Below are 113,797 nucleotides of genomic sequence, written 5' to 3'. Positions count from 1 at the left end.
TCCCAGCCGAGTCCCTGTTTCTAAACAAACAAACAAACATAAAGGGCCGGGGGTGGTGGTGTATGTAGCTCAGAGGTTGGAGCCCCTGACTTCAGTCCCCCTTACCCCCAAGGGAGTGTGGACCAATATCCTTGCACCCTATGATATGTCTCTCAGGTGTTGAATGCTATTAGGACTTTTTTTTTTTAACAAAGATACAGTTTTGGGCACATGGCAGCTGGAAACAGGGCACACAGAACAGTGGGAACCCAGAGACGACCCAGCTCTGGTCCCTGGTCCTGGTTCTGCACGTAGCTTTTCTGTTTCTTAGAAATTGGATGCTAAATTTGCGTCTGCAGGTGATGCCCAGACTCTGGAGCTGGGCGCTGGTGAGGAGGGGAGCTGGGGGGACCGAGTCCTAAGATCAGCCTGGGGGCAGGCCGGTCAGGGGGATCACGGTGCTGTCTTAGGCTGGGAAGGAGTTGGTGTTTTTGGTCTGCAAACACTTCCTGAACACCTACTTGCCAGCTACTATTCTGGAAACCGAGACTCCAGCTATTTACAGGGTCTTTGGCTTTGCTCGGGACTGAAGAGACTAGAGAGAAAATCTGGGTCAGGCTGGGAGCGAAGCCCCGTGCCTGTGATCACAGCAGCAGGTGGAGAGGTGTTTGCTGGCAGCCATAGGACCTTGGCCATGCAGGAAAGGGTCTGGTGCTTGGTCACCGAGTCACCCTGACAGGCACCTCTGCAGATGTGACAGCTGGCAAATACCAGCTTTCACCCCGATGGTCACCTACCTGACTCCCCTGTCATTCCCAGAGACAGGCAGAAGGTCAGTTCCAACCAGACTTAGAAGGCAAAGGTAGGGAAGAAGTGTACTTAGTCACTGAGCTCTCAAAGCACCTATGTTCACTGTTTTCTATCCTTTCTTGCAAGGGATGCACAAAAAAGCCACGGGGACGATGGGGAAACCAGGAAGTGGAGGCACGTTGGCAGGGTCCTGGGAGTCGAGCCCCCCCGAGGAGGCTTCCAGCGGGACCCAGGCAGGACTCCGGAGAGGCTCGGACAGCTCCAGCCCCGAGAGCGTCTTGGAAGACGTGGCCATTGACCTCTCCAGCCCGGCCCGGCAGGAGACCAAGAAGGCGCACCAGGCGGCCAGTGCTCCGGGGAGCTCGAGCCCCACCGCGAAGCAGGGGGCCTCGTGAGGCTCGGGCCCGCCTCCGAAGCTGGAGCGTGTGCATTCTGATGGCATTTTTCAGAAGACAGAAATGGTCCAAGACAGCACTCGCAGTTCTGTTCTTACGGTGTCCGGTAAAATGCAAGGCCACTTGCCTAAGAGGACAAATTGACACGGGGAACTCCCACGCCCTCTCAGACTGGAAGCCTTTGTGTGTGTAGCACTGGGGAGTGACACAGGGAGTTCACCTCGGAGCAACACCTAATTATTTTTATTTTCATTTTGAGACAGGGTCTACTAGGGTGCTCAGAGTCTTGCCACGCGGGTGAGGCCATCCTCACACCTGCGATCCACCTGTCTCAGCCTCCCAAGTGCTGGGATTACAGGCATGTAATCCCACACCTGACTCTAAATTAGAAAACATAATTTTTTAACTTCTAGAAGAATCAAATGTTTTTATAATAAAGACCCTATATATTTAAATGATTTATACAGTACCTTTTCCTGGAACCTGGCCTTGGACATTTCAATGTTCCTGTTTGGCAATAACTTTTTTATTTTTTATTTTTTTTGTGAACCCAGAGGCATTCTACCTTCGAGTTGCACCTCCTAGCCCAATTATATTTCTTATTTAGAAACAGTATCTCACTAGGTTGATGAGTCTCATTACTTTCTGAGGCTGTCCTTGAACCTGTGATCCTCCTGTCTCAGCCTCCCAAGAGCAGGGATTACAAGTGTGCACCAGCATGCCCAGTTTAATTTTATGTTTTGATTGTCATTTGTACCTATGCATATTGGGATTCTTTTTTTTTTTTTTTTTGGAGGTGCTGGGGGTGGAACCCAGGGGCTTTCTACCTCCGGGCTACACTCCCAGACCTATTTATATTTTATTTGGAAACAGGGTCTCACTAAGTTGCTGAGAGCCTCACTAGGTAGCTGAGGCTGGCTTCGAACCCATGCGATCCTCCTGCCTCAGCCTCCCAAGCGCAGGATTACAAGCGTGCGCCACCATGCCCGGCCATATTGGGGTTTATGAACAAATAAAGCTGTAGTCTCTTTCCCTTCTGAAATACCTGGGGCTGTTGGACATTTGGAAACTGTGCTTAAAGGTCAGATCAGGCTTCTTGGTCTTTTAAAATTTATGTTGAAAGCACTTTATTGATTTGAATTTCGTGAATGTTCCCTATTTTTTCCTTTGTGATTTATTTATTATTTAAAAATAAACACGGTGTGGTGTGGTGTGTCTAGTGCTCATGGCCCTCCTTCCATACACATGAGCATTCCCCTGCAGTGGAGATCCCCAAGGGCCCTCCCTTCCTGTCCCTTTTCCTTCCTTCCTTCCTTCCTTCCTTCCTTCCTTCCTTCCTTCCTTCTTTCCTTTTTTTCTGGTACTAGGGATTGAACCCAGGGACATTCTACCTTAGAGCACACCGTTGCCCCTTTTTTATTTTTCATTTTGAAAGTCTCTCTTGGTTGCTGAGTTTTATTATATTGCCAAGGCTGTCCTTGAACCCATGATCCTCGGGTTTTAGCCTCGTGAATAATAGGATCATATCCCCTTTTCAGAACCTGTAAAACACTTTGCCCTTCTGGCTGCTGCGCTTGACGTGGTAAACTGCCTGGTAAACTGCCTGGGACCTCGGTGGTGCCTCGTTCACCGCTGGAGTTCAGAGGGCAGAGAGAGGTTGCATCTGCCTGGGCAAAGGAGGCTGTCCTGGAGAACAGGCCAGCAGGAGGCGATGGGGCGCGCCCCTGCGGCCTCCTCCAGCCCAGGCTGGGCCTGGCGGGGCCTCCCACCTCTCCGCAGAGGAAAGCAGAGGCCTCCCTCTCTGGTCTATCTCTGTCACTCCGTGCCAGCTCTGGACTACTGTAAACAAACACCGTGGAGAGCCGGGCATGGTGCACGCTTGTAACCAGCACAGGAGGATCGCAAGGTTTAAAAACAGCTCAGCTACTTAGTGGGGCTCTCAGCAACTTAGTGAGACCCTGTTTCCAAATGAGTATAAAATAGGTCTGGGGGTATAGCCTGGAGGTAGAAGGCCTATGGGTTCCACCCCCAGTACCCCCCCCCCCCCCACACACACCGTGGTAGAAATCTTAAGGCTTTCTTATCAACTTGAGTATACTCTGGATCACACACAAGCTGATAATACAATCAGGATTGTGGCTAAAGTCCTCTTGAGACTAATCCTTTGCTGGGCAGTTGGCAAAGAAACTCTGGAAGCTACCCTCCTTTCCCTCCCGCCTGGAGACAGCAGCCTTGGCTCTGGGTGGCTTCTTCCCCGCGGTCTTCTGGGGCTCCAGACATTTCCACCCCATTGCGCTTCTCAGCAAGTTTGAGGAGGAGCCGGGAAGTAGTCTGTCCACTTGTACTGTTGCACTCTTATGGAGCCATCGGGCTGCAGCAGTAAGCCATATTTGTTTAAGTGGAAAGGTGTTCACAAAATGCTGCCAAAGTAAAAAAATCTTTACATGAAAGTACAAGGGCGCTTGGGAGGCAGAGGCAGGAGGATCGCGCAGGTTCGAAGCCAGCCGCGCTGGCTTAAGAGACCCTGTTTCCAAATAAAAATATAAAAATAGGTCTGGGAGTGTAGCCTGGAGGTAGAAGGGTTTCCAGGAACTCCATTACCACCCCCTCCCCAATAACAATTAATAATAATAATAATAACAATAATAATAAGAATTATAAAGTACAAGGGCTGGGCATGGTTGTGCAAGCCTATAATTCGAGTACTTTGGAGGCTGAAACAGGAGAGTTGCAGGTTTAAGATCAGTCATAGGGATTTAGCAAGACCCTCAGAAACCTAGAAGGGTCAGAGTTATTTAATTTAATAGTTATTACTAAGGCGAAATTAGGCTATATCCCGGGATCCTATTTTATATTTATTTGTATTTTCTGACTTAACCTTGGCTATTCATTTCCCACATTCTCCCTTCTTTCTTTTATTTTCTCTGCTTTTTCATTTTTCTTCTTCCTTCCTTGCTTTGGGTCTTCCTATGTGGCCCGGGCTGGCCTGGAGTTTCTGGATCTAACGAATCCTCCTGCCTCAGTCTCCCCAGTAACTGGTCACAGCCCCACTCCCAAATTTAGTTCTATTTCCTTCACCAGTGGTTTGTAAGTTACAAGTTACATACCATTTTTAGTTTTCTAAGAGTTATGAGTCATTTTTTTTTTGTGTGTGTGGTACTGGGGATGGAACCCAGGGGCATTCTACCTCTGAGCTACAGCCCCATCCTGATTTTTTAAAGGGCCTCACTAAGTAGCTGAGGCTGTCCTGGAACCACGATCCTCCTGTCTCAGCCTCCTAAGTGCTGGGATTACAAGCGTGCGCCACCATGCCTGGTTTATGAGTCAGTTTTAACCACATAAATAAACACATTTCTACCAACATCTGGTCTCAAACGGGGCTGAGTAGCTTTGAAGGCAAACATAGAATTTCGCCATCAGGTGGCAGTGTTGGCCAGCTGAACAATTCAAAATCCCGGTTATGTGAACAGGTGTCTGTCCCTGTGATCTGCTTGAGCGCAGGGTCTGTAGCTGGCTCCTCTCCCAGCTGATGGTGCAGGGGAGCCTCACAGCCACCCTGCGAGTATGTCTGGGAAGAAGGGGGGTGAGATGGAGGGGTGAGGGGTAGATAGGGCAGGGGAGTGTGGGAAGAGAGGTGGTGGAGCTTCTGGGGCCTGGGGGCCTGGAGTCTCCCCGCAGGCCCTGTGCGGTGGAGGGGGCGCCCTCCAGCGGAGCTTCTCCACCAGCTGTTTCTTCTGTTAGACAGACAGTACTGGGCTCCTGCACTGGCTCCAACAGACCAGATAAAATGAAGTAAAAATGGAGGCGCTCATACTAAAGTTCTCATCACCAAACCGAGACCAAGCTGTTTATCTGCTCTTCCAAGAAATCAGGATTAGGGAGCACGGCCAGTCTCCCAGACAGGACGCTCCATGGGCATGATAGGAGTCCCCTCTGCCTTGGTCCTCACAAGGAAAGGTCCGCGGGGCAGTAGCTTCCTGTCGTCCTCCCGTCTCCCAGCCCAGCGTGCGGGGCAAGTATGAAACCGCCACCTGCTCTTGTTCTTGTTCCTGCCGTCTTCAGCCTCTGCTCCGCCCATCGGGAAGAGCACTTAACTCTAGTACTGCTCAATTCTGGAACTGAGCTGAAAGCCAACGAGAGCACAGCGCGCTGTAGTTGGCCCAGGACACCGGATTGTGGGAGAGCTACAGCCCCTGGCTCCCAGCTGCAGCTGCCAGGGCGCACTTCAGTCCTGCTGAGCGTCCTCCCGGGGGAATGAGAACAACCGCCCCTTTCTGGGGGGCCTGAGGGTCAGTTCTTTTGTAAGCCTCTGATTTACAAAGCAGCACCGAGATAGAAAACAAGTCGGATTCTCACACCTCCACTCCTTCTGCGTCCCCAGCCCTGTCAGAGGCTAAGAAGGGCTTCTTGGCAGGGGGGCCCAGCCGGAAGCAGAGATGTGGCTCACCCTTCTCCCAGTTCTGGGAGGGCTGGTTCCTGGTTGCCAGCCCGAGGCAGCAGGGCGGACTTGGCCCAGGGCCCCAGCAGTCAGGGGAAAGAACCCAAGTGGCCCTGGGCGATGGTGCAATCCTGCCATTGCCTGCTTCTGGGACATGCATCATCACTTCCCTTTACCCAACCCGAAGAGCAATGGAGGACTGCCTAAGCATTTTTTTTTTAATGGAATTAGGGTCTATGGGTTTAGCCCAGTGGTAGAGTATTTGCTTAGCACACCAAGGTCCTGGGTTCCATCCCCAGCACCAAGAAAAATTCTTGTTGGACATGGTGGCACATGCCTGTAATCCCAGTACTTGGGAGGGAGAAATAGGAGCATTATAGGTTTGAGGCCAGTCTCAGCAACTTAATGAGGCCCTCAGCCCCTCAGCAACTTCACGAGACCCTGTCACAAAATAAAAGATAAAAGGTCTGTGGGTGTAGTTCAGAGGTAGAATTTCCCTGTGTTCATTCCCCAGTACCAGTACCCCCCAAAAAATTTCCAAGTAAAGCTGGGCGTGGTGACGCACGCTCGTAATCCCAGCATTTGGGAGGCTGAGACAGGAGGATCACAGTTCACGGCCAGCCTCAGCTACTTAGTGAGGCCCTTTGCAACTCAATGAGACCCTGTTTCAAAATAAAGAATAAAAAGTAGGGCTAGGGGTGTGGCTCTCCATTCCCAGTTCCAAAAATAAATAAATAAATAAATAAATAAATAAATAAATAAAAATTCCAAGTACTTTCATTGTAAAAGTACAGAAAATTAGCCAATGAAGGTGATTGAAAGAGGAAACCTCACCAGCCCCCCAGGCTGTGGCTTGGTGCTTTCTGTTCAGTCCTCGTTTACGAGTGCTCTCTCTCTTTGCAGCAGGACAGGTAGAGGTGCAGCTAGACACGTGCCATTTCTCCTCTCCAAAGTCCCTCCTACTAATAGTGAAACGGGGTGGGGGAGGTTCTTGAGAAGAAACCCAGTGAAACAGAGTTTCTTGAGCAAAGCAGGAAGGGAAGTAAATAGTTTATTGGAAGCAGCAGGGAATAGGGAAAAGTGGCGGTCCACGTGATCTGCCAGAAAAGTGCAGGCACCCTTAAGGGCCTTGATGTCCAGCAGAGGCCTTCAGGTCACTCCGGGCCAAATGCCTTCATTGCACTCCGCCTTCTCTCAGGACCTGCGAGAGAGAGAAAAGCTCCCCAAGGGGGAGGGTCCCCAGAGGGAAAAGTCCATTTTGGTGTCTGCGCTAGGGTTTTTATATATGTCTGCGTGTCCTCTGTTGGTTGTGGTGAGTTTGGGATCCTGGGAATTCTGGAAAACAGCTCTCAGAATTTGCATAGGGCATTTGCAAGTCCTTTGAAGTGTCAGACTTGCTCCTGATGGCTCCTGGGTTTGTTGATTAGTCAACCGATAGCTTTGTGAAGCTCTGGTCCTTCTTATTTCTGCACCTTGGCCCCTCGCCCCTCAGGAAATTGACTCTTTTCTGCCGAGGCCTCTTCCCTGCCTGCCTATTTCCTTTCTATGTCCTCAACAGGACAGAGCAAATGAACACAGGCCAGTACAGACGCTTACAGGAGAGACCCAGGCCGGGCTGGGACAAGGCTATGAGGGTTGGGCGCGACAGAGGACTTGGATGAGGGGGTGTCTGGAGAGACCGGAGGAAGAGGCCGAGGTGGGGAGGGTGTCCATGTGGACAGAGGGACAGCTGCGCCAAGGCCCGTGGCAGGGGCGCCTGGCGGTTAGAGACGAGCAGGAGACTGTGCAGCTGGAGCTGGAGCTGGGGTGTGAGGGCCCGAGGCTGCGTGGACACACAGACGGCTTTGGTGTGCGCCCACGTCTTCTGGATGTGTTAAAACGCAGTTCTTCTCTTCTGTGTGGTGCTGGGGATGGAGCCCAGGGGCATTCTACCCCCAGCCCTTTTTATTTTGAAACAGGGCCTCGCTGTTGCAGGGGCTGGCCTTGAATCTGTGATCCTCCTGTCTTAACCTCTCAAGTGCCAGGATTCCAGGCGTGTGCCACCCTGCCTGGCTGTAAACTGCAGCTCCAGGGCCGAGGGTCGGCCAGGCCTGACAGCCTGCGCCTCTACCACGCGCAGCCACTCTGACAGCGAGGAGGGAGCCTGTGTGCCCCTAGGGTGCGGCCTTCCCTCAGGAGACTGAGCTCTGGGGACGCCTTGGGTTGTTCTGATCTGCAGAGCAACTCCATCTGACCTTTGTTTTGTTTTCTGGTTTTCTGCTGGAGATTAAGCTGGGCCTTGTGCACACCAGGCAAGTGCTCTGCCTCTGAGCTCATCCCAAGCCTTTGACCTTTGTCTTAAAGAAATCCCACAGACTGCTTGCTGGACTAGAGAGGGCAAGGGTGGAGTGTTTAGAAGCCTGCTAAGCAAAGCCAGGCGGGTGGCACACACTTGCAATCCCAGTATTTGGGAGGCTGAGACTAGAGGACTGCAAGTTCACAGCCAGCCTCAGCTACTGCGCGAGGCCCTCTGTGGAGACTCTGCCTCCTGAAGGTGGGACCAGCTTCCTCACGGCACAGCTGGGGCCGCGGCCCAGAACTATAACAGCACCGCTCCTGCCAGGGCCCGCTGGTCAAGGCCCAGAGGCCAGCTCAGCCCCAGGAGGAAGCCAGGGTCCCTGTCCTTGTTGGGGATGGTGGTGCCTGGGTTTAACCCCAGACCTCTCACCTCTACGTGCATGCTCCTCCGCTGAGTTACACCCCAGCCTAAGTGCCTAGTCCGGACAGAGCAGCGAGCTGTCTTGTACAGGAGGGAGGAAGGCACATTGGTGGCCATCTCTGGGACCGAGTTATGATCGTTCCCTATTTTTAATTTTATACATTCGATTAAAGGTGGGATTTTAGGCCAAGTGGGGTGGCCGGAGGTGCCAGGCGCTGGCTGTCCTCTCCGAGTGCCGTGGTCTTTGGTAAGGCCTTTTATCTGTTTGGGTTCTGGACACTGACTTGGTCCACTAGGGTGTTGATCATCCGAGAGGGCTGCTAGCTCTGGACAACTTTTTCTTTTTGTTTGTTCGTCTCATTTTGCTTTGTTGAGGCTTGCCAGGTCTGGCCATCGCCAGGTGTTTTGCTTTTTGGAGACAGGTGGCCTCAGTGACTCCCACCCCAGCCTCCCGACAGCTGGACTGCAGCTGTGCACCCCCATGCCTGGTGGGGTATCTCAGAAGTAGACACTGCAGGCCAGTGGTGTGTGAACAGCCAGGGCTCCAGCCTGCCAGCCGCGACCATCTCCCACCTCTGCCCCTGGCGGGAAGTGGCTTTCAAACAGGCAGGTGGCTGGGCCGGAAGGGCAGGCCCCCGCTGCTGGCCGCCAGCCAGGAGGAACCCTTCCCAGCCCTGGAACTCAGCAAACATGTTTCCCAAATCACCAGTCTGTGTTTTTCTTTCTTAGCATGTGTTTACTTGCTGCGTGTTGAACTATCTAGAAGCGGTAGAGACCCATTTCTTTCCAGCTTTGTGGTTCCACCTCCACCACTGAGTTCACCTGGTACCATGCTGCCGAGGCAGACATTTTACACATCGCTAATTTATTCTATTTTTTTTTTTTTTTTGGAACGGGGGATTGAACCCAGGGCATTCTACCTTTGAGCTATATTCAAAACCCAGGTCTTTCAACTTTTTATTTTAAAACAGGATTTTGCTAAATTGCTGAGGGATCCTCTGTGATCTGTGATCCTCTGGTCTCAGCCTCCCAAGTACTGGGATTACAAGAGTGCCACCTTAATTTATTCTGAGAGAGAGAGAGAGAGAGAGAGAGAGAGACCCTCCAGTTTTCCAGAAAATGAAAACGAAGCAGGACAGGTTAAGGAACCTGCTCCAGGTCACAGAGCTAGGAAATAGGAAAGTCATGGTTCAACCCCGGCCACGGACGCTGGTGCAGTCTGTGAGCAGGCCCCCCATCCCTTAGGTCTGCGGGCGGTGGCCGGTCGAGGGCAGGGGCTTTGCGGGCCGCACCCGGGGCAGGGCGCGCGGGCTCGGGAAGCCCTAGCCTCGGGCGTCGGCCTGGGTGTCCAGCGCCGGCCTGGGGCTCGGCGTCGGGCCGCCACGCGAACAGAAACCAAAACTCCCGGCGCGGGCGGGGGCCGCGGAGCCGGGGCGGGGCGTCCACACCCGGGGCGTCCACACCCGGGAGAGATGGCGGCGCGCGGCTGGGGGCGGCTGCTGGGCGGGCTGCGCGGGGGCCGGGGGCCGGGGCCGGCCTGGGGGCGCAGGGCCAGCTCGTACCCCGCGCTGAGCGCGCAGGCCGCCCGGGAGCCGGCCGCCTTCTGGGGCCCGCGGGCGCGGGGCGCGCTGCAGTGGGACGCCCCCTTCCACACCGTCTGGGACTGCGACCTCCGCGCCGGCAGGGTCGGCTGGTTCCTGGGGGGCCGGCTGAACGTGTCGGGTGAGTGAGGCCGCGGACCGGCCAGCACCGGAGCCCGTCCAGCGGGGAGGGGGACGGCTGGGGCCGAGGAGGGAAGCCCCAGCGCCTGACCCTTATCTCCTCCGCCTGAGCGGCTGGGAGGGAGCGGGCTCAGCCCTCCACTGTCCAGTGGAGGCTCCAGGCCCCCGGAAGCAGCTGCTGCTGTCCACTAGCCGGCATCCCCTGCTGCTCTAATGGGGCGGGGGGGGGCACTCTGCACCCTCACCCCAATCTAAGACACCCTCGGGCTGGGCGGAGGCTGGGCCTCCACGGTGAGCCTTACTAGGTGAGGGTACTGACCCGCAGGGTGGGAAGGGCCACCATGCCCCAGGTGCTCAGCCCCATGGCTAAGCCTGGAGGTGGACCCGAGGCTCTGCCCCCTCAGGTCGCAGGTGTCCCCTCCGCTGAGCCTCAGCCTCCTGGTGTAGGGTGGGCAGCAAAGCTCACCTGCGCGAGGGGCCCTGCAGGAGGGCAGGGAACAGACCCTTATCCCACCAAACAGTAGTAGCAATTTTTTTTTTTTCAGTACTAGGGATTGAACCCAGGAGCATTCTACCTCCCGAATTTTTATTCTTTATTTTGAAACATGGCCTCACTAAGTTGCAGAAGGCCTCCCAAGTACTGGGATCACAAGCATGCATGCCCCTTTCTTTATTTTGAAACGAAGTCTCACTAAGTTGCAGAGGGCTTCATGAAGTAACTGAGGCTGGCTGGGAATCTGTGATCCTCCTGTCTCAGCCTCCCAAGTATTGGGATTACAAGTGTGAGCCACCACGCCTGGCTAGCAGTAGGAATTTTAATGTATTATATTTAGAATTAGCCTGGAAATCGTAGGCAGTGTCTGTTTTTCAGAGAAACATAAAGGAACTCTGGACCAACTTCATTTTTTCCATAGTGTACATTATTTTGCAGGCTTAATCAAAGTGGCTCACTAGTATATACATGTTTTCTTTTAAGTTGAATCAGCTGTAAACGTCCTCAAACTAGAGGGGGAGGGGTAAGAAGGCTTTGGTAGAATGTGCTCTGGAGAAGGCTAGGGCCTATGGGCAAGCCGGGCGCAGCTCCCTGCAGGCTGCCTCTGGACTGGAGGCTGCGGGACATCCCCGGCTGGCTTCTGTAGTCCCAGCTGATAAGACAGCGGTTGGACCTTGCCCAGCAGATAGCAAGACCGGCGAGTCAGCGCTGGGTGGCTCTTGGTCTGCAGGGTTTTCATCTTGAGGGTGTCCCTGTCTACCCAACAGATGGCGGCATCCTTTCCCCCCGCAGTGCCTCCAACCAGGGTGGTGACAGTAGGAAGGGCCACGTGGCCGCGGGGGAGGCAGGGGCGGGCACCATGCAGCCTGGCCCTGGCTGGCACCTGTGACCGTGCATTCGGCCTTAGCACTGCTGCCGAGGCTGTTTCTGTCGGCCCGGGTCCACGTGGGTTGCCTGTGAGCAGCCTGGGATGCTGGGAAGCAGGGCCACTCTGGGCCAGGGCCGCCCTGGGGCCGTGGAAGTTGGAGGGAAGGTGCGGCTGCTAGGGTCCGGTCCCTCTGCCGGGTGATACAGCCTCCTTCACCTGCCTTGCCCCTTCCGGGATGTCTAGAGAGACCAGCTGTCCTCAGAGTGTGGTCCCCAGCCAGCAGCACCACGGATCTGGGGACCTTTTATACATGCAGATTCTGGGGTCTGTCCTAGGGCTCCAGAATCAGGAACCCTGGGGATGGAGGCCTGCCATCCGTGTTACGAAGCCCTGAGGAGCTTGGATGTGTGCACTCGGGTGGGACCACTCATCTGCATGTCCTGCCCCTTGCAGACAGAGGCCTGTACATATGTGTGGTGCTAGGGACTGGGCGCAGGGGCTTCTACCTCCGAGTTCCATCCCCACCCCATTCTCATTTTGAAGCAGGGTCTTATGAAGTTGCTGAGGCTGCCCTGGCCCTCCTGGATTAGGGCGTGTACTCCCTCCGCACGTGGCCAGGCCCTGCTAAGTGAGGCAGAGTGGATCAGCGTGCCGGAGGTGGCTGGACGCAGAAACACACACACACACACACACAGTGGTGCAGTTCAGTGTCTTCAACTCATGCCTGCCTTGAGCCCTTCGCGTTCACGCTGTCAATGTTCCCTCCTTTGCAAAACAAGGGTAACGTGTGTCCTAGTTACGGCTGTTGCATATCAAGCACTTTGCAAGCTAAGAGGCGCAGGCCAGCAAGCACCGTGCTCCTTGGCAGGTCCGGGCCAGGCGTGGACAGGGCCCAGAGTGCTGGCTGGCTGCTGCTCCCGAGTCTAGGTTGGAGTGGTCTTCCTGCTCATTCCCTGGCCCGGAGCCTTGGTTGGTCCTGGGGTTGGGATACTGTTGTCCTCCCTTCCCATAGCACCTGCTGTGCAACCAAGGTAGTCAGAGGAGGGACCTGTGAGGGATTAGGATGACATAGGCCATCAGGGTGGGGCCCTCGTGATTGAGTCCTGGTGGCTGTATAGGGCAAGGAGAGAGACCAGAAGAGACGCAGACATACAAGTTCCCGGTCTCTGCCATGTGACGTCCTGTGGCACCTTGGGACTGTCACGAGAAGGCCCTCACTAGATGCAGACCCTTGGACTTCCAGAACTGTGAGCGAAATAAGCCTCTTTTCTTTGTAAAGGTAGCCTGCCTTCAGCATTTTCTTAGTCTCAGAAAGCGGATTCATACCACTGGGATGACTCGACTCACAGGTGGGGCTCAGCTGGAACTCTGCTGACCAACTGACACAGGCTGCCCACTCTCGATGGGTGGGTCAGAGGTCGAGAGAGCAAGGCAGACACTGATGGGATTCTTCTGAGCAGCCTGTGGGGCCTGGGAGGGCCGCCTGCTCTCATGGGAGCTATGAGCCCCAGGCCCTGGCCTGTGTTAAGGATTAGCGAGGCACCTGGGGCTGCTACCTCGACTTTGGCAGCTGCGGAGTCCCGTGCTCTAGCGGAATGGACCACGTGGGTTTGCATCCCATCAGCCTGGGAGGGGGAACAGGCTTTGAAGGACGCGGGCATCTAGCGTCCAGCGCCCCAGGACCTCCTACCCAGAGCTCCGCGAGCCAGGTGGGCTGGAAGGTGAGTCTCCACCCCTTCAGTGGCTCGCCTCTGGCGCTTGCGTGCAGAACTGCCCTGCAGGAGATTCTCTGGAAAGCCAAATTTTGAGAGTGAGTCTTTGCCGCCTTTGAATTTTTGTCGTCCTTTGTGGGGCTCACAGATGTTCATACCCAGTGGTCTGTACACTCAAGACATCAAGGGCACATGCAGGTCCTGGGTGTGCATGGCTTTTAAAGCAAACAGTGAAGTGTGCATTTCAAAACCCCAAATTTTGGGTCTGATTTATTTCAAAGATGTGTGCATTCTTACTCAAGCAGGACTGTAAATAAACTTTTTTTTTTTTTGCAGTACTGGGGATTGAACTCAGGGGCATTTTACCTCCGAGCTACAACCCCTGCCCTATTTTTTATTCTTTATTTTGAAACAGGGTCTCACTGAGTTGCAAAGAGCCTTACTTTGCAAAGTGGGAGTACCTCAGAGGTAGAATGCCTCCGGTTCAATCCCCAGTACAAAAAAAACCAAAACCAAAACCAAAAACAAACCTCTGAATGAAAATGTAACTCCCATCTTAGAAGGTGGATCCCAGGGAAGAATCTTTGAATTCCTCCCAGTTGTTAGAGGCATGGCTTACTTTAAATAGCGGACGCTTCTGGAAAGTTGGCAAATAAACCCTTGTGACTGATGTAATATCTTAACACATGCCAGGGAGCGTTGCTATGTAAGGAAAACTACTGAGATCCCTTCAGTGAATATTAACTCCTCGGTCCCTTTGGATGCCTGTCTGCCTGCCTGCCTTCCCTTCTCTCTCTCTCTCTCTCCTTTCTTTTTCTCTCTTCTTTCTTTATCTCTTTCTTCTTTCTTTCTCTCTTTCTGTCTTTCTTCTTTCTTTCTTTCTCTTGCAGTACTGGGGATAAAACCCAGGGGCATTCTACCTCCAAGCTACACCCCAGCCCTATTTTTATTCTTTATTTTGAAACAGGGTCACTGAGTTGCAAAGGGCCTCACTAAGTAGCTGAGGCTGGCTGTGAACCTGCGGTCCTCCTGTCTCAGCCTCCCAAGTACCGGGATTACAAACGTGCATAACCACACTGGCTTGTTTATTTATTTAGTCTGCTGCCCTGGGGATTGTATTCCCTGATGCTCTGCCACTGGTCTGTATCCAAGACCTTTTTTGTTTGGAGACAGGGTCTTGCTAATTTGCCCAGGTGGCCTTGAACTTTCTATCCTCCTACTTCAGCCTTGAGAGTTGTTGGGATTACAGGTGTGTGCCACCTGGTAGTGCCTGGTAAGAGACCAGAGTCCCTGGGCTGGGAGTGTAGCTCAGTGGTCAAGCACTCGCCTGCCATGTGTGAGAGGCCCTGGGTTCCATCTCCAGCACTGCAAGAAAACAAAGAGAGTTTTTGAAACACCTCCATCAGTGTGTGCCTTCCTTATAGTGAAAACAACACTCTTGTAATTCTTTGCTGTTGTTGATGAAACTAAACTCGTGTGAGCCACCAACAGCGAAGGGCTCGGGTGCTCAGGGGCTGCGTTGCCCTGGATGGGCGGGGCACCGGGGACTTCGAGGGGGCCCTGAGATGGTGATGGAGCTCTGCCTGGGCCTCAGCTCATCCTCCGACCTCAACACGAGCTGACCACTGGCCCCAGTGTCCAGATGGGGAGATCAGGGCTGCCTCATCTAGAAACACCCCTAATGAGCCTGGTTCCTAAGCCAGGGCATAAGTCAAGGGCAAACTTACAACAGTGTAATGACCTCAGTTCACACCGTCATTTAGATAATGTCCAGCAACTCTGACGCTAATGTTGGTCATGCGGCACTTACTTCCCTTGTAGCGGAGCAAGGTGGCACAAGCCTGTTACCCTAGTACCTGGGTGGCTGAGATAGGAGGATTGCAGCTTTGAGGCCAGCCTCTGCAACTTAGTGAGGCCCTGTTTAAAAAAAAAAAAAGTGAAATATGTCTGGAGGTATAGCTCAGAGGTAGAATGCCACAGGGTTCAGTCCCCAGTACAAAAAAAAAAAAAAAAAAAAAAAGAAAGAAAGAAAGAAAGAAAAAAAGAAAAGGAATGAATAGTTGTGTGTGTGTGTTTGAAAGCAGAGGGAACTTTATTATCATGGTTCCTGAAGCCACCATAACGGATTTCTTCTCTAGTCCTGTTCTTTCTCTAATCCTGATGATTTTTAGTTAGGTCCGGGCAGACACTCAATCCACAGCGACGGCCCTCTGTCAACTTGTGTTCGACAGGGTAAAGTTGCGAGGTTTTACAGCTGCTGGGGCGAGTCCCCATGATAAAGGAGCCGGCAGGTGGTGGGCAGGGGAGCGCTGGGGCCCAGAGGGACCTCTTGGGCAGAACGGAGGGTGGTGGTGTGGCCTTTGACAGCTGGACAGGCCCAGCTGGCAGGAGCCGCTGCGGCTGGCTTCGGAGCGACGCGGCTGGCCCAGCTCTTCTTGGGAATCCTTGCAAGGGGGTTGTTTGTCCTGCTGCCCAGTTCTTTGGGATTTTTTTTTTAAAGAAACTGAATGATTTCCTTCCTTCTTTCCTTCCTCCCTCCCTCCTCACCTCTTCCCTCTCTCTCTTTCCTTCTCTCCCAGCCCTCCCCTTTCCTCTGTGGTGTTGAGGCAGTAGTGGGAACCGGAAGCATGTGCTAATTGCCAACGAGTACTGGCTTTAGGGCCCCCTGGGCCCCACCGTGTGGTGACTGAGCAGAGCAGCGTTCTGGGTTTCCCTTGGACCACTGAGGCACCCCTGACCCCCTGACCCCACAGCAGGAAATCCTCCAATGCATAGCAGCGCCCAGGGCGTCGCACCTCCCCGTGGATTAGGAAGGTGAGCTTTTTATGGAATAACAAGGTTTTTCAGCAGTTAGCTGCTGGTTGGCCAAGGGCTGGACTGAGTCCCAGAGTTTTGAGCCGTGGTCCCAGGCTGCTTGCCAGTGAGGCATGGCCAGATGTCAGACAGGGTGGCACGGGTGTTCAGCTCCTAGCCTTCCAAAGGAAAAAGAGGCCCGTAGGCTCTGGAAGCTACACAGAGAGGAGACGTACTGTGAGCCCGGCGCGGTGGCACAGCCTGGAATCCCAGTGCTTGGGAGTCTGAGGCAGGAGGGTCCCAGGCTCAAGGCCAATCTCTGCAGTTTAGCCAGATCCTGTTTCAAAATAAAAGATTAAAAACAGGACTGGGATGTAGCTCAGAGATAGAACCTACACCTCTGAATTCAATCCTGTGCCTCAAACAAAAAAGAAAAAAAAAGAAGAAAGAAAAAAAGAATGTAAGCCAGGCGCACACTTCTAACCCCACACTCGGGAGGCAGAGACAGGAGGATTGCACAGGTTCAAAGCCAGCCTCAGCCACTTAGGCCCTCAGCAACTTAGTGAGACCCTGTTTCCAAACAAAATATAAAATAGGTCTGGGAGTGTAGCCCGGAGGTAGAAAGCCCCTGGGTTCCACCCCCAGTACCACACACACACACACACACACAAAAAAAAAAAAAAAAAAAAAGAAAGAAAAGGAAAGAAAGAAAGACAGAAAGAGAATAGGCGAGCAGGTGGAGACAAGAGCATCTTCCTCGTGTGGCCTGGGACAGGAGAGGTTGCAGCTCAAGGGCCGTCTCGTTAGGTGCACATGCTCGGGACAGTGGCCCCTGTGTGCGGAAGCCCTCTGGTGGTGCTGACACCAGTCAGGTTTGAGAGGTGCCCATCTGGGCCTGGCTTGGCAGCTCAGTGGTAAGCCTCTCAGGCAGTTAGAGAGTGTGGAGTGTAGGCTGATGCCTGCAGTGTAGGTGGGAGGGGTGGCACAGGCAGAAAGCCAGTCAAAGGCCCTGGGGCAGGGAGCTGTCCTTACCCCGCTGGACCAGCATGGAGAGGCTTGTGTGTGGGGCCTCGGCAGTCACCCGTCTAGTACCCTCTGTGGTAAGGACACGGCCCTTGGGCTCTGCTCTGAATGGTCTGGGTTTATGCCATTTGTCCGTCAGCCTCTGGAAAGCACTGGACACTCGGCTGACTGGATGGCTTTCTGCTGTGACAGGCCTCGCCCTCTGCTCTCCTGCTTAGCCTAAACACTACTGAGGTGGTGGGGTGAGCTCAGGCACTCTGTGGGGGAGAAGGAAGTCCCTGTGCCCTCTGCCTCGGGAGAGGGACCAGGGGGAGGTATCAGATGTGGTTTGAGCCCTTCCTGCAGCCCCCTAGCGGGGCCTTGGGCAACTCCGGGCATGGCCCCTTAGAGGCTGTTTGCTGGTCTGCCTCTGGCCGTCAAGTGCTGGAGGTGAGAGCAGAGCTTCCTGGTCGGCTCCGCACGCAGCTTCTCCCTGGGCAGGTGGGGTCGCATTTGTCCCCAGCTCCCAGTGAGGCTGTGGTCCAGCGTGAGCAGCGCCCTGTCTTCCTGGCCCACCTGGGCACACACCTTTGCCCCGTCTGATTTTATTATTATTATTTTTTTGGTACTGGGGGTTGAACCCAGGGGCATTCTACCTCCGAGCTATGCCCCCGAGCCCTATTCTATTTTTATTTCGACAGGGTCTTGCTAGGTTGGTGAGAGTCTCATTACTTGTTGAGGCTGTCCTCGAACCTGCGGTCCTTTTGTCTCAGCCTCCCACACACTGGGGTTACAGGTGTGTGCCCCCATACCTGGCGGCCACCCAGTCCGGTTGGTTATTCTCTGAGAATTGCTGCAGAGTCCGCCCTCAGCTGAGTGCCCAGCGTTATATGACCTGCCCAGGGTCGCCGAGGCCAGGCACTTGGGCACGAGGCCCTGGGCCAAAAGGTGGCCTTCCTGCTGATTGCTGAGTGAGAAGCCAGAAGATTCTTGGTTTGAGTGTGACAAAACTGGACTTTTGGCCTGGGAACACACACACACACACACACACACACACACACACACACACACACCAGTCAGAGAAACCACGCATCAGCCCATGGGACCAGCCCACAGGTCTCCTCCCAGTGGTCTTTCTCACCCTCAGAGCCCGTGGCCCCTGCCTGGGCAGCCTGGCTGTGAGTCCTGCCGGGTTTCTGTCTCCCCCCGATGCCCGCAGGCAGGCTCAGCTCCTTACTGCTCATCTGGAGTGTTATGGGGTGATAGTGGAGGGCTGGGCGTGGGCCGGGGTCCTGGGGATTGAACCCAGGGCGTTACACCTCTGAGCTATACTCCCAACCTGTATTTATTTATTTATTTTTTTGATGGTACTGGGGATGGAACCCTTCTACCTCTGGGCTACACTCGCAGACCTATATATATATATATATATATTTTTTTTTTAATTTGGAAACAGGGTCTCTTAAGCCAGCGAGGCTGGCTTCAAACCTGTGCAGTCTTCCTGTTTCCACCTCCCAAGCATGGCGATTATAAGCGTGCACCACCACGCCCGGCCCAGCCTGTATGTTTTATGTTGAAATAGAGTCTTGCTAAGTTGCTTAGGCTGGCCTTGAACCTGTAATCCTCCTCTCTCAGTCTCCCGAGCACTGGGGTTACATGCTGCCATGCCTGACTTTCTCTTCTATCTGTCAGTACCTCAAAGAAACGTCCTGTGTCAGTTACTAATACTGGTAATCTTTTCCTGTATTTCAATTTGTTAAATTTCTGAGGTGCTATTTACGTGCGGGACTCTGAGGTGATCCCAGAGTCCAGGTGGGCTACACCTGGGCTGAGACACACATTTTCCCGAGGCCTGGGGACAGCGGTGCAGGTGGGGAGGAAGGAGGTTTTTGGTGCTGTGGAAGGGGCTGTGTTGACCGGGCTGAGCAAAGCTCACCTTTGAAATCAGATGTCGGCAAACAGACCAGTCAAGCCACCGTCCGGTTTACAGTAAGTCGGCGGCATTGACCTGTTTGTGCCAGCCAGTCATCTGCTCTGAGCTCAGGTGACTGAGGGGAGGGGGCAGAGCTTTCCAGAAAACCAGGAGGCCTTGTCCTACCATCGAGTGGCTTCTTGGCATGAGCTGTGGTGCGGGTACTACGGGCTGGCAGGGAGGGAGCCTGCGTCCCTGTGCCACACCTCCGCCCAGGCTCTGGCCCAGAGTAGGCACAGGGGCCTCCCGGGTTCATTTCTATACCAGGAGGGTCCTCCTCGCACTGGGGGCTCTTTCTTCATGAGTGCCCAGTGCAGGCTGCACGTCGAACCCCCAGGAAGGTTGGAAAGCCAGGGCGCGCAGCCTGGGGCCATCGGGCAGGGGGTGGCAATGTGTAGCCAGGGTTGGGACCACCGGCGGGGCGGGGCTGCCCCTGAACATTGGTGGGAGGTTGCCTTGCTCCTTGGTGACAACCCTGCGGCAGGCAGAGCCCTCACCCTGGACGGGCAGGCAGGGTCCCTCTCCACAGAAGGAGGCTGAGGCCACTGCAGAGCCGCCGCCCTGGCTCGCTCTCAAGCACGGCCGTTAATGTCTGCATGCCCTGTTTTTGTACAGTCAACTGCTTGGATCGGCATGTTCAGAAGTCCCCCGAGAGCGTCGCTTTGATCTGGGAGCGTGACGAGCCTGGCACGGAGGTGAAGATCACTTACAGGTACACCGCCGGGTCTCGGCACCAGCAGCCACCAGCCTCCGCTGGAATGGCCAGCTCACGGCCCCTGCGGGTCCCGCCACCATGAAGGAGCCCTGGCTGACCGCCCCGCTGGCAGTTTGCCGTCTTGGATTCCCACAGAAGGAACAAGCATGGCGATGTTCGTCCCAGCTGGCTGTTGTGTCTGGCTCTGGGGAGGGGTTGCTGAGTATTAGGAAAGGGGTCTCAGCCTTGGAAGAGCAGCCTCATCCTGGGAAAAGAAACAGGGCACCAGCGAGGCACACACGCTGGGCCAGGACGCCAGCGCTCAGCCTCTTACCATGGCACCTTTGGGAGTGTGGGACTACACATCAGTCTTCCAAAGAGATTTTTAGCAATGTGGTGGGCTGGCCAGTGTCACACACACCTATAATCCCTGTACTCAGGAGGCTGAGACAGGACAGAGGACAGCCTCAGCGACTTAGTGAGACCCTGCTTCAAAATAAAAGAAAAAATAGGTCTGGGGTATAGCTCAGAGGCAGAACACCCTGGGTTCAATCCCCAGTACCAACAAACAACAACAACAACAAACACAAAAGCCAAGAACATAGTTTTATTCTTTGGTTTCTTTTAAGCAGAGTCTGTGCCAGCGTGTTTGCGCAGCTATAGGAGGTCTGGTGATGGGGAGCCTGCCTAAGCTGCTTCCAGGGGTGTCTCCAGGGATCTGGGTGCACTGTGGAAGCCCCTGGCCGGGCTGGCTCAGTGGTGGAGTGCTGCCTGGTGTGCACAGGCCTTGGGCTCCATCCCCAGGGCTGCCCAAAGCTCCCTCAGCCCATCCTGTGCCTCAGTTGTGTGTCTGTCCTCCTCACCCTCTCCACCCCACCCCAGCCGGGTCTTCTGGAGCGACTGCTGTCCTGGGGGCTGGGGAGTAGCTTCAGGCTTTCCTGTATATCACCCAGCAAGTCTTAGGTGGGTGCCTTTTCATCATTCAGGGAAGGGTAGGATATGCTGTGGTAACAAACAATCCCCAGTGCATGGCAGAGTGGATGCTCTTGACTGGGAGGTCAGGGAGGGCCTCTCGAGGGCACTTGAGCTCAAGCCCAGTCGACGGGAATCGAGTGTCCTGGAAACAGAAAACAGGGGCATTTGGGTGGGACATGGGAGCGAGGGGGACATAGAAGGGTGCTTGGAGAAGCAGGTCCAGCCTGGGGACTGAGTGCAGCCACTTGGTGGCTTGGGAGCAACGCACACGGACCGTTTCCCACCTGCTTCTGGAGCTTGGGTTCTATCCACACCAGATTCGCCAAGCCTGGCCATGCTTGGCCATCAGGTTGGCACACAGCAGGTGATGCTGGTTAGCAGAACCCTCGGGGTGGTGGGTCCTGTGCTCCTTGGCCGTTGCCCATGGGGCCGAGCCTGGCCTGTGTTGGTTTCTTATCTCTTGTTCCTGGTTCCAGGCTCCATGGGTCCTACAGGCCAGCAGCATCTTACCCTGGGAGCCTCAGGTCCCCAGGCAGCCCTGTGCACAGGCAGCTAGGGGCCACGTGATGGCTGGCTGTCCCTGGACCCTGTGGGGGCAGGCAGCCCTGTGCACAGGGAGGCAGGAGCCATGGTGATGGCTGGCTGTTTTTGGCCCTGGGGGGCAGGCATCCCTGTGTACAGGGAGCTGGGGACCACGTGATGGCTGTCTGTCCCTGGGCCCTGGGTGCTGCCCCCAGCTGGGCTCGGCAGGCCTGCAGAGACCCGTGGTTAAACGTCAACCCTGCAGGAGCACCCAGGCTGCAGCCTGCAAGGTAAAGCAAAGAGTGACTTCAGTCCACACAACCAGGCAGCCCCAGGACAGACACGTTTATGAGTGCAGGCAAAGTATTTATTATTCTGTCTCTCCGAGTATAAGGGGACGTAGTCCGACGTGGTTTTTCAGACCTTAGCCACGTTGGTATCAGGTGACTCTGTTTGTTTTGAAGTGTACTTGCAGGTTATCTGTGATTTCAGAGTATTTGAAGGACTCCAGTTAATCATGTTCCTGATTGTTCTAAGTGTTTGACCTGAGATTTTCTTCCTCTGCTTTCTGAGGAAAGCCCCTTACTTGTTGGTTGTCCTGTGAGCAGAGACACCGCCCCCCCCCACCTCCGGCCGCATAAACAGCCCCATAAACACAGAGCCGCTCAAATTAAGTGAGCTTCTGTCCAGATCCTGTGTGGGGGTGACCCAAGGTACCCCTAGATGGTCCCAGGCCTCCAGGGCTCCAAGATCAGAGCACAGTGTATACTCCTGAATCCTGGCACTTTGGAGTCTGAGACAGGAGGACCGCAGGTTCAGTAGAACAGGGCTGGTGGTATACCTCAGAGGCAGAACACCCTTAAGATCCATCCCCAGTAAAACACACACACAGTCAAACAGTTTGCCTGGGTTTCATCCATATCCCCTCTCCTCTCCCTCTTTCTTGCAGTGCTAACCGGGTGTGGCGGCACACGCTTGTAATCCCAGTACGAGGGAGGCTGTTTCCCATCATGAAGCTTGCAGCCTCTCTCGAAGTGTGGGGAGGGCTTCTGGCCACGCGCACCTGCAGTGGAGGGTGCCTGTGGGGCCAACGTAGCCCGTGGCCCCCGCTGGCTCTGTTTGACGGAGCTTGGGGGATAATGGTCTTGGCAAGGCGGTCAGGCAGCGTGGTTTTAGAACCAATGACCATGTGAGTTATGTAATATTCCAGAAGTAAAGATAACAAGGTTCATAAGTCCAGGTTAACCTTATTTTATTTCAATGAACTTATAACTGATACTCTACAAAACTATGCCATCTTCTGCTCAGCATCTGTGTCTCTAGTTTTTCCCTTTTTGTGGCTGTTGTAAAAACCGCCTTGATTTGGCATGACTTTACCATTGTGAATGAACAGTCAGCATCACTCTTTCAGAGTGTAACTAGAACTGAGAGTGCTTGTCATTCTGTGTTAGAAGTGACAGGAAGTAATGTTTGGGCGTTTCAGGATGACCCTGGGGAGGCTGGGGTGGGTGCTGCCCTGGAAACCCCACGAGGACCAGGGCAGGGGCAGTCAGGGCGGGCTGGTGGTTTGCGGCCTGATTCGGCTGATGCCTGCCTGTGTGGTTGACTGCTGCAGGGCAGGGATCAGGCTGGAGCATCTCAGGTCCCGGGCCATGCACACGGCCCAGCCGTTCCTTCTCAGGCAGGGGAGAAAACCTCTGATTTCTGCCTGCCAAGGCCAGTGGCCACCACAGCTGCTCAAGGTCTGCTCTAGTAGGTTCTGGTATTTACTCTGTAATATTATTAGTTTTCTTTTTGTGCTGGGAGTTGAACCAGGGGCATATACCTCCAATCTAAGCCCCCAGTCCTTTTTATTTTCTATTTTGAAGCAGGGTCTCACTAAGTTGTTGAAGCTGGCCTCAAACCTACAATCCTCCTGTCTCAGCCTCCTGAATATTGGGATTGCTGGTGTGTACTAATGTTTATTATGTAATTTGTTAGTTCCATCCACGGTGGACTCATCTGGATATGGATTCGTGGCACGACAACCCTTTTTCAAAAGGGACAAATCTGGCCAGGCGTGGTGGCGCACTCTTGTCATCCCAGCATTTGGGAGGCTAAGACAGGAGGATCGTGGTTTGAGGACAGCCCCAGCTACTGATTGAGGCCCTTTGCAACTCAGTGAGACCCTGTTTCAAAATAAAGAATACAAAAAATAGGACTGGGGGTGTAGTTGGGAGGTAGAATGCCCCTGGGTTCCATCCCCAGTACAGGAAAAAAGAAAAAAAAGAAAGAAAAAGGACAGATCCATGCATCTTCAGGACTCTTCACTAAACCCTCTGGGTGTTTTCCAGAGGTCTTTGGCACATTTTCCGCTAGTGCAAATGTTTTTTTCTTCACTTCCTCCCAAATTTACAGCTTGACATTTTATTAGCAATTACTTTTATGAAAGTGTTAAGTAAGAGGAAGGAAGTATATGGGTCCACACTCAAGCCGCAGCCTGCCTGGGGTTGCAGCGAGGTGGATGGTGCAGAGCAGCCTGGAGGCCCAGCAGATGGTGCAGGGCCGTGTGGACTGGGCCGGTCCCTCAGAACTGGCCGCCGCTTTTTATTTTCAACCTTGGGGAAAGCAAATGCTTTTAGAACATTAAAACCTACCTCTTCCCCAAATTCCAGCAGGGAAGGACTGACAAGCGGACTTTGGCACGTAAACAGCTTGCATGGCCGGGGAGACGTTCTGCCAGGACGCAGCTGTTTGGCGGGCTGGGCGTCCACCAGTGTGGGCTTGGCTGGGGCCACCCGCCTGCAGAGCCCCGGGGTTCTTAATGCTTTGGCACCGCTTCCCTCCGTGTTCTGAGCTGCTCTTTGTGGCTGAAGGGAGAGAACTTCTCTTCCGGAGACAAGACTCAGGCCAAGCACTGAGTTTTCTAAGAGGAAACCAGGCAGTAATGAGGACAGAGCTGTTGGGGCTCCCTCCCGAGGGCGACCGAGCATCTCTTATGAGCTGGGCTTAGTTCTGGATGCTGGGAAGGAGGTGATAAACGGAGCCCAAATCTGCCCAGGTAGACCTGGACCTCCAGTAGGACAGGCGGACAGTGGAGACCCGTCTCCTGTCTAGTGTCTACTTCATGGAGACCGTAAAATGAACAAGGTGTCCACTCTCAGTTTATTTCTTTTTTCTTTTCTTTTTTTCCCCACAGTACTGAGGTTTTAATCCAGGGGCATTCTACCTCCAAGCTACACCCCCAGCCCTACTTTTTATTCTTTATTTTGAAACAAGGTCTCACTAAGGTGCTGAGGGCCTCACTAAGTAGCTGAGGCTGGCCATGGACCACGATCCTCCTGTCTCAGCCTCCTGAATGCTGGGATTACAAGTGCATGCCACCATACTCAGCTCAGCTTGTTTATTTCTTAAACACAACTTATCTCACTTGGCTGGCATCAGGGAATGGCCAGGAGTGAGAGATACTTTCACATATTTACCAGGAAGAGTAAATAAATGCCAGGGCACTTCATCTCTTCTCTGAACTTGCTATTTCCTGCTTTGGGCTGATCTCAGACTGAGGCTGGGCACAGAGCATGCATTTCTGTTGTCCGAGTTCAGCCTGGCCTTCACACCAGTGACAGATACTTGCAGATAGGTTATATCTTCAGCACTGAACACAAATCATTCCCAGTCTATATTAAGAATTGTCTAGAGAAAATCTCTTCCATCCTCCAGTGCCAGTCAGCAAATGTTCCTGGTCTTCAGCTCGAGGAGCACCAGGCCTCATTCGTGTATCTGTGTACTGCATTTGCGTAGATCCACACCAGAAGCTGGCCCTGAATCGTCTGCACCGCAGAAAACTTCACTCATCCTGCTCGGTACCTGAACAATTGTTATATTCCTCCTTGCACTTAAAATTCCAACTTATTTTACTGGAATCGTTTCCCAGAAAGCTACAGACTGTAGCTTGGAAAGTGCTCTGGGTGCAAGACAGAATGCCCAACAGGCAAAGCGGGAGCTGGTGTCTCCCGAGCAGAGGCCCTGCTCTCCTGAGCGGCCCCGGGTGTGCCGTGGGGATGGAACCTGGGTCGCTGCGCACTCCACGATGAGCCGCACCCTCGGCCCGCTTTCCCTTTTCATGCAGCAGCCCTGGCACTTCAGCTCTGTGCAAGTCTTTGGGAAGTCACACGCATGCAGAACAGTCACACGCACGCAGAACAGTCACACGCATGCAGAACAGGCTTTTGGACAGTCTCAGAATACTTGGGATGACAGAATGACACTTATTTTTCAATGATTTCAAGACCAAGAAACATTTGTTGGCCATATTTTCTAATGGTACAAGTTGGAGGAGATTGTGATGAAAAATGAATGTTTAAAATGAAAAATATCCAAGTTTTAAAATATAATAGGTTAAGCTGGGCGGGTGGGCATGTTTGTAATCCCAGCATTCGGGAGGCTGAGACCAGAGGATCGCGGTTCTCAGACAGCCTCAGCTACTTAGTGAGGCCCTCTGCAACTCAGTGAGACCCTGTTTCAAAATAAAGAATAAAAATAGGGCAGGGGGTGTGGCAAGATAGGTTAGCCACAAAGATGAGTAGAAATTGAAATGGAATTTGGTAGGGGCAAACGAAGTGTGCGGTTTGCACAGGAGGAGGTGCTTACGTTCTCTTGACAGCTGTGGTGGCAGCTGTGAGATCCAAGCTCCCACGCAGAGGTGGCTACTTAGGGAGCTCACCCAGGCCTTTCAGATGGAGGCCCACAGCCCTTCCTTTACTTCAAGCTCTGAATAAGGGCGGAGCTTCCCCATCATTGCCTGGGGCGCACTGGCCTCCTCTCCCAACACTGCCCAGAAGCTTCGACCTCCAGAGCTGAGGTGAAGACTGCCCTGAAGGCCGGAGGGACTCACGCTTTTGACCGTAGCTAGTTTTTCCTTCCCGAGGAGTAGGAGCATTTCTGTGTCCTAGATTCTGTGAGCTTTGTTCGGGGTCCGGGGCATCTGGGGGTGTCTTCACTTGGGCCAGGGGTGGGTGAATGGCACCTTTGTCGCCCTTCTGAAAGCTTTAAGGAGAAAGTGTGGAATTTCAAGAGGTGCCGCTGAGCTCGACTGAGCCTGGACTCGGCTCTCAGCCTTTGCAGGGTGGCTGTGGGCACAGCAGTGGCTTCCTTGAGCCCCACTTGGGATGAGGCGTCATTCCATTGCACTATGGCCCCCAGCGGCCTCCAGTTGGACCTCTCCTCTCTCGGGAGCCCTCTTTTGTGCTGCCCCCTAGCAGAGGGGACGTGCTGTTGGGCCCGGAGCTGACACACCTGCTGAGGCCTCTTGCAGCATTGCAGAGGGCAGGGTGGGGAAGCTGGGGCCTCCCCAAGCCAGACCCCGGCCCTGGAATGGGGCTGCAGGTTGGAAGAGCCACAGCCTCAGGGGGAGGAAGCCGCCTAGGCCTTCGCCCCTGACCGGCAGGGCGGCCTCTTGCTGCCCCTGGCCCCGTCGCTTCAGAGACCTGGGGACCCCTTTCCCTCCTCACAGCATCTTGTGAGATTGGCCAACGTTTTCAGAAGTCTGGGAAGTTAATCTCTGCCTCAGACACTGTGGCTCAATGAAACCCTCCTCAGAGTGGTTGCAGGACAGCCTCATCTAGCAGTGAGGCGGAGTCCCAGGACAGCCTCCTCATCTTGGCAGTGAGGCGGAGTCCCAGGACAGCCTCATCTTGGCAGTGAGGTGGAGTCCCAGGACAGCCTCCCCATCTTAGCAGTGAGGAGGAGTCCCAGGACAGCCTCCCCATCTTGGCAGTGAGGTGGAGTTGCCGGATAGCCTCCTCATCTTGGCAGTGAGGTGGAGTCCCAGGACAGCCTCCTCATCTTGGCAGTGAGGCGGAGTCCCAGGACAGCCTCATCTTGGCAGTGAGGTGGAGTCCCAGGACAGCCTCCCCATCTTAGCAGTGAGGAGGAGTCCCAGGACAGCCTCCCCATCTTGGCAGTGAGGTGGAGTTGCCGGATAGCCTCCTCATCTTGGCAGTGAGGTGGAGTCCCAGGACAGCCTCCCCATCTTAGCAGTGAGGCGGAGTCCCAGGACAGCCTCCCCATCTTGGCAGTGAGGCAGAGTCCCAGGACGGCCTCCCCATCTTAGCAGTGAGGCAGAGTCCCAGGATGGCCTCCCCATCTTGGCAGTGAGGAGGAGTCCCAGGACAGCCTCCCCATCTTGGCAGTGAGAAGGAGTCCCAGGACAGCCTCCCCATCTTGGCAGTGAGGCAGAGTCCCAGGACGACCTCCCCATCTTGGCAGTGAGGAGGAGTCCCAGGACGGCCTCCCCATCTTGGCAGTGAGGCAGAGTCCCAGGACAGCCTCCCCATCTTAGCAGTGAGGCGGAGAACGAGCAAGTGTTGGTAACATTCCGTTCTCCTTGCGCCGGGCTGGGTGCGCGTACCCAGCCGTGGACTGTTCTGAGTCTGTGTGGCCTTCCTGCCTTGATGGCTTCTCTCCCGGTGCTGCAGGGAGCTGCTGGAGACCACGTGCCGCCTGGCCAACACGCTGAAGAGGCATGGAGTGTGCCGAGGCGACCGTGTGGCCATCTACATGCCCGTGTCCCCCCTGGCCGTGGCCGCCATGCTGGCTTGTGCCAGGATCGGAGCTGTCCACACCGTTGTCTTCGCCGGATTCAGCGCAGAGTCCTTGGCTGGGAGGATCAATGACGGTGAGGTCTGGCGGGAGGGAGGCAGCCCGGCGTCCCGTCCACTCCTGGGGGCCGGCCTCTGGCTGGAGTGTGTTAGAGTAGAGATGAACAGTAGTGACAGTCATGTGAAGGCTGGTGCTGCCCGGCAGGGCCAGGGGCGGGGCGAGGGGCGTTTGCTCTGTATGCGACAGAGCTGAGCGCTCCAGGGGCCCACGTTAGAGGCACAGCCATGTGGCAGCAGGTCCTGATTGCCTGGGGGAAGCTGGCAGGGTGGGGTGCAGGAGGGGGGCCTGGAGATGAGCTGAGGCTGGGGCTCACGGGGAAGGCACAGCTGGCGACAGTGGGGAGCTTCCTAGTGTGTGGACACAGGTGCGGATCCACTCTGGAGATCTGGAGTCAGGTGAGGGGCCTGTGTGCGTCCTTGCACCTTTCAGACTGCAGGTGGGTCGGTCTCCTGGACACAGCAGCAGTGTGGTCAGAGTGTCGAGTGACCCTGCTCTTGGTCACAGAGTCTGAGAGGGCTTCCCCAGGAAGGTGCCAGGTTCTGGGAGCCATTGAGAATCTTGAGTCTCAAAGCAGGCTGGCCTGGGTGAATGGAGTAGAGCTGTCAGCCCCTGGTGCTCACCAGCCTCTTTAGAAAAGGCTGGGGGCTCTCCCTCTCCATTGGCTGCCAGGCTTCTCCTCCACTTAAGTCCGAGAGCCAACGCTGCCTCTGCCCCCTCTATAGCAGCTGCGTGGTGCCAGGCACTGTGCTAACCCTTTGCACCTTCAAATGACTGTCCCCTTCAGCCAGCTCAGTCCTTGTGAGTTCGAATGAGGTACTATTCTTACCACTCTTCCCTTTAAACTCACCACTGTGACCATTTATTTCTGCTTTCCGGATGTTGCGAATGTACTTGCTCTGGAAGCTTATGAACAGGAACACCTGCTATCCGTGTTGGGGTGTGGACCCGCGAGGGGAATTGCTGGTTCCTGTGGAAATTCCAGGTTTAGCTCACTGCTGAGAAACCGTAATAGGAGCTGTGCGTCTTACAGTCCCACCAGCAGAGTGTGAGGGTTCCAATTACCCTTTATCCACATCCACACTTGCTTTCCGTTTAGTCATGGTGGGAACAAAGAGGTGTCTTGTGCCTTTGATTTGCATTTCCCTAATGACTAATACTACTGAGCATCTTTTTCTCTGCTTGTTGGACATTTGTTTGTCTTCTTTGGAGAAATGTCTTAAGGTGTTTGCCTGTTTTTTAATTGGTCATTTGCCGTTTTGTTGAGTTTCTTATAAACCTGGCATAGTGGTGGATGCTTGTATTGGGAGGCTGAGACAAGAGCATTGCAGATACGAGGTCAGCCTCGGCAGGTAGTGGGACCCCGCAGCCTAGCAAGACCCTGCTTCAAAGCAAAAAAATAAGCCGGGCGTGGTGGTGCACGCTTGTCATCCCAGTATTTGGGAGGCTGAGACGGGAGGATCATGGTTCACAGCCAGCCTCGGCTACTTAATGAAGCCCTTTGCAACTCAGTGAGACCCTGTTTCAAAATCAAGAATAAAAAATAGGGCTGGAGGTGTAGCTCGGAGGTAAAATGCTCCTGGGTTCCATCCCTAGTACCGCAATAAATAAATAAATGAATGAATAAATAAATAAAGGGCTGAGGGTGTGGCATGGAGATAGAATGCTCCTGGATCCCATCCCCAGTGCTACAAAAAAGTTCTTTATATATTCTTGATGCTGGACTTTTATTAGATATTATGATTTGCAAACTTTTCTCCTATAGGTTATCTTTTGTAGTGTCCTTTGATGCACAAAAGTTCTTAATTTTGATGGATTCTAGCTTAACTTTTTCTTTTATGACTTGTGCTATATGAAGAAATCACCACCAAATATAGTATGAAGAACTGTTCCTATGTTTTCTTCTATGGGCTTTGGAGTTTTAGCTTTTACAGTTAGTTCATTTTCAGTTAGTTTTTATCACTGTGGATGGACCTCGGGCCCTGCGGGTGCTTAGCAGGCGCTCTACCATGGAGCGCCCCTGCCCCTTGACTTCGTGTTTGTACAGGGTATGAAGTAAGGGTCCAGGCGCACTTCCCCCTGTGGATATCCAGTGGTTCTGGCTCCAGTGGTCCAACAGACTGCTCTTTCCCTTGTTGAATGGGCTTTGCGCCTGTGTTGTAAGTGCTGGGGGTGGAAGCCAGGGTCTCACACTGCTGGGCAAGTGCTGTGCCACCAGCTGCACCCCGCACACACTTGTTTAAAATGATTTGCCCGCATGCCTGAGGGCTTGTTTCTGGGCTCTCCCTACTCCTCCGTTGATGTCTCTCCGTGTCTCAAACTGTTTGCTACCACTGAGCTATACTCTCAGCCCTGTTTTATGTTTTACTTTGAAGCAGCGTCTCCCTAAGTTGCTGAGGCTGGCCTTGAACCTGTTCTCCTCCTGTCTCAGCCTCCCAAGTCCTGGGATGCCAGGGGATTTTCCTGTGCCCAGTTAGGCTGGGAAGCTTTATGCTGCTGGGTGGCAGCAGAGGAGTCTCCAAGGCCCCTGTTGGAGCTGGCGAGGACCAAAGTGGAAGAACGCACGGTCTCTGCTGGAGGCTGGACCCTCCCTCTCTGCCACGCTTTTAGGCTTCACGTGTGCGGCTGCAGGGTGGCTCTGGGGTGAAGCCGGAGGGAGCCAAGCAGATAAGTGCATTCTGTCCCTCCAGCCAAGTGCAAGGTGGTTGTCACCTTCAACCAAGGGCTCCGGGGAGGCCGCGTGGTGGAGCTGAAGAAGATCGTGGACCAGGCCGTGAAGAGCTGCCCCACCGTCCAGTGCGTCCTGGTGGCGCACAGGACGGACAACAAGGTCCCCATGGGGGATCTGGACGTGCCCCTGGAGCAGGTGGGTTTCCATGCCTTGTGATTTGAGGATCAGGGACTTTTACCAGGCTAGCTGGTCTGGTGCCTGTTGGGCTCTGGTTCTCAGTCTGGAATCCCTAGAGATGCCTGGGTCCCCCTGTGGCGTCCATCTTTGGTTTGGGTGCTGGGTGGAACCCAGGGCCTCCTTGGCAGAGCATGTGCTCGCCCACTGCTGCCCTGCCAGGACCAGCGCTGGCATCGCACCTGGACTGGCCACAGGAGGTGTCCCCGAGTCCGTGGTATGCCCCAGGGCAGCTGGCAGTGGCTTCTCAGGGCTCTGGGGACTGAGTGCCTGGCGGGCTTTCTCCTCCCTCCAGGAGATGGCCAAGGAGGCCCCCGAGTGCGCCCCAGAGAGCATGGACAGCGAGGACATGCTCTTCACGCTCTACACCTCGGGGAGCACTGGGACCCCCAAGGGGCTGGTCCACACGCAGGCGGGCTACCTGCTCTACGCCGCACTGACGCACAAGGTAGGGTGGTGCGGGGGCAGCGGCCGCCGCGGGCGGACTCCTCCTGTGATGGGGTAATGTCCTGGTGTGCAGCCTGCTGTTTCTTGTGGTGTGTTCCTGAGCAGGGATGTCATGAGTCGTGCCTGCACGTGTGTGCGTGTGTGTGCACGCGTGTGCGCACACAGGTGAGAAGAGGCTCACTGTGGCCCTGCAGCCCCTGCCCTGCCCTCCTCCGTCTGCTTGAGGCTTGCAAGCCCACCTTGGCCCCCATCATCCAGGCCCAGGTCACTCACCGGGAGGCAGTGTTCTGAGGACCTGGGCTCAGGCCTGTGAGTCCCTAACTCCATAAGAAATGTGAAAAACTGTACCTTAGCCAGGTGTGGTGGTCCACACCTGTAATCCCAGTACTTGAAAGGCTGAGACAGGAGGATCACAGGTTTGAAGCCAGCCTCAGCAACTTAGCAAGACCCTGATTTTAAAAAGAGGGGGTGGGCTGGGCGTAGTGGCGCATGCTTGTAATCCCCGTGCTTGGGAGGCAGAGACAGGAGGATCGCGCAGGTTGGAAGCCAACAGCACTGGCTTAAGAGACCCTGTTTCCAAAAATAAAATAGGTCTGGGAGTGTAGCCCGGAGGTAGAAGGGCTTCCAGGAACCCAGGCGTGGTGGCGCACGCTTGTAATCCCTGCACTTGGGAGGCTGAGACAGGAGGATCGCACAGGTTTGAAGCCAGCCTCAGCTACTGAGTGAGGCTCTCAGCAACTTAGCAAGACCCTGTTTCCAAATACAATATAAATTAGGTCTGGGAGTATAGCCTGGAGGTAGAAAGCCCCTGGGTTCCACCCCCAATACCACAAAAAAAGAAAAAGGGGGGATGTGCTGAGGGTATAGCTTGTAGGTAAAAGGTGACTGGTTTCAATCTTCAGTACCACCCTCACCAAAAATTATATCTTACAACTTCGCTGGAGAAAAAGAATCCAAAGAACAGAAATCTATAAAGGGTTGGGGTGAGCTTGTGGTAGAGCACATGCTTAGCATTTGTGAGGCTCTGGGTTCATTCTTCAGCACCAAACGTGTTATATGTTAAAGACATCTGCTTAAAAAGCTTATCTTTGTTTTCTGATTTTAAAAGAAAGGAAAACATTTTTTGGTAGCCCTTTAAAAGAATTATAGACTGTAGGGCTTACTCATTTCAAAAGTAAAATTTTTAAACAATGCTTTTATAAAGAAGCTTAAATTTATCATGTGAGATTGCATACAGTGACCACCCTCTGGAATATACAGCGTATTATAGAGCACGCTTGTTATTCCAATAAATGCACTTGCAAATCAGTGCTCATTTAACTGTAGGGAGGCTAGCGGCTTAACCGGGCATCCCTGTCATCCTGGGGAGTAGCTGGCACCTCTGGGGACTCCTTGACACTCTCAAGACACAGATGGTCTTGAGAGACCTGGACTCTGTTTCAAAAGGCCAACTCCGCGCCCTCTGGTGGCAGCAGTGAAGAGAACGGACTGGCGGGTGACCAGCGGCGGGGCTGTCTGGGCAGGTGGCATCAGTCCCAGCACAGCCGGTTGGGCGGGTCCTGCACCCCTTACTGGATGGCCAGAGGGCAGCAGTGGGCCTGGGACGGGAACGGTGATCGGCAGCTTGGGTCACAGGCGAGGCGAGCCTGGGTGAGCGAGGGTGAAGCAGCGTTGCGCAGAAACACGGGCGTCCACACGTGTGCATGGCACTCACACGCAGCCCCGAGAGCACAGGCAGACGACGTCATGCTGAAAGCCAGTCCATCCTCACTCGCCACGGGACACAGGTCTCGGGCCTTCCTCCGCCTTGGCTTTCTTATCTGAAAAGCCCCCTCCCACTTAGTCCCTTGTGGGGACGTGGCAACGTCTGACCACATGTAAAGGCTTTCGAAAACAGAACCCCTGCGACCAAGCACCTAGAAGTCGCAACCTCACCTGTTCCTGTCTTTATGCAGCACCTGTGTTTCGGGAAGCTGTACAGTGGAGCGATTCTTCTTTATTGGGTTCCCAGCTTCTGCCATTTCAACATGTGGAGACTTTCTGAGCACTGGGAACAGAGGCTTCCAGGCTTCTGTGCACAGGACCAACAGGGGTGGAGTGGGAAGGGAAGTGTGTTCCCTCTCACTTGCTAGGCAGGCAGCTCCACCCAGGTGCAGGGGTGCAGGGCGGCTGGGGACACCCTCAGGACAACGTGGGTGCTGTGCAGTCAGGGCGCGGCTCAGTTGCCGGGCCCTTAGGAGAGTGCCCAGCCCCAACAGCAGGGCCTCCCGCCAAGCAGGGAGAGAAGTCTCCAGCCTTCTGGCAGAGCTGGCACTTTGGGTCCAAGTTGTGCTAGTAATCCTTTTGGCGCCTGCATGCTGCAAGGCTTTGGGACCAGGTATCTGGGTTTGCCAGCACAGGCCGAGCTGCTTCTTGCTTGAGGGCACCCCTGCCCAGGAAACACAGCCCCAGAAGCCTGGCTGCACCCCACCCCCAGTGGCCTGTAGAGCTGTGGCCATGGCTCCTCCTCTACAGCCTGACTGCCAAAGGTTCCCTGCAGGTTGGAGCCCACTCTTGCCCTTTGCAATTGTTTTTTGTGGTACTGGGGATGGAACCCAGGGGCATTCTACTTCTGAGCTACACCCCCAGCCCTATTTTTTATTCTTTATTTTGAAACAGGGCCTCACTGAGTTGTGGAGGCTGGTTGTGCACTCAAGATCCTCCTGTCTCAGCCTCCCAAGTACTGGGATGACAAGCATTGCCACCACGTCCAGCTTTGCAGTTTTTCTTTGGATGTCTTTGAATTCCTTTTAACCTGTGGGTCCCCTCTCTTTCATTTCCTTTGGCCATTTCCCCTGGTGCCCCACTGTCCTTTCTGTTTCCTGCAAAGGGGCAGTTGGATCCTGAGACAGGATCAGGCTTTGACTGGACCCTTGGCCAGAATGAAGGGGACACAGGTATCTCTCCACTCTTGCTCTTAGAAGCTGAGAATGCTTAGTATGATTCTTGGCCTTTGCAGTTTTAAAGAGACATAAAAAAATTGCATCATAAGGTATTGCAGAAAGGTGCTCATATCTTTTTAAAATGTTTTTGATTTTGGAGTTCGATCTCAGAGCCTTGCACACGCGAAGCCCCTGCTCTACTACCAAGCTGCATCTTGAGACCAGAAGCCCATACACTAGATGAAGTTTTGCCTCTGGGTGCTCACCCATTTAGACCCACAGGACCTCTCCCTCCCCAGCCCTGGGAGCATGCCCCTCACGAGTGGCCCCAGCGCAGCCTCCAGCCCTAGGTCAGCTGCCTGCCTCTGGCTTCTCCCTGCTCTGGAGGCACATGCTTCCTTCCGTACATGCCTGGTTCTCTCTTTATTGGGTTCCCAGCTTCTGCCATTTCAACATGTGGAGACTTTCTGAGCACTGGGAACAGAGGCTTCCAGGCTTCTCACACACCTGCAAGGTCACCCTGCTGTTTTGCACCCAGGGCCATGCTGGGCGGGAGGACAGGCTCCTGATATCTGCCTCCTGTGTTCACAGCTCGTGTTTGACTACCAGCCAGGTGATGTCTTTGGCTGTGTGGCTGACATCGGCTGGATCACAGGTCACAGCTACGTGGTATATGGACCCCTCTGCAATGGAGCCACCAGCGTCCTTTTTGAGAGTACTCCTGTCTACCCTGATCCTGGTGAGGACTGAGGACACGGTCTTTGGCCCTGAAGTGACTCAGGGAAGGGAAAGGAGGAGGTCCAGGGAAGGGCAGAGGCCAGGCCCTGGCAGGGTACAGTTACTGTGGTCCTGCTGGCCAGGTGTCCAAATGGACACTGAGCTGCTGGGCTGAGCCCGCACAGCATCTTCAGGAAGATAAGATGAACCACAGGAGGGTCTGGTTAGGAAGACATCGCCTCCAAGCCACCCACTCCAGCACTCCTGCCCCTCTGACTTAAGCTGCCTGCCTTGAGCTTCCTCCTTGACCTGGTCCAGCCCTCGCTGAATCCCAGTCCAGCCTCTTCCTCCTCTGTTCCCCTGCTCCTCTGCCAGAGCGCTGGCCCGGAGCCACCTTTGTGAACCTGAGATCTCCTTGATGACACAGTCCTGTCGTGATCGCTTTGGAGCAGGTGCCCACTGGGGGCAACCGTAGCTGGTTCTAGGTGACTGCCCCATGGTGTATCCCACTGAAGTGCTCTCGTGGCCTGGGCCCTCAGGCGATTGGTTTTAATGTGACAGTCACAGTGGCTCTGCCTGAGGCTCTTGACTGAGCCGTCCACCCCGCGCAGACTTCCTTGCTACCTCTGCTCGGCTGCCAAAGGGAGCTGGACACACCCAGCGAGGAGGAAGTGGGGCCGGGCTGGAGATGGAGCACCCTGTCTCATTTCACCATTTCGGGGAATGGTGTGAGTCCTGGGTCTCCAGGGCAGGTGTATGTAGGCTGGGCAGATGGCCCCCATCCTGGGGCACACCAGCGCTACTATGCTGTTGCCAGGGGAAGACCAGTAACCCCTTTAATGGTGACTATGCCAAAGTTCTATGTCATTTTTGAAAATCTACAGTGATTTCCTTTTGAACCGGTTCCTGGCTAGCTCATGTGGGCCACACCGTGAGGATAGTTACCTGCACCCTGCACATGGGATGCTGGGTGGAGGCTGCCTGCAGGGCTCCCTTCCCGCGTGCTCCTTTCTGCCTCCAGGATGGGCATGGTCCCTTTCTTGTGACCCCATGAGGATGTCTGCACACACCCAGCACGCAGTAACTCTGGACTTGCCTCTGGATACATTTACAATAGGCTGGCTGGTTCTCCTCCTGACGGTGGGTTTGGGCCCTTTTGTAGGTCGGTACTGGGAGACGGTACAGAGATTAAAAATCAATCAATTCTACGGCGCCCCGACAGCTGTCCGGCTGTTGCTGAAGTACGGCGACTCCTGGGTGAAGAAGTACGACCGCTCCTCACTGCGCACACTGGGGTCAGGTGAGCGCTGAGCCTGCGAGCTGCGGCTCGGGCACTGGCTGGGTGGCCCTGAGCAGGAGGCAGCAGCAGTGGGTCTATGCCGGAGTGCGGGCTCAAGAGGGTGTACATGCTTCTTTCTCCCCTCCGTTGAGGTGTGCGGGGGGGGGGAATGCATAAAGCCAAGTGTGCAGTGTGAGGAATGCTCACCTGTGCGCATGTGGAGATGACACAGAAGCAGACACGGGAGGCTCCTGTCTGCGGTCCCCAGCTGCGACTCTTTGGCCCTCACTGTGGGCTGATCTGTCTGCTCTGAACGTATGTGGATGGGCCCGTACAGTGCGCTGTTGCGGCCGCAGTGACTGCTTACCTCTGTAGCTCTGTGGTAACCCATTACATGACTATCCATTCGCTCCTGAGGGGCCTGAGCCTCTGGCTCTGAACAGAGGCTGGGACCACCCTTGCATGTGTGCGTTTGGGATGGGCGTCAGCGCTCATGGCTGTAAACTGTACACTGGGAGTCACATTTGTGGGCTACGGAGTAAACATGTAAATACATATCTTTAATAGAGTTTGCCCAAACCAGTTGTCCAAAGTGGTTGCATTGGGTGTACACCTTCGTACATACTAAGAGAAAGGTCCCATTTGCCCCCCAAATACTGCATGGAACCGTGCTCCTGCAGTGGGTTCTCCCACAGTCTTACCAACTTGTGGTCCTCTGTGGTGACAGTACCTCATAATTTGCCTGTCTGTGATGACTGTGAACACGAGGAGCTGCAGTTTACAGTCCTTCAGAAAAGTCAGAGCGGTCCTCCTTCACAGGTCCTTTGGCTCCAGGTTTTTGAGTTTCCTAATTCCTCTTTTCTTCCTTGCGTGGATTCAGTGGGAGAGCCTATCAACCACGAGGCCTGGGAGTGGCTCCACACGGTGGTGGGAGACAGCAGATGTGTGCTGGTGGACACCTGGTGGCAGACAGGTGAGACCGTCCCGGAGCAGCCTGCGTCAGGTCTGGGCTGGGGGAGGCTCGCGCTTGGCAGCCGCTGTGCCGGAGCGTGCTGAGCCGGAGTCCCTTCAGCACGGGGTGAGCGGAGCGCTCAGCGGGAGCCCGGCCTCTGTGCCTGGCTGTAGGATGATGTGTGATGCCTTCTGAGCCTTCAGTCCCTCGTTTGTAAAGTGAGGGCTCTGCCATGGGGTCTGGGTGAAGTGAGACCACACAGCCGAGGTGTCGGAGCTCTTGCATCACCGCGACCAAAACACCTGACGAGCTTAGAGGAGGAAAGGTTTACTGAGGCTCAGAGGGCGGTCCATGGTCAGCGGAGGCTCAGGATGAGGATGGTCCATGGTCAGCGGAGGCTCAGAGGGCGGTCCATGGTCAGCGGAGGCTCAGGATTTCAGAGGATGGTCCATGGTCAGCGGAGGCTCAGAGGGCGGTCCATGGTCAGCGGAGGCTCAGGATTTCAGAGGATGGTCCATGGTCAGCGGAGGCTCAGAGGGCGGTCCATGGTCAGTGGAGACTCAGGATTTCAGAGGATGGTCCATGGTCAGCGGAGGCTCAGAGGGCGGTCCATGGTCAGCGGAGGCTCAGGATTTCAGAGGATGGTCCATGGTCAGCGGAGGCTCAGAGGGCGGTCCATGGTCAGCGGAGGCTCAGGGTTTCAGAGGGCAGTCGTCATCAGCAGAGGCTTAGAGGGTGGTCCATGGCCAGGTGAGGTTCAGAGGGTGATCCATGGTCAGCCGAGGCTCAGAGGGAGGTCCATGGCCAGTGGAAGCCCAGAGGGTGGTCCAAGGTCAGCTGGTCCTAAGCAGGAACCACAAAAGGAGGGGTGGGAGGGAGGGAGGGAGGGAGGAAGAGGAGGAGGAGAGAGAGATACAGTGTCCAAGGTCACTCTCCCAGAGACCACCTCCTCTGCTGTGTCCCATCTCAGAACCTGGTGCACTGTCTAACCCAAGAGCTTCTCTGGGGACATTTTATTTCCAAACCATAACATCAGTTATGTGGCCTGAGGCCTGGTGTGTAGGAAGGAGGTAGGAGGTGCTCAGAGTTCACTTTTCTCTAACGGGTGTTTCTTTCTCCTTCTCTCTCTCTCTCTCTCTCTCTCTCTCTCTCTCTCTCTCCTTTTGTCTGGGCTTGGGATTGAACCTACGGCCTTGATCATGCCAGACAAGCAGTCTATCACTGAGCTACATCCCCAGCCCAAGGAACCCTTTCTGAACACAGATACACCTGATGAGGATGGGCCCTAACGTTCAAGGGACCGCAAGTCTAAACATTAGTGGGAAAAGGAAGTGTTTCTGTTTTGACTCTTCCCTTTTCTCTGACTTACTGGGATGATTGGGGCAAGAAATCATGACAATGAATTAACATAGCTCCCTGAGGTCTGGCCTCTGGTGGCCGGCGAGAAGCACCTCTGAGTAGTGTGGTTTGCCATTCAGGGAGGCCAGCTGGAGGCCTGCTGACGGCGAGTCCCAGGAGATGTCCCACCCGGCGGACAGGGCCGAGAGAAGGACCCAGGGACAGCTCCTGGCTCCAGCCATCACTGAGCCGTGTAGGGTGGACTCTGTCCTTTTGCACGGGGCCTGAGTGGCTTGGGCCTTAACCTGTGGGGGACGGAGCCCCCTATGCTTTGGGCCTTGGGCATGTCCATGCTGCAGACAGGGAAGGCCTCTGCCACCCCGAGCAGGGCACAGGGGTCGGCCATACCCCTTTGAGGCAGGCTCCAAGGCCAACCGGGCATTTCTTCTCATCTAATCCACAGAAACGGGCGGCATCTGCATTGCGCCTCGACCCTCTGAGGAAGGGGCCGAGATCCTCCCTGGCATGGCCATGAGGCCCTTCTTCGGCATTGTCCCCACTCTCATGGACGAGAAGGTGTGTGAGCCTGACAGAGGCGGTGCCCGCTGTCCTGCCCACCATTCTCCCTGCCCACTCCCCCGCCCTTTGCCCAGGGCCTGCCCTCAGGTCTAGCAGGGTCCTCACTCAGTGCCTGCCTCTTACAGCACACAGCTGACAGCCTCGCTGTGGGGCGAGCGGGGACCTTCCTCACACTCCCAGCCTCGATGCAAAGTCTGGGACAGTTCTGTGTGGGCCCTGGCTTGTCACTTCTGTGCCTCAGGCCAAGAGTGAGGAGGACGGAGGTGACTGTCCATTCCTTGTGTCTCTGTCTCCTATGGGGGTCTGCAGGGAAACGTTGTGGAGGGCGGTGACGTCTCTGGGGCCCTGTGCATCTCCCAGGCTTGGCCTGGCATGGCCAGGACCATCTATGGTGACCACCAGAGATTCATAGAAGCCTACTTCAGCCCTTATCCAGGTGAGTGGGCTGCAGCGGGGACTGTATCTCCATGGCCTGGTCTCAGTTAATGGCAATTGAGTGCTGTGCGTGGGGGTTAAGAACAGGCACTGTGCAGGCTGGAGTTTGAGTTCGGCCCCTCCCCCTATCCCCAGCCCTCTCTGTCTCTACTGTGAGCTACTGCAGGGCTCAGTGGGCTCGTGGACAGGAGAGTGAGCCCAGGACACAGCACCAGCCACGGTGGGTGTCGCCAGCCCTTAGGAGGGACAGGTGAACACACTGCCTTGCGCACTGTTGCGAAGGCTGGGAGGTTTCTTCCATGTACTTTATTTTCCCCTGGTTTGCTTTTATGCCATTGGGCTGGACGTTTTTGTGAGTGCCTCCTTTCTGCCTGCGGGTGCAGTCATTTTTCGTCTCCGGCTGAGGCTCACTTTGGGAGGCTTCTGGAGCGTTCTGTGTGTCCCTTCTGTCTCCCTGGACACCTGCAGTCTGTTGCCCTTGTTGTTTCTCAGCACCACCTGTTCATTGCGATTCTTACCTGCCAAGTGGTGCCATCTAGAACCGTGTCTGCGAAGCCGGATGTGGTGGCACAACCCTGTAATCTTGGCCTGAGATTATGGAAGGCCAGATAGGAGGGTCACAAGTTTGAGACCGGCCTCAGCAACTCAGTGAGACCCTGTTTAAAACAGGGCTGGGGTGTAGCTTGGAGGCGCAGCGCCCCTGAGTCCAGTGCCTCGCATCACAGTAAAATAAAAGCCAAAAAGTTAATTTTAGCTGGGCGTGGTGGCTCACACCTGTAATCTCAGCTACTCAGGAGGCTAAGGCAGGATGACTGCAGTTTTGAGGCCAGTGTGAGGTCATCTAGAAAGACCCTCTTTCACAATTAAAAATAAAAAGGACCGAGCTTGCAGCTCAGAGACAGAATGCTCCTGGGCTCAATCTCCAGCAGTATGAAAAAAAAAAAAAGTTTTCTGCAGTAGATGCAAGAAGAGCTGGGAGGGAGAAAGGTTTTCTGTCAAGCACTGGCGTCAGAGTCTGCTCTGCAGAGCGGGTGGCCAGCCCGCTGTGTCCCTCGGAGGCCTGCGGCCCCGCCTGCCTGTCACTGAACCCCTGCTGTGCCCAGGATATTACTTCACTGGAGACGGGGCTTACAGAACCAGGAGCGGCTATTACCAGATCACGGGCCGCATGGACGACGTCATCAACATCAGCGGCCACCGCCTGGGGACCGCAGAGATCGAAGATGCGATGGTGAGCCAGCCAGGGCCTCACCTTACCCGCTGACCTCAGAGGTGGGTGTGCCGTGGCCTCCCTGGCTCCGGGGCTGCCACACTTTGCCCTTGTCCTCTTGCCATGTACAGGCTAACCACCCCGCAGTGCCCGAGACTGCCGTCATTGGCTACCCCCACGACATCAAAGGTGAAGGTGAGTGGCCGAGGAGGCGCCTCTCGACCTCTGACCTGAGGAGAGGGGCGGAGTGGGGGTGATGGGGTTTGTGGGCCAAGCTGCTGCTTCTCTTCTTTCTCAAGAGGAGTTCTGGGTGAGGAAGCAGGACGACATACATATGAGGCCGGGCTCAGGATTCTGAAGTGATGACCCGGGCCTTCCTCCTCTGTCCTTGGAGCATCTGGCTGGCGCACTGTCCACACCCAGTTAGAGTTAGAGATGTCCGGCCACTGTGCGCACCCACCCTGCTCATTTGCTTGGCCACACATGCAGGAGGAAGGGAGGAGCAGCGCCTGGGCCGGGACGTGCCACGCAGGGGCTCTGCAGAGCAGTCCCGCAGCTCGGCGCGTGCTGGGGAGGCAGGATGAGGGCCAGCCCGGCCTCCTGTGTGAGGACACAGCCAGGCTCAGGTGCCGGGGAGGCGGGGACATCCGAGTGTTGGAGAGCCGCCCTGGCCTGGCCGTGAGACCTGGACACACACCGACCGGTGTTGGGGCGGCCACGCAGTGGTGGGCAGTCGCTTGCTCCTGGACGTGTTCAGCAAGCATCTGAAACACCTACTGTGTTCCAGGCCGTTCAGATGCTGGGGACAGAGCAGTGAGTGGAGACCAGGTCTTGATCCTCAGGGAGCCACCAAGCTGGGAGGAGTCAGGGACTAGAGGGGAGACGGACAGTGGACAATGAACAGGGTCCGCGAGGACTCGCACAGCATGCAGGGGTAAGATGAGGCGCCGACGCAGGACTGGACAAGCAGCTGAGCGGTGGGGGAGCCGTGTGTAGAGGCTGGTGCTCAGAGGCAGGCCAATCAGCAGGGAGGGCAGGGGGCAGCAAGCGACTGCTCCTACGGACAGTGATGTGGTTAGGCCCCTGTGTGACGGCGGGAGCCTCTGAACATCCTCCTGGAACTTGCCGAGGTAGGGACAGACAATCCAGTGTTTGAGCCAACGTGTGGGCTGGCCAGGGCTGCCCCTGAGGGCTTTCTGCCACGATGGCGGAAACCCACAGCCCCTGGTACGTATGTGTCGACTCGCGTTGGAAGTGTGGCTCGCGTGCTGAGGATGCGTTTCCAACTGGAGTTCTGCAGAGCAGTACCATGGGAGCAGCCACCATGGCTTGTGGGCTGCGTGCCCATGAGGCGGTGCCCTCTAGCTGTTCCTCACACGCCCTGGCTTTTCTCACACGGGGAGGTGGTACCTAAGTCACACTGCCCCGGTCACACACAGCTGTGGACCGGACCTGTGGCGCCAGCTCAGCCACATGACTGCCCATCCGGGAGGTGTGTGGAGCCGTTGGAACCCCTGCCACTCTGCCTGTGGCAGGAAGGCATGCTCAGGGCGGTGGAGAAAGGACCCAGCCGCTACAGTACCACCTCGCAGGCATCCACGCTCCTCTGGATTACGCAGTGTGCACAGAGCGCCTGGCCCTGGGAGGTGGCTGCACCTGTCACTCCCAGCCTTTGCTTCCCTTCCAGCCGCCTTTGCCTTCATTGTGTTGAAAGAAGACATAGGGGATGTGGACGCAGTGGTGAGTGAGCTCAAGTTGGCAGTGGCCACCAAGATCGCCAAATATGCCGTGCCCGATCAGATTCTGGTGAGTGGACAATGCTCCTTTTTTTTTGGGGGGGGTGATACTGGAATTGAACCCAGGGGTATTCTACCTTTGAGCTATAATACCTTAGCCCCCATCCCCTTTAAAATTTTTTTTTTCTGTTTTGAAAGTGTCTTACTAGGTTGATGAGAGTCTTGCTACATTGCTGAGGCTGTCCTTGATCCTGCAATCCTCCTGTCTCAGCCTCCTAAGTACTGGGGTTACAGGTGTGTGCCACCACGCCTGGGCTCCCCACAATTATCAAGTAACTTGCCTGGGCTCCCCGCAGTTATCAAGTAACAATGCTATTAGAAGCCTGTTGTTTCTTTCCAATCGATAATCAAACTGACGGTATTAGTTAACATTTTGGTTGCCCTGACCAAAATATCTGACGAGCACAACTTAAGGAAAAGCTTGTTTGGCCTCGGGGTTTTGGAGGTCAGTCCAAAGTCGGCGGCTCCAGGGCAGGGGCATCGTGGCCGGGGAGAAGCTGTCCAGCTCCTGGCAGCTGGAAGCAGAGAGGCCAGAGGCCCTCAGGGACAGATGTGGCCCTCAAAGGCCCACCCCAGCTCCACCTCCTCTGGCTGTGCACTGGAACTAGGCTTTGCATACCGAGTTTGGGGGACAGTGCAGACCCAAGCACACAGTGAGCGGTGGCAGAGGAGCTTGGGGACAGACGGGGCCACCGCCCCAGAGCCGAGGACACACGCCACCTAGGAGTTGGCTCTGGGCGCGATTAGACAGTCGTGTACCTCGGCTTGTGGAAGCCGGTTACAGGCATGGGCCTGGGTAGTGAAGAAATGGGGACTTCTTTTTCTTTTCTCTCTGCAGTGCTGGGTATCTGTCAGCCTCTGACAACCTGAGGAGATGAGCTTAAAGGGAGGAAAGCTCTATTTTGGTTTAAGGCTCCGAGGGGTCAGTCCAGGGTCGCTTGGCTTGGTTGCTGCTGGACCTATGGGGCCCAGTACATGGAGGGGGAGCAGGTGTGGGTTAGGGCTGCCCACATCATGGCAGCTGGAGGCAGAGTGCGGGGAGGGGTTGGGATCCCAGTACCCGCTCAGGGCACACCCCAGAGCCTGGCTTCCTTGCACTGGCGCCCACTTCTAGGGCTCCGCCCTCTCCCAGGAGCACACAGCTGGGACCATGCCTTGAACACATGGCCTCTGGACCTAGGGCCTTGTCGTGCCAGGCAAGGCCTCTGCCCCTGAGCTGCACACCCAGCCAGATTAGGGATATTAAGTGGACCTGTGGAGAGCGCCGAGGTCTCCGGCCCCCGTGGTCTCTGCACACATTTCCCGTGCAGGGAGTTGGTTCTGGGGGAGCGGGCCACTCTTCAGCTCCTTCGGGTTCTCATCCCTTCCTTTATCAGTGTTTTCTCCCGGTGATTCCTGAGTTGGTGGGGGTCCTCGCGGGCAGGACTTGGTATCCTTCACACTACTGGCCTGGCAGCTGGAGATTCCAGGGAAGCAAAGTTTCCAAAGACAGTCACTACTAAGGACAGTACCTGCACAAGGCCTGGGTTCAGTCCTGGGCATCCTCTCCAAAAACCGTCCCAAACACAGCTCTTTATGAGTTTCCGTGGGCCCTGGCTGCTGGAATGCAAAAGGGTAAAGTTTCCCACTGTATGACAACATTTTGTCAAGGGGCTCTCACCTTTTAAGTCAGACAGAACCGGCCGACTGCCAGGCGTGCGCTCTGGTCTGCGCCTCTGGGGGGCTCAGTCCCCAGGCGCCAGCTGAGTAAACAGGCACAGAGCCCCACCTCAGCCATGCTGCCCTTTGGGTCCTGGCCGTAGGAGGGCACAGCCAGAGGTGGCGGGGACACCCCCTTCTCTGGGGCAGGCCTGGCATGTCAGTCAGCTGCCGTCCCGTCCCCGTGAGGGCATCCCCCGAGGAGCTCGCAGCACAGCCGGCCGCGCAGGCTGGATGCCACGCCGTCTTCTCACGTGGTCCTGCCCTTACAGGTGGTGAAGCGCCTTCCAAAAACCCGGTCTGGAAAAGTCATGCGGCGGCTGCTGAGGAAGATCATCACTAACAGAGCCCATGATCTGGGGGACACCACCACCCTGGAGGATCCCAGCGTCATCACAGAAATCCTGAGCGCTCTTGAGAGGCACAGAGCCCAGCAGGCAGCTGCCAAGTGAGAGGGCCGGCCCTGCACAGCCCGTGACCAGCACACACTCCCGCCCTCCTCCGAGTCACCGCACCGGCTTAATCTTCCCAGCACAAACCCCACGTACACCGCCCCCGAACGTGAAGCCTGGCCGGCGCCCTTTCTCCCTTCTGGGGTGCCCTAGGAGTATAGCCTGTGAAGAGGTACCCTCAGGCGTGGGGGGCTGGTTCTGCTTCACTGCATCTGTCTCCTGGTAATGGCCTGTGTTGGCTCACGGCTTGAGGCAGTCGTGTTTTCTCCAGGGGTTGCTAGATGCAAAGGCAGGGGTTATTTCCATGTGTTTTATGTTGGGAGAACAATGTGTGAGCATTCAAGGTAGCACATGCTCTGTAACACTTACATGGCGAAGACCTCCCTTTGGCCTCCCTGGTGGAGACACTGCAGCGGCCCAGGGTGCACTCTTCATTCCGCTGCGTGTTTCTAATCCCTCTGCCTGAGCACGGCCGTCCTGAGAATTGCCAGCCTGCAGCTAGGTGTCCATCTCTTCTGCCCCGAGCTTGCGTAATCATGGATAACTCCAGAGCAGTGGCGTGAGCACACTCGCCTTTACTTCTGAAGCTGTTCCAGCTCCTCCAAGCTGTGACCTGGAAAGGGTTTCTTTCCCCTCCACGCCTTTTGGTAGGAGGTCAGCATGTTCCATCTGAATAAGCAGGGTTGTTCAGGGAAGCCGCGAAGCCTCAGGTGACCTGGAGCCCCGTTCAGGCTTAATGGGGATCTGCAGCTCGTTCAGGCTGCAGCTGTCAGAACCTCTGAGGTCCAACGAGGGACCTGAGCTCCCGATCAAGACTTTCTCCTTTACAATGTGCCTTAGTCCTCCGAGCGCGGGCGAGTGACGTGCCTTGAGGGGCGGCCGAGCGCTCAGCTCCTAGCTGCGCGTGGGGAGGTATGTGCTGCGGAGGCCCGGCGGGTGGGAAGGGCGTCCCTGTGCCTTGTGGCCATGTAGGGCCTGCTAGGGGCCCTTGACGTGCTGGCCCCTGGGGTGGTTCGGTGGGCACACTGAGCCCCAGTCAGGGCTCATCTATGAAATGGCTTAGTGTCCACTTTGGGTGTTCAAATAAAGCTTTATTTTGTTCATTCTCTGTGGATGGTGATGTTTTGGGTCAATGCTGTTCTTCATTGCTGAATGTAATCCCAGGCACAAACCTGGAAGGGACCTATTCACTCAAAAGATAACACCTGAGAGGAAAACCCAGGCAGGCTAGGTGTAGCTCAGTGGTAGGATGCTTGCCTAGCATGCGTCAGGCCCTGCGTTTGACCCCCAGCACCGTGAAAATAAATTCCCTGACAGGGAACAAGCACGCCCAGCAGCTCACCTACCCTGCACTGCTGCTGGGCAGCTTGGCTGTCTCTGGACTATTGTGCTGTCCAGTACACTCCCTGGCGATTGGCTTTTTTATTTTTAAGAGGTGTCCCTCTTTTTTTGTAAACATGCCCTTTTGTCTTTATATGTTATGTTCTGCATTATCTTGTACTGATGCATTATAATTACCCATACTTGTGGGATTCATCGAGACATATCTCCCTATGCACATAACTTGGCCATTTGATTCCCAGCATCTCCCTTTCCCACTCCTCCTCCCTCCCACCCTCTCTCCCCACTTTACTGGTCTCCATTCTATTTTCGTGAGGTCCCTTTTTAATTCTTTTATTCTCTCTAGCTTCCACATGTAGGAGAAAACATATGCCTTGAGCTTTCTTTTTTGTGTTAATGGGGATTGAACTCAGGGGTGCTCTCCCACTGAGTTATACCTCCAACCCTTCTCTGTTTTTGATTTTGAGACAGGGTCTTGCTGAGCTGCTTAGGTTGGCCCTGCATTTCCAACCCTTCTGCCTCAGCCCCCCAAGTCGCTGGGTTTTGGGCTAAAGTGTTCAGCACCACCCTTGATTTTGGACCGTGGCTTAGGTCACTCAGCATCCTGTTCTCTGGTGTAGACATTTGCCAACATATGTTGTGATAATACATTTTCTTGACAACACACAGAAAAAAAGGAGCCCAGTGTGATAACAACACTGATCCATTCACAGGGGCCAAGGCCGCATGACCTAATTGCTTATCATGAGGTCCTGCCTCCCATCCCTGCAGCTGGGGACCAGGAGCCTTGCAGGGCACGATGTCCCCTTAGCACCACCCCGAGAGCAGGACTCACCTCAAATCCCCAGCGCACACACAGGGAGGTGCTGCAAGTCGCTGCTGAATGAGTGAGCAGATGGAGCTCATGCCTGCCTAGCAGTCTGGGTGAGGAGTGGGGCTGTGGGCTGCGTGGGGCCGTTGCCACGGCTCTCAGCCTCAGAGCGAGGGTCATTCTGTCCTCACCAACCTGCTCTCTGAGGGGCCTGAGGGCGAAACGGAGGAGCCCCATTTCTGTATCTGGAGTGGGCAGTTCTTGCCCTTTTTGACTCTGGTGTCCAGCTTCCCACTCTCCCCTCATTTTGTGGTGCTTGGGATGGAACCCAGGGGCATTCTACGTTTGAGCTATACCCCTAGTCCCGTTTTTATTATTTTATTTTGAAACAGGGTCTCACTACATTGTGGAGGGCCTTACTAAGTAGCTGAGGCTGGCCAGGAACCTGTGATCCTCCTGTCTCAGCCTCCCAAGTACTGGGACTACAAGTGTGCACCATTCACCCTCTTTCAGGGACATGGGAGGCTCCAGGGTCACCCAAGCTTGTTCCCGTCCAGCCTTGTTGGAGGCAGGCTTCTGCCATCCACAGTCCCGTGTGGAGTGCCTGGGTTTGCACTTGGTTCTGCTGCAGTGGCTGTTGTTAAATTCTTGCAGCTCCTCCTGCACCAATTCTTATTCCAAATACTAGAGAAGGCAACTGGATAGTGACCCTTGAGCCCAGATCACAGGGCCAACCTAGGCCCAGGCGGTGACAAGAGGGGGTCAAGAATCCTCCCCACCTAGGCTCAGAAGTGGAAAGGGGAAGAGCTGAGTGTCGGCCGTCCTGGAACACTATTACAAAACCAGTGAGGGCCTAAGGAGTTTCAAAAGCCTGTCGAAATAACCAGCACGCCCCTGCTCTTGCAATCGGGTGATGAGGGCCAGCAGCAGGGCAATGTTGGGTTTCTAGTCTGTTTCTGCAGATCCAAACTTCTTCCAAGAAGCCTTCTGAATAAACAAGCACTCGTTGGGTCAATGTCTTTCCTAAAGGACATCACCGCACACAAACCACACGTCTCCATCACTGAGTCACAGAAACATTGAACTCTTACACGTGTCTGATTCTCCCTCCCTCCCTTCACACACTGGGAACTGAACTCAAGGCATTTTACTTCTAAACTAAACCCCCAGCCCTTTCTATTTTTTGCTTTGAAACAGGATCTTGCCAAGTTGCTGAGGCTGGCCTAAACCTGTGGTCCTTTTGTCTTAGCTCTGAGTGCTGGGATTACGGGCATGTGCTGCACACCGGCCTCCAAGTTTGAACACTTGGAAGTTTGTTGAACAAAATGGGAAAAGGCAGGAGGGCAGCCATCAAAATGGGAATGATTAGTGCTTTCAAGAAATGGTTTCCAGATATAATAAGAGGTGATTGAGGGGTGACCTGTATCAACCATGAAAACTCAGCACGAAGGGAAGGGGCTGGGGCTTTACTTTTCAACACAAGCAGGATGGATGTCTAGGTCCCTGGGAGACCTAACTGCTGAACCATCTTTCCTGCTGAGTCTGGGTTGACTTTAAGAATCCCTAACAGCGCAGTTAAGGAAATGTTCCCAGTTAGCCTCTTTGATCCTGACCTCTAGCCTGCCAGCTCCCTGCCGGGGCAGACGTACACTCCAGGCTCAGTCCTGGGCTGCTCATGTCCTTATTGCCTACTCCGCTGTTTCTGTCCACAGGCCACACAACATCCCATTGTCTGCGACTTGATTACCATCATCTCTTGCAAATATACTGGGATTACTGTAATACTGTCGACAAACCAACTGATGGTTGGTTCATATTGTCTTACATTTTGTTAGTAGTGGCAATTTCTATTTGTACCCTGTCTTTACTTGAGGTTAACCCTTTCAGGAACTTTATGGAGTATGTTGTAACCTTTACAAAAAGATCTAACAATATATCGGATCTTAACCAAGAGGAAGCATTTTCTAGCTTAGATTTCCTTCTTAGCCAGATCGGTTCAGAAAGGATATTATAACGTCCAGGTGGAGATTATGGCACACTCCAAGATCTGTCTGTCAAAACCGAGGTCAGAGCCAGGCACGGTGGCGCACGCCTGTAACCTCAGTGCGTGGGAGACCGAGACAGGAGGATCTCAGGTCCAAGTCAGCCTCAGCACTTTAGTGAGACCCTGCTTCAAAATAAATTATAAGAGGCCGGGCGTGGTGGGCACGCTTGTAATCCCTGCGTTGGGGAGGCAGACACAGGAGGATCGCGCAGGTTCGAAGCCAGCCGTGGTGGCTTAAGAGACCCTGTTTCCAAAATTAAAATAGGTCTGGGAGTGTAGCCCGGAGGTAGAAGGGCTTCCAGGAACCCCAGTACCACCAAAAAAAAAAAAAAATTTAAGGATGTAGTTCAGAAGTGGAATGTCCCTGGGCTCAGTCTATAGGATCCAATTAAAGATAAAGAAACCCCACGTCTTGGTCGTTGAATGCGCAGTGCCACCCCGTCTAGGGACGAGCAGCACCGCCGGGCGGCCCGGGGCGCCTGGCCTGCCGGAAGTCGCCCGCCGGGCCGGAAGGGGCGTGGCGCGCGTCACTTCCGGGCGCCCGGTGGGCGGGGCCGGCCGGCCGGGCGCTCTGCGGAGCGGGCCGCAGCGGGCGAGGCGGCCGCACCATGAGCGAGGCGGACGGGCTGCGGCAGCGCCGGCCCTTGCGGCCGCGGGTGGTCACGGACGAGGGCCGGGCGCCCGAGGCCGCGGGCGGCAGGTAGGCCTCCTCCGGGGACGGAGCGCGAGAGGCGGCGCAGGCCGGGCCCGCCTCCCCTCTCCCCGGGCCGGCCGCAATCGGGCGTGCGGGTTTCCTTTGTGAACACCAGAAGCATGGGCCCCAGACGGAACTCAGTGTGCTTAAAGTTCGCTTTCCAATCTCCGGGACCGCGTTTCGTCGTTTTTAATTTCTGGGGAGAACCAAGAGGCCCCAGAGACCAAGTTCGGGGGTGTTGGAAACCTGGATTGGCATCGCAGCCTCGGGCCGCGGCGTTACTGGCCGAGAGGCAGTAGCCCGACGGACGACTGCGTCTGCCCACTGCCTAAGAGGAGCGCCCTGGAGGAGCAGTAGAGACGGGCTTGGTCTGGAAGGCAGTCCGGAGAGACTTTGACAGTGGTCCACACCCTGGGCCTGTGGGAAGATCAGGCAGGTGCAGCCGCACATTCTGACCCTGGGGCGAGGGACCCTGGGTTGCCTTGGCCTTGGGTTTCCCAGGACTTGCAGTGCTAAACCTGGGAAGACTGGACTAAGTTGGTCATCCTGCTTACTGTGGATATTGTGAGTTAAAGTACTTGGAAGGCTGAAACAAGAGGATCATAGGTTCGAGGCCAGTCTCAGCAATTTAGCAAGAAACGTAGCTAGATCGTGTTTAAAAAAAGAAAAAAAAAAAGGTGGCTGTGGGGTGTAGCTTGGTGGAAGGCTCCTGGTCCAATCCCTGGTACCAAGGTGCGGGGGATGACTGAGCCGTCTTTTAGCATAGACAAGCAATTTGGACAGCCGTGCTTTGCTGTGGAGACCTTGAAAACAGGGCACTTTTATATGAGAATGAGAGAATGGTGGCAGAGGTAGAAAGCTCTTAGGTTCAATCCTCAGTACCACAGATACATAAACTCACACATACACACAAAAATTAAAAAAAAAAAAAAGAAAGAAAAGCCTGGGGCTCTGATCAGGTGCTTGTGTTGACATGAAGACCTGGCTTACAGTACCCAGGGGAACTTGTAAGGTTATCAGCACAACCCAAGAGACTAGAGACCCCAAAGGCCAGTCCAATTAAGGAAATTTATTGCGGCAAGGTTAAGCTGCTGGGCTGTCTCACAGCACTAAGGAGAGCCAAGCAGGAGAGGCTCAGCACTAAGGGGAAAGCAAAGGTTTTTATATCAGGGGAGCAAGGGAGGGGCAGTGCCTCGTCTCCGGCACGGTCGGACGCAGTTGCTCACAGGCGGTGGGGACTGGCCTTGGTGGTCAGGGTGGAATGTCCCCCTTGTGACTGCCTTCTTGTTTTTGATAGCTGCCCTCTGGGGAGGCCCACCAGGCCCTAACACCTGATATGCGGCCCAGCTCCCAGGTGTCGCTCTGCCCTCTGGGCCCAGGCCAAGGGGTCGGCTTAACTAAATTGTTCAGGTTCTTTGGGGATCTCTTCCTAATGATAAGGTAAATTACAGATTCCAGAGTCATCTTCTGCCACCTGATCTTTTCCAGTGTGCCATTTACATATGTTTTTTATTTGATCTATCTTCTTGACATCCCTGTCCATGAACATTGATTGTTTTATTTTTCTGTATTTTTGTCTTTCTCTTATTTGTTTATCCCCTTTCTGTATATCTGTTATGGCTTCTTTCAAAGTGAGTTCTTGTTACCCACTGTTCTTTTTACATTTATTACTAGAGTACCATAGCTAAGTTTTCATCTGCAACTCCTCTATATTTTTCATTTCTTTGGGGGTCATTTCTGGTAGTTTATATAATTACCCTCTTTTTGTGCACTGTGTGTTATTGGGGATTGAACCCAGGGCATTCTACCTCTGAGTGATACCCCTAGCCCTTTTTTAATTTTAAAAATTAAACAGAATTCAGTGTGCTTAACATTCTCTTTTCAGTTTTGTGGTTGCTGAGTCTTGCTCAGTTTGAGGCTGCCCTAAAACCTGTGATTCCTCGGTCTCAGCCTCCCAAGCCTCGTAAGCACTGGGATTACAGGCTTGCAGCGCCACTCTTGGCTTTAATTATCTTCTTGATTGTCTTAAATGTTGAGTGTTCAAAATAAGCCAAGACAACCTTGGATATGGTGGGTGAAGAAACTTTTAGGAAGTAGAAACAAAAACTTATAATAAACTTTAGTGTGCTAAAAACAGAATGAAGGAAGCCTTGAAAGACATTTTTTTTTCTTTTTTCTTTTTTTTTTTTTTAAATGGTACTGGGGGTAGAGCCCAGGGGATTCAACCTCCGGCTACACCCATGGCCTGGTTTTTTATTTTTATTATTTTATTTTATTTTTTGTGGTACTGGGGGTGGAGCCCAGGGGCATTCTACCTCCCAGCTACACTCCAGCCCTGTTTTATTAATTAATTAATTAATTAAGTTATTTATTTATTTTTGCAGTACTGGAGGTAGAACCCAGGGGTATCTACCTCCCAGCTACACCCCAGCCCTAATTTTTATTCTTTATTTTGAAATAAGGTCTCACTAAGTTGCAGAGGGCCTCACTAAGTAGCTGAGGCTGTCCACGAACCATGATCCTCCTGTCTCAGCCTCCCGAATGCTGGGATTATAAGCGTGTGCCACCATGCCCAGCTGAATCTGGACATTTCATCTCGGCTCTGCCTGTGTTTTCAAATGACTCTTTTTAACTTGTTCTTAATTTCTTAATTGTATTCTCAAGGAAAAAAATGGTGATTCTATGAGATCCAATTTAAAGGGATGTGGACAAATGAGCAGAGTCAAGGTGCAGTCGTTTGAAACAATGGGCCTCTTTGCTGTTCGATTTCCTCAGGCCCCAGGGACTACCCTCACACCCAGAGTTGCTGGGCCCATGGATTTGGGGCTAATAGGCATTCCACCAGTATCGCGGGGCCCTTTTGATTTTTCAGAGTCTGTCCGTCAGGACTTCAGTCCATTACTTAAGACTCTGATGTCTGTTGTGCAGAAAGAGTCAGAGAATGCCCTGCGGATTGGACTGATGAAATCACAGAGATTTGTGGGGTGTAGGCCAGCAGTAATTGTCAGGACAGGTTGCACCCTGTGATTGTGCTCCTGCCCTTGGAGACGGGGTATTTCAGGAGCAGATACCCCTGGGAGGCTCTTCCTGAGAGATTGGGCAAACAACTGATTTCCCAGACTGCTCCTGTGTGTGCCAGGTCAGGCTGCTAGCGTGTGGTGGTCGAGTGAAAATGGAGAGGGATAGATGTAGTGTCCTTTATTTAAGTTAGAATAATGTGGGTGCCAGTCAAAGGGAGGCTGGCACAGAGAAGGTGTGGAGGAATGGTAGGTGACTGAGTTTTTAGACCCCAACACGAGGGCGGCCTGCTGAAAACATGAGAACCTTGGAGTAAGGAACTGGGTGACCAGAGGGGACAGGGCTCAGCGGCCGTGCTTATGTGATGTGCCCAGGTGAAGTTCATGTTAACATACCGTTAACCACTTTAAAGTTTGTTGTGTGTTAAAGTTCAGTGAGTGACATGTAGTATATTCACAGTATTGGGCCACTACCAGATCTTTCTAGTTTTGAAACTTTCTCCTCGTTGCATTATTAACCTTGTACCCACTGAGAAATCACTGAGTGATACCAGCCATCCCCTGCACACACGTGTCCATCAGTGGGTGACTCCATAAACACATGTTGGTATATCCATACAACGGGCTCTTTCCAGCCATAAGAGGAACAGTGTCCTGGTACTGTCTGCAACTTGGATGCCAGGTTGGAAGATGAAAGAGGCCAGCCACAGGAGGTCGCATTGTGTGAGCTCAGGTCGGCACATCACCGTGAACGTTTACATTGTTTGCAAGCCCTGCTTCTGAGGGCTCCAGATCTGGGTCTCCTCCGTGCCCTGCTGTCCTTGGGAGGCAGTGTTGCTGGTGGTGGTGGACTTTGAGTGGATCTGGCTCCCACTGTTGCTCTCTCACTGCCCCCGCCCCTTTTGTGGTACTGGGGATTGAACCCAGGGGGCCTCCCACTGAGCTATATCCCCAGCCCTTTTTATTTTTATTTTGAGACAGGGCTCACTGAGTTGCTGAGGCTGGCCTTGAACTTGGGATCCTCCTGCCCTGGCCCCCTGAATCTGAGATTAGAGATGTGCATCACTGGACCCTGCTCTTTTCACATCTCGTGGTGGACCCCAGATGAGCCTGCGAGCCTCTCTCTGCCGGCTCCCCTCAGGTGTGAAGCAGAGGCAGCAGCTGCCCCTGCTCCTGTACCCACGGCGCCTGCCGGGCTGGTCTTCCCTGCGAGGTGCTGCTCCTCCTTCTTGGCCCTTGCTCCTTTCCCTGCTCCAGACCGCACAGGTTGTACCCGTCTCTTGTCACGTCTGGTCTTCCATGACCTGTGCCTTACAGGGATTTTCCGATAGTGGTTCTTGAATCCTGACTGGCGAGAGCCAGTTGCAGTAGGTGAAGGTCGTAGGCCTGGTTTGGAGCGAGGCCTGAGAGGGAGGCGGCGTGGACCTGCCCCACCCCATGCTGGCTGCTGGTCCTGCAGCAGCTGGGCTCTCAGGCCCCGATTGGCACTGGGCATTTTGTTTGGGTTTGTGGGACCTGGACCACCTGCCTTGGCACCTCGTGGAAGGCTAAGGAGTGGTGGCTGGGTACAGTTTCTGGCCTGGGGCCAGAGAGGAGGTCTTGAACCCTATATGTGCAAAGAGAAAGAAGGTTGGGACAAAGGATCAGAAGGTTATCAGGAGGAAAATGGAGGGCTCGAATTTTCATTTGCAGTGGGAAATGTCAGGGGAAGGAAAGAAATAGTTGGCTCTGCCCACCATGCCTGTCCTGCCCTGGAGGGAGAGCGCAGGGGAAACAGGCCTCACTCCACCCTGTGCTTAGAAGCCCTGGCTCTGCAGCCAGCGTCGCCGTCATCATGTTGGGCCCAGCCTAGCTTTCCCCACTACATCACAAGCACCTGCTTTCCCACATCTTGGCTCTGCCCTTCTCCCTTTCCTGCATCTTCCTGATACCCTTCTCAGCAGCTCCTTTTGTGCCTACCTTTCCAAAAGTGCTCACAGCGAGCTAGGTGTCCTTTAAGATGACACACGTCTTTCCTACCAAGCTCCTCACTTCCTTCTGTGACCTTGCTAGCAGAGTGTCTTCAACTTTCATATTTCTGCCAACAGTCCCTTCAGGAAACCTGTCTGTCCTGCTCCTCAGAGTCCTCCCACCAGCAACCAGATTCCAAGGGGTGAATACGCAATTTTATGTATTCATCATAGCAGCCTCTTACTTCCACGAGCTAGAAATCAGTCTACTTAGAGACCTGTATTCATTTTCTATGGCTGTCTCCACAGATGACCACACACTTAGTGGCATAAACAACATACATTTATTATCTTAGAGTTCTGCGGTCAGAGCCCTGGACCTGTCTCACCATGCTAACGTCAGGTGTGAGCAGGGCTGTGGCCCTTTCTGGAGGCCCCAGGGAGGAGGGCACTTCCTGCCACTCCTGTCGTAGGCGACGCCAAACGCTGCTCAGTTGTGCTGTCGCAAGAGGCCCGTTAGGAAGCAGTCCTCCCCTTCTCCCCTTTCTCGGCCTTCATCTTTCAGCTCTGCCTACCCCAATACACACACGCCCCGACAGAGCAAAGTTCAAGAAGCGAAAGGAAGCCCAGAAACACCCCAAGCTTCCACGTCCCCAGTCGTTTGACACGCCCACCTCTAGAAATAAAAAGAATCCAGCTTCCACTCGGTAGGCCTCCTCTGACAGATACTGGGGTAGTCACACAGAATTAAACCTCCAAATCATCACTACTACATTTCTGCCTCTCTGCTTCATCCATTTACTACAGTCACTCTTCAGAACCAGGCAGGACAGCGAGGCCTCCCTGCCCAACACCCCACTTCACGTTGGGAGTCCGTGGGCTTTCAGAGGGAGGAAACTGGCCTGGGGTTGTGTGGCTTGCTGTTGGCACTCAGGCCTCTGCATCTCTACAGTGTATCTGAGACAGAGTTAGATACAGCCAAGTGGCTGAAGACTGGCCTGCCCTCGGAGGATCGAGCCAGTCTGTTTTGTTAAGTGTGGATTGAAAAAACATTATACACCTTAGAAGCTCATGATTTGATTTGCTTCAAGTTAATCTGAATGTCAGGTGTTTCATAAATTTGAATGTAATTTATGTAAGTAGTGGCCCTGTGAGGTTTATTTAGTAGTGAGAGGCTAAGTGTGCTCCCTTCATATGCCAGATGACACATGGTAACATATGTGAAGTGTGGCTCAGAAATACTTGCCTCACTACTGGTCGTCTGTCCAGAACTACTCAGGATTCTCAGGGCCACCTTCAGACCGTGCCCAGGCATTAGTAGTGATGATTTGGAGGTTTAATTCTGTGTGACTACCCCAGTATCTGTCAGAGGAGGCCTACCGAGTGGAAGCTGGATTCTTTTTATTTCTAGAGGTGGGCGTGTCAAACGACTGGGGACGTGGAAGCTTGGGGTGTTTCTGGGCTTCCTTTCGCTTCTTGAACTTTGCTCTGTCGGGGCGTGTGTGTGTGTGTGTCACGTGCACGTGCGTGCTGGAGATGGAGCCCAGCCTCCTGCCTGGTTGGCAGGAGCTCTGCCTTGGAGCCCTGCTCCCCCTCTGTGTTATCCCTGAGAGCCTAGGGCCACGTCCTGCTGAGTGCTACGCTCTGAATCCTGTGGCTTTGTGTGACAGACTGGCTCAATCGGGAATAATAAATCCAGCACTGGATATGGCCACTGAGTCTGTTTGGGACCGAGTTTTCTCAGAAAGGTGGGCAACGGTTTGGGTACAGTTCTGCAGCCACTTATCTACAGCGATTTTTTCCCTTTTTATGAAATAAACTCCTTTAAGTTCCTATTCATGGCACTAAAAGTGGAGATTCCTCTCCGGGAAAGAATCTGACATGGACAAATGCCTCTAGTACAATTGACACTTTATTACAAGAACCAGGAAAATTTATATACTTCACCAGTGAGATTAATAGTAAAATAAAAAAGAAGTGTAATCACCACAAAACAATAGTGAAGGACATGTAAACAAAGTAAAAAGACACTAGTCCAGCATTCAAGAGATTAGCTCTGGATCCTGTGACCAAATCCAGCCCCCTGTCCTTGAACCCCCTGCCCTTGCAGACAGGCGGCTCCAAAGGGCAAATTCCAGAAGGTATAGGCATGCCTAGGGCTTGGAGAATATGGCCTCTCATGGAATCTCCTTTAACTCTTTTTGGAACTTTCCATTTCTAGGGCTTAGCATATGGCTGGCATGGGGAGATATGGCGATCCAAGGGGATGTGATGGAGGTCTCCCAGGTTTCGTCCGTATTGCCATCCAAAGTGTGAAAGCTTAAACAAGCTCACAACACAGTTTAGCAGATAAACACCAAAAAGTAACATGAAGTTTTTAGATTTAGTTGTCAGATGTACTTCTCTAGCTACTGAGCACTTTCCCTCAAACGATAGGGTTATTAGAAGCCTATTCCTCTTTTAATAATCCATTTTCCTATCACAAACCCTCTGCAACTTCCTTTTCTTTTCTGATTACCCTGATTCTCTCTTTCTCATTTGGGACAATCTTAGGATAAGCTCTTCTTCATACAAAAATGCTTTCTTATTCTCACCATAGTTCCTTTCTTTCACACTTACACATTTATTATATCAGTCCTTTGTTCTGACATATCCATTTCTTAGCCACGTGGCACCTCCCTGTTTCGGGAAGCGCACATACTGGGTGTAAAGGTCAAGAATCTTCCTGGCCTTCGGCTCTACTGTATTGGGCAGTATTAGCTGCTCATCATCTAGGCTGCTTTGATGTCACACACAAAGTTTATCTTCTCTGTATCTAGGCCGGATCACAAGGAGAGGGGGTAAACAGAGGCACTGGTTGCCTCCCTTACAAGTTTTTAGGGCTAATGACTTCAGCTGACTCTTAAGGCTTTTACTATAGGTTAATGATTAGAATGAAGGTCAGAGATAGAGAGGAATTCTGCGTTTGTAATTGCTGTAGCTGGAATGCTTCCACAGCATCTGAATTCTGACTAGATTTTATTACCATTTGAGCAAAGCTGAGGGTGTTTAGAGGCTTAGACAAATTACTAGAAAATTTATTTTCCACGGACTCAGTTTTTCTCACAGTCCTAATCTTACATCACTGGAGCAATTTGTGTGGAAAGTTAAAAGAATCATTACCAAAAGAATAGTAGTTATGAAAGAATATCTAAGAGTGGGGGAGTACTTTGGCCAGAGACAACACTTCCCCTTGGGGCTCTGCTTTCTTTAAGCTTAGCCAATTTCTTGCGTGGGAATCACACGCAGATGCTGAGGAAGAGGTGGCAGCTTTGGAGAGAGACCTGTCTTCTCTGTAGAGGAGCGCATGCCCTTCACTCTTCTCCTGTTGTCTTTGCCTTCTTTCAGTGCTGCTAGGAGGGTCACTCTCTGTAAAATGACTGATGGGAGATAAAAAAAAAAAAAAAGAACAAGTCACATTTGCCAATCTAGCAAACAACTCTTACCTCAGCCCCGAGCCACAGAGGTCAGCGGCCTTGCAGGGGACACTGGGAAGGTGCCCGCCTCTGCAGAAGGCCTGGGGCGGCGCAGCGTGCGGCCTGCTGACTGTCCTCCCTGTGCTCTCCACCAGCTCCTTCAGCGGCAGGGTTTTCCGCATGACCTTCCTGATGCTGGCTGCCTCCCTCACGCTTCCCCTGCTGGGAGCCGTGCTGCTGCTGGAGTCTCCCATCGACCCCCAGCCCCTCAGGTGAGCCGCCCTCGACCTTGGGGATTGCTCTGCGGGGGTCAGTGTGGCCCTGAGGTAAGTTACGGGAAGTAGAACTCTGTGACTCCTTCACAAAGAAGAGCCTACGTTTTCTTGGTGAGGTAGGTTTACTCGGTACATGTGAGACGTTGTCCCTGTCCTTGTTTAAACTGTGAGAAGCAAGGACGGAAGCCAAAGTATGGGAAGCCGCAGGGTTAGAACTAGCTAGCCGTAACTCACTTGAGGTGGCAGAGCACCAAGATGAGGCTTAGAATTAGTTTCCTGCTCACATCTTATGAGTAGCTGATTTTGTAGAAAGCCTGGAATTGGTGTCGTTGCTTTTTGCCAGTGGAGATCTGTGAGTAGTGCAGCCATTACCAGCTGAGGCAGGGCCCCGCAGTGTGTCCCCGCTTGACACTCTGGTGGCCAGAGCCTGAGCTGGCCCAGGGAGGAGCTGCTGCTGGAGCCTGCAGGCTGCCTCACTCAGTGCCCGGTGCCCCTGGAGTGCCTTTAAATGAGTGCATATCAGGCTTTAAAAGCCTCACGCGGAGGCAGACCCTCAGCAGCTTAGAGAGATGAGACTATTTCAAAATAAATAATAAAACCAGGGCTGGCAGTGTGGCTCAGAGATGGAATGCCAGGGTTCAGTTGCCAGTACTACTGAAAAGGGGTTCCAACTCTGGCTTTAGATTCATGCAGGTGGGCTTTTCAGTGTTGGTTTACAATAGCAAAAGGCTTGGGTGCAGCTCCTAGGTAGAGCGCTTGTCTAGCAAGAGAAGGCCCTGGACTTGACCTCCCCATGCACACAAGAACCACTGACGGGAGTTAGTGAGGCTGAGAGCGGATGGAAGCCCGGCCAGCCCTGACTCCTGGGTGCCAGCCGTCCTCAGTGGTCCCTGCCCCTTCTGTCTGGGCTCGGCCTGAGGCCATCTTGGAGGTTCTCCGAGGCACCTCCTCTTGCTGGCCCTTCTCATGGTGGAGAGGGTGCTCTGTCCACCCCTCTAGACGCTGCCTTGGGCCTTCTTGGGTAATTGGGTGGCCATGGCAGGAGAGTAGACAGTGTCCAGAGCTGGGGACCAGGAGCATGGCTTAGGGGCTAGAGAGAGAGCTGGGGCGGCAGAGAACGGGGAGATGGCGCCGCAGTGGCAGAGGTCCTCCGACCTCAGGAAAGACGGTTTGTGTGGAGAGAATGATGAGATATAGCGGAAGAGGGGCTGTGGCTGCTGGGAACCGAGGAAGGGGCCCAGAGGGCTGGAGGTGGTGCAGAGCCCCTGGTTCCCTGAGCAGACGGCCTGCTGGGGAAGGATGGCAGGAGAACTGAGGCTGGTGTGTGGCAGGGTCTCCCACGGTCTCTACGGCCCAGGCAGGATGGCCCCAACATGGGCCCTGACGCAGAACAAAAGCCGAAGACCACAGCGATCAGGAGAAGCAGTGAGCTGGGGTGTGGGGAGGATGCTAATGACAGCAGCTACAAGGGGCGTCTTAAGCCGGCTCAGTGCCAAGGGCAATCTGGGAGGGCCCGCTGTGGGCAGGAGTACTGTGCTGCCGCCCTAGGCAGGCAGAGCCCAGCTTCACCTGCCCGCCAGCTCCGCAAGCCAGGCAGGACGGGTGTGAGGCAACCCCAGGCAGGCAGAGCCTTCAGCTGCCAGAGTGCATTTGGGGCCGCCTCCAGGCCACTGGCTGGCCTCCTAGGGTAGCTTAGATGTCAGATGAAAACGTCCCAGAGGTCCATGGCGGGCAGAGGCTGGGGGCAGCGCTTCCAGACTGTGTCTGGACGCACTCGGCATTAGCGCTTTAGAGGGAAAGCTTGCTGGAAGACCGTGGGCCTCACGAAGCCCTCCCTGCAAAGCTGCTCCCTTCTCAGTGTGGACGACCGGAGCGCCGTCCTGGACGCACCGTACAGGCACCCTGGCTTCTGGGATGTGAGCGGGGTGGCAGGGCTGTCAGCGTGGACACACGTGGTTGGCACGGACTGAGGAAGCCAGTGACGACCCTGTGGAGTCAGGAGCAGTGGGCCCTACGAGCCTTCCTGGGCTCCAGGTGCAGGTCAGGCTGCGCGGGAAGCTGGCTCTGCCTCATGGGCCACCTGGGTCAGGTCACTGGGGTCCCCTAGCTCTTGACATTCCCCATTGCCCATAAGGTCGTTGCTGCCTTCGTTTCTCATCTTCTGACTTTACGGTGTCGCCCTGCTAGTGAAGTCTGTACTTCTGAAATGACATGGCAGGTTTCAGCTGTGAGTAGAGATGTTCTTCCTGTTCTTTAAAACTATAGCGAAATATGTATTCTCCAAAACACTCGCACTTTCCCCTTGAATTTTACTATAACTGATAAGTGTGTTTTAAATGACAAGAAGCACATGTATCCTTGTGTGAAACACAGTTCTTTTGTTCTTCTCTGGATAGATACTGAAGCCTCTCCAAGTGCTTCTGGGATATGGTCTGGAGAGGCTTCTGTGGAGCTAGGCAGCTGGAAGGTGTGCCACAAGCCCGAGCCCTGCCATGTGTGTTGGCGTGGCTCAGACTTGGCAAGGATATCGACTGGTTGATTGGTGGGCACTGGGGATGGAACCCAGGGGCCTTCTACCTCTGAGCTACACTTCCAGCCTTATTTTATTTTTTATTTTGAAACAAGGTCTCACTAAGTTGTGGAGGGCCTCACGAAGTAGCTGAGACTGGCTGTGAACCTGAGGTCCTCCTGTCTCATCCTCCCAAGCCCTAGGATTACAAGTGTGTGCCACCACACCCAGCTAGCCTTATTTTTAAAATACTTATATTGGTGCATTATAGACTCACATCATAATGCAATTCATAGTGATAGTGGTACACATGCACACAGCACTTGGTGGGCATCCCCGGCTCCCTCCCCAGCCCCTCCCCACACAGGGTTTTGAGATTGCCATTGGTGTCCTCACATGTGTGCACAACATCCCTGGTGGGTTTCCCTCCCTCCCTCCCTCCCTCCCCGCCCTTCCTCTCTCTCCCCACCCTCCCCCTCCCCCACCCTCCCCCTCTCTCCTCGCCCTCCCCCTCCCTTCCTCCCTATCCTTGCCCACCCCCTTTCTTCTCACCCTCCCTCCCGCCCTCCCTCCCTCCCTCCTTCCTGCCCTCCCCTCCCCCTCCCTCCCCCTCCCTCTTTTCCCTCTCCCTCCCTCCCTCTCTCCCTCCCTCCTGCCCTCCCTCCCTCCCCCCCCCCCCTCGCCCACCCCCTCCACTCCACTGCGGTTTTCCTCTGTTACCTAAAGTCTCTTGAATCCCTGGTTGGCTAGCTTCTGCGTAGGAGAGAAGACACGAGCATGTCTATATTTTCATATTGATTTCACACTGTGACCTGTGATATCCTTGAACAGTTTTTTTCTTAAACTTTGTGTTTTTGGCAGTGAAAGATGTTATTGTAAAGTGTTCTGTTTCTCAGAAGCAGGGGTTACACATGTCATAGGTCCTCAGCAAGCGTTTTCCTTCATGTGTGTTTTTATATGCAAATCCAATGGCATTACTTTACAGCTTCAAAGAACCCCCACTCTTGCTTGGTGTTCTGCAACCGAATACAAGGTTACGACAGGCGGAGAGGCTGTTTGAAAATGAACTTATCGGACCAGAGTCCATAGTTAACGTTGGAGGTGAGTAGGCCTGGACGCCCTGGCTCGGGTGTCTTCCCGGGGGGCCCCAGGGCAGGCTTGTGGGCAGCCGCACGGCTGGGTGGCCAGCAGGCCCTGGGCTGCTCTCCTGCGTTCCTGCCGCAGGCCGCTTTCGTGCGGGCGAGTTGGAGTTCATCTCTGCAGATGCTTCATCGTGCTCTGGGCTGTGGGGTGGGAGAAGCAGAGCACGGTGCTGACCCTTTCCCAGCGGCAGGGCCCACCCCCCGCAGGCCGTTCCTGAGCTCACCTCATCTGAGAGGGTCTCCTTGTGCGCGGACGGTGCACAGTCCTCGGTGTACTGTGTGTGGGTGGGTGCCCTCACACCTCCCCATGCCTGAGAGCCGGACTTGGGTCTGGTCAGATGTACCTGGAACAAGGCGTTTTCTGTCAAGCAGAGATTAAGCTTAGTAACAAGCTTCTTTCCCAGTGTCCCTAGTCTCCCTGAAGCCAGGGCCCTGCTGCGTTGTTACTGTGGCCAGGCCAGTGGCTGCCCCAGCTCTCCTAACCCTACGGTGTAGGGCAGGGACAGGCCAGTCCAGCATTGCGGTTGTAGGTTTGGGTTTTGGCTGGCAAGGTCAAAATTGTTTCAAGAAGAGTAAGTACCTTTTGATAGAATTTCATTAGAAAATTTCATAGATTTTGTGTTTTTTGGTGATAAAACATTGCAGTTTAGATCTGGAACCTACAGGAGTTGAAGTGCCAGCCACAGGCGTCTCCCCTCGTCTCTCTTGATTTATTTTTCCTTTTCTGTGGTACTGGGGATCGGATTGGGTGGTCTACGACTGAGTCACATCCCTAGGCCTTTCTGATTCTGAAAGAGGGTCTCGCCTCATCACTGAGGGTCTCACTAGGTTGCTGAGGCTAGACGCAAACCGCCATCCTGTGGCCTCAGCTCCCCACGTACACCGCCATGCCTGGCTTTCAAAGAGACCACTGTCCTGCTTCTCCCTTCCCCACCCTGAGGAGCTCATCGCCACTGGGTGACCCCCGTCTATGTCCTGGCTTGTGAGCAGCAGGAGGGTCCCCAGGGCCTGCTGCAGCTGCAGCCTCCCTCGGTGGCTGTCCTGGGATGGTTGGCAGGTGGCTGATCGCCTTGGGAGAATGCTAGGAGGAAAGTAGTTTCCAAGTAACATGATTGGTTGTCTTTATTTTTAAGTGAACAGCAAAATTCCCTGTAGGCTTACAGCAAGTTGAGCAGCAGGTGCATAGACCCCGAGCAGGTGCCGGCTTTGCTCTGGCCTTCCTGTTCTCGCTGCCCTGCTCTCCACTTCTCACGTCCCAGTGGGCATTGCCATCTCCCAGAGTTGAGCTTGCTGCTGGTGTACTTTCTGTGGGTTTAGGCAGATGTGTCCACCATTGGTTTCATTTACTCTAGGAGGTTGGGGTAGCAGGACCACAAGTTCCAGGCCTGCCTGGGGAATTTAGCCAGACTGTGTTTCAAAATGAAAAATAAAAAGTGTTGGCAATAGCTCAGTGGTAGAGCACCCCTGGGTTCAATCTCCACTACACTAAAAAAAAAAAAAACAAAAAAAACACCTTTTCTCTTAGCATATCAGTTTTAGTGGTTGCTGTAGAGTTTGCAGTATGCGTTTAAAAACTGGAACATTCATGTGTTTGCACATCATCCTTGCTTCAGGGCTGTGTTGATTTTAGGACTTACGCTGCCCAAGTGAGCACTTAGGACGCTTGAGTTTCCCCTGACGGATTCCAGCAGTGCTTCCTCTGCTAGGAGCTAGGCGGCGGCGGACACTGAAGGGAGGTGAGCAGGCCTGCAGTCTGAGTGCTGAGCTCAGCTCCAGGATGAAGAAGACACACGTGCTATTACGGACTTGTGTCTGCTGCCCCTAGCTCCAGGGTCGGGCTGGGCCCACACTGGTTCCCTGGGCTACATCTTGTTGCTGCAGGTCTCAAGGATGTGTGTGTGTGTGCGTTCTGAAACATCACTTCTTTTCCGTCTTCAGAACTGCTGTTTTCTGTCTGGAGATAGAAATCCTAACTAAGCCATCCTTGTTGTAGAAGATGGCATCTGTTCTTAGGCGAGTGCCTTAGAATCTTTTCCCTTCTTGTTGTTTTTAAACAGATGTGATATTTACTGGTACAGCGGATGGCCGGGTTGTGAAAATTGAAAACGGTGAAATAGAGACCATCGCCCGGTTCGGCTCAGGCCCGTGCAGTAAGTTGATGGCTTGCATTCAGAAATAGCCGCACAGTGCAACTGCTTTCCTTGAAGCCACTTTCGCCTTGAGGAAGACCTTGACCATTGGCACTTAGCCCACGGTGGGCTCTGTGCTGGCCAGGCGCTCTCTGGGCCTTGCGTGCTCATGGGGGTCACCCTGCAGCACCAGCTTTCAGCTGGCAGTGCCCGTGGCCCTGCTTGACACCTCACAGGCCACAGCCCTTCACCCCTCCGCTCTGTGGGAACTCGGTGGTGAGGGGTGTTGGAGCACTCTCTGGGGAAGCAGGCGGCTTTGTCACTAACTGGCTACTTGAATGGAATTTCGCATTAACTTCTCAAGAATTTCAGTAGCATTTTTCAGAGTTCCAATACTCTTAAATCATTTCAGATTTTTGGAATCCTAAAGTAGAACCTCACAGTTTATAAACTGGTAGTCATGGCTGGGTGTGGTGGTACACACCTGTGATCCCAGCTACTTGGGAAGCTGAGGCAGGAGGATTGTAAATTACAGGGCAGCCTGAACAACTTTGTGAGACCTGTCTCTAAATAAAATTTAAAAGGGACTGGGGATGTAGCTCAGAAGTAGAGCACTTGCTTAGCATGCAAAAGGTTCGTTCTCTAGTACTACAGGGGAAAAAAGACATTAAGGTGTATGTGGTGGTGCACACCTGTAATTCCAGCTCTTGGGAGGCTGAGAAAGGAGGATGGCAGGTTTGAGGCCAACTTCAGCAACATAGCAAGACCCTGTTCAGTAAATAAACAAAAGGGGTGGGAATGTGGCTCAGAGGTAGAATGCCCTTGAGTTTAATCCCCAGTACCGTCCCCCCAAGAAAAAAGAGAAAGAAAAGATAGTCCACAGGCTTATCAGTATCATTAGTATTTTTATTGTTGTGGTGCTAGGGACTGAACCCATGGCCTTGTGCTATCCCCACCTTCGTAATTGGTTTTAATAGTTGGGATATATTTGGCAAAGTTGCATTTTCTTTATGAATGCAAAGAAGACAAAACAACACAAGCACACCGGAAACAAGATCAAACTCAGGGTAGAGTCTTCTCAGATGTGATGTTACTTTCATGAGTAGCCTTTTGGGTGTCTGTTCGCGGTCTCTGTTCGCGGGTACCCGCATCCAGTTATGTATGATGGAATCATACTCCACGTTTGGGTCTTGAACTTGCCGTTCCCACTCCATTTTGGCAGTAAGCAGCCTGTATTAGACCACGTCACAGTAAGTACCTGTGTGAACATCTTCACTGAGCACCCTCAGGGAGCACCTTCAGTGAATGTTGTGCCTTAGCACCTCCAGGGGGTGCCCCAGTGAAAGCCTGCAGGGAGCACCTTCATGGAGCACCCTTGGGGAGCACCTACAAGCCCCAGCACCCACAGTGAGCACTCCGTAGTAGTCCCCATCAGTGAATGTTCTGCATTAGCACCTCCAGGGGGTGCCCCCAGTGAAAGCCTGCAGGGAGCACCTTCATTTGTATACCCTTGGGGAGGTCTCACTGTGGGTGCTGAGCATTTGCAAGCCCCAGCGCCCACAGTGAGCATTCTCGTAGTCTCCTTCAGTCAGTGTTCTGCGTTAGCACCTCCAGGGGGCGCCCTCAGTTAATGCCTACAGGGAGCATCTCCGTTGAGCACCCTCGGGGAGCATCTGCAAAGGCCAGTGCTGTTGCAGCTCTGTGACCTGGTCCTTTTGCTCTGGGTGGTGTGACATCTGTGTTGGAGGGATGGATTCTAGGTACTTGGGCACTGAGCGGCCACCGATTCCTGTCTCTCTCTCTTCCTAGAAACCCGAGACGATGAGCCTGCGTGTGGCCGACCCCTGGGCATCCGGGTAGGGCCCAATGGGACTCTTTTTGTGGCTGATGCGTACAAGGGACTGTTTGAAGTAAACCCCAGGAAACGTAAGTGAAAATAATTTATTTTCTTCTGTGATGATTTTAGCTCTTTTTAAAAAAATTTTTCTGAAATAACTTTATTAAACAGCAAGCAGAACTGTAACACATTTAAAAATACTTGTAAATTAGGTCACAAAAGGGATGCAAAATGTTTGCAGTCTATTATATATTCATATAGCCAAAGTCATCAAATCTTAACACTAATAAATAAGATTATTTCATGATAAAAGTAGCCCAAATCTAAGAGCCATAAGCTATATTAGTGTATATCTTTTTCTATTATAACATTTTTTTTTTTTTTTTGGCGGTACTGGTGATGGAACCCAGGGGCATTCTATCTCTGAGCAACACCTTCAGCCCTATTTTTTTTTTTTTTTTTTTGTGGGTCTGGGGATGGGACCCAGGGGCATTTGACCTCTGAGCTACACCCCCTGGCCTATTTTTTATTCTTTTTAATTTGAAACAGGGTCTCACTAAGTTGGGGAGAGCCTCACTAAATAGCTGAGGCTGTCTGTGAACCACGACCCTCCAGTCTCAGCCTCCCGAATGCTGGGATTACAAGCGTGTGCCACCACACCCAGCTCTATTATAACATTTTAATATTACTTCTGGTATTAATTTCTTTACCAAATGGAATCTACAAACTACATTTTTAAAAATTGTTAAATAAGATTAAAATTCTTGCAAACCAAGTAGTTGAATTTATAGAAAATTCTGGGAGAAGAAGATAAAGTACTGAAATACTAAGTAAGGTTGCTGATTTTTATACATGTTAAACTCTGCCATTCATGACTCTAGTACTACTGTACTCTCTGAAGGAAGTTTGCAAAAGTTGATCTGTTGGGTACCACAAATAAACCTTATCAAACTGTAGCTGTCTAACATTTGGCTTACATGTGGCCATTCAGACTTAATCCACTTTTATATATATTCCCTAGAAGAGCTGCTCTGAGCCAGAGAGGACAAGTCTGGAGCAAAAACCTTGGGAGTTGGTTATTATTACCTAGCAAGTTCTTTTCTACCTTATTTCTATTCTAAGATTTTCTATATTTAATACAACACATGACCAGAACTCCTATCTTTTTAGATACCAAATGGTTGGTTATTTTGTACAAAGGAAGATATTAACACATCTTCCCAACATAGCAGTTCAGTTTCAAAAGTCTTCCCCTCGCAGCCTCAATTTGTTTCATTTCATTAAAGAGGAGTCAACGATCCTGCCTTATTATGAGGTACCACCAATGACAAGCCCTCGCTGAGAAAGCGTGTTCATGTGGTTAAGCTTCAACATTGAGAGTTCAGGGTACACCAAAGGTATCAACTACTAAAATTACTGTGCAAATGTGAAGCCATCTTTCTTCCTTGGGGAAGGATGAGGCAGACGGAGGAGGGGCACAGACTGGAGATGGAGGAGTGGGCAGGGCACCGGGTGCGTGCTTGTGTTCTGGTCACTTTTCCACACATGGTGGTTATTTTCTTTTTTAATATCATAACAAGCCTATAATACGTGACAGTACTAAACCTGTATATCAAAGCAAAATTGATAAAAAATTCATCTTCAAGTTACATAAATATATGCAGTTTTAATTATAAAGTCTCTATAATATGGTTACACATTTTCATAGACTAACCCAATACACAAACTTGTTATTACAGTTAATTTTGCCTAGATTTGACATTATCTTCATAAACATTAAATGAAGCCACAAACAGGTACTTTGGAATGATCCAAGTTTTAAAGAAAAACAAAAAGATCAGCAATTCCATAAAGCAGAAGAGAAATCAGTACCCTTACTTTTGCTCTTTGTGTCAGTCATTTGAAAAACACCTAGAAGCAGACATAAGGCTTTCTATATACTGTCCAGAGTCAGTTTTCTGATTTTAGCTTCAGACTTTCTTCCTTACTGCATCTGCTCTTACAGAGAGATCTTCACGTGTGTGCTGCAGTTCAGTAGGATTGTCAGCATTGGCTGCATCCATGTCAGTATCCATCACCTTGGATACAACCCTAGATGAACGGTCCTCCCTTGGAGACGCCAGGAGGGCTGGGACCAGAAGATGCCTCGGGCTGGGCACCTGGACCAACTGATAGTGGCGGCTCTGATTTCAGCTCTTCTAAAGATGTGATAAGCAGATTTAATAGGGTTTTAAAATGTAGTCTGCTGGAAGTGTAATTTTTTTTCGCCCACTGAATAGGACTGAAAGCCAAAATTAGTAACTAGCTACCATTCGGTCCATGCCTTGGTTTTCTCTGGCATTGCTGGTTTAGCCCTAGGGTTGTCTCCAAAGGGCCCATCTGGAGGATGCTGGACCCCTTTCTGTCTGTCTCCAAAGGGCCCATCTGGAGGATGCTGGACCCCTTTCTGTCTGTCTCCAAAGGGCCCATCTGGAGGATGCTGGACCCCTTTCTGTCTGTCTCCAAAGGGCCCATCTGGAGGATGCTGGACCCCTTTCTGTCTGTCTCCAAAGGGCCCATCTGGAGGATGCTGGACCCCTTTCTGTCTGTCTCCAAAGGGCCCATCTGGAGGATGCTGGACCCCTTTCTGTCTGTCTCCAAAGGGCCCATCTGGAGGATGCTGGACCCCTTTCTGTCTGTCTCCAAAGGGCCCATCTGGAGGATGCTGGACCCCTTTCTGTCTGTCTCCAAAGGGCCCATCTGGAGGATGCTGGACCCCTTTCTGTCTGTCTCCAAAGGGCCCATCTGGAGGATGCTGGACCCCTTTCTGTCTGTCTCCAAAGGGCCCATCTGGAGGATGCTGGACCCCTTTCTGTCTGTCTCCAAAGGGCCCATCTGGAGGATGCTGGACCCCTTTCTGTCTGTCTCCAAAGGGCCCATCTGGAGGATGCTGGACCCCTTCTGTCTGTCTTGTTCTCCTGTGCATCTCTCTGCATCCTGTCTCTGTTCTCTCTTTTGCCAGCTCTTCCTCTGCCTCCCTTCTGCTCTTGGACAGGTCACGCTGTCACGTTGGCCGGCGTTATCCACTGGCTGGCCGTGCTTTCTGGTGGAGGTTCAGGCCATGGAGGGCACCGTGGGGCCTGGCCCTGGGTGGCCTCAGCTCTGCACTTGCTGGCTCTGGCTGGCAGGTACTTGGCTTCTCTGGGCCCAGTTTCCACAGCACAAAATAGGATAATAGTTGGACTTGTCTTGTGTGACAGTTGTGAAGGTATAAGTAGCTTGCTGTATTGTCCAGGTGTGCTTGGACTCCCGGGCTCCGCAGCCTCCTGCTCAGCCTCTGAGTAGCTGAGACTACAGGTGTGTGCCACTGCACCCTGCTGATTGCAGAAACGTACTGGTAATTTACCTAAAAAGTAGATGAGTAGAAAATTTTACATTCTTTTCTTCAAACAAAAAATAGTACTGTAGCCCTTTACCTGACGCTCTTTATATATATACACACACATATATGTATATACATTACATCTATATACATATATTTATATATAAATATATAAATATATAAATATGTGTATATATATATATATATATATATATATATATATATTGTAGTACTGAGGAACTCAGGGGCATTCTATCTCCAAGCTACACCCTGCCCTATTTTTTTTTTTTTTGTGGTACTGGGGTTCCTGGAAGTCCCTCTACCTCTGGGCTATACTCCCAGACCTATTTTATATTTTTGAAACAAGGTCTCTTACGCCAGCGCGGGTAGCTTTGAACCTGCGCGATTCTGCTGTCTCCGCCTCCCAAGCGCAGAGATTACAAGCGTGCGCCACTACGCCCAGCCACCCTGCCCTATTTTTATTAATTTTTTTTTTATGTGTGGTACTGAGGAAGGAACCCAGGGGCATTCCACCTCTGAGCTACATGTTTAGTCCTATTTTTTAATCTTTATTTTGAAACAGGGTCTCACTGAGTTAAAGAGGGCCTCACTAAGTAGCTGAGGCTGTCCATGAACTGCAATCTTCCTGTCTCAGCCTCCCAAATGTTGGGATTACAAGTGTGCACCACCATGTCCAGCTTCCCAGTCCTGTTTTTATGTCTTATTTTGAAACGTATTACTATGTTGTGGGGGCTGCATGAGGTTGCTGAGGCTGGCCACAAATATGTGATCCTCCCATCTCAGCCTCCCAAGTACTGGGATTACAAGTGTGCACCACCATGCCTGGCTTAATAGACTTTTTTTTTTTTTTTTTTGGTGGTGCTGGGGATGGAACTCAGGGGCCTTCTACCTCCGGGCTACACTCCCACACCTATTTTATATTTTATTTGGAAACAGGGTCTCTTAACCCTCATGATCCTCCTGTCTCAGCCTCCCAAACGCGGGGATTACAAGTGTGCGCCACCACACCCGGCTTAATAGACTTTTTAAAAAGACCAGTGATCTCATTAAAAGACAGTGTTCTTCATGCTGACAGAAGGATTCTGACTTTTTTGTATTGTTTCAGTTTGGAGATTAAACCCAAGGACGTTTTACCCCTGAGTTACACTCCCAGTCCTCTTTTAATAGTTTACTTTGAAACAGGTCTCAATAGGTTGCTGAGGCTGGCCTCGAACCTTTGAGCCTCAGGTCTTAGTCTCCCAAGTACTAGGATTCCAGGTGTGCACCACTGTGCCTATAGGATTCTGCCTTTGATGAAGTTATTAAAAAAAATAATCACCTACCAGTAGGACACTGTTTCTACTGTGAATCTTCTGACGTTTGGCAGGAAGAAGCTCATTTTAGTTTTTCCTTTGATACCAGTTAGGCTGATTCATATTTTGAATAATTGGGAAAAATGTTCTTAGAATAAAAGCAAAATCTTTTCCTTTCTTTTTCTAACTTCAGGTGAAGTGAAACTGCTGCTGTCCTCCGAGACCCCCATTGAGGGAAAGAAAATGTCTTTTGTGAATGATCTTACCATCACTCGGGATGGGAGGAAGATCTACTTCACGGATTCCAGCAGCAGATGGCAGCGCCGGGATTACCTGCTGCTGGTCATGGAGGGCACCGACGACGGGCGGTGAGCGCTGGCCGTCTTCCCTCAGGTAGCCAGGAAGGGCCTTCCCATGGAGGGCGCCAATGACGGGCGGTGAGCGCTGGCCCATCTCCCCTCAGGTAGCCAGGCAGGGCCTTCCCGGCTGTCTTCCTAGGGACCTTGGAGTGTTCTGAGGCGAGGAGGAGGGTGCTCTTACTCTCCCTGAAAAGCTGGAGTGAAACAGTCCTCCGAGGGCTCTGCTAGACCAAATGGGGAGCCCCGTAGGCAGGCCCGGGTTCAGGTCACCCTGAACAGGAGTGTTGGCCCTCCTAGGTGCTGTGAGGACCAAGCGTGCCTTCTCTTGAAGAGGCCGCTTTGGGGTCTGCTGTGTTTGGGAAGGGCCCCCACCAGCCAGCCCAGGTCAGGGTCCGAGCAAGGATCTCAGACCTCGATTCCATTGAGTTACTTTCCGTGCCGGTGCCGAAGGGCCAGCACAGGGAGCAAAGTTCCAGGCCCACAGGGAGGCCGTGACCTCTCCTGGGACCTTGTCCTCGTGGCTTTCCACAGCCTGCTGGAGTATGACACTGTGACCAAGGAGGTGAAAGTTCTGTTGGACCAGTTGCAGTTTCCCAACGGAGTCCAGCTTTCTCCCGAGGAGGACTTTGTCCTGGTAGCAGAAACCACCATGGCGAGGATACGACGGTGCGTTTGCCAGCGGAGCCATGGGCTGTGGGCCAAGAGCTCACGTGGCCTGGGATGGAACAGACCTCAGTCTACAGACACCTGGAGACGGCGGGCACCCTCACCTCTGTGGACGGCGGTGAAGGAAGGGTTGGGGGCGGGGCTCCTTCCTCCGTCTATCCCTCAGCCTCTTGAGAGTTGCCGTCTGGGAGAGTCTGATTTGCTGCCAAGTGGGCAGCCTGGGTCCCTCTTCCCTGCTGGATGGGCCTCTGTTGGAGCTCTGCAGGGCCCTGAGGGTGTGTGCCTCCAGCAGGGGCCCTGCGTTCTTGAAGGACACATTGACAGTAGTTTCCATAAACATTTGGACCAACACTAATTCGGTGCTTGGCTAAAATTTTTTTCTTAAAGCTGGATGCAGTGGTGCCTGCCGGTAACCCCAGGCTTGGGGAGGATCACAGGTTTGAGGCCAGCCTTAGCACCTTAGCAAGACCCTGAGCAACTTAGACCCTGTTTCAAAATAAAAATGGCTGAAGGTGTAACTGCAAGGAGGTGCCTCTGGGCTCCATCTGCAGCAAAAAAAAAGTTAAGCTTTTTTCCCCCTGAAATCGGAGGGTTCCTGCTCACTGCCTGCTTGGGTACATTTTTCAGAGTCTACGTGTCTGGCCTGATGAAGGGAGGGGCTGATATGTTTGTGGAGAACATGCCTGGATTTCCTGACAACATCCGCCCCAGCAGTACCGGAGGGTACTGGGTCGCCATGGCGAGCATCCGGCCCAACCCTGGGTTTTCCATGCTGGATTTCTTAGCTGAGAGACCCTATATTAAAAGACTGATTTTTAAGGTAACTCTAAAAACTTAATTCCAAAGGACAGTGAAAGTGAATCTAATTATGATTCATAATTAACACGCAAGCTACTTGGGCTTATGTGACCCGTGCTTGTGATGACTCCCTTAACTCTCCCTTTGTTCTTCGTCCTGAGCTGTGAGTGTAGCATCTGAACCAGCTGTTTCCCTTGTTTCCTGTTTCGGGCATCTCACTGGCACCTTGCCTGGCCTTCTCCTTCCTTTCTGCTGTGGCTGTCTGGGCTGTCTCTCCTTTTCCAGTCCCCCCACCATGGGCCCCTCTTGCCGCCCCCACAGAGAAGGGAGTCCTGGCACACCTCCCCTTCCTGTGGCCACCCACCTCTGTTCCCACCCCTCGCCGCCTCTTCAGTTCAGATGACCCCATCTCTCTGCTCAGTTGCTCCATCTGTGAAGTGGGCCGGTGCGCTGGGCCCTGACCCCTTGTGGCGAGCAAGGAGCTCTCAGCCCGGCCCAGGTGGCCTTCCTTGGGCGCCCAGGAGTGTCTGGTGTTGGGCCTGCGTGTGGGCGTGCCCGGGTGGTGAGTGCACTGCGCAAACACTCTGCTTCTCTTCCAGCTGTTTGCTCAGGACACGGTGATGAAGTTCGTGCCGCGTTATAGTCTCGTCCTGGAGCTCAGTGACAGCGGCGCCTTCCGGAGGAGCCTGCATGACCCCGACGGGCTGGTGGCCGCCTACATCAGCGAGGTCCACGAGCACGGCGGGCACCTGTACCTGGGCTCCTTCCGGTCCCCCTTCCTCTGCAGACTCAGCCTCGAGTCCCTGTAGCCGCAGGCCAGGCCCGTGGGGTGCTCCACTCCAGGTGTGGAGCCTGGCTGCCTCCTGTGGCGAGGGCATTGCACCTGAGGGGTGGGGCAGTGCAGGGAAGCCAGTGCTCCTAAACTGTCCAGGTACGCGGTTGCTTAGGCCTTGGGAGGCCGCTGCACTCTCAGTGAGCTCAGGTGTGGTGGGTGGAGCAGGTGAGCTGCTGGCTCCGCTGCTGCCGGCTCTGCCCAGCTGCCTTGGTGTCCTCACTCTAAAGTGGGTGACACAGAAGGACGGGGAGGGAGCACAGCGCAGATCTGCTGAGCCCAAGCTGGGTGTGGCACCCCACACCTGAGGCCAGGACAGGAGAATTGCAGGTTCAAGGCCAGCGTTGGCAACTTAGCGAGACCCTGTTTCAAAACAAAAATTAAAAAGAGCTGGCGTGTAGCTCAGAGGTAGAGTGCACTTGGACTCAGTCACCAAAACAATTTTTTTCTGAGTCCAGCTAGTGAGAGCTGTCTGAACAAGACTTCAGACTGTTCTCAGGGTGTGTAGCTGAGGAGTCGGGGTGTCCTCTTAGTTCCCTCTCCCCCTTCCAGGACTTCCTGGCTCCTGGGTGGGCGGGGGAGGGCGGGATAGAGGCTCCAGCAGCCAGTGGGCCAGCGGTGTCTTCCCGGAGGATCCCTGGGGTGGGTTGACCCAGGGCATAGGCCCGCCCTTTGTTCTCCCTAGACCCAGAGCGGTGACAGTGCCGTGTCCACACCACAGTCGTGCTGGTCACAGCCCCAAGTCGCAGGGTAGCTTGAGAATTATGTCTGTACACTGGTCTTAATTTTGATAAGAATAAATAATATAAAACTCACTTTCTTGTTGGTTCCCCGTGTAGTAATGTGGTCCGAGAGTTACTTCTACGTTTTAGTGGAGCGGTGGCTGACAGTCCCATCGGTGCTGATGGGAGGTGGTCCTGGCGAGGGGCTGCGTCAGGGCCGCGCAGCCCTCCGATGTGGTCAGTGGCAGTCACGGGACTGCTCATGGCAGCCAGGGCCCTTCACGCAGATTCTTCTTTGCCCCTTTTGTCTGTGGCGCTGGGGAGGAGCTCAGGGCTTGGCCGCTGCTGGGCCGGGCTGCACTAAGCCACCTCCCAGCCTTGTAGACGCACCTTTGGGTGGGTCAGTGTTAGACCTCGCGAGCTGTGCAGCCTGCAGGTGGCTCACACGGTTCCTTTGTTTCTTGGTGTTTGTGAGCACGCCCAGAGTTTGTGTTTTTGGAAGGGTCTGAGATCATTTGACAGAGACAGTATTTTAAATAGATTCCTAAATTTAAACAATTCCAAGAGGCCCCCGTCAGGGGCGTGTGGGCTTGATGAGGGTGATCGTGCCGTGTCGCCCTCCGGAGGGCGTTCTGTGGCTAGAGCAGCAGTAGAGCAGAGGAGCTGGCTTCGCTCCAGGTGAGGCCGCGCGCTCCCTCAGATGGACCACTGCCAACTTTGTTTATCTGACTTTTAGGAAAATCCGGTAGTCACTGTTAAACACTTTTGATAGCTAATAATATGCCTTCTCTCTCAGGCACACAGGAAAAATAAGGTAACACGTAGTTGTCATAAAAACAAATGTGTTGAGCCTGTGAATCTATCTCTGGGTGGGAAGCAGAGGGCGGTGAGCGCGGTGCTTAGTTCTCACCTGTGCGGAGAAGCTGGCAAATTGCTTTTCACAGTTTTCTGCAAAGGAGTCTTGATTTGGACTCAGCTGTTGATTCTCCGTCTCGAAGTGTCATTTCCTGTCATTAACTGGTAATTTGGTGTGAAGAAGTGCGAAAGGAGTCTTTTAGGGTTACTTTTTAATTGTACTTATTTATTTTTATTTTTTTATTTTTTTCGGGTCTGGGGATGGAACCCAGGGGCATTCGACCTCTGAGCTACACCTCCTGCCCTATTTTTTATTCTTTATTTTGAAACAGGGTCTCACTGAGTTGCAAAGGGTCTCACTAAGTAGCTGAGGCTGTCCATGAACCGCGATCCTCCGGTCTCAGCCTCCCCACCGCAGGGATTACAAGTGTGCACACCACGCCCGGCTGTCTTTTAGGTTTAAATATGTGACATGAGCCTGGTGTGGCGGCTCACACTGTAATACCAATACTTGGGAGGCTGAGACCGGAGGATCACAGGTTTGCTGCCAGCCTCAGCAACTTAGTGAAACTCTGCTTCAAAGTGAGGAATAAAATAGGCTTGGGGTTTAGCTTGGAGGTAGAATGCCTCAGGTTCCATCCCCAGTGCCAGCCAGCCAGCCACACACCACACACGTACGCGCGCGCGCGCGCACACACACACACACACACACACACACTTTTCTATAAACATAAAGGGACTTAACCTAATGTGGATTACTAATATTCCTTTAAAGTTCATCAGGCGATTCATTGCGTACCTCTGTTATTACAAAACACCTTCAGGATTCAGTTATTAACTTGATGGGAGTGGAATCCCTTTTGAGGGTTTTTCTCTGGTGGTGTTGGGCCTGGATCCAGGCCTGGAGTGTGTGATACCGCCGACCCCTCTTGAGACTTTTATTAGCTACATACACTTGCAGAGTGGTGTGCAGTATTGAAGTTTTCTCACACTCCAAGTCTTTTCTCCGCGCTTTGAGATGGTCTTGCTGTTGCCCAGGCTGGCCTCACCCTCCCAGTCTCCAGCCCGTCTCCTTCCTCAGCCTCCATGGAGTTGGGACCACGCAGCACCCGGCTTCTGCACCGACTCTTGATGCAAGGAGAGAGCCTCGTTGCACCGATGGGGACGGGGCTCCAAGGGTTAGCGGCTGCCCAGAGTCGCAGTTGAGCTGGGGCCTTCGGCGCCGTGCCAGGTGTGTGCCTGAGGCTGGACTGGAGCAGGTGGCCTCCCGGGCCTGGCTGGACAGTGGTGTCTCCTGCAGCCTGTGGGTTCTGGTGGGGGTCTGGCCTAACCTTGGCAGCACAGCCGAGTCCCGGGGCCGGGTCCTGGGTGGCCTGCCATTGGCATGGTGGGGAGCCCAGGGCTGAGGGCTGGCTCTGTGGAGTGCACCGCTGGCGTGTGGCGGGCACACGGCCCAGGAAAGCTCTGGGTTCTCGGGTGGGGCTCTGTCAGGATTTTGACTAGCTTTGGTAAGCCTGAGCCCTGGAACAAACGTGCTTATTTACTCATTGTCTTTGGTCACGAGCCTGGTGCCTCTCAGAAGCCTGGCACTCAACCTTATACTTTCTCAGGGGCAGTAACATTAGATGATGGCCCTGCTTTCCTCTGGTGCCAGAATCCCAGCATCCTTTGTGTCAGGGTCAAATTGAGGAATCCCCAAAGCAGGAAAATTGGGTTGGCGTGGGACTTCAGGTGACGTCCGGTTGACAGCTGCTCCGTCTCCACGTGTCTTGTCTCACGTGGCCCCTGCAGCTCCTCCAGGGGTTTCTGGGGCACTGAGTCTCTCCTGGAAGTGAGGAGGGCGTTACAATAAGTGTCATCTGTGTGTGGGTGTGAGGGGCACAGGCCTGCTCTCCTGCAGCGGGAGTGTGTGTGTGTGTGTGTGTGTGTGTGTGTGTGTGTAAGGCAAAGGTGTGTGGGTGCTGCTCCTCTCCCTCCTGCTCCCTTGGGCATGGTTTCCTTCTGTATAAAGCATCAGGATACCGGAGATGGTGGTGGATTGTGAGCGAAGGTTCCAGCTGGCATTCAGCCTCTGGAGAGCCTTGAGAGACCTGGAGTGGGGCGTGGGAGGTGCTCAGTGCTGACAGTGCTGGTGTGCCCTCGTCAGGATGGGATTCTCAGGCCGGCGGCCCATGCCTGTCATCCAGCAGCTTGGAGGCCGAGGCAGAAGGGTGGCAAGTTTGCGGTCAGCCTAGGCCACTTGGCAACACCCTGCCTCAAAAGAAAGGCTGGGGGTGTGGCTCAGAGGCAGAGCGCCCCCGGGGCTCAATCCCCAGGACCAAAAATGAAGGAGGTGGGACAACTCCTGACTCAGGCTTTTTAGGTGTCGTGGGAGCAAACCCAGCCAGCCTGAGCGTGCAGAGGCCCTGGGCCACGACCAACCCTCCCGACGCCCTCTGAAAGGTGATGCGCGGGTCTGCGTTGGAATGCTCAGCCCTTTATTCGTGATTTGAGTTTCCGGGAGAGGCCACGTGTGTGTCGAGGGCAGCACACATGTGTTGTCCCCCTTCCCCCATCAGAGATGCTCGGGCCTTGCTGGAGCCCAGTGGAGGCAGCTCCAGGGGCAGCCTGCATCTGTCCAGGGCCCAGTGCTCAGACGCTCAACCACGGCCTGCAGCTTCAGGGAGGCCGATTCTAGAAGCAAACGGCGCAGCCGACCTCCCTTCCAGCTGCTCTGTAAAGACCCACGGGCGCCCCAGCGGGCTGACGGCGAAGGGATTGCATGCCGAGTCACCGGAGGCAGCGCATGGCAGTGGAGAACGGGCACCTGGACCCTCCGGAGCCAGGGGATGACCCAGACCTCGGAATAGCAGCTCAGCCTCTGAAACAGAGAAGCGCCGCTGAGGCCTCCCGCCTGCACAGAGCACACTCGCAGCGCACGTGCATTCCTCAGCAGGGGCCTGGGGTTGAAAAACCCAGATCTACAGAGAAGTTGAAAGTGACTGAAGATGAGATACTTTTCTCTTTTCATGGTCCTGGGGGTGGAACCCAGGGGCTTTCTACCTCTGGACTATACCCTCAGCCCTATTTTATAATTTATTTGGAAACAGGATCTCACTAAGTGCTGAGAGCCTCACCAAGTAGCTGAGGCCGGCGTGGAGCCTGCGTGATCCTCCTGTCTCAGCCTCCTGAATGCTGGGATTACAAGCGTGCGCCACCTCGCCCGGCCTGGCTCAAGATTAGATACTTTTGATTTATATTTATGCGTTACTGAATTCTCCATTTGCTTTCTCTCCTGCTCTTTCTACAGAGACTATCATGTCCTATACCACATATGGCTCATGATGAATGTTACATACCACACCACTGTGCTATCTAGATCATACCTGTATGGCATATGTCAGGTCACATACAGTGTGTATGGTGCTGGTGTTGAACCCAAGATCATTCCACGTCTGAGCTACACCCCCAGCCTCATTTTTTTATTTTGAAATAAGGTCTAAATTGCGAATGTCCTTGATAAGTTGCTGAGGCTGGCCTTGAACTGCAGTCCTCCTGTCTCAGCCTTCCAACCAAGTCCTTAGATTACAGGTGCACACCATCGTGCCCGATAAGGCTGTATATCACACCTAGGATTTCTGAATTCTTTGAAAGCTTTTCTTGCTCTAATCTCTCTGCCCCAAACCCAGAGGTTCCTCTTCTGAGCTGTCTCGGGGAGTGAGGGGCTGATGTGTGGGGCCAAGGGGACCACTTCCCGCCTGTGTCCCGGGACACTCCCTGTACCCTCTCCCACAACGCCGCGGTCCTGTGGGTCCCGAGGCCTGAACTCAGGGCGAGGTCTGGGCGCCTCGCTCAGAGGGCAGCGGGCCGAGGGGCAGCGGGCGGGGGGAGGGCTACTGGGCGGCCCCAGTCTTACACGCTTCAGGTCAGGGCTGGTCTGGAAGTCGCAGTCGTCCAGGTGCGTGTGTGTGGTTTTCCTGCACATGGTTCTGCAGATCTCCACCTCCAGAATGTACTTCAGGCCTTTCACCACCTGAAGGGATCGGAGGGACAGGGTGCTGCCACCTGGCACAGGAGGGGCGAGAGCAAGTGGACAGGCAAGAGGGCTGGGGTGGGCTCGGCTTGCCTGCCTGTAGTGCCGCAGGCAGGGCCCTCCGAGTCCCTCCTTGCCCAGGACTCTGCATTCAGGAGGAATTTCAGGCTGAGGTTGCTCCAGCCCCAGGCCAAAGGCGAAGTCCTGGCCCTCCCTCCATTTGCCAACTGAGCTGGTCCCCAGCCCCGTGAGCCCACTGTGACCTCTGAGTGGATGGCAGTGGCTGCTTTCCACTCTGTGGCAAGAGGGGCATCTGCTCCCTGCTCCAGGGACAGTTTTGAGTTTCAGGATAGCCCTTGTCTACTGACATGACGGTGACCTCGTACATTCTCTTACGGTCTCACAGCAGGTGGAGAAGTCCCTCCAGTCTAGTCTCAGCCCCATCAAATACCAGGAGAGATGACGTCCCAGCATCACCAAGGGGCAGTGCCCACTCGGTTGCCAGGCCTTGGGCACTGAGGTCCGGAGCCTGGCACTGGCCTCCTTGGGGAAGGTGGCACCCCGCCCGGCCACTCCGTGACCCTGAGGCTGCCAGGAGCTGTGACCCTGGCTGCGCTCCAGGCAGGTAACCACCAGTGGCATGAGACCTCGCCCTCATCCAGGCAGTAGCACACTGGCTGTATGCTGGTACCCTAGCCACATGGCTCAGCAGAGGGCAGAGCAACAGGCAGCACCTCCCTCAGGCGCCTTGCTGTTCTGCATCCCACTGTCCAGGCTGTGTCCTGGGGCGCTGAGATGGATGGGTCGACTGCCCCAGAGGCCCAGGGGGAGCGCTGAGCGGTGCAGGAAGCCACTCAGAAGGGCTTCCAGCTGAGTGGGTGGCGGGAGGCAGGGCTGTGAAAGGGGCAGGTGGAGAGGCTGGAAGGCCTTGGGGCTGCGGGCGAGGGCTGAGGGGGCGGCCCTGGGACCCCAGGAGGGGCAGCCTGACTGGCCACCTCTAGGAGTCCCAGGACTGGCCCTGCGCCCCTCACCCCCACACCAGGCTCTGAGCGAGGATGCTCAGAGCGACATTGACAGCCCCCTGCCCCCTGGGTGGTGTCCCCGAGATGCAGCCCTAGGGCCCAGATGCCCACCTGCACCAGGGCCCTGCCGACGTGGGCCTCCTTGAACAGGAAGATGTCGTCTGTGCAGTTGTTGAACTTCTCCACGCTGTTCCTGGCTGCGCGGAGGACCCCCGGGTTGTTGGTGTTTATTGCTTTGGGAAATCCTGGCTTCACGCCCATGTTTTGGACCTGGGAACAGAAATCTGAGGGGACACAGAACCAGTGAGTGCAGGTGTCGGCAGGCACTTGGCCCTTGGCGGCACGCAGGCACCCTCTGTCCACCTGGCATTTCCCCGCACAGCACTCAATGGCGTCTCCATGGGTGCCGGGGCGGTGCTACGGGCAGTTGATGGCCAAGGCTGCCCATGCTCAGAACCCCTTCAGGACCCAGGGGAGTCTCCAACATGGGTGCTATAGAAACACCAAACACGCCCTGTGGGCCCTGGGCAGGATGTGGCCGCCCTCACGCCAGCCAAGGGGGTCACGTAACAGTGTTGGACCGGGCTCTGCCTCCCGTGGGTGAGCCGCCCTGCCTTCATGGGAACCCTCTGCTCCCAGGCAGCCCTCCCCAGGGGACCCTGCAGCAGCTCTCGGCACCAGGGCCTGTCCTGCACGCCCCCTGAGGCTCCTGCTGGTGAACGCCATTCCCACAGCCCGGCTCTGGGGGCTGGTGTTGGGGTGAGGGAGGTGAGCAGGTGGTACCCACTTGCCCTGGCTCTTCTGTGCTGGAGAGGCGCACACCTGCGCGTCTTGGTGAAAGACAGGGGAGGCAGCTCGAGGGGCTTCTGCCCTGCCAGAGCCAGGCAGAACTCAGGACCCTGGTGTCCCCCTTGGCTCCCACACTCCTGCCCCAGTCCCCAGAGGCATGGAGGGCCTAGATAGCCCTGCTGGAGTCCTGACGGTTCATCCCTCTGTTGGGTTTGCTTATGGGCACCTGCAGCTTCTGCCCTGCCCCAGCTCCACCCCAGCTCTGGGGATGAGAAGTTGAGAGGCCCACAGGTACTCAACAGCCACATTAAGCATCAGGCCAGGCGCGGGCCCTGCCTGCGAGGACGTGGGCCAGGGCCTCAGGTCTGAGCACATCCACGTGGGGCCAGGGGGCCCAGCCTGGAGACCGGTGTGCCGGTCAAGGACGGCTGGGGAGGCCGGACCAGCACAGGTGTTCAGCCTTTCACAGACTTAGGATTTCATCACAGCTCACACAGCAAGACGCTGGAGGTGGCCTCTTCTGGTTGGTGGCTTGTGGTGTCTTAGATTTGGGATTCTATTTTTCACTTTTTAAAACTACAATGGTCAGGGGTTACTTGCTTATTAAAGTAATAAGCCAAGCATGGTGGTGCATGCCTGTAATCCCACTACTTGGGAGCCAGAGACAAGAGGATCACAGGCTCAAGGCCAGCCTCAGCAACTTAGACCCTTAGCAGTTTAGTGAGACCCTGTTTAAAAATTAAAACCATAAAATGGGACTGGAGTGTGGCTTGGAGATAGAATGCCGTTTGAGTCCAATCCCCAGTACAAAAGGAAAAAGCAATAAAAAGTGATAATCTCCCGACGAACCTCTTTGTGACGTATAATTACAGTGCACCAGTACAGGTACAAAAAGCGAGTCACAGGCTCCTCACATTGCAGTTAGGATTCCTCTCCCCGGCCCACCCACATACCCCTCAGAACCCTAACACTGGCCTTGGGATTCGTGATCCACCCTGCGGGCCGGCACAGAGTCAGGGCGCTGACCCCTGCCCGGCCTCCGCACAGGCTCAGGTGAGGGACACACTCGCTGTGTAGACTTCACAAAAACATCGAAGGGTGTAGAAGGATCCAGAAGCCGGACAGTGGTGCCAGAGCTTGGGACACTGTCAGGGTCCACTGTGTCAGCAGTAGTGATTGTTCAAGTCCAGCCAGATTAAGCGACCAGAACCGCCCTGCGGTTACCACCGGCACACCGGCCGGCGTCCCCAGAGGATCCGGGAGTAACTGCTAAAACAACCCAGTGGCAAGCCTTTGGTGGCCATGCCTTAGCTCATGTTCCTGAAAACAAAAGGCACACCAGCAGCGTGTTAGGAGGCAATGGATTTGGGCACTTCCTCCCTTCTTCCCTTGTTTTGGTGCTGGGGTCGAACCCAGGGCATTCTACCTCTGAGCCACACCCCCAGCCCTTTTTATTTTTTATTTGAAACAGGGTCTCACTAAGTTGCTGAGGTTTTGCTGAGTAGCTGAGGCTGGCCTGGAAGCTGCGATCTTCCAGTCTCAGCCTCCCAAGTACTGGGAATCACAGGCACGCACCACCAGCCGGCTCCGCTGGCCACATTTCAAAGTACTGTTGCTAAGTGGAAGGCATGGGTTTTGGAATTCTCCCCTCTTCCTGGCCTGGGATTTAATTATTCACACCTACCGTTGTGCTTCCTAGGAGTTCTGAATTTGGAAGTGTGGGTTTGTATGAAAGTGCCCCTGGCTCCTGCGTTTAGTAGGAAAGGGGTGTGTCTGGGGGTCTGGCCTGGCCGGCCACCTTCCTCTTTCAGGAGAGCCCACAGTGGCTCAGGAGGTGGGGACTCCAGTGTTGGAATCACCCTCAGGAAAGAACCGGTACCCCAGAGCCAGACACAGGCGGATCCTGCCCGTGCCCTTGTGAGGGGCGGGGCCGAGCCAGATGCTGGCACCCTTGGGGAGGGGGCTCCGGTCTCCATCACCTGGGAGGACCAGGCAGCAGAAGGGAGCTATGGGAAGGGCCTGGGCTCCCTCTGCCCACCTGTGCTCTCCATCCCAGGAGCTGGGCCTGCCATGGGCCACACCCACCGGGACCCGAATGAGGGGGAACAGGTGACTTGCCCTTCTGAGGGCACGTGCCCCCGGGCATCCCCGCAGACACGCTCCAGATGCTGGTCTCCCAGAATTAGTCCCTTACCCTGTGGGGACGGTGTTGAATCCCAGCTCTGCCTCTCGCTGGCTGGGCAGCCCTGGGCTAGCTGCTTAGCCTTTGAGGCTCTGTGTCACCACCTCTGAAACGGGGTGATGACGCCCGGCCTCTCACGAGGCGATACGCAGGAAGCTACAGTGCGGTTATCAGGGCATCCTATCAAAATGTCATCTGGCCACAGCAGGGGCAGGGTTGTCTCAGCACATTGAGGGAGGGCAAGGAAGCCTGCCTGCAGAGCTCCCCGCACCCACGGCGCCAGGCCCTCTCCCTCCTGGGCGCCTGGTCCCTTGCTTCAGGGTTCCCTAGGGGTCTACCTGACCGAGGTCCTGCCCTGGGCACATGGGCCACTGGAGGCTGAGCCGACGGGGCGGGGAGGGCAGAGGGCGATGCTCCAGCCCGCGGGGCTTCCTGGAAGCGACAGGTTGAGAAAGAGGGCCTTTTTATTCTCAACGGACAGTGAACGGGCAGAGGGGACGATGTGGCAATTTCCTAAGCTCTGAAGAGAGGCATGGACCAACGCCACGCAGGGGAGAGGGGAGCAGTGGGGGCCCTGGTGAGCTGGGACGGTAGGAGGGCGGGGGAGGGTCCCTGATGGGCCTGGGCTCCCCACCCCTGCTCAGCTGGGCAGGTGTTAACCACTCACAGCAGGTGTTAACCACTCAAGCTGAGCTCCTGCTTCCTGCCACCTCTAGAGAGAAAGCTGCGTCCTGCCCTGTCCCAGGGTCCCCAAGCTACAGCACTCCCAGCCCCATCAGGCCTGGGAGCCCAAGCTGGGAATCCAAATGCCCCCTGAGGGTATGACCCCCCAGGGCCTGCGGGGCTCCGGGTCACCTGCCCCTGGTCCTGCCAACCAGCTCCAGCTCTCCAAAGAGAAGGCTGCTCCAGAGGGAGACTGGGTCCTGACCTGCCTGTTGGGCCCGGCCAGGTGAACTTGGGGTCCCTCCCTGGTTAAGTGAGGCAGGGCCCTCTGTCTCCACTCGGGCTCCGACTCCCTCTGGGGCACTGGCGCGCCTGTTGTGTGGTTTGGGCGTGTCACCTAAATGACCGTGCCTCAGTTTCCTGGCACACAGGCCGCGTCCTGTCCTGCCTCCTTGCCCACCCCTTCCCCACACTGGCCTTCAGGGTGAAGACTCAGGAAGGCTCACAGGACAGCAGGAGGTCAGGAGGCCTGGGGGGGCAGAAGGAGCTACCCCGGGGGCAGCACACCCCCACTCTGAAGCCAGCTGCCCTAGAGGGACTTGGGGTCGGGCAGCACCCGGCAGCACGCAGGTGCCTGGAGCAGACAGGGGACCCCTTACCTGGGGAAGGGCCGCCGTGGGTGCGCACAGCCAGGCAGCAGAGGGTGAGCAGCACTGCCGTGGGCCGCATGGCTGCGGGGCTAGGGCAGTGTGGCGCAGTGGGCAGCGCCTGGCAGGGTGTGTGTGTGGGGTGGAGCTCAGCCTGCGAGCCTCAGACTGGGGAGGGGGCGGTTCTTGCTGAATCATTTTGATCAGAAGCTCTGCATCTCCCCATCCAGGCCACAAAGGCAACCGCTTCCTTTAGAAAAGTTTCCAAGGGCGCTGGTGTGCTGGGGAGGGAGGGGAGATGGTGGAGGCCTCCTCGCCTCACCTCGCGGGAGGGAGGGGCACGTTGGCGCTGCAGAAGAGGGCGGCCCGGCAGCATCACCGGCTCCTCTGAGCTGCAAGCCTCCCTGTCCCACAGGAGACCCCGGGCGGGAGACTCTGGGCAGACCCCAGGGGGCTTGGCAGGAAGCTGGCTCCCTGCGGCTGCAGAGGGGGTGGGCAGGCCCCTCACCAGGCGCCCTGTGACCTGGAAGTCAGAGGTGGAGCAGGTTTGTTGATCGAGTGTCTGATTGCTTCTGCTCAGAGCCAGTAAAGGATGGAGAGTAGCAGGCCTGTGGTGAGCAAGTCTGGCCTTAGCTTCGGACGCCATGACATTACCCAGGCGACCCGAGTGCAGGTGTGCATCACCAGGTACCTGGCTGGCCGCGCAGGACTGCCTGCTTGGCTTCTGTAACTCCTGCTTGGCTCACACCTGCAGGGTGCCTTGGGGAATGTCTGTCCTTCAGCAATCAAAGGTGGACAGCGGCGGCTTTGGGCTGCTGAGCTCCTGCACCGTGCTCTCCCGGCTCCCGAGCTTTCCGCTTGACTTGCACACCGCAGAGAAACCGCTGCAGCTGTCCACGCCTGTGAGAACCTGAACTTTCACTGGGTGTGGTTCTGACATAAAGAGGAGCCCTGAGAAGCCGCGGGGCAGCGCTCAGGACCAGGCGCCCTGCAGAGCAGGCTCCGCCGGCTAATAAGGACTTTCTATTCGGCTTAAACTACATCTGAGTGTCCTCTCTGGTGGCCGCTCCATACCAGGTGGCCCTGGGCTCTGGCAGTGGCCACTTCTGTGCCCACCAGGTGGAGGGCTGAGGGTGCAACTCCCATCCGACGCTCCTCATCTGCGGACCTCAGGGGAGGAGAACCTCTCTGCCTCGGTTTCTCTGGGAAGGTTGTGGGCACCCCCTCAGTGTGGTGCTGGGCTTGGGCTAGAGCAGGCTGTTATGGACGCAGAGTCAGCTGGTCCCTGTGCCCTCGAGTGGGATGTGTGAACAGGAGGAGTGCCTGACCTGTTCCTGGAGACCTGTGGGCAGGCCAGCGTGACTCAGACCATAGACACACAGACTCTGAGCGGGCCAGCACGCCCCAGGGGCCCGGGGACATTCTGCCCCTGGGGTCCTGCCAGGCTGCCTGGGGTGGGGGTGCCAGGCAGGGCAGTCTTGGAGGTGGGAGCCGGAAGGGCTGTTAGGTTGCTGGCACCCGAAGAGGCTTGCTGTGCCAACTGTGCCCAGCCATGGTGTTCATCCATGAAGCCAGAGCTGCAGAGACGCAGGGGCCTGGGAGAGTTCAGGCATAGACAAGCCCATGTTTTGGGGCTTCTGCTGGGGCCAGAGGGAGGCAGCCCGCGGGCAGAGGGGCCTGGCCCGCGCAGGCACAGGACAGGTGCACAGCTCTCCCAGCATCTGAGGGTGGCGGGGCTCGGTGTCTGGGTGGGGGCCTCACACTCGAGGGGGGCGGGTTCTCGTCCCACGGTGCCTCTTCATGGCCTCTGCGAGGTCCTGGGTCTGCCCCAGGGTGTGCGCTGTGCTTGTTGGTAAGGGAAGGGGACTGCAGTCACTCACCGCCTTCAATGCGTTCTTCCCCTGCCTGGGCTGCCGTATGATCTGGGAAGCCCGTGGTATCCTCTTGTTCAGAAGAAGGAAGCGCTGCTCTGCCTGGCTTTAGCCAGCCACACCAGAGTCTCGCGCTTCCAGAGCCTCTGGTCTGGGGTTCTGAGCTTCCAAAATGGCGGCAGGCAGTTTCTCCCAGGAATGTGTGTGCGCTTTTATGTACACCGGCGTATCACCTATCGCTTTGGCTTCTCCAGAAAACCCTGAATAAGACATGTTTTGTCGCCAGAGTGGGTGCTAGAGGAACAGGGCCTTTAGGGTTGGCTTTCTGGAGCGGCTCTCTGCTCTGCCGACTGCTCTGCAGCAATCTGCCCTCGTCCAGGGTTTCGCTTTCGGCAGTTTCAGTTATGGGTGGTCAGCCGTGGTCTGAGAATGATGAATGGAGAATTCCAGAGATAAACCGCGCAAGTCTTAAGTCGAGCCATGTTCCCGTGCTCCCTGCCCGGGTGTGGACTGTGTGCAGTGTGTTCTCATGGTATGCGCTCCCCTCCGCTGGTCGCTCTCCGGTGGGGCAGTGTTGAGGTTCTTGTGTCCTTGGCCATGGGAGTGTGAAAGCCCAAGAGCAACGAGCTTGGCGGTTTGAGCGTTCCAGGGAGAAGACAGAGCGTGCCCCCTAAGTGGAAAGGGCAACATCCTCAACTCCACAGGGAACAAAAAGAGGTGTATGTGTGTTGAGGTTGCCAGGATCTGCGGGAGGAGCGAACCTTCTAGCTGGGACGCTGTGGTGAGGAAAAAGGAAACGTGTGCTCGTTCTGATGTCGCACCTCAAGCTGCAGAATCCCGCCACGCTACGCGGCAGGTGCCTGCCACCCACTGCCTCACTGCATGAAGCCACCTGGCTCATCGGGGGCCAAGAGAGAAGGCAGCTCGGCGCAGCAGGAGTTAGAGGCAGTGTGGAGGGGCCTGCCGGCCATCCCAGAACTTGGAGGCCGAGACAGGATGACAGGAGGTTCAAGGCCAGCCTCAGCAACAGTTTCAGAATAAAAATATTAATGCTGGGCGTGGTGGCGCACGCTTGTAATCCCCGCGCTTGGGAGGCAGAGACAGGAGGATCGCGCAGGTTCGAAGCCAGCCGCGCACGCTGACTTAGGAGACCGTGTTTCCAAATAAAAATGTAAAAATAGGTCTGGGAGTGTAGCCCGGAGGTAGAAGGGCTTCCAGGAACCCCAGTACCACCACCACCACCAAAAAAAAAAAAAAAATCACCCCCCCAGAAAAAAAGAATAAAAAGATTAAAAGGGCTGCGGGTGTAGCTCTGGGTTCAATCCCCAATACTAAAGAAAGAGAACAAGAGTGAGAGCGAGAGAGGGAGAGAGGAATATTTGGCTATTTGGGAGGAGGAGGAGAAGAGAGAAGAGGATCCATTCATATAATGTTTATTATAGTGTATTATTACAATTGCTCTATTTTATTACTAGTTTTTGTGGTTAATCTCTTACTGCGCCTAGTTTATAAATTAAACTTTATCATAGGTATGTACAAGAAAAATCAGTATACGCTGGGTTCCACACCATCCCGTTTCAGGTACACACTGGGGCGGGGTCTTGGGGCAGCTCCCTTGTGGGCAGGTGAGGACGGGAAAGAGACTTCAGTGAAGTGTGCCCGTTATGTAGCTACTGCTGCGTAGCACAGACCCGCGGGGCAGCATGGACGTACATCTCTGCTCTAGCCAGGCCTATGGGGTGCAGTGCAGGCTCCGTGGTCTCGTGGCCACGTGGAGGACGGGGCCACTTCCAAGCTCCCCTGTGGGCAGCCCCCGGCGCCTGGGGGTCAGCAGATGTGGGGCTCAGTTCCTTTTTGGCTGTCGGGTGGAGGCCTTTTCAGTTCCTAGCCTCATGGGACTTTCCAGTGTGGCTGCTTGCTTCCTGAGAGAGGGGGGGGAGGGAGAGAGAGAGGGAGGGAGAGAGGGAGGGAGAGAGGGAGGGAGAGAGAGGGAGAGATGGAGAGAGGGAGGGAGAGAGAGGGAGAGATGGAGAGAGGGAGGGAGAGAGGGAGGGAGAGAGAGGGAGAGAGAGAGAGAGGGAGGGAGAGGGAGGGAGAGAGAGAGGGAGGGAGAGAGGGAGGGAGAGAGGGAGGGAGAGAGAGGGAGGGAGAGAGAGGGAGAGAGAGAGGGAGGGAGAGAGGGAGGGAGAGAGAGAGGGAGGGAGAGAGGGAGGGAGGGAGGGAGAGAGGGAGGGAGAGAGAGGGAGAGAGGGAGGGAGGGAGAGAGGGAGGGAGGGAGGAGAAAAAAAGAGAGACCCATTTAGGAACTTAGTGAGACCCTGTTTCAAAGTAAAAAGGGCCGGGGTGTGTCCAGGAGATAGAATGCCCCTAGGTTCAGCCGGGCATGGTGGTGCACGCTTGTAATCCCCGCGCTTGGGAGGCTGAGACAGGAGGATCGCGCAGGTTGGAAGCCAGCCTCAGCTACTTAGTGAGGCTCTCAGCAACTTAGTGAGGCCCTGTTTCCAAATAAAAATATAAAAAATAGGTCTGGAAGTAGAGCCCAAAGGTAGAAAGCCTCTGGGTTCCACCCCAGTACCACCAAAAAAAAAAAAAAAAAAAGCCCCTGGGTTCAATCCCCAGTACCCCAAACAAATCAACTAACCAACCCACACCAGAGCCCTGGCGTTGCTGAGTGCCCTGCATGCACAGCAGCGGCTCAGTTAGTGACCTTTGCCGGCAGGGGTGGGTGCCCCCCTTTCCCCAAAGAAAGCTGGGATGTGTACTTGCTCCCAGCTCTTTTGGATGGACAGGCCATCCACCCTGCCACCCCCAGCGGAGGAGGCTGCTTGGGCATGCGTCTGCCCGCTCAGCGCGTGGGAACATCCAGAACCTTTCATCCCAGGGACACAGCGTCCTGAGGGCAGGGCTGGACACTGTCTTCCAGAAGTGCCCAGGCTCTGCCTGCGGGCCTCCTCTCTCTCACGGAGGCAGGAATGGTGTGGGCCCGAGTTCCCGCCTGGGTGGGTTTCCAGCCGTGGTCCTTGCTGACCCCAGGTAGGCTTCAGCCCCCAGGAGGGCGCGCTCACACACAGCTGGTCAGCAGGTGGCGCCCTAGGCCACGCCCTAAGCCGGGCGTGGTGGTGCACGCTTGTAATCCCCGCGCTTGGAGGCTGAGACAGAAGGATTGCATGGGTTCGAAGCCAGCCTCAGCTACCAGTGAGGCTCTCAGCAACTTAGTGAGACCCTGTTTAAAAAAAAAAAAAAGGTCTGGGAGTATAGCCCGGAGGGTTCCACCAAAAAAAAAAAAAAAAAAAAAAAAAAAAGGAAAGAAAGAGGAAAAAAGAGCCAGTGGTCAGTGTATACATGTGATCCCAGCACTCAAGAGCCTGAGACAGCAGCGTTGCAGGTTCAAGACCGGGCTTAGCAAGACTCTCACCAAACTAGTGAGACCCTGCTTCAAAATAAAATAAAATAAAATAAAATAGGACTGTGGGTATAGTTCAGAGGTAGAATACCCTGGGTTCAATCCTCAATAAATAAATGGTATATAATTATAAATAAATTATAGTATCACACACACACACACACACACACACACACACACACATGGGCTGGGCTGGGAGTGAAACTCAGTGGTAGAGCACCTCTGGGTTCAATACCCAGCATCCCTTCTAAGATAAAAATATTAACCACGAGCAAAAAGGCTGTGGTAGCGCATCATCACGCCCTTCATAACTATTTCTTTTATTATCATTATTTTTTGGTGCTGGGGATTGTACCCAGGGGCATTCTACCTTTAAGCTATACCTTTTATACAAATTAAAAAACTGTTTTTGAAACAGGCTCTTGTTAAGTTGGTGAGCAGCTGTGATCCCGTAGCCTCAGCCTCCCGAGTACTGGGATTGGAGGGTCTGCCAGTGTTAAGATGTATGGGAACAAAGAACACAGCCGGCAGCAGGGAACAGGCTTTGTTTAGTAATAAAGCCTGGAAGGAGGCGTCTGACCAGGGAGAGACCGTGAGAGGCGCCGCACCTGGCAGGCGCGGGGCTTTTTATGGGGCGAGGTGGGGGTACTGGAGCCCTTGTGTAAGCTGCTGGTTGGCGGCTGGTGGCCAGTGCATCTCGGGCAGGGCCGTGGCCAGGGGGCGTTTCTCTTTCTTTGTCCCCTGGTTTTGGGTCCTTGTCTCGCATGACTTCACGGCCAGGCCTCACAGGGCCCACATCCAGCCCTTTATATTTTTTATTTTGAAACAGGGTCTCACTAAGTTGTCAAGACTGGCCTTGACACTGCAATCCTCCTGTCTCTGCCTCCTAAGTACTGGGGTTGCAGTACGTGGCACTATGATAATTTATTAAAAAACTTTAGAAGTTGTACAATGTATGGTATGGAGCATAGCAGGTCCACAGTGAGCCCTCGCGCCTCCAGTATTTATTTGTGGTGATGGTACTTAAAATCGCCACGTTCTGAGTATGGGATGCACGCTCCTATCAGCACCACATGGCCACAGATCTCTGGAACTGGCTATTTCTGTAACCTCTGCACCGTCACTTTACAGAGGGCAGCAGGGTGAGAGGTGGCCTGCAGTCACGCAGAGCAGGGCCTGGGCTGGCAGTGTGGCTCTGCTGGCCCAGCGTGGAGCATGGCCACCCGGCTCTCCACTGGGCCCCGGGCATTCAGCGCAGCGTTGGCCTGGGACTGCTCAGAGCTGTGCAGAGGGAGGGAGGTGGCCGTGAAGGACTCTCAACTTGAGAGGGAAACTCTTCCTTGCTCATGAGCAAGGAATAAAGCAAACCTGGAGCCCAGGACGGAGGCACCGACGGGGCCTTGGCGCCTGCCGTGGCCTCTGAGCGCCTCCTTCCCACTCTGATCACCCGTTACTGCTGAAATTCAGCCGTGGTTACCTGACTAGTGGGGCTAGAAGGCTTTCTTCCGTTCTTCTTTCTTTCTTTCTTTCTTTCTTTCTTTCTTTCTTTCTTTCTTTCTTTCTTTCTTTGTTTTTTGGTGGTTGGTACTGGGAATGGAACCCAGGGGCCTTCTATCTCTGGGCTACACTCCCAGACCTATTTTATATTTTATTTGGAAGCAGGGTCTCTTAAGCCAGCTCGATCTTACTGTCTCAGCCTCCCAAGCACAGGGATTACAAGTGTGCGCCGCCACGCTGGGCCCTTCCTTCCTTCCTTTCTTCCTTCCTTCCTTTTTCTTTTTTGTCTGTACTTCTGTGAAGAATACAATTCCAACCTACCTCCTGAACTGCTAGGCCTGTATGCAGAGGTATGTCCACCATGGGGCGCTGTGAGCCAGGAGATGAGCAACTCTGCCTTGTCCCTGCATTTTCATTCCCGGTGTGTTTGTGTGTGTGTGTGTGTGTGTGTGTGTGTGTGTGTGTGTGTGTGTCTGTCTGTCTGTCTGTCTTACCCATACTCAGGTTGGCTTTGAAGAACTCCTGACTCCTGGGCCTGAGCGATCCGAGTCACTGCACTGCAGGTGTACACCACGCAGCCTGGCTGGTGTCCCGGCCCTCAGCCCCCAAAGGCAGAGCTGCGCAGTAAGCCTCGGAGGCAGGTCCTGGCGCTGGAGAACGAGCCCTGGGGGTCACGTGGCTCTGCCTGGCTGGTGTCCTGGCCTTCAGCCCCTTGCATAAAAGCCCCCAGAGCTGCGCAGTAAGCCTCCGAGGCAGGCCCTGGTGCTGGAGAACGAGCCCTGGGGGTGGCCGCTGCAGACCGAGGCACAGAATACCTGGGGTGGTAGGGATGGGGCCTGGCTTTAACAGTCCCTCTAACTGAAGGGAACTGTAGAAAAGGGGCAAGAAAGGAAGAAAAGCTTGTTGGTGCCACAAGGGTACCGATGTGCCCTCTATGGACGGAGCTGCTGTCTTCCTGTCTCTCTGGGTGTCAAGGGGTGGGTCACAGACGCAGGCCTCCAGAGTGAAGCAGCGGGAATGGTAACATAGCCAGAGTCCAAGTCATACTGGAGAGATTCGTAAGCCGCACGCACAAAACGAACCTGGAAGAAGCAGCCCCCCAGGGCCTGAGCGCGGTCTCGCATGCTGCTCCCGTGCCTCCAGAGCTGGAATCTCCCCGCGACGGGGCGTCGTGTCCTTTAGATGCTCCTCAGAAGATAAAAAGCCAGCGGTTGCCCATATATTTCATGTCCTGTGCATGTAACGAGTGCCCTGCGTCTGCTGCCAGATGCTCTTAAAGGCGATAGGATTTTAATTAGCAGTCAATAAAATCCCCTCCCATTTTTCAGTGTAGTGGGCCTGTGAGCTGTTACTGCTACCTGCTGGTCACTCAGCGTGGTTCTGATGGGTGTCACTGGCCATGGGGCCTGCACAGGTTAGGGCAAGTTCAGGGAGTCCTACTTGTTCCTCCTCTGGGTGTCGTCCCCTCTCTCCTGTTTCCCTTCAAGACTTTCCTTCTCGTGCATGAGATCGATGCTCAGATGTGTTCTGAGGACTGGCTCATGAGCCCACCCAGGAGATCCCCTTTCTCCTTCTGGAGGCTGATGCCAGAGCCTGCAGGATCAGCTTCTGAGGGGCAGGAGGCAGCTTGCTGCACGTGAGTTCTCGGGCTCATGGGTCTTATTAGACACCTGTCACAGACATGCTTGCGTGAGTGGTGGGCTGGCTTTAGAAGGACCACTGCCGCTGCTGGAAACCCACCAGTAGATGATGCTGGAGGGGTCTAGCTAGTGGAGGAAGGAGGGGCAGTGTAGTATGCAAAGAAATGGGGGTGTGGCTCATCCATCCATTTTGACAGTAATCAATTCTTTCATTTCTTTAGCAAGCATCCCAAGACTCAGCTCGGGGCTGGGATTCCAAAATCAAGACACAGGCTTGCCCTCAAATGGCCTGGCCTTGTGGCTAGGCCAACATGTACGCAGAGAAGCATTGTACATTGTGAGAAACGTCGCCACAGGAGTACTTTCAAGTGGAGAGAAGAGTAGGGCCAGGGTGACAGTGAGGGAGAGAGAGAGAGAGGGAGGGAGAGAGACGGATGCAGTCCTCCAGAACCCACCTCCTGATTCAGCCACACCAACCTGCCTGGCTTTGCAGCAGGGGGCGTGGGCAGGGATCTGAGGATGATCCTTGCCCGACAGACCAGGATTTGTGTTTGAACCACAGGGAATGAATCCCTGCAACCTGGTGAGCCTGCAGGTAGGTGCAGCGAGGCGACCCTCGACTGCAGCTGTGGGAGCTGAGTCCTCCCAGACTCCTCGGCTTCAGTACTGTGCTACTGTACATGGGTGTTGTTTGTTTTTGGTCTTTCTATTTTTCTATTTTAGTGCTGGGGATTGATCTCGTGGACATTCTACTCCTGAACTGCATCTCAAGCCCTATTTTGTTTTTTATTTTGAGGGTCTCACTAAGTTGTTGAGAGTCTCACTAAGTTGCTAAGGGTGGCCCCAAACTTGTGATACCCTCTCTCAGCCTCTCAAGAATTGGGATCACAGGAATGAGCCTGGCTAACCGGGTGTTGTTTAAGGGTGTTAATTTTTATGTTATTGTTATAGTTAGATATAAACTGTCTGCTAAAGACCTCATTTATTAATGTTTGGAGCTGGTATAATTGAGGCACGAGGCTGTGATCTTATCAGGGGGTGAATCCATTTCTGGAGGGGGCTCCCTGGGGTGCAGTCTTGGGGATTATATACGCGGCTCTCGCTCTTGCGTTTGGCTCTGATAGGAGGAGCAGAGCCATGGTTCTCTGCACTGCCTCGCCAGGCCCTGGGATCCAGTCTCTGGTCTCACCTGGACTGAATCCGAAACCATAAGAAAAGAAGCCTTTTTTCCTCTGAATTACATGGTCAATCTTCTAGATTATAGCTGCAAGAGTGATAGCTGGAACAGTTATACAATCAGAGAAAATCAGTGTACTGGGCCAGTTCCACCCCGTGGCTGGCCAGCCCCTAGGCAGGCAGAGGTGCCACTGGGTGGCAGCCTGTCTTGGGCATGGCTGATGGCTGGCCCCATCTGTGGGTGAGGTGCAATGGGTGGCTGCTGCGATTGTATGTGGTCCCAGCGTGTCTCCCCAGGGCTGACGTGCTGGGTTAGCAGTGTGGGCAGCTGAGGAGGTGGACCTGGGCATGGGCACCACCCTCAGAGGGATTAATGCTGCTGTCCTCTTGAAGTCAGTTTCCTCAGGGTGAAGCCGCTCGATGCTCTGGACCCATGCCCAAAACCCGTTCTGTTTCTCTGCAATGTTGTGATGTAGCCAGGGACCAGTAGCATTCAGTTTGGGATCATCTGGCCACCAATGTCATGAGCCAAGTAAAACCTCCACCTTATTGAAGAGTCTAGGCTTAGCTGTACCACGTAGCTATAATCTCAGAACTTGGCAGTCTGAGAAAGGAGGATCAGAGGTTCCAGGCCAAACCCACCAATTTAGCAAGGCCCTCAGCAACCTAATGAGACTGTGTTTCAAAATAAAAAAAGGGGGGCCTGGAGTATCACTCAGAAGTAGAGTGCCCCTGATTCCAATTCCTAGTACCACAAAACAAGAACAAAACCCCCAAGGGGTCCATCTGGCCTTGGATGTTTTTGTTATAGCAGCACAAAGCAGACTAATACAGTGCTTCCTGCTGTTTCGGTGATGTCGTGACTCTAGGCTTCCAGGCCTGCAGCTCCTGGCAGAAGCCGCCCAGGAGGTGAGGGAACACAGATTACATGCCGTGGAGTGCCCTGGAAGAGGACCCGGCCCATCTGTGACCGATGAGGGTGGACGGGGGCAGCCAGCCCCAGGACAGGCCCTGTACCACGCTAGCACGGCTTCTCTATGATGGGTTAGCCCTTCTGGCAAAATGTGCCAGGCTGAAACCCCAGACTGTAAACCTAATAGGAATTCGGCTCGCTTCATGAGTCAGGATAATTGTGCTTTGAAAAATGTTCTCAACATAACATTAATTTTGACCTCTACAGAAGAGTGACATTGGTGTGTTTAAAATGGATGTTCTTGCGCCACACAGTTCCCATCATCACCTTCTCAGACGCCGCGCCGGTGTTTAAGGAAAGCCAGCCCTTTCTTACGGTCCTGCAGGGCAGAGCCTGGCGGCTGAAGGGAGTGTTCTTTTCTTTCTTTTCTCTGCAGAAGCCTCCAGAACAAAGGCCACTTCCTGCATCCACTGAGTGATGGAATTTGCTAGAAATGAGAGAGGCAGTGGGCGTGGTGGCGCACACCTGCACTCCCAGTACTTGGGAGGCTGAGACAGAAGGATCGCAGGTTCAAGACCAGCCTCAGAAGCTTAGTGAGGCCCTGTATCAAAATGAAAATAAAAAGCTGCAGATGCTGTTGTGGATATAGATGTTCCTAGGTTCAACCCCAGCACCAAAATGATTGAATAAATAAAGGTATAACACGAAGCCTTCCCTCCACCTTTGCCCCTCATGGCGCTGTGTGGCCGGCCCTCCGGAGCCGCAGTGAGGCGGGAGGAGGAGCAGGCGCGGGGCCCTCATTTGGCTCCACTGTCGTCCTGTGACGTCAGAGCGAGGCTGTGTTGGCGAATCTGAAATCACTGGGGTCACAGAGCTGGGCAGGTTCAGCGAGTTGGGAGATCAGCCCAGACGTCCCGTGCCCCCAAAGACCTGGAAGCACGGCAGCAAGGCCTTTGATTTGATTTCATCGTATTGACGGCCTCAGCCGGCATCATGGGCCATGAACGAGCAAGATGGAGACAAACAGGGGGGAAAGTCCTGGGTTCTTTCTCCAGGGACGTAAAATATACATAAACAAAGGCCTCCACTGGGTGTGTGTGCACCTGTGATCCCAGGACTCGGGAGGCTGAGGCAGGAGGATTGCAGGTTCGTGGCCAGCCTCAGCAACTTAGTGAGACCCTGTTTTAAAATAAGAAAATAAAATGGGGCTGGAGGTGTAGCTTAGAGGTAGAATGACCCTGGGGTCAATGCCTAGACACACACACTCTCTCTTTTTCTCTCTCTCTGTGTCACACACACACACACACACACACACACACACACACACACACACATCACCATGTGTTTCTTAAAGGTGTTCTTGTTTTTTGGGCTGTGGGTTGAACGGAAGGTCTTGTACATGCTAAGCACGCTCTCCACCTGCCGGCCGCATCCCCAGCCCCGGCATCGTTTAAGGGTCGGATGCTCCCTCCCTACCCGTGCTGCCTGAAGGCCTCCCGGGCTTTCTCCTGCTGAGCAGCCTCCACGTGCAGGGAGAGCTCGCTCCCACCCCCACCACATTTTTCAAAGGATTCTTTGATGATTTTTTTTTTTCTTTTGGGTCCTGGGATTGAACCCTGGGGCATTCTACCTCCCAGGCAAACTCCCAGCCATTTTTATTTATTAATTTTGATTATTTATTTACTTTTGAGGTACTGGAGATTGAACCCAGGGGCATTCCACCTCCCAGCTAGACCCCCAGTCCTATTTTTATTCTTTATCTTGAAAAGGGGCCTCAGTAGCTGAGGCTGGCCGCTAACTTGTATCCTCCTGTCTCAGCCTCCTGGGTCTTGGATTGCAAGCGTGGCCAACATGCCCGGCTCGTGACACCTTTTGTCTCCGCTCCCTGGCTCTGTCCCGAGGCTGCAGTCTCCCATGCTGGGGGATTACAAGCGTGCGCCACCACGCCCGGCAATTATAAACTAATTCTTATTTAATTTTTTTTTTTGTGGTCCTGGGTATTGAACCAGGGTTGTTCCACTTCTGAGCAACACCACCAGCCCTAGTTCACTTCAGTTTTGAAGTGGAATCTCACTAAGTTCCTGCGCCTGGCCTGGCCCTGCCGTCCTGGCCTGAGCCTCCAGGTCCTGGGGTTCCGGGCGCGCCCCGTGCCTGGCTGACGTAGCATTCTGTTTGGCTCGGTAATCACATGCACCGCGTGTATTCTTGTCCTTGTTCTCCTGTTTCATGACTGCTCTGCTGTGTCGAGGTCCTCACGTGACTCACGGCTCAGGACCTGCCCAGAATCTGCTGCACGGGTCTGAAGGGTGGCGTGCAGGGCAACAGAGGTGGCACAGCCGGCCCGGCCACCTCGGAACCCAGCCCCGGGGTGCTGCGGGACCGCGCAGGGGCCTCGGAGAGTGACTCTGTGGGGACTGTGGGGTGCGACATCACATTGCCATGGAGTATAACATCACAGGGGCACGGGGTGTGATGTCATAGGGCCATACGGTGTGACATCATAGGGCATGGGCATGGCACCACAGGGCCTTGGAGTATGACACCATAGGGGCGTGGGTATGACATCACAAGGGCCATGGGGTGTGACATCGTAAGTCCATGAAGTGTGGCATTATAGGACCATGGGGTATGACATCACGGGGCCTTGGAGTATGACACAATAGGGGAATGGGGTGTGATGTCACAGAGGCCATGGGGTGTGACATCACAGAGGCCGGGGGCCTGACATCACAGGGCCTGGCAGGGTGTGCGGCAGTGACTCGGTGGTCTCTTAGCCACTCTGCCTGTGGGTTAATTAGATACCAGTGGTAGCTCTCTACCCAGGATCTATGGGGGAGGGGGCGTCAGTTGAAAAATTCCTTAGCATTTTTAAATTAAAATGAATTTTATGAGTTATTAATATGTGTTAACTTAATAAAGTATATTAAGTTTGATTAAAGTAACACTCACCCTTTCTGGTGTGTGCTCTTGACTTCTGAATAATTATCAGAGTCATGTCACCAACTCCACAACTGAGCCAGAAGTCAGTTTCCTTACCCCCAGCCTCCCCGCCGTCCACCCCTCGTCAGTCCTCAGCTGGTCACCGCCAATCTGTTCTCCACCCTTACCGGGAGTTACAAACAGGGTCTCAGTAAATTGCTGAGGACCTTGCTAAGCTGCTGAGGCCGGCCTCAAGTCTGTGATCTTCCTGCCTCAGCCTCCACCACCAGGATCACAGGCATGGGCCACCACACCAGGCTCTGACCCAGGAAATGCCTCTGATCCAACATGGTAGTGTTTTAGTTTCCAGGAAATGGTGGCCCAGAGCTGGGAGAGACGCTGTCGGCGCCGGGACGAGCTCACCTTCATCAGCCACCGCGTCCTTCTGGAGGGTGGCCCTGTGATTTGCGTGGGGCACGCTGCTCTTTTGTTTAAGGATGTTCCTGCAATGCTTATTGATCGGAAGTGCCTGGGATGATTCACGGTCCCTGCTCAGCAGCCGCCACACCTCTCCCAAGTCAGTGAAGACCTCAGAGAGCAGCCCTGCTGCCCCCGCCCCGCTGCCAGCCGGCCCTCACGCAGAGCGGCCTTCAACCTAAGCCACCTAAGCCAGAGGCACAGAAGGAAGCAGAGAGGGCTGAACTTTGCTCCGCCGTCCCTGCCCACATTTGCTTTTCTTTTCTGATCACGTTGCTCTGTTTTTAATGGGGAAGCTTAAAAACAAATTACATGTGGATTGGAGCGGAGGCCTAGGGGAGGCCCCTTCTATTAGCATTTACCTTGACAATAAAATAAACGGGAGCTTATTGAGAACTTTCTCTGGAAAAAACAAGAGAATGAACATATATCGATGGAGAGTAAAATCAATCCTACGGAGAACAAAGGCAGTGGTGCTCATCTGGGGCGGCTCAGGGTTCCAGCCAGGAAAATCAGGTTCAACCAGACTTGAAACATGCTCCCGGGGTCACAGAAGGGAGGCCCTACTGACAGCTTGAAGCGGCAGCGGGGCGGGCAGTCCATCACGCTGGTACTGGGCGCGGGCTGGCAGAAGCGAGGCAGCCTAGACGGAGAGCGACCGGCGGTGGGGGCGCCGCCGGGCAGTCTGGACATCGGCTGGATGCAGGGTCAGTCGAGATCTGCGAGGCTTCAGGAGACTGAAGTCTGGCCGGGTCCAGGTTCAGCCTGTGCAGTGGAGGCGGCGGTGTCGGTGTGTTGTGCACCTGGTCTGTCTTTAGGGCGCACGCTACTTCCGGAAGAGAAGCTCCCTCTCCCGACACAGACTCCAGGCCATCGGGACGTGCCCCAGGCCCCGCACACACCACAGCTGAGAAGGACCCATAGGGACGTCTGTGTGCGCTGCCTTGGACTTCCAGCCCCAACACAGAGAGAGGGTCTAGACCGGGTGGCGTGGCCCCACGGAGGGCGAGCGCTGGCCCTTCAGAGAATGCCGGTGCTCTAACACCGACCCAACCGTCTGGGAAGTCCTCCTAAACCAGCAAATCCCAAGACACAAGTGCACTTCCGTATCTGCTTTCCAGACCCCAGAAACAGCAGACCAATACAGAAGGTACAGTTCACACTTCCCAGCTGGCGGGCGCGCAAACTGGTTAACGTACGCATGTGACTCGGAGCCCAAAACATTAACCTCTAATTAAATTGTATTCCCCCGACACCTATAATGTTAGGATTATGGTAATGCATACAGTTATTAATTATATCTAATTATTCAATTAACAAAGAGCAAATGCCAGTGGGGACTAGAGTTCACGAGTGCTCCACGCAGAAAGCCGAGTCTGACAAGCGAGGGCCTGCTGTGAGGCGCGGAGGCTTCATGGGGCGGCGAGGGCGCGCTTTGGCAGCCAGCCCGAAGCTCAGCCTGGGCCCAGCAGTGCCGTCTGAGGCTCAGCACTTGCTACGTCTCCACACGGCGTCTTCTCTAGACTCCGGTTGGGATCCAGCCCCTTATGAGATATTGAGGGGTTGCTGTAGGAGGCGGTCAGGCATCTGCCCAGCTGTGTGCCATGAATTCGTGCGTCAGTGGGTGTTTCTGGAGTGGACGTGCGGTAAAGGCCAGTTTGGTCCTGCTTCTCCAGCACTGCCTGCCTCTGGTCATGTGACTGTGCCACCAGGGACCCGCCAGAGAGTATACAGATGGCCAAAAACTGCATTAAAAGTGTCCTGGCAAATTAGTGAGACTCTGTTTCAAAATTTAAAAAAAAATGGATGGGGTGTAGCTTGGGGGTAGGATGCTCTGGTGTTCAATCCCTGGTACTAAACTAAAGCCAAACAATGATAGTGTCCTAGGTGGGCATCGTGGCATACATCAGTAATTCCAGTAGTTGGGAGGCTGGGACAGGAGGCCAGCCTTCCTAGCTTAGTGAGACCCTGTTTCAAAATAAAAATCTAAAAGGACTGAAGAGGTATTTTGGAGGTAGAACGCCTCAGTGTTCAATCCCTAGTGCTAAACCAAAACAACAACAAAAGAGAATGTCCTTAGTCCTTAGGAAAGTGCAAATCAAAATCACAACGAGATACTACTTCATGCCCAGTGGGACGGCAGTGACAAGGATGGACAGTTACGAGTGAGGGCGAGGACGTGGGGCGCAGTCACGTGCACGGCCAGGAAACACAAAGTGCTATGAGTGCTGAGTAAAGTAGCAGAGCAGCCCCGTGAAAAGCCCCACCCGAGTCCCTCTACGACTGAAACAGCCCACGTGCAAGCAGATGGCCTTGGGTAGGACAAGCGGGGCGTGGTGGCGCGGGCTTGTAATCCCCATACCTGGGAGGCTGGGACAGGAGGATCGCAGGTTCAAGGCCAGCCTCAGCTACTTAGTGAGGCTCTCTGCAACTTAGTGAGACCCTGTTTCAAAATAAAGAATAAAAATAGGGCTGGGGGTAGAGCTCAGAGGTAGAATGCCCCTGGGTTCCATCCCAGTACTGCAAAGAGAGAGAGAGAGAAAAAAAAAAAAGGAAAAAAGAAAGAAAGAAAGGAAAAGAAAGAAAAAGTCAGGACAAGAAATTAAGTACTGTAAAAGCAGAAATTAGTGAATTTGAAAACAGGATCATATGGATTCGGTGCTTTTTGGGGAATATGTAAATGAATACAATCGACGCCAGCGAGTCCAGGAAACGGAAACAGTTGAGGAAGGGCCATGTCAGGAGCTGAGACTCTGTGCCAGTCCCTTCAGGTGGCTGGTGCTGCTCACCTGGCGCACAGGTGCAGTCCAACGCCACAGCCGGGCCTGCGCGGTGACACTCGTGCGCCTGCGCAGAAGTGGTGCGCCCCGTGTGAGTGCGTGTGCGCCATCTGCGGCAGGACCGAGGACTCGGGCTCTGGGCAGGTGGGGAGAGCAAAATCTTCATTGTTCTCTTGACCCATCTGAATCACCTTTTTACTGCGTTCTTCCACTTCTTAATGTAAAATAGATACAAGGGGTTTTATCGAAAATGTAAAAAAAAACCAAAAACAAAAAACCCCACCCCCCCAAAAAAAAAACACCTTCCCAGATCTGTTTCTTATAAGCAAACCCAAATTCAAGCTTCCTGGGCAACTTTGAACTGTGTGCGGGTGAGTCCGAGCCAGCTGCTGGGGGCTGCGTGACCCTGTGCACTCTGGCAATGGCCCAGAATACCCAGGGTGTGCGTGGAGCGCCCGACCTCTCTGTCACCCCATGGACAAGAATAACAGCCTGAACTTTGGGCCCAAATCCTTTTTTTTTTTTTTTTTTTTTTTGCCAGTGACACCAAATTATGAATAATAAAACTGGGTGGGGCGAATGGTTTCTGAGATGAGGACAGTGATTAATCCCCACAGCTGTCAGTCTTTAGCAGAATTTGTCATATTATTAAAAGAATAAAATTCCTCCTCCATTAAAAATATGACTAAAGAATTCATTAACTTTCAGCGTAATAGCTTAAGCAAGCAAGTCTTGCATGACAATGAGAGTCTCTGAACTTTTAATGAACCGTTTCCTTTAAAATGTTCTAATGAGGCTGAATTCAGAAAGCAGTTCTCTGATAATTGCCAAGACGCTAGGCTCTCCCAAATGAGCTATTAGGTGAATTAATTCCCAAGGGAATCGGTACCGTGATAAAGACAAATGGATGTGCTGGAGTGGGAATTGGGCTGGGTGGACGGCTGGCTCTGTGGTCTCAGTGGAGGCGCGAGCCCCTTCCTATGGACCTGTGCTGGACCACGCAGCTTATGTAGGATGGGCTATTAGCAGGTGGACTCACGGAGGCTTGCTAGACGCTTGCCCTTTGGGGTTTGTTTTCTTGGAATGGTCCTTCCACAAGCCAGTTGCCGTGACCAAGAATCGCTGGCTCGAGGTCACAGGAGGTAGGGAAGTCCAAGCCAGCCAGGTGGACGAGCCACAGGGAGACGGTAGTCAGAGTCTGGTCAGTGCTTGCTCTCTGGCAATGCACCAGAGCGTGCCTACGGCGTACCCCAGCCCTGGCCCAGGTACACATGGCTTGGCTGAGCCCAGCTCGAATCCATTCTTGCTGAAGTTGCTGAGGGTGGACGTGTTTGGTTATGAGCAATAGATGCGGGAAACTGAGGCCTCGGGTCCTTGCTGAGACGTGCCAGGAAGGAAAGCTCGCAGGCACAGAAAGACTCACTCGAGGAGTGACATGTTTCCCCTCCACAAGGGTGCCAGAGCCCTCGTCCTGTGCCGCGGAATCCCACGGGTGGTGTGCGTTGGTCTTTGAGCTCCATCATTGGCTCCGGCATACCCCGGGGACTGAGTTTCTAACATCTCAGGCTCCGCCTTAGACTCGCTGGGCCGGATCTGCCACAAGGTCCCCAGGTGTTTCACATCAGTTAAAGCTTGGGAAGCGGCTGTCCGGAGAAAGAGTAGAAGTCGGGGCTGGGCACGTCGTCAGCTCCAGGATGCCAGCACCAGGGGGGGTCCCAGGACGGGGCCACGCTCTGAGCAGCCAGAACAGTCTTCACTCTGACCGGCAGCCGCACTGGGCAAGGTCTGCAAGGGCGGGGTCATCTGTCGGACGTCTCAGTGCCACTTAACTAAGTTATAAGGCTAATGTGGCCATTCTAGAGAAAAGCCAGGAAATGGGATGTGGTAAACCGTGGAGAAACAGTGGTATCTTATTGATCCAGAAAGGGAGGGGGAGAGCTGAGAGGACCAGAGTCACTGAGCCTGAACGTGGGTAGTGGAAAGCCCGGAAGGTTCCATACTGCACACATGCCTGCCGAGTCCCCTCGCCTAGCCATGTCTAGCTCCTGCCTCGGAGACTCTGCTCCCGAAGATCCGTGTGGGAGCCGCGAATCTTCAGAGTACCAAGACATCGCAGTGGAGATTCTAGGACCATCTTTCCTAACTTAATATAAAAAAAACCCTGACAGCACCTACCAGTGTGTGCCAGCCAACCGGCAGCCTGGGGAGCCACCCACACCTCTTCACTTGGGGTGCAAGTCCTCCTACTGCTGAGCTGGACAAGAGGCTCCCCAGGTTGCTGGACGTGTAACTTTGCTGTTGGCTCCGGCCTGGAGCCGGTGTACTGCATACACGTGGGACGCTGGTTTTCCTGGGCCAGTGCTGATGCTAATGGAGATATGGATGCTACTGGCTAAGAGCGTGCTGAGTCAGGCCCACATCTATCACCTCACCCTGCAACCCGGGCAGGTGCGACAAAGGGAGCTGGGGCTTCGCTCCTGCTCTCGGCACCGTACGTTGGGCTGAGGAGCCTGTCCACCCTGGGATCCTGCCTGTCCACCCTTGTGGGGAGCCATTAAGGTTTTCCCCTAAAAGAATACTTCTGACTGTCCTTTGCCCAGAGTCAATAAGGTTTGGGGTCATGGAAAGTTCAAAGTAAAAGGTCTGAGAGAAGTTAGGTGGTGACGGCACGAGGGATTGATTGACCTGACCGTTACGGGCACAGGTGGTGATGGCGCGAGGGATTGATTGACCTGACCGTTACGGGCACAGGTGGTGACGGCGCGAGGGATTGATTGACCTGACCGTTACGGGCACAGGTGGTGACGGCATGAGGGATTGATTGACCTGACCGTTACGGGCACAGGTGGTGATGGCACGAGGGATTGACCTGGAGCTGTATAAATAGGACGAGAGAGAGAAACCCGAGATCGGCCAGTAGAGATATCGACCCGGGAGTGGACTGGCGATCCTTCCATGTTTGAATTAAAATTCTTTGAATTCAATTCTTAGGATTGAATTCTCCCATCCTCACGCCTCTCTTCAGAACCCCTACTCTTGCCGGCTGGCTCCGGCACTCCCTGGGTGCTGGTATTCTCCGGAGGCCCCCAGGCTCCCTGTCCTTCCGGAGCTCCATGACCACCTGGAGCAGGGGCTGGTAGAGTCTTAGTGTTCTGCCGACTGGTCTCCCCAGGAGCTGCCCGGGACTGCCAGATGGTGCAACCTAGAAGCGTGTGTTGGTGAATTTTTCGTCTGTGAGCAAGCACCTGACAGGGACAGTTCAGAGGAGAAAAGCTTTGCTCGGCTTACAGTTCCAGAGGCTGAGTGTGGTCAGCTGACTCCAAGGTAGAGACGGGCGGCGGGCTGTTCTGGACAGCAGATGCTCAAGTCGTGGCGGGCAGAGGAGGAGGGAGGAAGGCCCAGGGACAGACGCAGCCCTCAAGGCCACGTCCCCAGCGACCTCCCTCTAGTCCCCACTCAGCGAGACCGTACTATCCGCCAATGGATTTACCCATGAGGTTAGAGCTCTGATCCAGTGGTCTCACCTGTGAGCACTTCTGCACGAGCTTTTCTGGGGGGGCATCCCACATCAAACCCTAACCGTGCGGGAGAGGTGTGCCGTGGGACGGATTTGATCAGTGGACACAGAAGCCAGTGGGTGGTTTCTCCTTTCCTCTATGTCTGCTGAACCTCGAGAGCTCTTCCAAAACATAGCAGAGCATCCGATCTCGCTGAAGCAGTCCCACAAGGCCTCGGGCCTGTGGCCAGCCCCATGATGTATGCGACATGTCCCGAGGTTTTGTTCTCTTGCCTTCTCTGCCTCCCTTCCTTCCGGCCCCTTGGTGAGGCTGAATTTCCCAGGAAAGCTTCAGTGTGAAGGACTTGTCTCCGGCTCTGCTTTGTAGGGAAGTGGACTTAAGAACAGTCCCAGTTCAGCCTCTTGGCTCTTTTGCTGAGAGCATGGGCGTGTGCCAGTGTCCTCCCCACCTCTAGTAATGATGTGGTGATGACCCAGAGCCATGTGCTCTGCCAGACACATGGCACTGAAGTTGCTGAGCACCAGCAGCCCTGCCTGGGGTGGGACCAGACTTCAGCACCCAAGAAGACAGCGATCCTGCTCCCTCCCGGGTCCCAGTGTTGTTGAAAACTCCCTAAGCAAGAGAGATTTTCTTTCTAAAAGCCTTTTGTTGTCTTTTCAAAAGCTCAACTCGAGAAAAAAAATTATAGCTAGACATGGTAGCACATGCTTGTAATCCCAGTACTTGGGAGGCTGAGACAGGAGGATGGCAGGCTTGAGGATAGCCTCAGCAAGTAGTGAGACTCTCATCAACCTACTGAGACCTTGTTTCAAAACCAAAACAAAATAGGACTGGGATGTAGCTTGGAGGTAAAATGCCCTTGGATTCAATCTCCAGAACCTCCACAGCAAAAAATTCGCAAGAAGAACGTTCTCTCTGATTTGTCCAGGAAGAACACCACTGACGGCTGATGCCTGCTTGTCCACGCTGTCCTCAGCTTGCTGTTGCATACACCATGTGTCCACAGCATGAGTGGCAGGGCACCGCGCAGCCTGGTCTGCATCCTGACCACGGCTCTCCAGCAGCTTTCCAGAGGCTTTCACACAGCCCAGCTGGATGGCGAAGTTCCAGTGGAGAAGGGGCTGTTGTCTCTTTAGAATCTGCTTTGTTGACGCCTGTAGTCAGGGCTGGAGGTCCCAGGGCCCGGCATCTCCTCCCGCACCCAGCTGCTGGGAGGGCCGGCACCGCGCCAGCCCAGGAGGAGCCCCTCCTGGAGACTGTGCAGGGAGAGCACGGGGCGCAGGCAGGTTGCCATCACGTGCTGCCCGCCACGAGCAGGGCTGAGGTGTCCCGTGTCCACTTTGGGTGTGTGTACTTGCTGTTTTGGTGGTTATCGGCAGCTGAAGACTCTGAGGCAGAGAAAAAGGCCCAGTCACATTTGGATTAAGAGACACGCAAAAACAAGGACAAGCAGAGCCACGCAAGAGAAATGGGCTGCCGCCTCCTCGCAGGTTGTAATTGACCATAATCAGATCCCCGCTCAGAGCCCAGGGCTTCCCACCGCCTGGAAACCCAAGCAAAGATGTCCTTGGAGAAACGCAAATTGCTTTAGTCACTATGGCTGCATAACAAACTGTCCTCAACCGCAGCAGCTGTGAGCAGTGATGTGTTTTGCACGCCCAGGCCTGTGGGCCGAGCTTCCTGGTGTCTGGGGCTGCAGCTGGAAAGCCTGAACAGCTGGACGCGGCAGCATCTGCCACCCTCGGCTCTCTCTGCGTGGTCCCCAGTGAGGCCAGGGCACCCAGAAAGAAGCATCTGAGCCTCAGAGGCCGCACCGAGGGGCCCCGGAAAGGAGGAAGGGCGCTCAGCTTGGCCCTAATGGGCTGTTGGCGTCCGTCACAGAAGAGAGTGCAGGGCCTGCCAGGAGGAGGTGCAGCAGGGCTTTGACAGGGAAGCCAGGTGCGTGCTCTGGGAGGCCGCTCCAGAGCGAGAGAGGCTTTGGGGTGCTGAGCTCTTCTCTTGAAGGACACTTTGTAGGCAGTGAGCGCACGGTGCATCAGCCTGGTGAGCTGGGGGTTGAACTCAGGGAGCACAGAGCAGGCCGCGACGGTGTGGCTCCTCTCGGGACCTCTAGGTTGCTGCCGCCCCGTCACTAGGGACCAGGATGTACCCATATCATCGGCCTCTAACATTTGTCCTTTGGCTTTATTTAGTCTAAGGAAAACAGACATGTAAGCTAGCAATGAACGCAGGCATTACTCAGCTGGTCTGGAAATTCTCTAGAATTCATGGGCTTTTAAAGGAGGGAAGTGGGCCTGGGGAGTAAGGGGGGTGTTCAGGGAGCGCCCGAGATTTAAAGCTAGCTTCCTTTTCCTTCACGGTTAGTCTCCTTTCTACCTGTCCTTACTTCTTTTCTTTTCCCCCACTTCCACTGGCTCCATGGGCTGGGACTTGGCCGACCCTCTCCTGGGACAGGCTGACGCCCCCCTGTGAAGACACTTCCAAGGTCGCTTGGTGAGGGCGACCTGGGATAATGGCAGCTGGACAGCCGTGGACCTATGCCTGGGCCAAGACAGTCGGCCGGGACTCCTCCCAGGGAGGAGGGTGTCCCAGAGGCTGCTGGACCACTGTTGTGAAGCGTCATGGAGGTCTCGCGGCCCCGGGCCCGGCCAGTGTCCAGGGCCACAGTGGACTAGCAGGAGGCCCCAGGGAGCGGCAGAAGTGGATCTGGGCGCCGGCGGCCCCGTGCTGTGCGGGCTCATGGGACCAGCCGGACCGGGAGCTGAGTCCAGGGCAGGGGACAAAGAATTGAGGGCTGGGGTCTTCCTCGATGCCTTCCCTTAGCCGGGAACCTGCTCCTGTCCCAAGGACCCCAGGCCTTCCAGTAGGGAGCTGACTCGCTGTGGGGAGGGGTCCTGAGCTTCGCCTGGGAAGGACGGGCCAAGGGTTGCAGGCCGAGCCTTGGTGGACAGCGCTCACTCTGAGTATCCAAAGAGTGGACCTGCCTCCCACTCAGCAGCTTCTCCCAGGACACAGGAGGCGCCCTGGTCGGGGTCCGGGCGCAGGTGTGCTCTGAAGGAGCAGCTCCCCAGCCCCAAGGGTAGTGGGGATCAGGAGGAAGGGGGGACACCCAGGAGGCCGTGGTGGGTCTGGGACCCTCTGGGCAGCAGGTGCTGGGCCTCGCTGGCTGTGGGGCAGGCCCCTTGTGTGCTCTGGACCCGGGAGATAGAGCTAGAAGGACCATCAGGAAGCAAGAGCGGATGCAGGTTCCGGCAGGATGACCGTGTGGGTGTGCTGAGGGGGGTTTCACTGGGCTCAGTCCCACAGCAAGAGGAGCGGCTGTGGAGAAGCCAGAGCCTGGGCTCCGGAGGAGGGTCACATCACACGTGTCCCCCCAGGTGGGATCTTCTCCCCGTCAAAGGCTGCAGCTCACTCCCCAGGGCTGAGATGCTGGCAGTCCAGCCCTCTGCACCACGTCCCCATCCAGAACTGCTCTGCTCAGCCCAGGAGCGGCTCCCAGGGGGCCGGCTGCGGTGTGCTGGAGAGTGGGGCCAGCTGGAGGCACCCACCTTCCCCTGCGAGGCTTCTCCGGCCCCTGTGTCCCGTGCACTGTGGTCTGGGAAGTGCTTTGGGAACCTGGCTCTCCTCCCCATTCTCAAGATGTGACCAGCAGCCCTTGCCTGACTCACAGGGACTCGCCTTTGCACCTCGCCAGAGGTTTGGATCTAAACAGAACAGTAGTCCCTGGTGATGACGTAGGAGAGGGTTGGAGGCATTGGATTGAGCTTTCCAGCGGCAGGCTGGCAGGTAAAGGGGACGGGCGGCGAGGGCTCCGGATGCTGCCGACCCAGGAGGCCCTGTGAGGAGGGGGCAGGAGGATGCTCCTGACAAGGGGGTCTGGAGAGACTGGGCAACAGAGTCCGAATTCTTTGCCCACACGGCCAGCCTTCTAGTGCTCAGAGCTAAGTACCGAGAGGCTGGAGAGAGGTGATTGTAGGCCATGTCCCTGCCTGCATCATGGAGATGTCTGGACTCTTAATTAATGTAAATGTTCCTTAATCATCCTCCCACGGAGCTCCTGAGAAGGGTTGCCATGGCCACAGGGCTCTGTCTTCCAACCAGCCCTCCAAATCCTCTCCTAACCCCGCAGCGAGCGCTCTGAGCACTGGGCGCCACGGCAGTGGCTGAGGGTCCCTGGCCCCCTCCTCGGGCATCACCAGTCTCTGGGGTTTCCATGACTAGGTATGAGCGAGGGGGTTTGTACCAGGCTTCAGGCTTCCCATCTGCCTTGAAGTAACACTGCTAAGATAAGGAGCAGAGGTGAGACAGCTCAGCGCAAACAGGCTCACATGCGCACTTAGGACTTGCCCACGTGCCATGCTTGGCAAGGTCGTGAAGATCCTGAACAGGACTTCAGCACCGGGCACTGGGCTGGGACCCGGAGCATCTCATCTGTATCCTAGCAACCTCGGAGGCGGCGTGCCAGCTTTCCCATCGTCCAGACCAGAAGCCCGATGAGAACGGCAGGGGGGAGAAAAGTTGACTTGGCTCACGGCTTCAAGGGTTCAGTCCATGGTGGGCGGGCTCCAGGGCAGAACCATCATGGCAGTGTGGCCTGGCAGAGGACAGCTGCTCAGGGCGGTGGGGAAGCAGAGAGGGAGATAGAGAGAAAGGCTCAAGGCCACATCCTAGTGACCAGGATGCCCGGTCCTGGATTTTAAACCAGCATCTGGGGCATTCTCAGGCTCCCTGGCGTTAGATGTCAATCCACAAGCAAAACTCAGGCCCAGGGCCATGCCTGCAGTCCCCGGGGTAGAGATGGTGCTGGGGACTGGGTGCCCTTCCCACCACACCTGTTGCCCTGGACCCGGAAGAGTCCCTGTCCTGGCTCCACACTCTGCACCGCCTCCTTCCTCCTGACACTGGGCACAGTGTGGACACAGCAATGGGTGCCATGCACTTGGTGCCCCTCTGCGAGGCCTCTGCAGAGCGTGACTCGGGCAGCGTGGCCGTGGCGGGGGTGTGGGGCGGCCTGGGCTCCTGCATCGTGGTGTCTGAGTGTGGGCAGCCAGCCACGTGGGCCCTCTCCCTTGCTCTTCTCAGCTGAACCCGGGCCCTGAAATGACTCACACATGTTCCACATGGAAACCGCTGGGCCTTTTCACAGACTCTTGCCTGCCTGCAGGCTGCCCTGACTGGCAGCAGGTGACTCTTCGTTTTTCTTTTCTTTTCTTTTTTTTTAAAGCTTTTCTTGCTGTACTGTAATTATGTATCGTAGTAAGGCTCAAAGTTCTGCACACAGTCAAGAACGGGGCTTACTCTCTACTGGAAGCCCAGGGTTGGTGAGAATTTCTCTATGCAAAATGGTGGGGTTCAGGTGGGTGTGGTGGCGCACACTTGTAATCCCAGCATTTGGGAGGCTGAGACGGGAGGCTTGCGGTTTGCAGACAGCCTCAGCTACTTAGTGAGGCCCTCTGCAACTCAGTGAGACCCTGTTTCAAAACTAAAATGACTAAAAAAATAGGGCTGAAGGTGTAGCTCAGAGGTAGAATGTTCCTGGGTTCCATCTCCAGTACCGCAAAACAAAACAAAACAGCCTAGTGGTTTCTGGGGCTCCGGGACTTCTTCCTGGGAAGTGGGTCTGGGTTTATTGCAGGGTAAATGCTGCAATAAACCCAGACCCCTGACCACAGCACATCCTCACAGCACCCAACATACCTGACCACAGCACATCCTCACAGCACCCAATAGACCCCTGACCACAGCACATCCTCACAGCACCCAACACACCTGACCCCACCTCAAATGGAAGGTCACGTGCCGTTTTAGGGTGAGCGCCTCAAAAGCAGAGCTGAGACAAGGTCCTGGGGGCCGTGGTCCCTGGAGGTACTGGCGAAGAAGGAGAGTTGGGGCAGGGAAAGGCTGCAGGCCCTTTGGAGGGCTGCACTGACCTGCCCCATGAGACAGGACAGGTTCCTACAAACCTGTGCTCATTCTTTCAGGGCGGTCTAGGTCTTCATTGCTGCAAACTAGACATGACCCAGTTGTCCTCTGAGTGTGAGGGTCAGCCACCTGCCGCTCTGCCATTAGGGCACCATGCGGCAGCGGAGATGGCATGGATGCCACCACGACCTGCATGAGTTCTAAAGGAGCCGCTGCCGGGGCAGGTTCCAGCGGGCCTGGGCCCAGCCGCAGTGAGAGGCGGGAGGCGCGGGCAGTCAGGAAGGACTGCGGTGTTGTCCTCGGCATTCTTCATCGGTGGCTTGAATGCCAGGATTGTCAAGGTCCGGCGGACACCCCGACTGTCACAGAGCCCGTGAGGACTCACACAGCCCGCTCTGGCACGCCGCGCCCGCCTCGTGTGAGGTCCGCGTGGGCAGTCCCAGCCTCTCCTGCGAAGCCTTCATTCAGCAAGTGTGGCCGTGGGCAGCCACGCCAGGTTCTGGGGCCTCCGTTGGACAGGGCACCCGTGACAGCCCCTGTGTCTTAGCAGGGTCCATGCAGCGGGACAGACAGCCTCAAGGCACCTGGGGAGGGCGAGGCATGGGCGAGGGGCGCCAGGACCGGGCCTCAGCCCCATTGTGCGTGCTGCTATGGGGTCTCCAGAGGTTTCTTCAAGAGGTCTGCCCTACTCTGTGGGTTTTCAAAAGCAAATCAAAACAGACCCTAAGAAGCTGGGTGTGGTGGCACACACTTGTAATCCCAGCATCCGGGGGGCTGAGATAGGAGGATCGTGGTTCGTGGACAGCCTCAGCTACTTAGTGAGGCCCTCTGCAACTCAGTGAGACCCTGCTTCAAAATAAAGACTAAAAATAGGGTTGGAGTGTAGTTTGTTGATGGAATACCCCTGGGTTCCATCCCAGTACTCCCCTCCCCCCCACTCCAAAAAAAAAAGCGTTGCAGCGGCGGCCATGAAACTCCAAGACCTTGGCCCTTGACCTTGGTCCCAGAAAGCAGCGTCCAACTCAGGCAAGTTCAGACACCACCTGCGACCTTGAGTCACCCCTCTCGCCATTGTTGGGGTCTAGAAACCCCAGAGCAGCATCACCTCTGGGGCATCTCCAGTGGGGACGGTGCGTGTGCCCCATGGCCTCATCACCCCCAGTTGCCCGTCACCTACACCCATCACCCCACCACCCCCAGTTGCCCGTCATGCACACCCATCACCCCACCACCCCCAGTTGCCCGTCACGCACACCCATCGCCCTGCCACCCCCAGTTGCCTGTCACGCATACCCATCGCCCTGCCACCCCCAGTTGCCCGTCACCTACACCCATCGCCCCGCCACCCCCAGTTGCCTGTCACGCACACCCATCGCCCCACCACCCCCAGTTGCCTGTCACCTACACCCATCGCCCCGCCACCCCCAGTTGCCCGTCACCCACACCCATCGCCCCGCCACCCCCAGTTGCCCGTCACCCACACCCATCGCCCCGCCACCCCCAGTTGCCTGTCACCCACACCCATCGCCCCGCCACCCCCAGTTGCCCGTCACCCACACCCATCGCCCCGCCACCCCCAGTTGCCCGTCACCCACACCCATCGCCCCGCCACCCCCAGTTGCCCGTCACCCACACCCATCGCCCCGCCACCCCCAGTTGCCTGTCACCCACACCCATCGCCCCGCCACCCCCAGTTGCCCGTCACCCACACCCATCGCCCCACCACCCCCAGTTGCCTGTCACCTACACCCATCGCCCCGCCACCCCCAGTTGCCTGTCACCCACACCCATCGCCCCGCCACCCCCAGTTGCCTGTCACCCACACCCATCGCCCCGCCACCCCCAGTTGCCTGTCACCCACACTCATCGCCCCGCCACCGCATCGTCCTGGTCACCCTTCTTCTTCCTGACCCGCTCCTCTTCCACCTGGCTGAGTGTTGGAGCCTCGAGGTCCTCTGCTGCCCAGGGAGTTGCTAACTCACAGAAGCATGGAGCCTCCAGCGGCATGCCGGGCCCTGGCTCAGGCCGCTCCGCCCTCACACTGCGGTGAGGTGCAGCTGCCAGCCCTGGGATCCCGAGCTCAGCTGCCTGGTCTCCATGAATCGCCCTGCCCTGCTCTGCATGGAGCACTGACCCTTCCTGGGGTGCTCAGCTGGCTGACAAATCCATGACTTGATGTACAAGCCCTTGTGGCAGGCAGCCAGCGCCTGCAGCCCCAGGTGTCTGTGGGCTCAGTGTGCACCGTGGAGATGAACAAAATCTTGAGACCAGGAGTCTGGGCACCAAGAGACCGCAGGGCCCTGTTCCTCGGGCAGCAGGATCCTCCTAAAGGCAGGAGGACTTCCTGGAGGGCGTGATGTGGGGGTGCTGCCGAGGAGGTGGGAGTGGAGTAGAGGCGGGGTCGGTGGTGCTGTCCAGGGACGCTTGGTGATCTACAGGCAGAGGGTGGTGGTGGTGCTGTCCAGGGATGCTTGGTGGTCTACGGGCAGGGGGGACGGTGGTGCTGTCCAGGGATGCTTGGTGGTCTACGGGCAAGGGGGGGCGGTTACCTTTGAGTTCTGGGCTCCTGTGTGTTTCATGTGGGTGTGGGAAGGGTTTTTGTAAGAATTAAAGGGGTTGGGGTGGCGTGGAAGGCTCTGCCCGCTGTGAAGGTCGCGGACAGCAGCAGCACACTGTGGCCTGGGGAGTCTGGGTGCGGCTCCGTCCTCCTGCTGCCTCGGCTCCTGAGTGGCGTGGCCGTGCCCTGCCCTCAGGTTCAGCCTTCTCTCCTGCCCGCTAGAGCTCTTAGGAATGCCTGAGATAATGTGTCCAGGCGCCCAGAGAGGGGCTGCCCATGGCAGGGCTCAGGGTTGTGGGTACCACGGCCCTGATGAGGGGCTAGGGAGGTGCAGGCAGTCCGACACTCTTGAAGAGGGTTCTAACTTGTCACAGCCACTGAGAAGACATTCAGCTCTCCCCCCTAGCTCCCAAGGCCCAGCTGGCCGTAGGACTGCCCTGCCCTGGATCCTCCCCTTCTCCAGGGACCCTCTGGGCCACATGCTCGGTCCAGTCGGTCCTGACCCTCACGCACTTGGACCATTTGATCCAGATGGTGCTGTGTGGGGTCTTGGTGTCTGCCTGGAGAAAGACCGGGCTGACCTTGGGGAGGCACTGGGCCTTGTGGACCGAGGCTCCTCCGTCTGGGAAGTCAGGGCTGGAATAAGACTGGCGGTTGGTCTGTGCCACCTGGCACGGGAGGGCAGGGGGGCTGGCTTAGGGCACCCGTGATGCTGCTGATGGAGATGTGGGTGAAGATATACACGTTGATTCTATTATTTTTCGCACCAAATTCAAAGAGATGCGAGTTTGGCCATCCCTTGAATTTAAGGTGGATCCTTTCAGGACAAATTCAAGTTGGCTCGCTTTATAGACTGTTTCATGATGAATCTACTGGAAGAGGTTGGGCTGGAAACTGGAAAGATACAGACAGGCTGTGAGTCGGCCTGCTCCCAACACCACCTCTGTACAGGCCTTGTGGATTTCCCAGCAGTCCTAGGAAGGAGCCTTGCCAATTATCCTGTCCCAGAGATGAGGTTCAGAGAGGTGCAGACACTGGCCCAAGATCTCAAAACTAGAAAGTAGCACATCTGGCTGGGCGTGGTGGTACGTGCCTGTAGTCTCAGCACTTGGGAAGCTGAGACAGGAGAATGGCAGGTTTGAGGACAGCCTCAAGCAACACCGTGAGACTCTCCGCAACCTAGCAAAACCCTGTTTCAAAACAAAAAATAAAATGGGTTGGGTTGTAGCTCAGTGGTAGAATGCCCCTGTGATCCTGCGCTCC

The 113,797-nt window shown here is 54.6% G+C and overlaps 3 protein-coding genes across 3 annotated transcripts in view; all 3 read left to right on the top strand.

Moving 5' to 3' along the window:
• The window catches only part of VSX1 (visual system homeobox 1), a gene marked incomplete at both ends in the record, with an annotated part of 6,087 nt that extends 5,307 nt beyond the window's left edge, over nucleotides 1–780 (top strand). Inside the window, one exon of the mRNA XM_080716451.1 lies at nucleotides 680–780. Within this exon, the coding sequence (XP_080572577.1) occupies nucleotides 680–780 (101 nt within the window). The remainder of the gene's footprint in view (nucleotides 1–679) is intronic.
• Nucleotides 781–9,792: 9,012 nt separating this feature from the next.
• On the top strand, nucleotides 9,793–44,437 carry ACSS1 (acyl-CoA synthetase short chain family member 1; the record flags this gene model as incomplete). Its single annotated transcript, XM_080716450.1, has 14 exons — nucleotides 9,793–10,042; nucleotides 19,497–19,593; nucleotides 27,528–27,727; nucleotides 30,399–30,574; nucleotides 30,909–31,061; nucleotides 34,573–34,720; nucleotides 35,861–35,998; nucleotides 36,858–36,950; nucleotides 38,731–38,843; nucleotides 39,156–39,282; nucleotides 40,385–40,512; nucleotides 40,623–40,686; nucleotides 42,179–42,297; nucleotides 44,258–44,437. The coding sequence occupies 14 exons, from the start codon at nucleotides 9,793–9,795 to the stop codon at nucleotides 44,435–44,437; spliced, it is 1,986 nt and encodes a 661-aa protein (XP_080572576.1).
• Nucleotides 44,438–49,217: 4,780 nt separating this feature from the next.
• APMAP (adipocyte plasma membrane associated protein) lies at nucleotides 49,218–72,946 on the top strand (the record flags this gene model as incomplete). The annotated part of the gene is made up of 9 exons (XM_080716686.1): nucleotides 49,218–49,333; nucleotides 57,904–58,020; nucleotides 61,518–61,633; nucleotides 63,732–63,824; nucleotides 65,613–65,729; nucleotides 70,508–70,682; nucleotides 71,205–71,339; nucleotides 71,967–72,159; nucleotides 72,737–72,946. Exons 1-9 carry the CDS (start codon nucleotides 49,242–49,244, stop codon nucleotides 72,944–72,946), a joined length of 1,248 nt encoding a protein of 415 aa, XP_080572812.1. The 5' UTR covers nucleotides 49,218–49,241.
• Between the last annotated feature and the right edge of the window lie 40,851 nt (nucleotides 72,947–113,797).

Source organism: Muscardinus avellanarius (genome assembly GCF_963383645.1).
Source record: "Muscardinus avellanarius genome assembly, chromosome: 19".
Classification (NCBI taxonomy): domain Eukaryota; kingdom Metazoa; phylum Chordata; class Mammalia; order Rodentia; family Gliridae; genus Muscardinus; species Muscardinus avellanarius.
Note: the sequence above shows the minus strand (reverse complement) of the source record. Positions and strands in the feature narration are given on the sequence as shown.